The sequence below is a fragment of the Cnephaeus nilssonii genome (assembly GCF_951640355.1).
Source record: "Cnephaeus nilssonii genome assembly, chromosome: 6".
NCBI lineage: Eukaryota > Metazoa > Chordata > Mammalia > Chiroptera > Vespertilionidae > Cnephaeus > Cnephaeus nilssonii.
The window spans coordinates 75,629-194,600 of record NC_137077.1 but is presented as its reverse complement, the minus strand read 5'-3'; the positions used below and the strand labels follow the sequence as shown (position 1 = coordinate 194,600).

At 56.0% G+C, this 118,972-nt stretch overlaps 5 protein-coding genes across 16 annotated transcripts; 3 read left to right on the top strand and 2 right to left on the bottom strand.

The window, feature by feature from the left end:
• Positions 1 to 5,433: 5,433 nt before the first annotated feature.
• On the top strand, positions 5,434 to 14,597 carry MAPK8IP2 (mitogen-activated protein kinase 8 interacting protein 2; the record flags this gene model as incomplete). The annotated part of the gene is made up of 12 exons (XM_079773821.1): positions 5,434 to 5,498; positions 6,453 to 6,558; positions 8,102 to 8,386; positions 8,496 to 8,589; positions 8,678 to 9,862; positions 10,211 to 10,286; positions 10,395 to 10,567; positions 10,646 to 10,755; positions 11,302 to 11,406; positions 11,525 to 11,595; positions 14,058 to 14,156; positions 14,525 to 14,597. The coding sequence occupies 12 exons, from the start codon at positions 5,434 to 5,436 to the stop codon at positions 14,595 to 14,597; spliced, it is 2,442 nt and encodes an 813-aa protein (XP_079629947.1).
• Positions 14,598 to 18,701: 4,104 nt separating this feature from the next.
• Positions 18,702 to 22,867, bottom strand: ARSA (arylsulfatase A). 4 transcript variants are annotated; one of them, XM_079773511.1, is made up of 9 exons: positions 22,704 to 22,867; positions 22,254 to 22,506; positions 21,851 to 22,091; positions 21,519 to 21,737; positions 21,276 to 21,445; positions 20,880 to 21,004; positions 20,661 to 20,788; positions 20,399 to 20,501; positions 18,702 to 20,311 (listed from the first exon to the last, which is right to left on the bottom strand). In XM_079773511.1, the coding sequence occupies exons 2-9, from the start codon at positions 22,469 to 22,471 to the stop codon at positions 19,992 to 19,994; spliced, it is 1,524 nt and encodes a 507-aa protein (XP_079629637.1). In that variant the 5' UTR covers positions 22,472 to 22,506; positions 22,704 to 22,867; the 3' UTR covers positions 18,702 to 19,991. The 4 variants fall into 4 exon arrangements, with proteins under 4 accessions (XP_079629637.1, XP_079629639.1, XP_079629638.1 ...); XM_079773513.1 differs by having other exon boundaries at positions 21,276 to 21,427; XM_079773512.1 differs by having other exon boundaries at positions 22,720 to 22,863.
• Positions 22,868 to 37,059: 14,192 nt separating this feature from the next.
• SHANK3 (SH3 and multiple ankyrin repeat domains 3) lies at positions 37,060 to 87,407 on the top strand. Of its 5 annotated transcripts, XM_079773560.1 has the most exons (23): positions 37,060 to 37,192; positions 38,379 to 38,959; positions 39,276 to 39,479; positions 40,332 to 40,403; positions 42,145 to 42,271; positions 42,346 to 42,497; positions 42,592 to 42,759; positions 42,916 to 43,032; positions 43,352 to 43,429; positions 44,278 to 44,344; positions 50,037 to 50,310; positions 53,750 to 53,952; positions 54,957 to 55,070; positions 60,696 to 60,771; positions 61,045 to 61,127; positions 61,599 to 61,723; positions 61,825 to 61,957; positions 62,887 to 62,967; positions 70,274 to 70,404; positions 70,912 to 70,996; positions 75,410 to 77,654; positions 83,987 to 84,014; positions 84,993 to 85,143. In XM_079773560.1, exons 2-23 carry the CDS (start codon positions 38,696 to 38,698, stop codon positions 85,011 to 85,013), a joined length of 4,848 nt encoding a protein of 1,615 aa, XP_079629686.1. In that variant the 5' UTR covers positions 37,060 to 37,192; positions 38,379 to 38,695; the 3' UTR covers positions 85,014 to 85,143. The 5 variants fall into 5 exon arrangements, with proteins under 5 accessions (XP_079629686.1, XP_079629684.1, XP_079629683.1 ...); XM_079773558.1 differs by lacking the exon at positions 83,987 to 84,014 and having other exon boundaries at positions 42,163 to 42,271; positions 84,993 to 87,407; XM_079773557.1 differs by lacking the exon at positions 83,987 to 84,014 and having other exon boundaries at positions 84,993 to 87,407.
• Positions 87,408 to 92,361: 4,954 nt separating this feature from the next.
• Positions 92,362 to 98,008, top strand: ACR (acrosin; the record flags this gene model as incomplete). Its single annotated transcript, XM_079775477.1, has 6 exons — positions 92,362 to 92,438; positions 93,508 to 93,714; positions 93,934 to 94,217; positions 96,480 to 96,625; positions 97,121 to 97,448; positions 97,779 to 98,008. The coding sequence occupies 6 exons, from the start codon at positions 92,362 to 92,364 to the stop codon at positions 98,006 to 98,008; spliced, it is 1,272 nt and encodes a 423-aa protein (XP_079631603.1).
• A 4,271-nt stretch (positions 98,009 to 102,279) lies between these two features.
• RABL2B (RAB, member of RAS oncogene family like 2B) lies at positions 102,280 to 112,778 on the bottom strand. 5 transcript variants are annotated; one of them, XM_079775809.1, is made up of 9 exons: positions 111,887 to 112,778; positions 111,324 to 111,466; positions 108,214 to 108,243; positions 107,163 to 107,242; positions 106,457 to 106,536; positions 104,479 to 104,590; positions 104,139 to 104,236; positions 103,739 to 103,822; positions 102,280 to 103,621 (listed from the first exon to the last, which is right to left on the bottom strand). In XM_079775809.1, exons 2-9 carry the CDS (start codon positions 111,428 to 111,430, stop codon positions 103,451 to 103,453), a joined length of 762 nt encoding a protein of 253 aa, XP_079631935.1. In that variant the 5' UTR covers positions 111,431 to 111,466; positions 111,887 to 112,778; the 3' UTR covers positions 102,280 to 103,450. The 5 variants fall into 5 exon arrangements, with proteins under 5 accessions (XP_079631935.1, XP_079631932.1, XP_079631934.1 ...); XM_079775806.1 differs by having other exon boundaries at positions 111,809 to 112,777; XM_079775808.1 differs by having other exon boundaries at positions 111,900 to 112,776.
• Positions 112,779 to 118,972: the final 6,194 nt, after the last annotated feature.

Here is a 118,972-nt window from a genome sequence, read left to right as displayed (position 1 = left end):
CCAGTGGACGACAGTTGGGCTTATTTGTGGTAGATAGGGACCCTGCACAACAGCTTTGGCAGGATCCAACAGAATTGCAGTGCACACTCCTAGGGATCTGAAGCAAGGCCACACCTGGTGCAGTGGAGAACTACTCACTGATTGAAACCAACTTCTGCAACACTACTGGGCTCAAGCATAGACTGAGTGCCTGATTGTGGGACATCAAATTACCACGTGATTGAATCTTGCTTGTCCTGAGCTAGATACTGACTGATCACCAAGCCAATAGGTTAGGCAAGCTCAGAAGCAACTCAATGCACGATGCAAAACAATTGGACCCAGGCTTGTCCAGAGGGCAGCAGTCTTTTACAGGAAGGACAATTCATGTCTGATTCACAAATGGGTTAGCTCGCTGTGTAGATATGAGCTGAAAACAAACCACTGCTGCCCTGAAGTCCCATGCAGGGTGGGGTGGCTCTAAAAGACAGTGATGAGGGGAAGTCCTCCCGGGCAGAGCTTCAAGCAGACACTTGGATGTCCACTTTGTAGGGAGGAAACGGAGTGGACAGAGTAGTGGTGGACTTCTGGGTCCTGACAGATGTCTTGCTGGTTGGTCAGGGAACTAGAAAGAGCAAGAGGGACTATTGGAGACAAGGAGGGCTGGAGAAGAAGATGGACCTATGGGAGTGGTCACAAGTGGATGCACCTTTGTGCCTCATGTTATACCCACTGCAGAGGGGTCACTCAACAACAAAGTGGATGGGCAGATGTCCAAGCTTCTGCCCTTGGCTACCCCGTGCTTGTGCAATGGGCCCGTGAATGGAGTTGCCAAGGTGGCAGAGGTGCTGGGTATGCCCACCAAAATGGGCTCTCTCTTATCAAGGTTCATCTAATTATTCCTGCTGCTGGATTTCTGACCTGTTAGCAGCCAAACTCCTGATATGGTACCATCCTTAGATGACTCGCTGACCAGTGATTCCACCCAGGAATCAACACCTCTGGGTGTGGGTTAGCCTTTCCTCTCACAGTGTCTCAGAGTGGCATCACATTGCAGGAGCTTAGAGTGCATGCGATTTACCAACATGGAATTGTGTATAACATCACCTCGGGCCAGGAAACTCATTTTACAGTGAAAGGTATACAGTGTGTGGATTGACACAGGATCCCGTACTTCTCCAACTTTGTGTTGTCTCCAAGCAGCCAGTCTCATAGGTAGATGGAATGATCTCTTAAAGACTTAGCTAAGGCCCTTTGGGTAAGCGGATAGAGCATCAGCTTGCGGACTGAGGGTCCAGGGTTTGATTGTGGTCAAGGGCACATGCCTGGGTTATGGGCTCAATCCCCAGTGGGGGGCGTGCAGAAGACAGCCAATCAATGATTCTCATCATTGATGCTTCTATCTCCCACTCCCTTCCTCTCTAAAATCAATGAAAATATATTTTAAAAAAGACTTAGCTACGGAGCCAGTTCTTGGACAGTGTCCTGAGGAGTTGGGGTATGTACACCTGCGTCAAAGCCCAGTGTATGGATCTGTGCCCCCAGTAGATATAATATGTGAACCCAGAAACAAAGATACGTCCAATAGTAGGGGTTGGGATGAGCTATCTCTCACCATCATTTTTGATGGCCCACTTGTAGAATTTGTATGTTCTGTCTCTGCAAGAGTGAGCCTGTTGGATTACAGCCCCTGGGTCCCAGGTATGGAGCACTTCCACAGGCACCTCTCCTGGCTCCAGGGAAGGACGCCAACACTGAACCTGAGTCCTTGAAATCCATCAGGTCACTGAGCTCCTCATGCTGGTGCACCAGCAGGCAAAGGAGAGGTTATTGTTCCTGATTATTTTGAGGAGATAGGGTTGCTGCTGCTCACTGGGCAATGAGGAGTTGGTTTGGCACTGGCACAATGCACCTGAGTCTGCCTGGTTGCTTCCACACCACGTGATAACAGTGATGCAGTTAGGGCCAACCTAGGTAATCCAGGATAACCTCCTCATCTCAAAACCCTTAATCACTTCAGAAAAGACCCTTTTCCCAAATAAGGTGACATTTGCAGGTTCCAGGGATTAGGACATGGGTATCTTTTGGGGGATCATTATTTTCAAACACCACCATCACGAATTCTTTCCTTCACAGCTTTCAGCTCGTCACCCCATTTTGTCCTTGAATATTGCAGTTGAAAAGTTCTGAATCCAGCCTAATTTTTCTCCCTTGAATGTGATTTGGTTTTTCTGCCTGAATACTTGGAAGTATGGTGTATTCAAGGGGGCATGATTTATTTATTCATTTAAATGATAATAAACCCTTACATGTTAACATAAATTGTATCTTATAAAAATAACTTTTATAAAATAAAAATTTCATGAGAAGAGTGGCCTTGTTTTTGTTAATATATGGCTTAGTTGAAGATAGCAGGTTCCCCATAATTGTCTCTGTAGTCGATCCATTACAATATGTTGTTTTGGTTCAAATATATGAAGAAAATCCAGCCTAACATGGATTTACAGTTGGAAACTTTTCCAAAGTTTTTTCAGATAACTGTGCATCTTTGTTGATACTACACACCAAGACCGGACAAAAAGTAGTTATTCAGGTAAGTTGCAATTTGGAATTTGAAACCATATCAATGAACCGTTTTGTCCTGTTACATTAAAATCCATTGCACGCTGAATGAGACGTTCACTCATGCATAATTTTTAAACATGTCTTCCTGGGTCATTTGGAAAATATTGGTTCTTGGAGTTATGTAGATCTTCCAAATTTTGACGAATTTTATTATATAATGTCACTTGTTAATATACCACCACTCTCATCGGAAAAATAAATATTGAGAAAATTTAAGCTCAGTGATGACACAGATTTTCCAAAATTCTAGTTTTTGTTTCAAAACTCAAATTGTATCATTGGCAACAAATACTATTGTTTTCCTTGAAGTGCCACATTCACTTTTTATTTTTGAGGAAGTTTATATCAAATAGCCAAGTCAGAATAACCGTGTTTGTCAACTTTCTTTCAAGTGAAAATAGTGTTTCATGAAAAAGTGGCTAGTTCAGCTGCCAATTTCGACAACTGTGTAATCATTGTACTTCCGTACTCGGTGCTTTACATCATCACCCTGAATATTAAGAATTACAGTCAAGATTTAATAATTTTTATGGCTTCATCAAGGAAATTCCTAAGTGAAAGTGCTTCCTCCCCCCCCCCCCCACGAGAATGTGGCAGGGAAAGAATTTGATGGTTACTAGTAGGAGGAGCCAGCCGTTTTCCCCACCATTGCTTTTGCTCCATCGATACAAATGACAGCACAGTAGCAGGCAAAATTATTACAAAATAATTTTGCCCTTGCTGATGTTGGGAGACTTTAGGAATCTGCAGATCATATTCTGAGAACCACTGCTATCGTGTATCATAGGGATCATAAGATATGTGTATTTTCAATTTTACTAAATGTTACTAAATTTCTCTTCAAACTGATTATTCTGAATTATATTCTGTAGCAATTAGGACAATATTTGGCCATGAATCACAAAGGTGCTGAATACCTGAATTTTATGTAAAAGGGACATTTTAGTGATGTGGTATGTGGTTGGACACACAGAATACACTAAGTGTGGTCCTTGGAATTGCTCAGTGCACTAGTTTACAATTGGATGCAGTTTACATGGGATGCTTATTTATCTTTTGTACCAGTTTAGAGAAAGCCAGTCCTGGGCTTAAATGCTGGCCATATTATATGAATCTTAAAGATCCAGGTTCCTTTTGTCTTGTTTTGCCCTTATGACTCTCATTCCCAAGACTACTTTTCCATCAAGTGCTTCCAATTTGTAGCCAGCAGGGGTAAGGGGTTAGCTGAATACAAAGATTAGGACCTCTCCCTGGTCAGGCCGACCACTATCACTACCAATTCTGTGCATCTTTGGGAGGGACCGGGGGAACTTGAGAAACCATCCTCACCAAACACTCCTCAGTCTGATATTTCCTGGAATGCTTTGCTGGGGTGTTCCCTTTACATTTACCACAGTAAACAGAAAATCCTCTGGAATTCATATGTAAGAGAGCTAATTAATATGAAGGCTCCAGTCCAGGCCTGTTTGGGACTATGACACTAGCCAGTGAGAAGATTTGTGTGAAAATGCCAATTTTGTTCTGTATTTGATTATTATTCAACTCCAATTCATTGTCCAACCCTTTATGAGAGAGAGAGAGAGAGAGAGAGAGAGAGAGAGAGAGAGAGAGAGAGAAACAGTGATGTGAGAGAGAAATATTGATTGGTTGCCTCCCACACATGCCCCGACCAGGCCAGATTGAACCTGCAACCCAGGTATGTGCCCTTGACCGAGAATGGAACCTGAAACCTTTCAGTGCATGGCCTAACACTTCAGCCACCGAGCCACACCAGCCAGGGCTGCCTAACCTGCCTTTATCAACCGTCTTCCTAGCCATGATCTACCCTCCCCTCACTCCAATGCCAGATGACCCTGACCAAATCTAACTCTTGAGCTCAATTTCAGATTTTGCTCTTCTCACACAGCTTCAGCCCTAAACAATGCCAGTCACATAGTTGGAGCTCAAGAAAATTTTCCCAATTGAATGAGCACAGCTTCCGGGGTAGAACTTCCCCCAGTGTCCATCAGTACCTCTCTTCACCTGCATGGTCTGCACTAGATACTGAAAGTTCAGTGTTAGCCCCAAAGCAGCATCCTCTTTGTGGTCCACTCTGAATCCAGCCCGGATCAGCATCCTCTGCAGAGGTTTCTTTCCTTCCCCAGCCAGATCAGCACCCAAGGCTGGACAGCTCCTCACGCCGGATCAGCACCCAAGGGCGGACAGCTCCCCCAGGCCCGAACCGTCCAGCCCCTTTCGACGCGCTGCCCAGCTTGGGACCCCCAACTCTTCTGGTTCCTTGAGGCGTCGGTGCAGCTGCTGGGGTGCACCCACGCCACGAGCCCCTCCCCCAAACCCTAGTAAACCCGACAGAGGTCTGCGAACCGGGCTGCCGCCTTACCCGACTTCCCCGCCGCAGGATCCTCGCTGCGGGCGGTCCCTCTCGCCTGTCCCCAACCGCAGACCCTCCTGTACCGGAACCCGTTCCCCCGTCTCGGCCAATCCGCTTCTCACCCGCCCCCGCCTCCCCTCCCCCCCCAAAAAAAACACACACAAACCACGCACTCGATCCTTCCCCAACCAGAGCCTCTCGTCAAACCATCGCCTCTCCTCCAACCAGCTCGCCCCGGCCCGCGGCCCCTCCCCGCCCCTCCCCGCGCCTCCTCCCTCCCGCGCCTCCGCTCTCCCCTCCCCCTGCGGCGCTCGCTCCCTCCGCCGCGGTGTCCTGCGGGGTGTCGAGGTGTGTCGCGGGCGGGGTGTCGCAGGGCGTGTCACGAGGTGAGGGGGGAGCCGGGGACCAGGGGGCCACGCGGGGCGCCTCCCTCCCCCGCAGGCCTCTCCCCGGAGAAGATGGCGGACCGCGCGGAGATGTTTTCTCTCTCCACCTTCCACTCGCTGTCGCCGCCCGGCTGCAGGTACCCGGCCTGGGGGCCTCCCCTCCCTTCCCCGCGGCCCTCCCGGCCCCCTCCCGATTCCGCCGCCGCCCGCCGCCCTACCCCCACCCCCATCCCCACCGCCTGCGGGAACCCCAGCCCAGGGCCCCCGCCGGTCCCAGGCCTGCACTCCTGACCTCGCCGCCCTCTGTGCGGGGTCTCCCCGTTTCTGTCCTCCCCTCCTTCACCCCCTCCGGCCCCAGTGACCACCCTCCGCTGTATGTCTCCCCAACTCCCCCTCGCTTAGCCCCCCGCCATTTCCCTCCGGCATCCGTGCCGCACCAGCCCTGCGGGCTCGCTCCCAGGGTGGAGGGTGGAGGCCCTGGCGCAGCCTCCGGGGGCGGCCTGGCCAGCGGGAGCCACCCTCCGCGCCGAGTGTCCTTTTGGCCTTGTTGGGCCTCTCCTCGGTGGAGGCCAGGCCTGGCCTGCGCGGCCCGGGGAACCGGAGCTGAAATCAAACCTGGCCCTGGGGGAAGAGACCACGGTGGGGAGAGGTCCTTCCCCGGCCGGAGAGGAGAGACAAAGTGGCCAGACGGGCTCCTTGAAGAGGCGCGACCCCTCCCTCTGCTTCTGCGGCGGCAGCCTCAGCTCCCCTCCCCCCTCTGCTCAGCCTGACTCCCCAGACGCTCCGGCTGCCATCCAGAGGGGCCCGGGCTGAGCCCAGGAGGCGGACTGAGAGGAGGCTGGAGGGACAAGAGGCCCCTCTGGGCTGGTCGGCTCAGATGGGGGGAGGGGGGGAGATCCCCTGGAGAACAGAGATTGGGTTTCACAACGACAGCAGGACGTGTATCTGGGAGTTGGGGGCTGGGGAGACCCTGGGGTCCAGGAGCTGGGTTTCCCATGTCCCCTCCTGGGACCGGCTCCCAGGCACGGCACCCAGAGTTGCCAGCTCTCCCGGAGCCCTGTCCTTGCTCTCTGACCGAGTCTCCTCTCCAGGCCTCCTCAGGACATAAGCCTGGAAGAATTTGATGATGAAGACCTGTCTGAGATCACCGATGACTGTGGCCTGGGCCTCAGCTATGACTCGGACCACTGCGAGAAGGTAGGGAGGGACGGGAGCATAAACCCTCTCAAGGGGAGCCTCACGTAGGCCCCGCTTAGGGGTCACTTGGGGTTTCAGGGTAGCTCTGCACTCAGCCTTGAAGCAAGAGACCCTCTGGTTGCCTCCTGCCCCTGGGCCTCTTGGCCTGGGGACTCCCTGGAAGGCACATCTCTTTCTCTAACAGACGGTAGGCCCTGCCCCAGGGTCTTCCCCAGTGGTCCTCCCATGACCCCCACCCGTGGACTAGCTTGGGGGAACAGAGATGTGCCCATGCTTCAGGTGTCCTCTGTGCTCAGAGGGCTTCCCAGAAAGATCTACCCGCTTCCAGCTCACCTCATTCCTTCCCAGCCCCGTCCCTACCTGCATCTCCCTGCCTCATGTCTCCCCTGAAACTTTCTCCCTGATCTCCTTTCTTTCCTTCCCCTCCTCCGGTCTCTCCACGTTCTGTTTTCATTCATTCAAGACCAGTCTGAGCAACTGCAATGTGGCAGCTGCCAGGCGCCTCCAGGTGCTTGAGAGAACAGGACCGGTGTGGCCCGTGCCCGCAGGAGTTACAACCTCGTAGGGGAGAAAGACAGGTCAGAGCCATGGCTCCTGAGGGTCAGGGGCCAGGTTCCACTTGAGGACACAGTGAGGGGGAAGAGAACCCCACCAAGACTTTCCAGTGGCCATGGCCCAGGAGCATGCCGAAGGGAGGGCGGGCAGGAGCTGGGCTGATGAGGAGGTGGGAGGCAATGGAAGAGAGAGCTGGCCCAGGGATGAACTGTCGGAGGCCCTGAGGTTGGTGCAAGCTTGGTGGACCCTGATGCCAGCTGTCTCTTCCTTCCTGCATTTGTCCGATATTTACTGAGCCTCAGCAGTGGGTAGGTCCTGTTCTGGGGTGTGGGGTACACCAGTGCTCAGTATGGACATTCTGCCCTGGTGGGGCCTGCTGCTTGGTGGGGAAACAGGCCAAATGTTGTCTGGTAATTGTGAATTGTAGTCAAATTGCTCTGCAGGAAAGAGGGGTGGTGTTGAAGGTGATGGGGTTGGGGAGTGAGATGAGTCTGGCAGCTGGGTTGGGGCCACTCTGAGGATCTCTGTCAACCCAGGCTTAGGCATTGGGGCTCTGACCAAGAACCAGAGTGATCCTTATGTATCTCAAGCAGATTTTTTAAAACCACACAAAACTGCTCTGTTGGGGAGCAGAGACCTGGAGGTTTCTCTTCCTTGACTTATAGCTTTCTGCCTTCTCCTTTTCTTCTTCTTTTTTTTTTAAATATATTTTTATTGATTTCAGAGAGGAAGGGAGAGGGAGAGATAGAAACATCAATGACGAGAATCACTGATGGGCTGCCTCCCGCACGCCCCCTACTGGGGATCGAGTCCACAATCCCGGGCATGTGCCCTGACTGCGAATTGAACTGTGACCTCCTGGTTCATAGGTCGATGCTCAACCACTGAGCCACACCGGCTAGGGCCTGCCTTCCCCTTTTCTGACACCTGGAACTCCAAGCCACCGTCCTGCACTCACCCAGCTCTGCCCTGTCCCTCCTTCCTGCAGGACAGCCTCTCTCTGGGCCGCTCGGAGCAGCTGCACCCCATCTGCTCCTTCCAGGATGACTTCCAGGAGTTTGAGATGATTGATGACAATGAAGAGGAGGAGGAGGAGGAGGAGGAAGAGGAGGAAGAGGAGGAGGAAGAAGAGGAGAAAGAAGGAGAGGACAAGGAGCGGGGAAGACCTGGCTCAGAAGCCGGTACTCTGGGGCCGCTGATCCCCTCCCCCTCCCTGGAGGAGCCCCACAAGCACAGGCCCACCACACTGCACCTGACTCCCCTGGGAGCCCAGGTGAGTGCCCAGGCCCACCACCCGGGACTCTGCTGCCCATGGCAGCCTGTAACTCCCACCCCCCTCCAGCTGGAGCCCCTTCTGAGAGCCTCTTCTGTCCCCCCTGCAGGACTCCCTGAACAACAACGGGGGCTTCGCCCCAGTGCCCCCGACCTCCTGGCAGGAGACCGTGCTGTGCTCACCCCCCCAGGAGCCACTCCCAGGTGAGCAGGACCGTGGAGGCCCAGGAGGCAGGGAGGGAGGAGCAGAGGCCGGTGGGCCTGCTGACCGAGGCCCCGCCCCGCCCCGCAGAGCCGCCTGCCCACCGCCCGCCCACCGACGCCCGTCCCCAGGCGCAGTCACCTGTGGGCCCAGGTTGTGACTGCGAAGGGAACCGGCCCCCGGGCCCCCCAGCGCCCAATGAGGCCTCGCCCTCCTCGGACCCCGGCATCGAGGTTGACCTGGGCAGCGGCACCAGCGGGGAGCGAGGCCGGCGCAGCAGCCAGGAGCTGTCCTCGCCCGGCTCCGACTCGGAGGCGGCGGGCGCCGCGCACCTGGGGCGCATGATCTCGTCCATCTCGGAGACGGAGCTGGAGCTGAGCAGCAGCAGCGGTCGCTCCTCGCACCTCACCAACTCCATCGAGGAGGCGTCCTCGCCTGCCTCCGAGCCCGAGCCCGAGCCCGAGCCCGAGCCCTTGCCCGCGCCCCCGCGCCGCCCCGCCTTCCTGCCCGTGGGCCCCGAGGACACCAACAGCGAGTACGAGTCAGGCTCCGAGTCCGAGCCGGACCTCAGCGAGGACGCCGACTCGCCCTGGCTGCTCAGCAACCTCGTGAGCCGCATGATCTCCGAGGGCTCCTCGCCCATCCTCTGCCCCGGCCAGTGCCTGTCCCCCGCGCCGCGTCCTCCCGGGGAGCCCGGGTCGCCGGCCGGCGGGGAACCCGAGGCTGCGGGCCCGGGCGGCGTGGAGCTGGTGGACATGGAGACGCTGTGTGGGCCGCCGCCCCCTGCGCCCCCTGCGCCCCGGGCCGGCACCGCGCAGCCCGGGCCCTGCCTCTTCCTTAGTAACCCCACGCGCGACACCATCACGCCGCTGTGGGCGACCCCGGGCCGAACCGCCCGGCCGGGCCGGGCCTGCTCCTCTGCCTGCTCAGAGGAGGACGAGGACGAGGAGGAGGAGGAGGAGGAGGAGGCCGAGGACCAGCCGGGGCCTCCAGGGGGCAGGGGCACGGGCCCCGAGGCCCCGCTGGACGCCTCGCTGGTGTACGACGCGGTCAAGTACACGCTGGTGGTGGACGAGCACACGCAGCTGGAGCTGGTGAGCCTGCGCCGCTGCGGCCTGGGCAGCGGGGAGGACAGCAGCGAGGCCAGCGAGGACGAGGCGGCCGCCCTGCTGGACGAGGGCCAGGGCCCCGAGGGCGCTTCCCCTGACAGCCCCGACCTCACCTTCTCCAAAAAGTTCCTCAACGTCTTTGTCAACAGCACCTCGCGGTCCTCCAGTGAGTGGGAGGTGGGGGGGGGGGGGGTGGCCCCAGGTCCCCAAAGTGCCCAGGGCCCGAGAATTCTCTTTGGGGGGTCGAGCTGAGTCTGAGGAGCCACCGAGGTGGGAAGTAGGGGCGGAGGCTGGGGAGGCTGGGGGGTCTAACAGGGATGTCCAGCAGGGGTGGGGGGCTGGAAGCCAAGGAAAAGGCCTTGGGTTCCCCCCAGATTTCTGATTGGCTGGGGAGGGGTGGGCGGGCTCTGCCTCCCTCCCTGACTCAGGGCCAAGCACCTGGGAGGGGAGCCTGGCCACGCCTGGAAGTACTTGCCCCCCCTTTCTGAGCAGCTGTCTCCTGTCTGCTCCTCAGGCACTGAATCCTTTGGCCTCTTTTCCTGTTTGGTGAACGGGGAGGAGAGAGAGCAAACCCATCGGGCTGTCTTCAGGTACAGTCTCTGTCTCGTCATCCGTCCACAGACATGATGGGATACGGGTGGACACAGGCCACAGTCCGCCTCCCCCTCCCCCTGACCCCCCCTGCCCCCTGCCGGCAGGTTCATCCCTCGCCACCCCGACGAGCTGGAGCTGGACGTGGACGACCCGGTGCTGGTGGAGGCCGAGGAGGATGACTTCTGGTTCCGCGGCTTCAACATGCGTACGGGGGAGCGCGGGGTCTTCCCTGCCTTCTATGCCCACGCGGTGCCCGGCCCTGCCAAGGACGTGCTGGGTGAGGCCCACCTCCAAGGAGCATCTTGTCCCTTCAGACCCCCAACTCCCCTGACTTGGGCCCCTTGTGACCCCGCAGGGAGCAAGCGGAGCCCCTGCTGGGTGGAGCGCTTCGATGTGCAGTTCCTGGGCTCCGTGGAGGTGCCCTGTCACCAGGGCAACGGCATCCTGTGTGCAGCCATGCAGAAGGTCAGTGTGAGGTGCGGTCCCCCAGCCCCCGGAGGGACCAGACCTCTACGGAGGGTTAGAGGGCCCTCAGGGGGCAGCTCCCACCCAGCTCACAGCTGTCTCTCATCACCTGGTGTCTCTGGGCAGGTTCCGTGGGGCCTCCACCTTCCTGTAGCCCATCCTCGTTCTCTTGTCTGAAAATCCAGACCAGCTCTCACTGAGCCTTCCTGAGTGTCATTTGCTCATTTGTCATGGACTCAGTGGGCGGATGGTGACCAGCAGCTCATCTGCTGGTCCTGTGGTTGAGCAGGACAGCCCTATCCCTGACTCCCAGTCCAGGCCACGGGGACAGGCAGGGTGGCTGGGCAGGGGGGAGGGCGTGGTCCTGGCTGCAGGGTGGGAAGGAGGCCCAGGGAGACTGAGTGCAGAGAGGTGACTGGCGGTGCTGAGACTGAGGAACGGCCAGGACCCTGGCCCACGTGCTCCAGAATCAGCCCTGGGAACCTGAAACCCAAACTAAGATGTTCCAGAGGCCCCTGAGACCCCCTTCTCCTCCGGCTTCCCCAGATCGCCACGGCCCGGAAACTGACTGTCCACCTGCGTCCCCCTGCCTCCTGTGACCTCGAGATTTCTCTTCGGGGGGTCAAGCTGAGTCTGAGCGGTGGACCTGAGGTGGGGTGCAGGGGCAGAGGCACAGGGAGGCGGGCGGGTCTGACAGGGATGTCCAGCCGGGGTGGCAGGAGAGGCTCTGGACCACGCCCGTCTCACTGGCCTCTGCCCTCGGCTCCAGTTCCAGCACTGCAGCCACTTCTTTCAGATGAAGAACATCTCCTTCTGCGGCTGCCACCCTCGCAACAGCTGGTGAGAGCCTCGGCCCACCCCTCGGCCCCCCAACCCCGAGGGCTGCCCCCAGGCCCAGGAGACACATGTCAGACAGGCTCCCATCTGGTCTGGGGTGCAGACAGACAGGCACACAGACGAGTGGGTGCTGGAAGCCTCGTGGGGCCTGGGGGATGTCTGTGTGGGGCTCCCGTGAGCAGACCTGCAGAGAGGCGGTGGGGCCTGGGGTTCAGGAGGTGACTAAAGACCACTCTGCATGCTCGGAAGGCACATCTGATGGGGCTCTTCCAGGGAGGCGGCTGAGCCCAGGTGCGGGCAAGGGCAGTGGATTCTCAGGGAGTAGCTGGGTGCGGCTGGAGGGACGCAGCGGTAGCTGTGCCCTTCTGACCACGCCAAGGAGCTTGTACTTGATCCCACTGGCGATGGGGCGACAGGGTGACACGGTTGGGTTGACAAGCCGGCTCTGGCTGCTGTGCAGAGTGGCTGGACCCAGGTGTGGACCAGGTAGCTGCTGAGGTCATCCAGGTGCTGTGTCCTGGGGGCACTGGGGAGGTGGAACCGGCAGGACCCGGGTCCATGGGAGGTAGCCGCAGACGTGCCATCTGGGTGAAGGGCTCATAGTAACCACTTGCCAGGTCAAGGGCTGGCAGCCTGGAGGCACCATGCTTATCTGCAGATGGAGGGAGGCGGAGGCGGCCAGGGTCACGTGGGCCTGGAGTGTGGGAGAGACCTGAGGGAAGGTGTCGGTTCAGAGCAGGTGGACGACTGCAGCCATGAGGAGACGAGACAGCCAGGCATAGCGAGAACTGACAGGCGTGAAAGGAGAGGGACGGTGCCAGCATTGTCCCCAGCAGGGGTGGGGGTGCAGGCTTCCTGCCCAGCCCGACTGCTGCCCACTGGGTCCCCGTGTCCTGGAGGAAGGAGATGGGAGGAGGTAACCAGAGAGACAGGCCACCAGGGGCTCACGAGGATCGGGCTGCTGGAGGAAGGACACGCTGCCGCCAGGGCGGGGCTGGCAACAGGTGCTGAGCCCAACCCTCGGCAGGTCAGAGCCAGTCTGGCTGCGTCTACTGAGGACAGAGATGTGTGGTGGGATCCACCGTGTGGAGGCTGCTTGGAGGGGTGGAGAGCTGGACAGAGTGCCTGGGCTCAGACCAGAATTGTGGAGGGGGGCCGAGGACAGCACCAACTACAGGGGAACAAGAACACCCTTATTTCTCAACAGAAAGAACTGGCTGCCCAGCTGCGGCCTCCAAGCTAGAGAGAGACCAGGTGTGAGTCCTTGAGAAAAGGGTGTCAGACCAGTGGTTTCAGATCCAGATGTGGAGGCAGAGGGCGAGGGGAGACGCAGCCCGGCCCAGAGCCGAGGACGCAGTTAGGAAGTCACCTTCTCCGTCTGGTTAACTCGCTTCGTGGTGAGCTTGGTGGCAGAGCAGGCCTGTGCGGGCCGTTGTGCTTGGATGAGGCCTTGGAGATCACAGACTGTCACAGACTGGCTGTGTGTCCTCAGCAAGTTTCCCACCCTCTCTGTGCCGTAGCTGCCTCACCTCATAGGGCTGCTGTGGGGATCCCGGGAGTGAATAATCTCAAGTGCTTAGAATGGTGCCGGGTGCTTGGTAAGCAGCATCGGAGTGTCGGCGACTGTGAATGAGATTTTGTTGTTGTTGTTGTTAATTCTCACCTGAGGATATTTTTCCATTGACCGGAGTTGAACCCGGGACCCTTTAGCCCGCAGGCCGACACTGTCCGCTGAGCCGCACCGACCAGGGCTATATGCGATTTTGACCAGGGCCTTTGAGACGAGGCTGCCATGTGCTTGTGGACAACCAGACGTGATGCTGCCACGGGTTCTGGAGGAACCACAAACCCCAGTTCAATCGACATGGATCGATTGGCCACAGTGGGGGGTCTCGAGTCTCTGGCTGCGGGACGCTCTGGAGTGATTTTCACTGATGTCTTGGGTGAGAGGACAGGCAGAAATGAAGCAGGTCAGGCGGGGACGAGATGAATGACAGCCAGGTGCAAGGTTCTGCTCCAGGAAGAGGGTTTCGCCGAGGAGGGGGCCGCTGTCCGGCCTCACGTTAGAGCTCAGAGAACAGCTGTGGATGTGCAGGACCCCAGGCTCAGGGTGATAGGTGACACACGTCAGGTGTGATCGGCTGAGAAGCACTTCTGGAAGGCAGGGGCGAGGCCTCGCTGTGGTCTGTGGCCCAGGGCTGGCTCCAGGTGGAGCCATAGCACGGGCTCCGGGAAGGAAGCGGCTGCTGGACCCCTGATGAGGAGTTAATACCGTAACTCCCTGAGGTGCCTGCGCTGGGGCTGGACCCCGAAGGTGCCTCTGCATCCTTCAGTCGTGTGACCCACACATTTCTCCAGTCCCCACCCTCTGCCCGAGCCCTCGGGCCAGATCACCGGGGGGGGGGGGGGGCGCGGGGGCGAGGTGACTGCCCCGTTCTGACGGCCCCACGCTGCCCCCTCTGTAGCTATTTCGGCTTCATCACGAAACACCCTCTGCTAAGCCGCTTTGCCTGCCACGTCTTTGTCTCCCAGGAGTCGATGAGGCCTGTGGCCCAGAGTGTGGGGTGAGTGGGGCTGGAGGGATTAGGGTGGGACCAGCCGGGGGCCAACCAGGTTCAGGAGTGCCGCTGGGGAGATGGGCCGGGAGGTGAGATTTGGGGACAGAGGAGTGGGGGTGCAGTTTGGGCAGACAGGGAGAGGGAAGGTCAGATGAGAAGCAATAGAGGTGGGTGGGAACTTTGAGTGGGAGCTGGGGGGATCCTGGGAGTGGGAAGGTGCAGGCACAGTGCCTGGGTGGAAGGACGGGCGGGAATGGGGGGTAAGGCCTGTGGTGACCAGGACGGCTGAAGAGTGACCCCTCGGGGATGGGCAGGCTCAGGCGGTGGGAGGGCTGAGGGCGGCCCTGATGGCGTGGCCGGTGCTGTCTCCCCAGCCGGGCCTTCCTGGAGTACTACCAGGAGCACCTGGAGTACGCCTGCCCCACAGAGGACATCTACCTGGAGTAGCCGCCCACACTCCGAGCCAGGTGCCACGTGGCGGGGTACCTCAGAGGCCGCTGGCTTTGGCAAGGACTGGATTGGGGGCATGTGGGACCTGCCGTCCAGGGAGTCTCGGGGGCTCTCCTTGCTCACTCCGCAGGGGCTGCAGAGGGAGAGCTGTGTCCCCCGCTTTCCCTCTGATCTTCTTTCTCTCTGTGTGCCTCCTTCCTCTGTCTGTCTCTGCCCCCCGTGCCTGCAAACTCGGCCCTCTTCTCTTTACTTGGGGTCAGAGCTGGGAGGGGTGTGGAGGAAGGCGAGGCGCTTAGGTGACTGGCATCAGGCTCCACGAGTCCCCCCAGTGATTTAAGAGGAATTTTAATTTTTATAGTGAATCTCCAGGTGTCACCCCTTCCCTGACCACAGGGACAAAGAGAGGGACCCCCACACCGCCCCACACGGAGCTCAGGGGGAAGCAGGGAGGGGGTCCCCAGAAGGGCCTTGGGGATACTAGTAGTTCTTGAGGCTCATCCCAAGCCCCAGACTTTGCTCAGAGAAGGGTGCCCTGCCCCGTCCCCCGCCACACCAGCGTCTGCTTTGCCGCTGCAAACTCCCCGCAGTCCAGCACCTCAATAAACTCTCTGCTTGGTGTGACCCTGTCTGTTTCTGGGGACACATAATGGGCCGGGGGCCCAGGTGCTGCCCATGGCGGTGGATACCCAGACCCGTGGGTGACGGAATCAGGAGAAGCTTCACCCATCAGTGCTCTCCGAGATCATGCCAGGGGTCCCTGGGGTGCCACACTGGGCCCCTGGGGGTTCTCCCTGATACACTCAATTGGCTGGAGAGACAGTGCTGGGCACCCGCACTGGATTGCCGGGCTGAAGAGGGGGTGTGCCGGGGAACCTCAGGGCTCAGGTCAGTGTGTGTGCGCGTCATGGTTGTGTGTGTATGTGTGTCATGACTGTGCGCATCACGAGTGTGTGTGTGCGTCACGAGAGTGTGCGCACGCTTGTGAGTGTGTGGGAGAGGGCAGCAGCCTGCTTAGACCTTAAAATTGGTATTTAAAGACCCTGCACAGAGAACAGGAAGACAGAAGTGACCGTGTCTCACCGTGCCCTTCGGCTTCTGTAGAAAGGGCTTCCCTGGCCCCTCCCCCCCACGAGACCACTCTCAGGGGCTGAGGTCAGCAGGCTCCTCCCCAGGGGGACATGTCCTCAGAGCGGGGCAGGGTGGGCGCAGGAGGACCCAGGAAGCAGCACCCCGCCCTCCCCGCCTGTCCTCTACCACAACACTCAGCATCCGGCCCGCGGCTGCCAGGTTGTGTCTCATCCCCTCCCCTCCCTTTGCTGGGTCGGGTTAGTATATAATGTTCTTCTGTACAGTTATCATTCTGTCGTCACAGCCGCAGGAGAGGCTGAGCGTCCGGAGCCTGCCATCCCCAGGGAGCACCCAATTCCTTGTTGGGTCTACGGCCCCCTCCTGCCGAGAGGGACAGTAGTGATCTGCCCAGAAGTGATCTCCAGGGAACGGTGTCCAGTCATCTGCCCCCATCTCCGAGGTGCCCCGGGCTTGCCTTCTTTCCCACTCGGGGAGTTCTCAACACCTTCCCAATCAATTCCTTTTTGGGGAGACCTAACAAGGAATTGGGTGCTTCCCGGGGACGGCAGGGTCTGGACACTCAGCATCTAATTGGCTGCTCCTTGTTGCTGAGAGTTTGCAAAGTGATGACAAAGTGTTACCGCTCTTGTTATGGAACCCTGCGCCCCCTCCCCCCAACTGCTCTGTCCAGCAGGGCCCTGACTGCCTATCTGCTCAGGTGACACCCCAACCCTCTCCCCCTGTGGTCCCTCCTCTCTGGGGGGAGCATGCCTTGGGCCCCACGGCTGTGACCGCCCTGTGGAGGCTCTTCACACAAAGGAGGGGGCTGCGGGGTCCCCTCTGTTATTGCTGCTCCTACCCCAGGCCGTGAGGTGGCATGGTGACAAGACTCCGGCCATGGAAAGGCAGATGAGAGCCCGCTTGACACGTATGATTCGCGTAGACACGGAGGTGGTGTGGCACACACACCACTGGCCACGTTACCTGCTTCCGACTGAGATGCGGGCGTTATCTGGGGCGCTCTAACGAGCACACACTAATTTTGTAATTAAAAACTTTCGGAGAAGAGGTGAAATTAACTATTCCATGGAAACGTCCCCTCTTGCTCCCCCTTCTGGTCACTTGTGGGAGAGGCGAGGCCAGGAGTGAGCAGGGAGGGTGCTGGGAGCATGTCTTGGGTCCACACCTGAGGGGACCCACAGAGGCAACGTTTTTTATTGTTTTTGTTTTTTAACCCTCACCTGAGGATATTTATCCATTGATTTTTAGGGAGAGTGGAAGAGAGAGGGAAAGACAGAGAGAAACATCGATGTGAGAGAAACACATCGATCGGTTGCTTCCCACATGAGCCCTGACCAGGGCCCTGGCCAGGGAGGGGCCTGCAACTGAGGTACCTGCTCTGGACCAGAATCGAACCCGGGACCCTTTGGTCCACAGGCCGACACCCTGTCTGACTAGGGCTGTTTTTTTTTTTTTTTAATATTTCTTTATTGATTTCAGAGAGGAAGGGAGAGGGAGAGAAACATCAATGATGATAGAGAATCATTGATCAGCTGCCTCCTGCACGCCCCCTACTGGGGATCGAGCCCGCAACCTGGGCATGTGCCCTTGACCAGAATTGAACCTGGGACCCTTCAGTCCCAGGCTGACGCTCTATCCACTGAGCCACACCAGCCAGGGCAGGGCAACATGTTTGTCTGTCTGTCCCCACTCGGCTCCTTCCAGAGGACATGGGGCCCAAGGAGGTCCTGGCCCGGGGAGAGGACAATCTCAGGCTTCCAGGAAAAGGGGCTGACTTTAAAATCAACAGCAAAGAAGACAGGGCCGGGCTAGTGGACGTTATGGCAGCATCTGGGGCCACGATACGTGTGTACAGAAGTGTGTGCTCGTGTGGCACATACTGTGAGTGCATGTGTGTGCACACAAGAGCCTGCAGCAGGAGGGCCATCACACTAACACAGCTGAGAAACAAGCACGTTTCCGCTCCCAAGAGCATCCCAGCAAAGCCCACGTGCAATGGGAGGGTGCGCTTCCCTCTCCCACCCTGGGTGCAGATGTGGGCTTGAACTCGGGGCACAGTCTCAGCAGACAGGGGAGCTCCCTGCCTGGTTCAGTTACCTTCCCCCACCAGTGATCACTCTTGTAAGAACAAGTCCTCTTCCTCTGTGGATTCATCAGGGTTAAATGTTTGTTTCTATTGAAGTATAAAATACACGATATCATAAAGTGCACACATCTTAAGTGTGTAGCTCGATTGCTTTACACACGCCAACACCCCCCAATCAAGATGGGGAACATTGGAAGCACTCAAGGTTCCCTCAGGCCCCCTCCCCACCCACAGCACCACAGGCTTTTGCCACTGAAAATCCACGTGAGTCTGAGACCCCAGGGTCGAGGCTCCTGTTCTCTGTGGGATGGTGGTGCCATGGAACGGGGATGGGTCCCTTCTGATGACCTGTGCAAGCACTAAGCACGGCCCTGGGTGGTGAATAAACGTGGGAACTAACAAAGGGAAGCTCACTGCCCAGATGGGGCCACAGGCCTCGGGGAGGTGCCTGCAGGTCGTGCAGGTGTTAGCGTTCGATTAGTTCTTGCTGTGTGCTCAGTCTTGGGACCTGGTGCTCAGGGTGTGCCCCTGCTTCAGTGCCTCTGCCTTAGCTTGAAACGTAGGCCCCACCGGGAGAGAAGCTGCAGGCGTCGGGGGTGCATGCCCAGCCCACGAGGACCAGTGTCTCCGCTCAGACCACAGTGCAGGTGGGCCCTCCTGATGCCAATGTCCGTGGCTGCAGGGGTCCCCGAGGAAACTACCACTCTGGGGGGAGCCCCCAGACACAGCAGGGGTTGGGGCACAGTCAGTGCGGCCTCCAAACCAGACCATGAGTGGTGGGAGAGTCACCTGGAGAACAGAGGTCTGTCACCGTAGGCCCACTCAGGAGCCCACCTGCACGTGCACAGGTGCCCCCCACGTCCCGACCACAGGTCACTCCAAAAAGACCGCTTCCAACCGTGAATAACAGACAACTCACCAGCAGCAGCGTGAACAGCAGGGTTTATTTTCTTACACTGTGAGCTCTGGCGGTGGATGGCTAGAGACATGGGCTTGGCAGCTACACGATGTCCGGTCAGGCCCAGAAACGCTGTGGAACGGTTCGCACAGCCCCCAGAGGACCCAGGGGTCCCAGCAGACTGCCCTGACCTTCCGGATCAGGACTCGTGTCATGCTGCCTAGACCAGGCACGGGACTGAGTGGCTACTGCCCTCCTGGGACAGGAGAGGCCGTACCTCCACGGTTCAGAGCCTCTGCCCACACGGAAAAGGTGGGCCTGGTAATGAGGGGATGGCTGTCTGGTCTGCCAGGAGGAGGGACAGCCCGCTGGGGCCCCGAGCACCCAGATGGCACTCTCCTCATTCAGCCAACACTGAGGGAGCACGTGGGTCAGCCGGTGTCCTGGGTGCACATGTGCCCCTGCCATCAGCACACACGTGGGGACCCACGAGGGCTTCATGCCACTGTGTGGACACAGGCAGGCAGTCTGGGGGTCCTCCCTGCAGAGCTTACGACGAGGGGACAGGAAGGCTGAGGGGTGAGGGTAGGCCTCAGCGGGCACGGCGGACACTCTGAGGAGCCTGGGTTTTATTCTGAGCCTGTTGTTCTGAGCAGGGATGGAACCAAACCTGACCTACTTTTAAGAGCACTTTGCTGGGCGAATGAATGGCTTACACTGGGTTATAGGGGAAGCCAGGGGACAGGAAACGTGTGCACAGGCCGGAATGCAGAGCTCTGGGGGGCAGAGGTGGGCCAGGGTCACGGTGTCTCAGAAGCTGCTCATGCATCTTCCTCGAGTCTGACGGGCTCCCAGCCCCTTTGTCCCCACCTGGAATGTGCTGCTCATCACGCACCTCAGGCAGGTTTTTGGTAAGAGCCAAGGGGGTCTGTTCCTGTGCCTCCAGGAGAACCCGGCTCTCTGGGCACTCGGCACCTGTGGGGTCTCCTGCCTGTGGTGTCCTCGACCCTCCCGACCCTGTTCCTGACCACACAAGTGCTCAGTGCATCTCCCGTGAAGGGGCCTGCAATCACAGGAGCCAGGATGCCACGGAGCAGACCCCAGCCCAGCCTCACTGGCGGTGACTCAGACATGTCGCCGGATCTCTCAGGCCTGTCCCCTCACTCGTGCACAAGCGGAATAGCACCTACCTCTGGCCACCACAAGGACTAGATGAATCATCACGCCTGCAAGTGTTACCTGGTGTTATTGGGGTATCAGGTAAAAACATGTCCATGCCTGAGCCTCAGCCACGGGGGGTGGGCCTGGACCGGTGCCCTCAGCGCGGGGGCCCTGGGCAGTGGCAGCAGGTGGGCCAGGGGCTGCAGCTGGGCTGGCAGCACATCTGCAGGGCAGGGTCCTCGCCCCGGGCCATCTGGCTGGGGCTGAAGGTCATGCTAGCATCAAACTGGGCCTTGAGCAGCTGAAGCTGTTTCATCGCCTCCAGGGCCTGGGGGGCGACCTCGGCCCCACTCCCCACCAGGTTGTAGTTCTCACCAGGGTCCTCAGATAGGTCAAAGAGCAGTGGGGGCTCATGGGCAGTCAGAGGGCTGGAAGCATGGCAGGCAGGGTCTGCTGTGGTGTCACTGTGGGCGGAGCCTGGGGGGGTGGGAGACACATCTGTGCACAAAGGTGGGGGCAGGCTCTGGGGCCCGAGGGGTCAGCAGGGCCAGGGGAGGACATTACCCTGGGTGAAGAAGTGGGCCTTGTACTTCCCGCTCCGCACAGCAAAGACCCCGCGGATCTCATCGGGGAAGGCTGGGTAGAAGAACATAGTCTGCCGGGGGCTCTGGGGGCAAAGACAGGGGCAGGGGGCAGAGCCCCAACACCGATCAGCCTGCGTTAGGCCCTGGCTACGCCCACTCAGCAGCAGCACTTGGATTCCACTCAAAAGAGGTGACCTGCTCACAGTCACTCCAGGGCTGGGGCATGGGATTGCCGGCCCTACCTTGCCTTTGCCCAGCAGCAGGGGGCTGAGGTCAAAGCCATCCAAGGTGACGTTGGGCAGTGGGGCCCCGGCCAGGGCTGCCAGGGTGGGCAGTATGTCCAGGGAGCTGGCCAGCTCGTGGGTCACGCCTGGGGACAGAGGGCTGTGTGGTCACTCGATTCGCCATCAGGTTGGGGAGGTGGGGCCAGGGGTGCATGAGGAGAGGACCTGAAGACTGACCGGGAGTGATGTGGCCTGGCCAGAAGGCCACGGCAGGTTCTCGGACGCCCCCCTCAAAGGTGGTTCCCTTTCCACATCGCAGTGGGCCAGAGCAGCCGCCGTGGGACATCCGCATCGTCTCCGGTCTGGGACACACAGGTGGTCATCAGCATCTCTGACTCGCCCCGGTGGCTCCAGCCCCAGACGTTTAAGTTACGTGCCCAGAAATGGCCACAGGTGCCTGTCTCCTGCCTGTCCTACCAGGACCAGCTTCATGGATTGTGGCCTGGAAGTCTCCAGAACGTGGCCAGCATTTTCTGAGACCCCCCTTACCCTGCAATGTCTGTGGTCAAGATGGGGAGACGCCAGGCCCACACCCGTGAGGAATCACCTGCATTGGCCCTCCCTGGGGCCTACCCGTTGTCTGCGGTGAAGATGACCAGTGTGTCTTTAAGCAGCCCCAGGTCCCCCACGGCCGTCATCAGGGCTCCCACGGCCGAGTCCAGCTCCATCAGGGAGTCTCCGAATGGCCCGCGGCCTGAGTGCCCGGCGAAGCTCTGCCCACTGAACTGGGGGTAGTGGGTATGCTGGGGGCAGAGCCTGGAGTTAGCATTGGGCAGGGGTCAGGGCAGCCCGGGGCATGGGGCCAGGGTGACTCACGTGGGAGGCGTAGTACAGAAAGAATGGGCGGCCCTGGCGATGGGCATCAACCATGAGGTCATGTGCGAAAGCCACGTAGCGGGCCTCAAGTCCAGGCAGCCAGGGGGGCTGCGCCTCCACAGTCAGGTTGGCTAACAGCGGCACAGGGACCAGGCCCTGGTCACAGATTCCATTGCAGGGGGTGGCCGGTGGGAAGCAGGTCAGGTTCTGGCAAGGGCCCTGGGGGAAGGGCTCCATTTAGGGTCTAGGCTGTGGGGTGGAGCTGGGAGGTCAAGGGAAGGGGAGTAGGAGGAAGTGGATAGGAGGCAGCTGAGGGCTCCGGCTGTTCCTACCTGGTCATGGGAGTACGGGATGCCCAGGAATCGATGGAAGCCCTGGTGGGGGGGCAGAAAGGCCCCCTCAGGCCCCACCCCAAGATGCCACTTGCCAGCCATCCCTGTGAGGTAGCCTTGGGCAGCCAGGATCTCAGCCAGGGTCACCTCCTCCAGGGGCAGGCCCCCTCGGGAGCCAGGCTCCAGAACGCCAGGGTACAGGCCCGACCGAACTGGGAGTCGGCCGGTCAGGAGGGCAGCCCTGCAGAGCCAGTCACAGAGTCGGTGAGACAGAGAAACGAAGACGGAGGTGCACCCAGAAGATGGTAGGGAACTATGACCCTCACTGCAGTCCGGAGGGAACCGGGAGGAGCTGGGTGGTCAGGGTGGGCACGCGGTGAGGGCTGCCTGCCCCCTTGCTCACCGGGAAGGCGTGCACAGAGACACTGGCACGTAGAAGTCCGTGAACCGCAGCCCCGCGGTGGCCAGCTGGTCCAGGTTGGGGGTGGTGGATGTGGGGTGGCCGTAGGAGCCCAGGTCCCCGTAACCCAGGTCATCAGCAAAGATCAGCACAATGTTCGGTGGGTAGGCAGAGGCCAGACCTGCAGCCAAGGCCAGAGCGAGGGCCCACAGCACCACCATGGCAGGAGGCACACACAGGCTTGTCACCAGAGACCCTTGGGAAAGAAGGCAAACAGGCTCCAGCAAGCTCTGCCCGAGGCCCCAGATCAGGCAGTCCCCCCCGCCCTGAGGCCACAGACCCCATTAATCCAGAGTCAGACAACAGACAACCCCTTCCCGAAGTCCCCCCTCGCTCCCCAACATTGGCCTGGGATCTCACTCCCTGGAGACCCTCCTGGACCAGGACACCTACAGATTCTCGCACAGACCTGAGCCTCTTCTCCTAGGGGTCCGGCCCCGGCTCGCGGTCAGGGGCAGAAGTCACATGACACCGACGCTGCGGGAGAGAACAGGACAGAGTGAGGAGGGGACAGTGGGTAGCGAAGCCCTTTGCGGGCACTTCCGCATCGGCCCCGCCCCGGCCCGCCCCGCGCTCTGGTGACGCGCCGCGCCGATCCCGATCCGGGGCGGGGCCCCCGCAGGGCCGGGCGCAGGGTCTGGGCCAGCGGGGCGGGCGGGCCTGCTCGCACCGTGGGCGGGTCGGAGTCTGGGGTCGTGACCGGGAGGCCCGGACGGGGCGCGGCGGGCGCCGGGCGGAGCGGGTGCGCGTGGGGCCGCTGTGCTTCCAAGCCGTTGGCGCCCGGGGCGCGGGCCTGGTGGGCGGCGTGAGGGTGGGTGCGGCTCCCGGCGTTCGCGCCTGGGTCGCGGGAGCTGTCCCGGCCTCCGGGACCTGCGGGGCTGGGGACCTGAGCGAAGGGCGTGTCCGGGGCCCCGGGTGAACCAGCAAACCTCTGCTGGCTTTTCTGTCAACACCCCTCGTGCTGGTTTTGAAACACTAGGTAGCGAATTCTTTCAAACCCTTCCGTCCCCGTGTGTGTGTGCGCGCGCGCGGGGGGGGGACGAGGGGGGCGTCTGGGTCTGGGCGGTCCCCAGGGTACACCAATGGGAAGGACCCATCAGAAGAGAAGATGCGTGGTCCTGGCTCTGTCATGGACAGACAGACAGCCTTGGGCAGATGACTTCATCTTCTGGTTCCCAGTGTCTCCAAGTAAGAGAGGGGGCCCTGGGGGCTGTTCGGTGGGTAATGTACTCCGTGCACTGCCCCACTCAGCAGCTCCCCTAGGGCCACTGTCCCCCCAGAACCCTCCCTAAGGGCAGCTCTCTGGCCTCAGGTTCCTCCACAAGCTCAGGGCACTCTGGGAGAAGTAGGACTGGGCTACTGTGGGTACTGACCCTGGAGGGGGTGGGGGCCAGGACATAGCTTCCTTGGAGGCCTAGCCCTGTCTGGGGAGCTGCAGTGGACACGGACTCAAGACAAGGGGGCAGTGTGGGGAGCCAAAATGGAAGGGCTCAGAGATGGGGCTGCAGACTTCATGGGGAAGGAAGGGGTCAGTTTCCGGGAACCATCCCCTGGCCGTCCGCCTCTAGCCTGATTTCTGGGCTGGTGCGTGGGAGCTGAGTTGGGGGCGGGGAGGGCGCGGCCTGGACAGAAAGTTTCTCTGCTGCCCAGAAATCTTTGAACCTGTAATTGGAGCAGTCACAGCTGGTGGGCGCTGTGGACAGGAGTTTAAAAGGAACCAACCAAAGGCTCTTTCAGCTGCAAGCTGGGAAAAACCCCGGGCAGCAGAGCCCTGCCTGGATTCTCAGAAAGAGCCTGCCTTCTGTTGTAACGTTATGCCAATGGCTGGCCCTGTCCCCTGCGGTGTCTGGAGGCTGCTCAGGTGTTTGCACACGGGACCCAAAGCCAGCCCAGCCCTGACCTCTGGATTCAGGAGGAGGTGTGTGTGCCACCAGCTATGTTTGTTCAAAGCTAAGCCTCTGCAGGCGGCTGAGTCCTTTGGAGATGTGAGCTCTTTCTGGCACTGCTGCAGGGTCAGCTTGGGGCAGATACTGAGTGGGAGGCGGCCCACTAGGGTGCAGGATGTGGCTCTGGACCCTGGGCCATTGCTAATTTGGAACTAACGCCCACAGTTAGCAGAGAGGCCTTGCAAGGTAGGGGTCTTGTCTTTCTAGGACCAGAGATGAGAGAAGCCTCCATCTCCTGGGCCTGGGTGGGTGGGTGGGGTGGGTGAGCTGCTTCTGTGGGAACATGGCCACCTAAAGGTTCCTGTCGTGTCTCCTGGGCCGGCTGTGAGAAATGGCACACCTGTCCAAATTTAAAATGACCGACTAGGAAACAGAAGCATGGGGAAAATGAGACTTTTAATAACACTCTTGAGAGCGGTCACTCATTGTACAGGAACACATATTGGACAGGGAACATAGCCTATTTATTTAGTCCCTCCTCCGGTTCCTCATTGGCTGAGTACTATTTGGTCACCTAGGTCTTGCTGACTCCCATTGGGTTATTTAAAAATAATGGTCTGGGGCCTTTTCTAGTTGCCTCCACCTCCCTTTGTCTAGGGAAATCATCCTAGGACATGTGCTGTCAGCCATGTGTCCCACTCCCCACCCCTCACATCCTGTTTGCTCTGGGGAAATTCAGTAACCACCTGGCCACATACGGTTTCTTTTCTATGAAGATGAAGCACAGAGGCATGCTTCCTACATGGCTGATGGGAGGACCTGGGGCACCAGAGGCCAGCTGCCAGGCCTCTGCTGCCCCTCACTCTGCTCTGCCTGCCTCCTTGCCCTCAGCAACCACCATTCCTGCTTCCCCACTTGACCTCCCAGCTTCATTTCCTCACCCTTCGCCATCAAGTGGCCATGTGGCTGGTCTCAATTCTGGGCTCTTCAGGTAGGTGCACGCGTCAGCCAGGGGGACGTGGCAGGTGACAGATTCTCTGCTCGACCAAACTTAGCTCCTAAGCCTTCGACTGGGACCCTCTGCGCCCTTCACCTGCCCGCCTTCAGCAAGAGTCCTGGTGGGTGGATTTAGCCAGAATTTCCCCTCACCCCTGCTGTTTTCTAGTAGTAACTTTCCACCCACTGACACCCGCCCCCCCCCCCCCACCTGCTCCTTGGCTCTTGTAGAGGAGGAAGAGTTTTCCTTGACCCTCACAGGATCCCTGGCTGGGCCTGAAAATTAAACTGACAAAGAATCGTCATCAGGAGAAAAGCATTCACATGTATTTAATTTTATAAGTTTGATGTGACGTGGGAGACTTCATAAGAATTGAAGACCCAGAGAAACAGTTACCCCTGAGTATGTTGTGCTGGTTTGATGGGGAGTGGACAGTTGTGGCGGAGGATGACCGCTCAAGCAGTGATCAGGTGTATGTCATCCCGGTGTTTCTGAGACCAAATTGATCTGCTTCCACATTCATGGTGGCCAGGCGTGTAAGTTCAGGGCTGGGTGAAAAGTCTTTGGTTTTTGGACACAGACAGTAGAGGGGTGAGGGCATGTGCTGGGGGGTGGGAGTGGCTGGGGAGAGGTCATTGGGGAAAAAAGGAGACTCACGTAATACTTTATAAGTACCGCGCGCTAACCGATTGCACCACTGGGGCTCCTCATGTAATACTTTAAACAAAGAATTAAAAAAAAAAAGTTTTTGGTTTTGCCTGGTCAACTAAGAACTGCAATAAAATCTTAGCCAGAATATAAGGTTAAATATATTCATTTGATTACTTAATTACATATTCTATTAGTAAAAGGGTGGGAAAGAAAAGAGAAAGGAAAAACAAAATCATACGTTTATTTTACCCTTATACCCCTATCAGAATGGAGCGGGGCAGACGGGGGAGGCTCTGCCCAGGGGTGCTGTGGCTGGTGGGAGGTGGCTCTGTGTAGTGCTGTCCCTCAGCCCGCTCCCTGCCGTCCCCGACCCTCAGCCTCGGGCTGCAGACCTTGCTGTGCCCCATCTGGAATTCTTGAGCCTGGCATGGCTAGCTCCCCCGACTCCTTCCAGTCCGATGGATGGCACTTTCTCAGTGGGGACTTCCCTGGCCCCTGGTTCCCTCTCCCATCTCTCTGCCCAGGTATGAGCTGCTGCTCCTGGGCTCCTGTGAATGGACGACAATAATATTACGCACTCAGCTGGTTGGCGGGCAGGGCTGAGCCACCGCTGGCATGTGGCGAGTCTGTATTTTTATTACTGTTATTGTCATGTGGGGGCTGGGTGGTGCTGGGCAGGTGCCATGAGAACGTCAGACAGGAGTAATCTCCCACAGGGGGCACCTTAGCTGAGACCTGGGGAAGAGAGGGTTATCTGGCCAAGGACAGGGTGGAGAGATGAAGACAGGTTGCCACCAAGCAGTGGTCAGGTTTCACGACAATGGCGCACGCAGGGGAAGGATCCTGAGCGGCCACTTCAGGGATTCACTCAGGGCAGGAGGAGGATCCGTCTCAGACTCAACACAGAAAACCTCTGGTGAAGGACCCGCAGAGGGGCTGGTGACTGTTTCCAAATCAAGTCATGCCGTCATTAAAGTTCACCGGATTATCTCCAGGGCATTTTATCAGGAACGCCAATTCCGTCCCAGAAGGAAATTCTGCCCAGACCAGGCGAGGGGCAATTTTCAAGGAACCACATGGAGCTCGGAGCATCTTCTTCAGCAGATCCAATATGGGTCCTCCAAGTGCCAGCCTGGGGCCTCACGGCCTGGCAGCCAGGATGCCCCGCAGACCTGGTGCAGGTCCGGCTGAGGTGGGCTGATAGCCAGCCGGCTGCCATCCCACAGGCCCAAGGGCTTGAGGAAGGCATGTGGGTCATAGCCCAGCCTCCAGGAGGAGAAGACTTAGACACCAGGACAAGTGCACACTTTTGCAAAGTCCCTCCAGGATACTGGAGGAAGATGATCCTGCATTGAGTGGACATGAAGGTGAGCATGGGTTCTGGATCTGAGGGGCTGGGTGGTGTCGACAGAGTGCGCTCTGCTAACTAAACCGGGGCTCACGACAGCCCATGTGAATGAAGCTGAGATGCTGGAAACGCCTTGGTTTAATGGATAAAAGGTATCCAAAGACTGAGAGACAGGAATGTCTTGTGCTTGACCTACTCAAGGTCCCCGAACTCTCCTCTGGGAGGGCCTGAGGACACCCCCTCACACGACATTAGAGGTGCAGTGAGGGGGCAGCAGCACCTTTGAAAGGAATGTACTGTGCTTGACCTTGAAAGGCGGTGGGGAGGCTGGCCTCTGTAGGGCAGAAATGAAATGGGGCAGAGAGAAATGGGTGGAGCCACGGGTCGATCTCTTTCTCTCTCAGATCAATCAATAAGAAATATTTTTTTGAAACTAAATGGGTAGCCGAAACCAGTTTGGCTCAGTGGAGAGAGCATCGGCCTGCGGACTGAGGGGTCCCGGGTTCGATTCGGGCCAGGGGCATGTACATTGGTTGCAGGCACATCCCCAGTGGGGAGAGTGCAGGAGGCAGCTGATCGATGTTTCTCTCTCATCTATGTTTCTAACTCTCTATCCCTCTCCCTTCCTCTCTGTAAAAAATTAATAAAATATATTAAAAAAAAAAGAATTGAAACTAAATGGGTAAAGAGATCGTGGGATGATAGAGGCCATGTGGCCAGGCAGGTGTGGTCACCATGATGGTCAAGAAGAATGGTGTGGCCTTGGAGACCTTTGGCTCATTGGCCATGGAGTCACCCTTAGGACAAAACAGGGCCGTGTAGTGGAGGTGTGTGTGTGTGGGGGGGGGGGGGCGGGGCGGGGCGGGGGGAAGACCCCCATGTCTCAGGAACATGACTGGAACTTGACTCACAATGCAGAGTCACATCTCCCCTTCCAATTCCTGGACATGACTCATTCGCATATCCGGAGCCTCTGCCAGAGGGAAAGACCTGGCGGAAATACCCAAGGCCCTGTGGTCTTCCCCTGCCTGGTCCCCCTCCCCCAACACATACCACAGGGAGGCAGGGAGGTGCAGACTGGCCAGGATGGCGCGTCCACAGGGGGAGGGGACACCCCAGGCTCTCAGGAACAGTTGGGCTCTGGCTCTGAGCTAATGACACTTCCCAGACTCTCTGATGCCCCCACCCACCCACAGTCCACTGATCAGAGGGGTCAGATGAAACATGCATTTTGGGCCACAGCCCATCTCCCAATGGACACAGAGGGTATGTGAATCTATCTTGTGTTAATTTCCCCGGTTCTCAAGGCACTCTGTTTTGGATGGATGCACTGAGCAGCAGGCCAGTGCAGCATTACCTGCAGATCCCAGCAAAGACTCAGGTAAGAAGCCCAGTGGAGGCCCCGGGGGCTCTCTCTTATATCAGTGGAGGAAAAACCAGCTACTTTGACAGATAACCCCCAAATGCTAGTGACTTGAAACAACTGATGTTTATTTCATGCTCACAGAAAGTCCAGTTGGCAACTTGGGCAGGGATGGCGGCTCTCTGCTCCATCTAGTCATTCAGGGAAGTGCTGCCATTGTCGACATGAGGATTTAAGGTCATCAGGGGAGGGTGAAGACAGCACAAGCAGGACTGGGCCACAGGTATTTGTGGGTTGGGTCTGAGAGTGGCCCACAGCATTTCTACTCAAATCAATTCCAGAACTCCGTGACATGGCTCTACCTGGGTGCAAGAGAGGGTGGGAGGTACAGGCCGGCCGAGAGGGTGGTCTGCAGGGAGCTGGCAGCTGGGGCATTTGCTTTCTGACGCCTTAGTTTGCTGACGCTGACTGTGGCCACAGGAGTAACTCCCCAGGGGACCTCAGGGATAGTGTGTTTGCAATGACTCTGTAGCACTAACTTCGTGGATTCAATCCCTTTCTGCTCAAACTAGGTGTCTGCAACCTACACCCAGACCCTAGCTTTTACAGTCAGGGAGGTGAGAGGTCAAGGAAGAGGGAGGCCATGGTGCGAGGAATCTCGTGGATGGAGATGGATGAGGTCAGAATTGGGATGCGCAGGCAACTCGTGATCAAGACACCAAAATCTTCAGTGACTGCGAGGACATGGTTGACCAGAGAGGCCCATTAATCACCTCTCTGTTCCTCCTGCCTTGTACTCTGGTGTGTGTGCATAATAAATGTTTTAAAATGCAGAATGTTCTTTTGTTCATTTATGCATTCATTTAATATCTATCCAGCAAAAAATCAATAAACACTTCTACAGGCTGACTGCTGTGGCTGAATAAGAAAAACAGTTCCAACAAAATAATCTAAAGCCCCTGTATTATAAAGCACTTGGAAATGCTGACAAAAGTATAATAAGCATTTTTTTTTTTAAAAAAAAGCATAGCTGAGCTTGAAAGAAAGCAAGGTGTATTCCCAGAGACACAAAATGAAGTGGAATCTAAAAGCATCAGTGTTAGCACGTATGACCTTGGGGACAGTCTCATTACCAGGAACTCAGAGCTTGGGGTTTTAATGGCTGCACAGGAGACAAAAGACAGGAACTTGACTCACAATGCAATATAAGAAGTTAGAATTCAGATTCTCACACACTCAGGACTTTTAAAGACCCATAATTTCAGTGAGAAGCTGGAAAGACTGAGGAAAAAACCCTGCTCTCCAGGAAAGAGAAATGAAAGATTTTTGTAATGATGTCACCACAAGATGTAAATCAAATCTCCCCTCAAAATTCAGAAATACCGATTTACCTTCAAATGGGTGTGAATTTTAAATCGATACGAGGAGTGGTCTGGAATCAGGTGAAGGTTGTTGGTTGGCGGCACTGAGGCACTGCCTGAGCAGATGATCATCTCTGGAGGAGTACAGCCCAGCGTAGTTCCCCAGGATCCCACAGATGGGATGGGGTAAACATGAGATCCTACCTAATAAAATAGTAATATGCAAATTGACCGCACCTTTGCTACGCCAAAACCACGCCCACCAGCCAAAGCCACACCCACCAGCCAATCAGGGCGAGTATGCAAATTACCCAGCAAAGATGGCGGTTAATTTACATCGCTGGGGGAGGGAGGAGTGAAGACTGAAGACAACTTAGAAGGAAGAGGGAGGAAAAGCTGAAAGCAAGGTGGCTGCCAGAGGGAAAGACCGGGTGGGGTGGGGCGGAGTGGGGTGGGGCAGGGTGGGGCGGGGCGGGCAGTGGCGCGCGGGTGCAGGTGCGGAGGCCGCAATGGCGGGTGCAGGTGCGGAAGCCGGGCGGGCAGCGTGCTCTCCTGGCCGGCCTCACAGACTGGCTCCTGCATGAACCCACAGGGAGCTCCACCGGCCCCTGCTGTTCTGGTGGCTGCGGCCAGGTTCACGTGGAAGAGGCTGGGCGGGTACGAGGGGTGGGGCAGGGTGGCGGCAGTGGCGGCAGCGGTGGCAGCTCACGCGGCCGCAGTGGCCGCTTGCAGGATTCTTCCTGCAAATGGGCTACTAGTGAGATCATAATCTAAAGTCACAAAACATGGCTCGGCTGGCATGACTCAGTGGTCGAGTGTCGACCTATGAACCGGGAGGTCATGATTCAATTCCCTGTCAGGTCACATGCCCAGGTTGTGGGATCGATCCCCAATAGGGGCGTGCAGGAGGCAGCCGATCAATGAGTCTCTCTCATCGTTGATGTTTCTATCTCTCTCTCCCTCTCTCTTCCTCTATGAAATCAATAAAAATACATTTTAAAATAAAAATAAAATCACAAAACATGGAAGTATGCTGAAGATATTCACAGAGATAAAAGATGCCATCAAAAACCTGGACAAGCCGAAACTGGTTTGGTTCAGTGGATAGAGCATCGGCCTGCGGACTCAAGGGTACCAGGTTCGATTCCGGTCAAGGGCATGTACCTTGGTTGCGGGCACATCCCCAGTAGGGAGTGTGCAAAAGGCAGCTGATCGATGTTTCTCTCTCATCGATGTTTCTGACTCTATCCCTCTCTCTTCCTCTCTGTAAAAAATCAATAAAATATATTTAAAAAAAACAAAACTTGGACAAGACTGAGAAACTATCGAAAAGGATCAGGAAAAAAAAAAGAAACAGAAAAATCTGATAGATTTGAAAAGGAATAAAAATATGTAATAACTAAATTTTAATGGGCAGGTTAAATAGCAGATTAGACAGATGGGAATTACTGAACTAGAGGATAGTCTGAAGGAATTAACCAGAACCTAAATAGACTATGAGATGAGAACATTTTGCAGAAATTAGAATGAGAAGGTCTAATATTTTTAAAGATGTTTACTCTTTTAAAAAATGTCACACTTTATAATTTCATTAAATATATTTATAATGCTGTAGAACCATCACCACTATTTCCAGAACTTAAAAAAAAAATTATTTCCAGAACTTTTTCATCGTCCTAAACAGCAACTCTGTACCCCCAAAACAATAACTACCTAGCCTCTCCTCCCCCAATTCCTGTACCTCTATTCTCCCTTCTGTCTGCATGAATCTGTCTAGTCTAGATACCTCATGTCAGTAAAGTCATATGTTTGTCCTTTGTGATAGCTTATTTCACTTCACATAATGTTTTCGAGGATAATCCTTGAGGTCTAACATATTTTCAATAGGAGATACTAAGGTGACAATATTAAAGAAGATAATAGCAAACTAGCCAAGTTGCTATCTCAAGTTGAATTTCTCCAAACTTCATTGTCTACATTGATAAAATGTCAATAGTCATACCTACCTTACGGGGTGGGGATTCGATGTGTGTTTGGGACCAGGCTCCCTTAGGGGTGCTGGTTTCCTGTCCCCGTTGGTAGATGGGTTAATGGTTTCTATGGCTGGGCAGCTAGCTAAGAGGAGGGAATTTCTAAGTCCCTTCTCTGCTGGCCTGGCCAAATCCAGTCTGAAGTCAGTGGAACCTCAAGAAGAATCTCACCTCATTCCACACTCTGGAAGGTTCCATCTCCAGTGTAGGATCTGTATCTTCCAAGATCTGTTTTACTTCCCCCAAATGCTCAGGATCAGCTTCTTCTATAGTCTGTAAGGCACATCTGCATTCCTCACCTGCACCCTTCCGCTCTTCCCCTTTATATCACACTAGAGGCCCGGTGCCTGAAGTTCATGCAAGGTGCAGTCCCTCGGCCTGGCTGGCGATCAAAGTACAAGGGTCTAGCGTGGAAGGTCAGGTCCCAGCTGAACTCTGGGCCCTGGGCAGCACTTGGGCCCTCACGCGCCCCCCTCCGCCTGAGTCACGGTGCCCAAGTCCCCACGCGGAGATGCGGGCTGGGGCACAGCATGGGCCTCTGGGCTGACCAGCGGTGCCACACAGAAGCCGGGCGGGCAGCGTGCTCTCCTGGCCGGCCTCGCAGACTGGCTCCTGCATGAACCCACAGGGAGCTCCACCGGCCCCTGCTGTTCTGGTGGCTGGGGCCAGGTGCGGGGCGGGCTCCTCACAAGTGCCTAGCACCTGAGCGTGGGGACCTCCCCCGGTGCGCGAGAGCCCTGGTGTCCTGGGAGAGGGTAGAAGGGGGAGTGAGAGCAAGCTCGGTGGACACCCCGCATTCTCACCACACCTCCATCCCGTCACCCCCACACCCAGGTAGACGGTGAGAGGTCACAACTTCCCTCCCCATCCCCGCCCCCCCCCCCGACCCAGGTGCCACGGGAGATTGGTTGCCACCACCCACCTCCAGTTCCCCAGCCCAGCCCAGGGCAGGGTCAATCAGGCAATCAGGGCCTGCCTGCTGCTGGTCGCCATCTGTGGGGTGATCAGGCCCCCACTCGCACCCGCCTTGGCCTGGTGCCGCCTGCTCACCTTCTCCACCATCCTGCCACAGTCCGCTCTCATCAGGGCCCATCGGGGAGGGCAGCACCTCCACTGCCGCCCGCTGCCTGTGTTGCCTTGCTGACTATGTATGTGTGTGTGTGTGTGTGTGTGTGTGTGTGTGTGTGTGTATAATCTGTATATCTATCTATCTATATCTATCTATCTATCTATCTATCTATCTATCATCTATCTATCTATCATCTATCTATCTATCTATCTATATCTATCTATCTATCATCTATCTATATCTATCTATCTATATCTATCTATCTATCTATCATCTATCTATCTATATCTATCTATCTATCTATCTATCTATCTATCTATCTATCTATATAGATTTCAGAGAGGAAAGAAGAGAGAGACATAGAAACATCAATGATGAGAGAGAATCATTGATTGGCTGCCTCCTGTACAACCCCCTACTGGGGATCAAGCCCACAACCTGGGCATGTGCCCCTGACTGGAATCAAACCTGGGACCCTTCAATCCATAGGCCGACACTCTATCCACTGAGCCAAACTGGCTAGGGTTATATCACATTTTTTATATTGGTTTCTTTTTCTTTTTTCTTTTTTTTAAATATATTTTATTGATTTTTTACAGAGAGGAAGAGAGAGGGATAGAGAGTCAGAAACATCGATGAGAGAGAAACATCAATCAGCTGCCTCTTGCACACCCCCTACTGGGGATGTGCCCGCAACCAAGGTACATGCCCTTGACCGGAATCGAACCTGGGACCCTTGAGTCTGCAGGCCGAGGGTCTATCCACTGAGCCAAACCGGTTTCGGCTATTGGTTTCTTATTTTACAGTAAAAATTTGCTGATTAAAAAAAAAAAGATAATAGTAGAGAAATTCCAGATTTGATGAAAGACATAACTCCTTACAATCAGAAATCACAACAAACCCCAAAGAGGACAACTAAAACTAAAACCACACCTAGACACATCATGTGAAACTGAATAATATTAAAGACAACAGGGTCTTAAAAGTAGCCAGAAACTTATACAGAAAAAAAAAGACAATTATAAATAGCATTTATTTAAATGGCAACAATAGAACCCAGATGACAAAGAGCAGTAAGTTAAAAATTTGGTGTGTAAATGACTGTTCCTCTAGAATTACATAATTGCTACTTGCCTACCCTAATATCCATCTTGCTTTCTTCCTTATTCACAGCAGCCTGGTTTTATAGGGGCCTCAATGTGCTCACCTAAGAAAGAACCTCATTTCCTAGCCTAACTTGCAGTCAGACCCAGTTCCGGCTAATGAGAGGTAAGCAGAGTCATTGGGTAAGGTTTCCAATAAGTTCCTTAGAGAGACAGACATCTGTACATGATGAAGCGGGAAACTTTCTCAATCTGATAAAGTGAATCTACAAAAATAACTTCAGATAACATCATACTTAATGGTGAAAAATTGAACATTTCCCCCATATGATTGACAGCAAAGCAAGTATGCTTGCTCTTACCACTTCCATATGACACTGTACTGATGGTCCTAGCCATTGCAATAAGGCAAGAAAAAGAAATAAAAGGCATAAAAGTTCAAAAGGAGGAAGTATTTTGCTATTTGCTGATGACCTGATTGTTTATGTAGAAAATTCGAAGGAACCTATAAAAAAATGCTACCAGAATGAAGTGAATTTAACAAGGTTATAGGCTATAAAATTTTATATACAAAATCAGTGTATTTTTATGTATTAGCAACAAACAGTTATAAAATGAAATCTTAAAAATTTATTTGCAATGTGAAATAACAAAATTCTTAGAAATAAATTTAACAAAAATATGCATACTTTTAAATAAGCATACTTTTCTGCAATTCCCAAGCCAAAAAAACATAACTGATATTAGAAAGTCATAACAGATTAAATTAAAAGTACTACTTATCAAAACTTAAGGGACAAAGCTAAAGTGGCATTTGGTAATTTATATCCTAAATGCTTATGGTAAGAAAAGACAAAGACTGAAAATAGAAAGTGTCCGTTGAAGAAACTAGAAAAGGAATCATAGAAATAAAAGGCAGAGAAAAATACACAGATTAGAATTAAACAAATAGAAAATAGAGATGATAAACAAGATGAAAAACAGATTCTTTAGAAATTTTTCCTAGAAAAATAAAATTTAACAAACCAGACTCAGGATGAAAAAGTACTTAAATATACTGATAGATATTAATAACTAGGAGCAATAAAAAAAAGTCTACCCACAGAAAAGACCAGATCCAGACAGTTTTATAATCAACTGGACCTTCAAGGATTCCTGCCTCCTACAAAATCATCTGGAGTTTGGGAGATGTCTGTCCTGAAGGCAGGTAGGTGTGAACAGCCTAGAACTGACGATTGAAGCTTTGATTCATCCACTCAGCAAATATATGTTGAGTACCTACTGTGGGCCATGCACTATTTCAGGACCTTGGACACATTGGTAACCAAACAGGTCGAGAGAGCTCCCTCTCGACAGAGAGCCCATGTTCTGGTGGGAAGACAGATACTAAACAAGTGAGTTCCGTACAGCAGCACCTGACAGTAGGTGCTGCTGAAGACAGAGAAGTAGATGGGAGTGAGGGGGTGGAGGGTTGAGTCCACTGGGGGGAAGAGTGTAGATTGGGCAGAAAGGAAGAGCAGACAGAGAAGGCCTGATTGCAATAGCCCCTGCCCCCATGCGTTGTCTTGAAAACCAAGGGCGTGAGGTTCAAGGGGAGTCAGGTGAGCCAGGAAAGAAAGCTTGTGGAGTTATCCCAGGGGGAATGTGGGTCCAGGCCGCTGAGGCACGAGGAGGGCAGGGCTGGAATTCAGTGAGGAAGTGGGCCCCAGGAGGGTTAGAGGAGGAGGGAGGGGTGAAGGAGGGGGCACACCTGAGCTGCAGTGAAGGTCAGCTGAGACAAACACCTTGTCAGAAGAGTTGACCAGGAGGCACTTGGGGCCTCAAGGGAGGTGGAGTGAAGGCTGGAGCAGTGAGGGAGGGCCGGTGGGCAGGCGCCATCCAGGGCTAGGTTTGCCCTGTGCCAGGCACTGTTTTGGGTGTTTAGCCCACATGCGCTCTCCAAGGCCCTAGGAAGCCTGTTTGTGGTGGGAGAATGTGGGCAAGAAGTAGGGAACAACGATCTTTCTGGTCCTGAAGGAAGGAGGGAGGCCATGGTCAGGTGAATCCTCACCTTCAAGGACAGAGGCAAGGGAGGCAAGGAGGCAGGGCTGGGCCAGGCAAAGGTGGACCTACTGAGGCAGGTGGACAGGAGCCTGGGGTCTTCTAGTCTCAACAAAATAAAGAGCACAAACACCCGCATCCTTGGCTGGGTGTGCTGTTTTTGCTGCCGCGGGTGGTGGGGGAGCCGGGGAGTGTGGGCCTGGATTTCATGCACATGTGCCACCCCCTTTGCAGAGCCAGTGCTGTATGAGGGCTCTGGCATCACCCTGGGCTGAGCTGGGCCCGAGCGTGGAGACCATGAGTCCGATGGAGGTTCTCTCCCAAGGGGCTGGGCATCGGTGCAAGGGCTCAAGTAGGGAGGTCTGGGGAGGCAGGAAGGGCCACGTGAGGTCCAGGCTGGGTGGGCAGGTGGGTATGTGGCCATCAGGCAGGTTTGCAGGGAGTTGGCGAAGGACTAGGGCTGCTCTGAGTCTGGTGGGGGGATGGGGGGAGGGAGGCACAGCCTCCTCCTGGCCTCTGTCAGGGACTTTGGTAAGCTTGTCCATGCCGTGCAGTGGCCACAATGGGAGGAGCCGCTGGGAGCAAAGGCAGGTGGAGGTGGTGGTGGTGGTATGGATGGGGGTGGCAGGGCCGCTCTGGGTGGGCATGGGGTTGGGGGCCTGGGTAACTTGGGGAGGGAGGAAGCGGGAAGGGCAGGAAGATGGAGACACAGAGACCGGAAGCAGGAGTTTCCTCTCTCCAGGGCTGGGCCAGGAAATCCAAACTCTCATGCTTCCCAAGGTGCTTCCTGCAGATAAGTGGGCTTCCAACCGCCCCTTCCTGCTCCCCGCTTTCCCCACCCCTCCCATCCTGCTCCAGTCCTCAGGGGACCCTCAGCTCCCTCACTCAGGCCAGGCCAGTGGCCTTGGGAAGAGCCTGGACAGGGAGGTGGGAGGTCTGGGCATCCTGGGGCCACGCTTCCGGGCAGGGAGTGTCTGCTGAGAAAGCAGGACCAGACAGACCCACAGACAGCGCTGGAGGCTCGGCTCTGCGGGGTCAGTGGAACCTGGGGGACAGAGAGTTTCCCTAAAGTAGGGTGGCTGGGGGTGGAGAGAGCCAGGGCTCCCTCAGGGGGTAGAGCTGGCCCTTGGGAAGCCGCCCCTGCCCTGGGGAGGAGGGGGACCAGAGGCTGCCCTGGAGGCAGAGGGATGGGCATGGGGGGTGTGGGGGGAGACCCTGGTGGCGTGGCTCTGTGGGGAGCAGGCTGTTCTTGGAGGGAATGTCAAACACTTCCGCGAGGGGTGAGGGTGTTTCCTGGTTGCCATGGGGAGGGGCCGGGAGGTGTTCTGTGTGTGGGTTCATTCAAGTTATTCCTGGGAGCCCAGGGAATCCAGGGCTGCGCCTGGAGAAGGCGGGGGCGGCCGAGGTCAGCGCGTTTTCTCCGGGCGTCAGGGGTGCCCCACGTTGGCGGGGCTGTGAGGGTTCACGTGTGTGCGGTGAGGGTTCGCACTGTGCCTTCTCCGAGGGTGCGCGGCTCTGCTGGGAGGGGAGTTCTGGGGGCGTCGGGGGGTATTTCTCTGGGGTTCAGGGATGTTGCCACGTTCAGTGGCGGCTGCTCCCGGGGCCCTGGGGGCGCAGCGTTTGGACGCCCCGGGGTGGTTCCGTAGGCCCTGAGGGTGGGGGGCCGGGCAGGCTCCGCGGGGTGGTGGTGCCGGAGCGAGTTCTTCCCTGCGCTCCCCTCTCCTCCACCCACTCGCCACCCCTCCCGCGTTGCCACGACAACGGGTAAAACTAAAATTCTCTTCCTGCCGCAGGTGGAGTCTAGTAGCGCCCCCTCCCCTAAGCCCTTCCTCATAGGTCGCGCCCCCATCCTGCCGTCGCTAAGGTGACGGGGAGGGGGCGTCGGGCGTTGGATCTGGGCGAACCTGGGGCCTGGAGGGGGTGGGGAGGCGAGGCGGGCCTCAGCGTGCGGAGCGAGCTCCCCAAACTCGGCCGAGGGCCGCGCGGAACGCGGTGGCCATAGGTAGCCGCGGGGCGGCCTGGCTCCGGGAGCGCACAGGCCCGACCCCGCCCGAGGTCCCGCCGTCGGACCCGGACCTGGGGCCGGCTCCGTACCTGTCAGTCCCCGGCCTCCGGTGGGGCGGGGCGGGGAGGTCGGAGAGTGGGGCGCAGCCGCTCCCGGACACTAACCCCCGATTTTCTCTCTTCCCGTCCCCCCTCGGTCCCGGCGCCCCTCCCCAGCTCCAGGACCCTCCTCGCCGCCTCTCCCTCGAGGTCCGCGGAGGCTCGGCGCAGCCGGAGCCACTCCCAACGCCCAGGCCCAGGGCTCCCGCACTCGGCAGCCCCCGGGGTCCCCGCCCGCTGGTGCCCCCCTCCGCACGAACCCTCCCACCTCACCCAGGACCCTCCCAGGCTCCCCGCCCCGCCCCGGACTGGCCCCGAGCCCTCCCGCCCCCGCCTCGGCGCAGCCCCCCGGCCGCCCCCGCTTCCCTCCGGCGCAGGCCCCCTCCCCCTGCCGCCCCCGCCCCCGGGGAAGCAGCGCCGCGGAGCCCGGGCCCATGCAGCTGAGCCGCGCCGCCGCCGCCCCTGCGGAACCCTCGGCGCCGCTGTCCCCCGCGTCGGCCCCGGCCCCCTCCGGCCCCCTCCCGCACAGCGCGACCGACGGGGCCCTGGCGGGGGGCGAGGGGGGGCCGGGGCGCCGTGTGGAGCCCCCGAGCGCCCCGCTCCCGGCCGCGAGCAGCCCCGGCCCCGGCGCGGGGATGGACGGCCCTGGGGCCGGCGCCGTGGTCGTGCGCGTAGGCATCCCGGACCTGCAGCAGACGGTGAGCCCGCGCCCGGCCCCGGCCGCCCCCCTCACCCGGCGGCCCCCGCCGTGCACTCCGAGCTGGGCGCGGGGGACCCCCGGCCCGCGGCTACTCACCCCTCCCCCGCGGCCTCGGAGGGGACCCTCCCCAGCGCCCCGCGGGGCGGGGCCCGGGGAAGCACCGCCCTTGGGGCGGGCGGGGCCTCGCCGGTGGCCGTGGAGGCGCGGGTCCGCAGCGTGGGCTCCCGAGTCCCGGATTCCCGCGGGGAGCCCGGGGCACGGTGCCCTGCGCTGCCGAGCAGGGCAGCCGCGCTCATGAGCCCGCTCCGCCGCAGAAGTGCCTGCGCCTGGACCCGGCCGCGCCCGTGTGGGCCGCCAAGCAGCGCGTGCTCTGCGCGCTCAACCACAGCCTCCAGGACGCGCTCAACTACGGGCTCTTCCAGCCGCCCTCCCGGGGCCGCGCCGGCAAGTTCCTGGACGAGGAGCGGCTCCTGCAGGAGTACCCGCCGAACCTGGACACGCCCCTGCCCTACCTGGAGGTGAGCGGCGGTCGGGTGCGGCCTGGGCGGGAGGAGGGCGCGCGTGGTACGACCACTGAGCTCCGAGGCGTGAGCAGTTCGTGTGGGAGCGGGGGCTTTGTGTGCGGGAGTGCCAGGAGCGATGTGAATTGTGTGTGCGGTGCGTGCAGCGAGCCGTGTGTGGTGTGTGTGTGCGGGGAGCGGTGTGCCGGGCCTGCTGTCAGCAGCGTGTGCGGTGGGAGCCCAGAGCGTGGTTCCAGGGGTTGGGGTGCGAACAGGGGTGCGCCCAGAGCGTGTGTGGAGTAAGCCAGCGCGTAATCTGTGTGCCGTCAGTCCTCTCCCGGGAGTCTGTGAAGGCAAACCTAAGCCTTCCTCATCTGCTCACCCATTTATGCTGTAAAGGCCATCAGTGCCCTGCTAGGCATGGGGCACAGACGCGTGGTTTGGGCGGAGGGATGCCAAGTGCAGTGAGCAATGCAATAAGCATTATGGTAGCTGAGCTCCAAGTTGGCTTGGCCTCTGTGGTGGCCCAGGGTCAGTTCTGCTCAGAGAGTGGGTGTCAGGGAAGGGAAGCCTGAATCCAGGTCTTGGAAGAGGAGTGGGGTTTTCCAGGGAATTCTGGGGACGGGAATGAGACAGAAAGCCCATTGCAGGCCACGGACAGCTAGGAGAGGCGTGAGTCCCTCTGAGCTTGTTGGGCTATGTGCCCGTGGTGGTGGGGATCGGATCTGCGTGGCTGGCAAGAGGGGTTCTGTGCTGAGGGGGATGATCCGCGTGAGGCCTGAGCCCCAGGGGTAAGCAGGACTTGGTTTTGTGCATGCGTCCACTCAGCCCAGGTGGGTGCCTTTCCCTGCCTTTTCTTTACCTGAGCAGTTTCGATACAAGAGGCGAGTTTATGCCCAGAACCTCATCGATGATAAGCAGTTTGCCAAGCTTCACACGAAGGTAAGGAGGCAGCCACACGGCTTCGGCTCAGCCTATTTTGTCCTGTGGTCAGGGGCCCAGAGCCGGGGTTGGGGGCTGGAGGGCTGGGCAGACTCCAGGCATCACGGGTCTGGGATAGATGGTCTGGGGCTGGGTTCTGGTTGGATCAGACCCTCTGGCCCACCCTGGCTCAGGAGGATGGAGTGCGATGGGGAACGTGCCTTGGTGAGACCCTGGGGTGGGGGGAGGGGAGAGCAGCGAACAAGCACCACCATGGTCACGGGGGAGAGAGGATCACTCCGTGGTCACCAGGCTGGGCACTTGGAATCAGGCATCTCACCAGTTTCCTCCGGGAAGGGACTATCACCCGTTGGCACAGGGAGATACTGAGTCCTGAGCCGTTCAGTGACTTTTTCACAGCTGCACAGCCAGTGAAGCTGGGGCTGAACCCCGATCTGTCTGACTCTGGGGCTTGTGTCGGGGCACACCTGTGGGTCACTACCGGGTACTATTGCTAGGGGGCACCTTGCTGCTTCCTCTGAATGCGGGGGGGGGGCAGGGTAGTGCTGTGGGCCCTCCCCACAGGTGGACCCCCTGAGCTCCCACCTCAGGTTCCCGTGAGCCAGGGGACATTTGCTTGCTGGACACTTCTCTGGAGCCTAGATGAGGGATTTGAGCCCCAGTGACCCCTCTGTGCCTCAGTGGTCCCTGTGCCCCAGTGACCCCTCTGTGACCTTGGAGCTTCCATGCCAGACTTCTCTGCTGCCCAGAACACGTGGTGGTCAGCGACGTGACTCTGTGGCTGCAGAGACTGTCGTGGCCCCTTTGTGACCCTGTTACCCTGGTTCCTCCCATGGTTACTTCTCCTCCAAAGCTGTCCCACAGGATACTGGTGACTCCTTTTTCTAAGAAATATATTTTTATTGATTTCAGAGAGGAAAGGAGAGGGAAAGAGAGAGAGAAGCATCAATGATGAGAGAGAATCATTGATCGGCTGCCTCCTGCACACCCCACACTGGGGATTGAGCCTGCAACCTGGGCATGTGCCCTGACCGGGGATCGAACCTCAACCTCCTAGTTCATAGGTCGATGCTCAACCACTGAGCCATGCCGGCCAGGTGACACTGGTGACTCTTGCTCTTCAGTGAGCCCTACTTGTTTTTAGGATGAGTTTCAACCTCATACCACAGCCTTGTGTCTCCGCCTGCCTGGGCTCCAGCTGCCCCACCCTGACACCACCCACCCTGGATCCGGCTGAGGTCTCTCCCTCAGTCGTCCTGAGCAACCCGAGGAGGCCACCTCCTGTGGAGTGGTCCCTGTGGTGCCCTGTCCCATTTCTGGTGTGCTGGCGTGTTTCCAGCCGGGCACTGGCCTGTGCATGAAGCTTCTGTAGCAGCAGGGACTCGGGGGCTTTGCTGGGTGGGTTCACACAGGGCTGGGTGACATGAAAGGCAGGTGAGGTCCTGGCACAAGCGGGGCCACCTGCGGGTGGAGAAGCCCCTGGGAGGTCTGCCAGGGGCGAGCGCATGTGGAATATGGACCAGGGAAGAAACAGGCCACCTTGGATCCCCTGACAGAACCCTGATGAGGACGGGGAGGGGGGGGAGGTGGGGGGAGTAGGCTGGTCCCTGCCTGGGTGGCCTTGGGGCGCTAGGACCAGGTGAGGGGCTTGGGCAGCGTGGATGCTCCCCAGGAGGCCTGAGTCTGGCTGTTGGAAAGTGGGTGACAGCCCGATGATGGTGGTTGTGCTGGGGCTGACCAGGATGGCCGGGTGTTCCAGGCGAACCTGAAGAAGTTCATGGACTACGTCCAGCTGCACAGCACAGACAAGGTAGCCCGCCTGCTGGACAAGGGGCTAGACCCCAATTTCCACGACCCTGACTCAGGAGGTGAGAAGCAGTGGGGGAAGGGGCATGGTGCTGGAGTGGCTGGGACGTAACCTTCCTCTGTCCCTTGAACCCAGAGTGTCCCCTGAGTCTTGCGGCCCAGCTGGACAATGCCACGGACCTGCTGAAGGTGCTGAGGAATGGTGGTGCCCACCTGGACTTCCGCACACGTGATGGGCTCACTGCCGTGCACTGTGCCACGCGCCAGCGGAATGCGGCGTCTTTGACGGTTAGTACCGGCGGGGCTGGGCCTGGAGGGGCATGTGGACCGAGATGGGGAGGAAGTTGGGTCCAGCGTGAACACTGAGGCTCCTCGCCCTCAGACCCTGCTGGACCTGGGCGCTTCACCTGACTACAAGGACAGCCGTGGCTTGACGCCCTTGTACCACAGCGCCCTGGGGGGCGGGGACGCCCTCTGCTGTGAGCTGCTCCTCCACGACCATGCTCAGCTGGGGACCACTGATGAGAACGGCTGGCAGGAGATCCACCAGGTGGGCAGGGAGCCCTGTCAGGGGGTGAGGTCCTGGGCTCTGTCGGGCGTAGGGGCATTTCCGGCTCTCTCTGCAGGAGTTGGGATTCCTGCCCCCTGTAAGCGTGGGAGTACCGGGCTCTGTCAGAGGCCCAGCAGCACCCCCCTCTTCCCTTAGGCCTGCCGCTTTGGGCACGTGCAGCACCTGGAGCACCTGCTGTTCTACGGAGCTGACATGGGGGCCCAGAACGCCTCAGGGAACACGGCCCTGCACATCTGTGCCCTCTACAATCAGGTGTGACTGTAGGTGTACACGTGTGTGTGGGTACGGGTGATCCCGTGCAGTGACTACATGTGTGTATACATCTGATCCGGTGTCCCTCCATGCGTGCTTGTTCTGCGTCTGCAGTGAGCTGTGGCCCTGCAGGCCTACGTGTGCATGTCTGTTTCCTGAACACACGTGTGTTCTGAACCACAGGTGTGCATTGTGTGCATCTGGGCCTTCTGGGCCAGGTGGGACCTCCTGCCCTGCTTCTCTCATGCCATGCACGTGTGCTCTGAATGTGTGGGTGTGTGCTGTCACCCCCTGACCCTCACTCCCACGCTGCCGACAGGAGAGCTGTGCTCGTGTCCTGCTTTTTCGTGGCGCCAACAAAGATGTCCGCAATTACAACAGCCAGACGGCCTTTCAGGTATCAGAGTGCGCAGGAGCGAGAGGCTGCCCCCGGGGTGTCTGTCTCTTTGTGGCTAGAACTCTCTGGGTCTTGGTTCTTCCCTGAGGCAGTCTCCCCCCGGTGGGTGGGGTGGGGACCAGGTGGCCAGCAGTGGGGGACTGGCTCGTGGGGGTGGTCACCGTGGATGGTGAACTCTCACTTTCTGGGACAGGAGGGTCAGGGGGCTCTGGGGCCAGGGGAGAACAGGTGTGGGCCTGACCTTCCAGAGACAGGAGGGTGCAGAGATGACACGGGTCAGAGGGGTGGTCCCAGCTCCTGACTAATTTAGGCATGTTTCTGAGTCCTTTCTCTGGCCGGGTTTGGTTCTCGGCACCCGGATGACTAGATGGAGGGGTGTCCATGTCGCCTGAAATGTGTGGGAGGAGTTGGGGACCACGGAGAGAGCTGGGGCCTACCGAGGAGATGTGGGGAGAGCAGATCAGGCCACCGCACTGTCCAGCAGGTGCTGAGATGGCAGTGGAGGGCCTGTGGGAGGACCAGATGCAGGGGCGAGGGAAGGGCAGAGAGAGGGTGACAGGAGGGAGGCAGTGGGGAGCCATGGCTAAGACAGGAAAGGTGGTGTGTGGAGGGACCATTGAGAGAATAGGTGGAGTGACCAGCACGCCCCTGTGTACTCAGGACTCTCCTGGTTTCAGCTCTGTGTCCCAGGAGATCCCTCAGTCCTGGGCAGACTGGCGGGAGGGTTAGGCGGGGGCAGGGTCTGAGCCTGGGGCCACCAACCCCCAAAGACAGGAGCCCCAGGAGCCACCGGGGTCCAGGGGTGGGGAGTGTGGTGTGGCTGAGCCTCTCCCGTCCTCCCACCCCAGGTGGCCATCATTGCGGGGAACTTTGAACTGGCGGAGGTCATCAAGACCCACAAAGACTCAGATGTCGGTGAGTTCTGCCCATCCCAGGTCCACGTTGAAGGTGGGTTTGTGGGGGTTGTCTGGGGTCAGCGGGGACGTGACAAAGGGGCCCTCATGCCCTGAGCCTCTTCTTCCAGCCCTGGCTGCCAGCTGAGCTCCGTTCCGTGAGTCCATCTGTGGCCCCTGCAGGGCTGGGAAACGGACTGAGGGAAGGGAAGGGCCTGTGCAGAGTGGACAAAGGGTCAGGGTCAAGGTCAAGGTCAAGGGCATGGTTAGGTTGGGGCTGTTGGTTGGAGCCAGTGCTGGGTTTAGGGACCCACTGAGGTTGAGAGGGGGTTGAAATTAGGGTCAAGGCTCGATTTCCCATTAGGTCAAGTTAAGGGCTAGCTGGGGGTATGGGACAGTGGCTGTGAGCCCCTGCCCACAGCAAGAATGCAGTTCATTGGCAGGGTCACATCAGTGTGATGCAAACACACAGAGATGAGGTGCTGTTCTCAGGGCCAGGTGTGTGAGTGACTCGTGGTCCCAGAAGAAAAATCAGGCATGCCATCTAGTCTCGACTCCAGGCAGGCAGGCTGGCTCACGGGCACAGCTGTCACGTGCAGCCTCAGGGAGGTCCCCTCCCCCCGCCCCTGGGGCTGTGGGCTGGCCTGGGATCTGTCCTAGGAACCCTGCTACCCTTCTCTGGGGGTGGAGAGCCTGGGGCCGCAGGAATGGGTGGGCCTCCTCTTCAAGGAAGAGTCTTTTCTGGCAGAGGCCACCCCTCCAGGTACCTGGCCACATTGGGCTCCCTTATTGGCTCCCCGGTGTCCTGGTTGGCCCGGCTTTTCTGCCCCTGGCTCTCTCCGGAACACAGACTCCCAGGCTCCCTTTCTGCCCTGAGTGACAGTGAATAGCAGAGAGCCAGGGCTGCTCTTAGGGTTAGGGCTCTTCTCGGTTATAAGGTAAGGTTACTGTCAGGTTTGGGGTTGAGTTTTGGACAGGGGTTGAGATTAAGGCCAAGTTCACCTTTAAGGACCTTTCTCTATAGGGTCTCCCCTGAGTAGACCTCCCAGCAGTAAGGCTCGCTTATGGGCCCCTGATGCCCGAGCAGGGCTGGCACCATGGTAATGGGTAGTGGGTCCTGGGTGTGGGCGGGTCCAGGGCAGCAGCGTCCATCCGCTGAGTGAAGTGGTGTCAGGTTGGGCTCTGGCTGACAGAGAGCTGTGCTGAGGTTGGAGGTGTGTTAGGGGCAGGATGTGTCTCCGTCTGGCTGGGCCCGAGCTTGCAGTGGTTGTTAGTCTGGGAGGACCTGGGTCCGTGGATGTGTGGGGTCTCTTTTTGGCTTGTGGTCGTCTAACTGTGGGAAAGCTGCTTAGGGCCTCTGTGCCTCCGTTTCTCTTAAGCAAAAATGGTCTTTGACAGTTATTTGCACCCACTTCTCACCTCTGACCTCATGTGGGATTTGGTTCTGTGGGTCTGGACTTTGGCCGTGGCCTCGGTCCAGCTGATTGGGGGGAGGAGGCTTGCCTGAGCCAAGCTGAGCGGCAGGAGGGCCCCAGCTGCCTCTCATTTTTGTGGCGTGGACAGAGGTGCTCGGGCTCCTGGGGGCACCATTATGGCAGCTGACTGCCTGGCCGACCCAGGGTGCACTCTCTGGTTGGGGTTAGAAGTGCCGTAGGTGGGTCCAGGTATGGGGTCAGCATCTATGTCACTTAGGCCGATGGTGATTGGCTCTGTGGCTGCTCACCCGTTCCTGCTCACTTGTCACATGTACACTTGGATGATACAGCCTCATGTCCCTGAGCCACAGGCGAATGTAGTCATGAGTATTTACTATGAACCCTGTTGTTATCTAACTTACCCTCTCAGCACCCCACCCTCCATGAGTGATTATTAGTTCACGTTTACTGAAGGGGAAACTGAGTCACAGCGGGTTAACGGCAGAGCCTGTCTTCAGACCTGGGCCATCCAGGGGTCTGTCCCCCCCACACCCTCTGCACACATCCACTCCAAGGACACTCCCTCAGTGACAGATGCAAGTTGCCATGTCCCTCCCGGCGCTGGGACCTGGGTGGGGCCTACACACAGAGGAGCTGGAGGAAGCTCTGCCCACCCACGCCTTCCTCTTCCTCAGGGAAGGAGCCCACCTGCAGGAGTCTGCCAGGCTGGGACCTGTCACCTTCAGGGGACAGGACACTTGGGGCATCTTGGCAGCCCCACCTGCCCCTCTAGACTGCCAGGCCTGAAACAGGACCCTGGCCTGGGAGCAGCCACCTTCAGACCCACGTCCCCCACCAACCCACGCACACACTCAAGCACATGTCCGCACGGATTTGTGTCCCGCAGTGCTCTGAAGGTGCACTAGGGAGGTCCCCACCCACTCTCAGGTCACATCTTCTCACCTGATCACATCTGACTCAGTGGGCCTGGATGGAGCCCGAGATTCCGAATTTCTAAGGAGCTCCAGCTCACGGTGAGCCTGCTGGTCCGTGGCCCACACTTCGTCACAGGAGTCTAGAACAGGGCTTGGCAAACGATGCCCTCAGGCCAAATCCAGCCCCAATCAGCATTTTTTTGTTTTTAAATTCAGGCTTTAAAATCGAGGACTTAAATTTCATTTAAAATTAAATTCACATAACATAAAATTAACTATTTTAAATTGAATAAGTCAGTGGTATTTAGTACATGCACAATGTTGTACAAACAATTCTATTGAATTCCAAAACATTTTTATCACCCCAAAGAAAACCCTATATAACTAAGCAATTATTCCACATTCCCCTCTTTTAACCCATGTCAGCCACTAATATATTTTCGGCCTGTATGGATTTACCATTCTGGATATTTCATATAAATAGAATCAGACTATGTAACTCTTGGTCTGGCTTCTTTTCACTCAACACACCTTCAAGCTTTATTCAGATTGTAGAATGCATCACGGTTTCATTCCTTTTTATGGCTAAATAATTTTTTTATTTGTGTATGTCACATCTTGTTTACCCATTCATCCTTGGGTGGACACTTGGGTTGTTTCTACCTTCTGGCTATTGTAAATAGTGCTGCTATGAACATGTGTGAAAAGCATTTGCTTGAGTACCTGTTTTCAGTTGTTTTGGGGTATATACTTAGGAATGGGATTGCTGGATGATATGATAATTCGGCATTGAACTTTTTGAGGAACAGCCAAATTGTTTTCCACCATTTTACAATTCCACCAGGAATGTGTGAGGGTTCTAAATTCTTCAGGTCCTCACCAAAATGTGTTCTTGTCATTTTTTTTTTTTTAAATATGGCTATTCTAGTCTGAGCGAAGTGACATCTCATCGTGGGTTTCCAGTTGCATTTTTCCTGGTGGCTGATGGTGCTGAGCATCTTTTCATGTGCTGATTGGCCACTTGTATTCTTGTTTGGAGGAGTGTTTGTTCAAGTCCTTTGCTCAGTTTTTAATTACTCATAGAATGAGTTAGGAAGTGTTCCTTCCTCTTCAATTTTTAGGAAGAGTTTGAGAAGGATTAGAGTTAATTCTTTAAATGTTTGGTAGAAGTAATCAATAATGCTATCTGATGCTGGACTTTTCTTTGTTGGGAGATTTGTAATTACTGATCCAATCTCTTGGCTTGCTATAGGCCTTTTTAGATTTTCTCTTTCTTCTGGAGTCAGTTTTGGAAATTTGTCCATCTCGTCTAGCTTATCTAATTTGTTGGCATATAATTGTCCATAGCATTCTCTCATATTCCTTTTTAATTCTCTAAGATTGGTAGTAACGCCTCACATTTCATTTCTGATTTTAGTTACATGTGTTCATCTTTTCTTTTTTTCTTAGTCAGTCTAGCTAAGGTTTGTTCGATTTTGTTGATATCCTATATAATAAAAGGCTAATATGCAAATCAACCAAACAGCAGAACAACCAGTTGCTATGATGCGCACTGACCACCAGGCAGCAGACGCTCAATGCAGGAGCTGCCCCCTGGTGGTCAGTGCACTCCCACAGGGGGAGCACTGCTCAGCCAGAGAAGCCCTGACCCGGGCTCAGGGCTGGCGAGTGCAGCAGCGGTGGCGGGAGCCTCTCCCACCTCCGAGGCAGAGCTAAGGATGTCCTACTGCTGGCTTAGGCCCAAAGGCTCCCAGACTGTGAGAGGGCACAGGCTGGGCTGAGGGCCTCCCACCCCCCAGTGCATGAATCTCATGCACCAGGGCCTCTAGTTTTCAAAGAAATAGCTTTGGTTTCATTGATTCTCTCTGTATTTCTATTCTTTATTTCATTTATCTCTGTCCAACCTTTATTATTTCTTTCCTTCTGCTAGCTTTGGGTTTGGTTTGCTTCTTTTTTTTCTAGTTCCTTAAGATATGTAATTAAGATATTGACTTTTGAGACTTCTATCCTTTTTAAACATAGGTGTTTTCAGCTATAAATTTCCCTCATAGTATAGCTTTTGCTGAATCTCATAAGTTTGGTATGTTGTATTTTTGTTTTCGTTTTCGCAAAGTATATGCTTGTGATTTCTATTTTGACACATTGGATGTTTAAGATTGTGTTGTTTCATTTTCACATATTTGTGAACTTTCCTTTTTTTCTGTATTTGATTTCCAGTTTTGTTGTGATTGGAGAAGATACTTTGTCTGATTTCAGTCTTATGAAATTTATTGAGACTTGCTTTGGTCTGTCCTGAGGAATGTTGCATGTGCATTTGAGAAGAATGTGTGTTCTGCCGTTGGTTTGTGGAGTGTCCCACGCCCTCCCCTCTGTTTTTCTCCATATATGTATATATCTTGTTAGGTCTCTTGGTTCAAGTCTTTTATGTCCTTATTGATCTTCTCTCTAGATGTTCTATCCATTATTGAAAGTGAGGTGTTAAAGTCTTAAGTATTATTATAGAACTAACTATTTCTCCAAATGTGTCAATGTTTATTTCCTATTTTTGTTTGGTACTTTGTTGTTTGATGAATATATGTTAATAATTGTTAATCTATTTATGAATCGACACTTTTATCAACATAATGTCCTCTGTCTCTTGTAACACTTTTTAAGTCTATTTTGTCTGATATGAATATAGCTACTTAGCTCTCTTTTGGTTTCTATTTACATGAAATATCTTCCTTTATCCTTTTACTTTAAACCTGCTTGTGTCTTTGGATCTGAGGTAATTCTTTTGTAAACAGCATATAGTTGGACCATGTTTTCTGAATCCTCATCTACTTTTTAAATAAAGTTTTATTGGAACTCAGCCACAGCCCATTTGCTTCTATATGTTTGTGGCTATTTTTGTGCTGCGGCGGTGGCAGTGTTGGGTCCTGCAACAGAGGCTGTGTGGCTTATGAAGCTTAAAACGGCGACTGGTTCTTGACAGAAGTTTGCCAGCCCCTGGTGTAGATGCTCCCTTACAGTCTCCTGGTGGAGTAGCTCCGTGGCCCGTACAGCAGCACCTGGTGAGATTTGTCACCAAATATGTGGCCTGTTCTGTCTTCCCTGAAACGAGCAGTTCTGGGAGCAGCTCTAAGCATCTCCAAGACCTCACCTGGCTGACAGGAAGACCAGGCTTCTGCCCCTGAAGATCCAATTACTGGCAGTTTGGAATGTGACCCCAGTGGTAGCTTCGGGGTGGCCAACTCTCCTGGTTTGCCTGGGACTGAGGCAGTTCCTGGGACACAGGATTTTAGTTCTAAAATCTGAAACCAGGACAAGTTGGCCACCCCATCTGGCTGCCCAGAGCCTCACCTATGTGCCCCCCGCCCCCCAGTACCATTTAGGGAAACCCCCAGCTATGCAAAGCGGCGGCGGCTGGCTGGCCCCAGTGGCTTGGCCTCCCCACGGCCCCTGCAGCGCTCAGCCAGTGACATCAACCTGAAGGGCGAGGTGCAGCCGGCAGCCTCCCCTGGACCCTCGCTGCGCAGCCTCCCCCACCAGCTGCTGCTCCAGCGGCTGCAGGAGGAGAAAGACCGGGACCGTGATGGTGACAAAGAGAACGACGTCGGTGGCACTGAAGCAGGCAGGGGCAGCCAGAGCAACATCAGGTAGGAGGGTATGGGAGGCCCTGGCGAGGTCTGGGTGGATGGGTGCCAGGACCCAAGCTGGGAGTAGCCAGCATGGCGGGTGAGGGTGGGGGGTGGGGGGGTGGAGGAGGGTCAGGGAGAGGTCTATGGTGTCTAGCACCTGGTGGGCTGAGGCTTGGGGTGGGGAACTCTCCCCATGGACCTGCCTGGATGAGGAAGGGAGAAGGTGAGACCCTGTGGGCCGGGGCAGGCTCCCCCACGCTCTCTGGTGGGAACTGGACTTCCCCTGAGGACAGTGGGCAGCTGAGGGATCATATAGGGAGGAGAGGGTCTGATGAGACCTGTGGTTTAGAAAGGTTCCTGCCATACCAGGGAGGAGGGCTGGGTGGTGAGTGGTAGGGGTTATGGCTTCTGCTCCAGGAGAGCTTGGAACCTGCAGGTGGCCCCTAGCCCTGTCTCCAAGGGGAGTCTTCATCTTTCTACCACCTCTCCCGCCAGGACACTGTGGTTCTTCCCTTTACCCTTGACTGTGAGCGGGGGGACCCTGAGAACAGGGGCATGTGAGGCACTTGGCAACCCCAGGACACAGGGCAGACACCTGGCTAGAGCCCCGTTGGCCGTTGCTGGCTGTGCAGTGGGGAGTGAGCGGGGCACTGGCTCTGCAGACAGACGGCTAGGGTCCATGTAGTCCTTGCACCTGCTGACCGTAGGCTTGGACAGGTCAGCCAACCCCTCTGTGCCTGGGGTTCTCATCAGTAAGGTAGGACTAATCCTACCTAGGTCGTTTCCTTCTGGCAGCCTTCTGAACCTGGGCAGGTGAGGGGTCCCTATGAGAAGCCCCTGGCCCACAGTGCCACCCAGCCGCTGCTGCTTAAAGCATCTCTCCTTCCTGCACCTCCAGGGAAGGAGCCATCGCTCCTTTTTTTTTTTCTTTTTTCTTTTTTTTAATCCTCATCGGAGGGCATATTTGTATTGATTTTAGAGAAAAAGGAAGGGAGATAGAGGAAAACATCAATGTGAGAGAGAAACATTAATGGGTTGCCTCCCATATGCACCCAACCCAAGATGGAACTCACAACCTAGGTGTGTGCCCTGACTGTAATCGAACCTGCAACCTTTTGGTGTATGGGAAGATGCTCCAACCAACTGAGCCAGCCACGCTGGCCAGGGCAGGAGCCATTGTTCTAGCTTCTCAGTTTCCCCAGAGCAGGTTGTAGGGAAGGTGCTGGGGAGACACTGTTGAGTGTGTCACACAAACAGCTGTTTTCACAATGACAGCTGGGCTGCATTGCCTAGCTTAACCGTGACCCTGCACAAGGCTGTTCTCTGTCAGTGCTGTTTTACGGATGAGGGTCCTGACACTGAGGTGGGGTAGGTGATTTGTCCAAAGTCACAGAGCTAGGAAGCAGGTAGAGCCAATTCCTAAACTTTCTAAGCCTGTGCTCTGCAGAGGGCTTGGGGTGCAGCAGGAGCTTATAAAGCCCACTCACATGTATCACCTGTCATTCTCCCTGCTCGTGTAGCCTTGATTTGCGATGCCTTCTCTGTCTGTGTCCTTGCCCAGGCTCCAAGGCTGCCTGTCCTGCCCCAAGTCATCTCAGTTCTCCCTGAAGCTTTTGCATGTCCCGTGGGTGTTTTTTTAAGGGTGGGGCAGCCCAGTGGCTAAAACGGGTGGGGAATGTCCAGCCCACAGGCTGTATAAGGCCTGTGAAATCATTTGGTCTGGCCCTGCCACGGCATTGGGGTGAGTTAATGTTAGATGCTTGACTAAGTACAGCAGGCTAATCTTTAAGTTGGTAATTTTGTATGGCCTGCGAACGATGTTATAAACATCCAAATGGTTCTTGGCAGAAAGAAGGTTCCCCGCCCCTGGGCTGGAAGAACAAACTTCTGGGTGTTTCCGTTTTGCAGAGGGTCGTTCCTGCTTGGAGCTGTGTGGATGCCCTGCTTTCATTGATCTTTTGTGTGTTCCTCACCTTTTAGCAAACGCAAAAGCAAGACCTGCTATGTGTTGTGGGGCACCAGCTCACGGCTCTGTGGGGGACGCCAGAATTATTAGTATTATTTTTCTACAAACATTTAGCTGGTACCTAGGGTGCTGGAAGTGGTGGGAGCTAATAGCAGGAGGTCCTGAAGGTCTTGGGAGGACAGTGACAGCTGAGGCCCAGGGCTAAGAAGCAGTGAGGTGGGCAGGGATCCGAGTATGCGGGCTGCCCTGTGAGTGGCCAGGAGGGGCTGAAGAAGTTTGGTGAACCTGGAGGGAGAGGGTCTCTGAGGGGGGGGGGGTCACCTTTGGTCCAAGGAGAGAAAGTGGCATTTGAGCTGAGATGGGGTGGGGTGGGTGGTGGCTCCCCTGGCGCCCCATGTTGGCAGAGCCTGGAAGGGAGCCCCTAGCCCCCCAGAGATCGCACCAGCATCACAGGGCAGAGGAAAGTGGGGTTGTGGCTGAGAGACAGTAGCAAGGGCTGGAATAACATGATTAGAGTATTGAGGTGTTGGAAACGCCATCATAAACAGCCCAGAGGAGGGAAAGGAAGGTACCCGTGTGTGTGGCTGGGCTGTGGCTACTTCTCAGTGCCAGAGAGCTCCGGCTACTGGCTGAGGATGTGGATCCGGCCTGCCTAGGTACTAGGGAGCCAGTGCAGGCTTTTGAGCAGGGCGAAGGTGGAGGACCCAGGCTTCAGGCTCGGTGCCCAGCGGGGGACAGCAGTCGGGGTAGCTGGACAGCACGAGTGTGCATGGGCCTCAGGGCAGGTATCCAAAGAGTAGAGGACCCAGGTGGAGGGGGATTAAGGCGCCCGATGCATGGCAGCCAGCGGTCAGGGTGTGAGGAGGCCAAGGCCAGAGCAGCGGGTAGCGGGGGGGGGCGGGGGGGGTGCGCAGACCCGCGGGAGCGGGTAGCGCCTCCGGCTGGGAGGTAACCTTCATAGCGCGCCCAGCCCGCCCCAGCTCCCACCTGGCCGCTCCGGCTGGTCCCGCCGCCCCCTTCCCCGCCCTCCCCGGCCCGACCCTCCGCCCTCCGCCCTCCGAGCACCGCAGTCCCCTCGCTCGTGGTCTCCCCGTGGGGGCGCGCGAGGGGCCGCGGAGAGCGGGGGAGGGCCGGCCGCCGCCGCCCGCAGAGGGAGGAGCCGCGCGGGGAGGCGGGGCGCGGGAGCAGCGGCATGGAGCGAGCCCGGCGCGCCCGGGAGCGCAGCCCCGCGGCCCCCGAGCCCTGAGCGGGCGCGGCTTGTGCGCTGGCGGGAGCGGGCCGGGCGCGGCGGCGCGGCCCATGGAGCGGCCCCGGGCCGGGCCCCCGGCGGGCGGGCGGGCGGCGGCGGGCGGCGGGCGGCGGGCGCTGCGGCGGCGGCTGCGGTGAGGCCGGCGGCGGGGCCGGGCCGCGCGCCATGGAGGCCCCGGGCGCCGGCTTCGCGTGCCCGCTGCCCCCCGGGATCGCGTCCGTCACCTACGTGTTCGTCTACAGCCCGAGCGGGCCCGGCGGCCCCGGCGGCCCCGGCCCCGCGCCCGGCCCTGGCCCGGCGCCCCCCGCGCCCCCCGCGCCGCCGCCCCGCGGCCCGAAGCGGAAACTTTACAGCGCTGTCCCCGGCCGCAAGTTCATCGCCGTGAAGGCGCACAGCCCGCAGGGCGAGGGCGAGATCCCGCTGCACCGCGGCGAGGCCGTGAAGGGTGAGGGGCGCGGGGGGCGGGGTCGGGTGCACCGCGGTCTGGAGGGGCTGATGCCATTTTGGGGTCGCCCTGGGAACTTGAGCCACGGCGGTCATTATGGGATGCATCTGCCACGGGGGACCCCTTGTGTCGTCGTGAAGGGCTCCGTGTCCGGGAGGGGTCTGTGTGCATGGGGTTCCTGTCCCTCCATCGCGATGGGTTCCCTGTGTCCCCACCGAGAGGCTCCTCTCGTCGTGAGGTGTTCCTGTGTCACGGGGGCTGTTGTCATTGGGGTTCTCTGTGTTCGAAGGGCCCCATCCCATTACAGACTCCCTATGGTTATGGGGTTCCTGTGTCACTTCTGGGACTTCTTCCCTGGGAATCCTGTGCTCTGTGGGGAACCTGTGCCCCTGTGGGTGATGTCTGTGACAATTATGTGGGTGTCTGTGTATGAGGAGGGTTTCTGGCACGGGGCTTCCTCTGTTCTGGGGAACCCTGTGCCACGACAGGCTTCTCTCAGTCTGGGGTTCTCTGCCATCATCGGGGCCCTATCTTCGTGGGTGCCCTATGCCAGGGGAGCCTGGGGAGGAAACAGTCCTGAGGGTCAGCCTGCCTGGTCCATCTGTGGCCCGATCCCCTGGCCAAAGCAGTGACCCTGCACTCTGGTCAGTGACCCTGGGGTGGTGACAGCAAGGATGGAGTGGGAGGAGAGGGGTCACCTGGGAGAGCAGGGGCAGGATGGTGGCCCCTGCCTCAGCCGCCTGTCCCCCGCGAGCGTGTCCATCTGTGTCTCTCTGTCCCCCCACATGCCCGTCCTGTGCTGTGCCCATCTGTTCGTTTCTCTTCCGTGTGGATCCCGAAATCTTTCCAGGGAAAACGCCAGGAGGATGAAGGAAGGGGAGGGAGGAAGGGTGATGGGTGGGTGGGAGAACCTGAGCCTGAGGTGGTGGTGGGGGCCGTGGGGGAGGTGTGGGTCCCTGCGGCCCTGCTCTGCCTGACAGCCTTTCTGGCCTCTGTCCCCCCAGTGCTCAGCATTGGGGAGGGCGGTTTCTGGGAGGGGACCGTGAAAGGCCGCACGGGCTGGTTCCCGGCCGACTGCGTGGAGGAGGTGCAGATGAGACAGTATGATACACGGCATGGTGAGTGACCCCCACGTCCCCGGGCTGCTCCTTAGCTCCCCTCTGGCCTTGCTTGGAGCTGAATACATGTGGACATTCAGAGAAACGATGAGGGTAAACTCAAACACACATTCGACATGGACGCAAACTTGTGTGCACAGCAGACACACGGCACACACACACACCCTGCACGTACCTACGGACACGTCACAGTAGTGGAGGCATGTGTGCTGTGCCCACAGGACATACATGTGTGAACATGCGTCTGTGTAGATTCCACATGTGCCCCCCAGTGACCATATAGCTACCCAGCCCTAACAGAAATACTGGGTGCTTGGAGTGTGTGGTTCCTGTATGGCTGGCAGACAAGTAATGAGGTCATTGTGAGAAGGGAGACGTCTTTCCAAAGTGGACAGATTGTCCAGGTGGGCAGTGCAGGGAGGCCTGGATCCGCCAAGAGGAAATGAGGCCAGTTGGGCCCAGAGGGGCTGTTGTGGGTGCCCTGCAGCCAGGCAGGCTGAGGGCAGCAGGTGGGATGGCCTTGGCCTCCAGGAAGGACCCCTCTGGGTGCTGTGATCCGAGGCCTTTTGGAGGCCCCAGGCCAGGGCAGCTGCACAGCTGGGGAATAAATAGCCTTGCAATGAGCACTCAGAGGTCCCAGGAGGCTCCCAGACCCACGAGCGTTCTTTCTGGCCACCACTCTGGAGAGACCTCTCCTGAGTGGTGGCCAGTGGTGGTCACCAGTGGTATCTCTGGACCAAGGGCTCAGGGCTCTTTTGTCTGCACAGGGCTTGGGCTCTGGGTGGCTGTGCCCTCTTAACCTGGGTTGAGAATTTCCCAAGGGAAGCCTACCCCGAGGTGGCCTGGACTCCTGCCGCGTGTGGAACGTGGCCTCTGACCTGCTCCTGAGCAGGTGCCTTCTCCTGTTTGTTCGGCTCTTCTCTGCCTTGCCCTCATGGCTCTCCAGGTGGCTGGGAGTGTGGCAGGGATGCGACCCCCTATTGTGTGCCTGTGGAGGGTAGGTGGGGCAGCCTCTTCCAGTGAGGAAGGCTTTCAGAGTTTGGGGCCTTGGTGCACACCTGATGGGGAGGGGAGAAGGAGGGGGGGGGGCCTCCAGATGTGTTTTTTTTTTTTAAATATATTTTATTGATTTTTTACAGAGAGGAAGGGAGAGAGATAGAGTTAGAAACATCGATGAGAGAGAAACATCGATCAGCTGCCTCCTGCACACCTCCCACTGGGGATTTGCCCGCAACCAAGGTACATGCCCTTGACCGGAATCGAACCCGGGACCCTTCAGTCCGCAGGCCGACGCTCTATCCACTGAGCCACACCGGTTTCGGCCAGATGTGTTGAGTTTGGAGTGGTCTGTGCTCCCCCATGGGGTGGGCAGCGAGGGCTCTGGTTTGAGAACTGTGTGGCTCCAGGGCAGTTGGACTTGAGGCTGAGGCTGGGGAGGGTGGGAGGGAGGTCTGGACTGGAGCTGGGATTTGAGCATAGCATATGTTCATTAGGTGTTTGGTGAGGGTTGGATCTTGTCTTGGGAGCTGGGATCACAGAGGCTGGCTCTCTGGCTGGAGAAGAGCAGGCAGCGCAGTGGTTTCACGTTTGTGTGTGGCTGTAACGCAGTGTTAACACAAGACACTCCCGAGGTTGCCTGAGGAGTCAGGGCTTTGAAGCAGATGCGTTTGAGCTGAGCCTTGAAGGATGACCAGGAGTCCTCTGGATGGTCAGCTGATGGTGGCGGGAGCAGAGCCCGTCTGCGTGTGCTGGCATCTGGTGTGCTCTGAGCAGCGTCCCAGCGCTGGCTGTGGTTTCAAGCACTTCACATATAGAAACCGACTCACTTGTCCCAGCAGGTCCCGGAGCGGGGACAGCGGATGTTGGTCCATTTCTAGGAGGGCCGGTCCCACGGGCTGAGGAGCAGCCTCGTTTGTGACACAGGCAGTGGCTGCAGGGTCTGTGCTGTGGCCAGCACAGTTCACGGGCTCCGGGTGGGTGACACCCGAGTGTGCAGGGAGGGGCAGCGGGGCTGGAGTGGGGGTGTGAGGCCCGTTAGGTGGCTGTGGCTCCAGGGGGAGGACAGTGGACTGGAGTTTGTGGCAGGGTGGCAGGAGGAGACGGGGTGCTGTCTTGAGTGTGCAGGTCACTCAGGGTTAGTGTGAGGGCCAGGCAGGGCAGTTGGAGGTGGGTGAGGGGGTGGGTGGGGTGGGCTGAAGTCTTGGGAAGGGAGAGAGCACACAGTATCCTGCTGCAGGAACTGTCGGCCTCTGGGCAAGTACAGGGCTCCTAGATGGGGTGGCTGTGGGGTTTGTCACCCGAAAGAATGCCAGAAGGTACCTGGGTAGATGGGAGCGTTCCTGGGTGGGCAGAGGGAGAGAGGCCTGTGGAGTCTGCCTGCTGGGAGGGGCGGAGTAACTCTGTCCTCGGTGTAGGCCAGGCCTGCCAGCGCTCTGGGCAGAGTCTGATCTGGGACCCAGGGGTTGGGTTGTGCCAGAGGCCAGAGGCAGCCCAGGAATGGGAACCTGCTTCCAACAGGCCCAGATCCAAAGAAAGATCTGTTTCTGAGACTGGAGTAGGGACAGAGAGAGACTTAGAGGCCAAGGAGGGGACACTGTGCCAACACATGGGGGCCAGGCTGCTGCCCGGGGTCACCAGAGAGAGTGCCTCCCACAGCCGCTGGGCTGTGAGGGGAGAGGGTGAGGCGAAGCCCTGTCTGTTCGGAGGATGGTTTGTAGGACACCTGGAAGGCTGTGGCTCTGGCAGCCGTCCTCCCTTCCTTCCTCCCTCCCTCCCTCCTCTCCCTCCCTTTCCAGTACTTGGGAGGGGGGTGGTCATGCTGTGTGTTTTCACTTCAGCTGGCTTCTATGTGTCTGATTAATGAAACTGGAAAATGAATTTGTGTTATATAATAAATACAATTTGGTTGACAAAATCTAAAAATGGGAGGCTAGTGAACTGTGGAGTTTGGGTCCTTTTGCAGGCAGCATGGGGGACATGTCTAAAGTTGGTTGAATGTGAGAAGGGTGTGGTGGAGGCAAGGAGGAGCCTGGTGCTGACCTGAGCAGTGATGAGGCCTGGCCTGCTCTGGCCTTGGGATACAGGATGGTGCGTGCATGGTGTCCGAGGGGGTCTCCATCATGATGGGCAGTGTGTGCAAGGAGGGGAGAAAAGAACAGATCAGTGCTTGGGAGGGTGCCAGGGTGATAAACCTAGGGGCCCCGCAGGGTGAATTTCCCTTCTCTATAGGGAGAGCCTGGAAGGGGACCATCAGAGTACTGAGCATCACACAAGGTAGTGGCAGGTCCTGCCACCCAGACCAGTACTTGCCCTGACATGTGCATTAAGAGGGGCTCTTTCTTCTCTGCTTCCTCTACTCTTACATCCTTTATCCTTTGACTTACCCACTCATCCTGCCATCTCTACTCATCTATCAGCCCACCCAGATCACCCAGTGCACCCAACCCTCCTTCCTTTCATTCATCCACCCATTTTTCCATCCATCTGTCCATCCATCCATCTACCCACCTATCCATCCATCCCTCTGTCTGTCCGTCCATCCATTCATCAATCCATCCATTCATCAATCCATCCATCCATCCATCCATCCATCCATCCATCCATCCACCCACCCACCCACCCACCCACCCACCAACCCACCCACCCACCCACCCACCCATCCATCCCTTCTTCCATCCATCTCTCCATTTGTTCATCCATTTATCCATCCATCTATCCATCTGTCTATTCGTCAATCTATTTGTCCATCCATCATTCATCTGTCCATCAATCCATCCACCCTCTCATCCATCTGTCTGTCCATCCGTCTGTCTGTTCATCCATCCATCCACCCATTCTTCCATCTATCCACCAATCTAGTTATCCCCTCTCCATCAAACCACTCAGTCCACCTACCCATTTGTTTATGCATCTGTTACCCTTTGACCCCTCCACCCATCCCTCCTGCTCTGTCCCTCCTTTCATCTATTTCTTGTTCCATCCCTCCTTCCCTCTATCCATCATATAGTCATTCGTCCACCCACCCACCCAGCTGTTCACCCATCTATCCTTCTAGTTATCTAGGTGCTAGGATCACAGAAATAAATGAGAGCTCACAATTAATGGAAAAGATAGGTCATCAAAAATCATAGGGCCCTAGCTGGTTTGGCTCAGTGGATAGAGCATCGGCCTGCAGACTGAAGGGTCCCAGGTTTGATTCTGGCCAAGGGCACATACCCGGTTTGCGTGCTCGATCCCCAGTGTGGGGCATGCAGGAGGCAGCCGATCAATGATTCTCTCTCATCATTGATGTTTCAGTCTCTTTCTCGCTCTTCCTTCCTCTCTGAAATAAATAAAAACACGTTAAAAAAAAATCATAGGTTCTCATTTGATCTCATTTCCTACCCTGAGTGCCTGCCCCCCGGAAATCCTTTACCCATGCAATCCATGGTGGCTGCCTCATGGCCTGTGCTTTTGCTCAACTGTCTCTTCCTGGGGAGGCCTTCATGTAGCCACCCATCCATCCATCTTTACATCCACCTATCCCTCCATCACCCTAGAACCGTGAACTTTCTCTATAATCCATTCCTGCATCCTCTTAACATTTACCAGCATTTGACATGTTATGTATATACGTATTTCTTGTCTGCTCTCTCTCTTCGAAAGAATTGTAAACTCTGCTGTATTCTCAGAGGCCTAAAACAAAGAGTGCCTGGTGCACAGCAGGCGTTCAATAAATACTTGTTGAATGAACAAATTAATCTTGAGAAATACTAAAATGATAGAGAATGAGGGAGGAGTTGAGGGATGAAAGGTGAGTGGCAGTGCAACCATCTGGGGGAACACCTTGGAGGCAGAGGTGCTAGGAGGTCTGGGAGCAGAGAATCTGGTTCATGGGCAGCTGGACAAGTGAGCCTGGAGCAGGGAGCTGCTGGATGGGTATGTCCCACAGAACCTGCAGGTTTGCAGGGGATCAAGGAGGCCGGGGTGGGGCAGTAGCTGTGAGGGACGCCGAGATCAAGAGTACAGGTGGGACAAAACTCTGTGTGATGTAGTGACATCAGGGAAGGGACCCAGCTCCCACACCTGGACTTGGTGTGCACTCAGAGGCTGGACCTGGAGCAAGGGGCCCCGTGAGATTGAGCATCAGTGGGCCGTGTGAGGGGTTCAGTGAAGACACAGTGCCACTTCCATGGCAGTGCATGTGGGCATGTAGCATGACATAGGCACATGACTGGACACACACAGAGACATGCATATGCATAAGCACATGTGAGCACAGCACTTACATGTGACTATGGGCCACACGCATGTGCCTCACACATGAACATCTTTGCTGGTAGCTCTGGGCTCCGGTTCTCTGTGGATGGCCCTGGCCTTGTCCGGTCTGCCATGTGCATGGGGGAGAGATGACCCACAGCCCCTGCCCTGTTCTGAAACCTGACCCCAGAGGCCAGAATTTCCCACATGGTCCCCTCTGACCTCAGGACCTCTGGGCCCAGGACCCAGGATTTGCCCCCCTCCCCCACTTCCATGTGGCACAACCAGGCCAGGGGGTGTGGGCAGAGGCTGGTGACCACTGGTTGAGGGGCTGTTCAGGCCACTTGGAGGATGTGACCCTCCATCAGCAACTGAAACTCCCCTCAGAAACCCGGGAGGACCGGACGAAGCGACTTTTCCGCCACTACACTGTGGGCTCCTACGACAGCCTCACCTCTCACAGGTACCGCAGGGCAGGTGGGCAGGTGGGCACGCATGTGAGTGGGATGTCAAATGTAAAGGGAGGCTGAGAGCTGGTCGAAGAGGCCTGGGTGAAGAGGAAGGAGGAGGGAGCGGTGGTGCCCAGCCCTCTGTCTTCTGCCCTCCCAGGTCAGTCCAAGGGCAACCCCCCAGGGTGGGTCCTGCCTGAGGGATCCTTTTTGGGGCATGCGTGGGGGTCAGCTTGGCCAGTGTGTTAGCAGGCTTCTCCTCACCCCTCCCTGCTTTCCTCCACCAGCGATTATGTCATTGATGACAAGGTGGCCATCCTGCAGAAACGGGACCACGAGGGTTTTGGTTTCGTGCTTCGGGGGGCCAAAGGTAATGAAGGGTTGGGGACTGGGGTGTCAGGCTGGCAGGGTCTGCAGACTGTTTGGGGCTTCTGTTCCGCCCCTCTGCTCTCCTCCCTGCCCCTGGTGTCACCCCATCCCCTATCCAGGCCCCACCCCTCCTTGTCCCTCTGCTGTGACTGTACTCTCCGTCTGGAATGTCTCAGTACAGGGCAGGGACTCCTCCTCCTTGTGGACGTCCAAGATTGCTGCTCTAGTGTGCCTGAGCCAGTGGGGGCCTCTCTGGTGGGGGTGAGAGGGGAGTTTCTCAGAGAGATGTACCCTGGATTCCCGAACTGGCTCTTGTCCTGGGTGGTGCCTGCCCACTGCCCAGCCCAGGGCGCTCTGCCTGGTTTCGTCTGTTCAGCGTGTTGCACCACACTTGGGCTGTTGCTGTGTGACAGCCGCCTCCACCTGGACACACTAGTGAAGCCCCTCCCTAACGCCCCGCCCACCCCTGCAGCAGAGACCCCCATTGAGGAGTTCACCCCCACACCGGCCTTCCCTGCACTTCAGTACCTCGAGTCTGTGGATGTGGAGGGCGTGGCCTGGAGGGCCGGGCTGCGCACTGGAGACTTCCTCATCGAGGTGAGGCTCATCCTTACCTGTGCATCTAGGTGGGTGCTGACCTCTGAGCTCTGAGGAGGACACACCTGGACCACCCCCACCCACCTCCCTGTCTGTCCCAGGTGAACGGGGTGAACGTGGTGAAGGTTGGACACAAGCAGGTGGTGGCGCTGATCCGCCAGGGCGGGAACCGTCTTGTCATGAAGGTTGTGTCCGTGACAAGGAAGCCCGAAGAAGACGGGGCTCGGCGCAGAGGTGAGGAGTCAGGCTTCAGATCTCTGTGCCCAGACTCTCCCCCTCTGGCTCCTGACCTTAGACCTTTGACCCCAGGCCCATGTTTCTCTGCCCATCCCCTGACCCCAGACTGCTGACATCAGATATCTGAACCCAAGTGAAATGCCCCATTTGTGGCTTTGGTGCTTTCCCAGTCCTTGCTGTTAGACTGGCCTCCTGGCCCCCAGTCTGTGACCCCTGACCCCAGGCTGCCCTCCTCAGATCCCCGCCCTCTGCTTCCTGGCATCCCCCAGACCCTGGTGTGGAAGAGCCCTCCTTTCCTGCACTGCCAGCAGCTGCCTGGAGGCCGGGGTTGCCATAGCAACTGTGAGGTTGACGCTGCCTTCCGCTCTCTGTCGGAGGGAAGGGGGAGGTGGCACCTGAGGGAAGAGGAAGAGCGTCTTCTCCCTGCGCGATGTCGCGGCTCAGCCTGGGCTCAGGAGGCTTTGCTGGCCGGGCCCAGCCCAGGCCCTGGCTTGGCTGACCACACCAGAGTCCCCCTGAGGGGCAGTGGCCGCCAGGGCCTGGGAGAGCCCTGGAGCAACAAGAGTCCTGCCTGCTGGGGACCCCTCCCAACCCCCACCCCATGGCTCTGGTACTCCTTGCTCAGCCTTCAGAGGCTAAAGGGTGGGCGCTCAGGCTGGAGCTGGCCAGCACCGTGACCCCTCCTGGGGCTCTTGACCACCTCCTGAGGCCCCTGGCCAGCCTGGCCCTCAGCACCCCCTGAGCTCCCAGCGCCATGAAGAAGTTTGCATCCAGCCGCAGCCTGAACAAGATCCTGGCACAATGTGACACGTCCTCACGGGAGTACGAGGAGATCCAGGCGGTGGAGCGCAAGTGGCACTTGCACCTGGCCACGCCGCGCTGCCTGCTGCTGGACAGGAGGTCCAAGGCCTCCCTCTTCTTTGCAGCCCCGCCGCCCCCCAAGAGGGCCCCCAGCACCACACTGACCCTGCGTTCCAAGTCCATGACGGCTGAGCTTGAGGAACTTGGTGAGTGGTGGGGGCGGGAGGTTGTGGGCAGCCCAGGGTGGGTGGCCAGGTGGAGTGAGCTGGGGTCAAAGCCAGGCAGAGGGAGAGAGGGCAGGAAGGACAGACAGATGTATGAAGAGGTCTAAGGTAAACGGGTGGGTGCTGGAATGGTGGGGTGATGAGGGGCAGACATGTGGATGGGATGAGGGCCAAGGGGCTGGATGACAGGGCTGGAGATGGATATGGGACCACCAGATGGTGGCGGGAGCAGAGCCTGGCCTACCAGTGTGTCTGCATGCGTGTGCATGTGCTGCCTGTGGCTCTCCAGTCTGACTTTACTCCTTTGTTTCACCCACATGAGAAAAGGGCAGGAGTCCGGGCCCTGGGCTCTGCCCCAGCTCGGCCGGCACTGGCTGTGTGACTTTTGCATCTCTTTTACCCTCTCAGCACCGGCTCACTCGCTGGTTGAGCAGGGTAATTACAGTGAGCGGCTGACCTAACAGGGCTGTGTGCACCTCACTGCTTCATTGATGGGCAGGCCCTCGTGGGCTGCAGGAGGCACACAAGAGTGTGCCAGGGCTTTGATGGGGCATGTTGTGGGCACGATCCCAGAGTGATGTTGGCAACCTCATTGTGGGCATGTCTCGAGATACGTGACTGTTAATAGCCTCGTCATAGGTGTGTCCAGATATACGTAGCCATGTCCTAATATTCGTGACCATCAGTATCCTCATCATGAGCGTGTCCTAGTCACATGACTGTTAATGTGCTCTGTCCTTCTACAGTCTAAACCCAGTCCTAGTCCCAGACTTTGCCCTGGCTTCAGCCAGGATCTAACCCAGTCCTGACCCTGATCCTGGTTCTAGACTGAGCTTCAACCCTGGCTTAGGCTTGGTTCCTCCCTAGACATAGAAAGAACCCTACTTGTCCCCTAAAGTTATTCCTGACCTGAGCCATTGACTGAGCCCTGATCCCATCCTGGCCACGGGCTGAGCCACCCTGTGCAAGCTGGTGCTCTTGACTGTAGTTTATCATGGAGGACAGCCACCAAGATCAACTGAACTGACATAGGATTTTCCTTCCCCATGAATATTATGAATAAAATAAAAACTTAAAAACACGTAGCCAACTTGAAACAAAAGAATAAGAATTCCCCAGGTCTCAAAAATGAAGAAAGAAATCCAGAGCCAAAAGAGAGAGAAAGCTGATGCTGCCATAGTCCATGATGGCTTGGGACAGGATGTAGATTCCCAGGGCAAGGGGTTGAGGCTCTGATGCCCCCACAAAACCAAGAAATATGGTTGTGGACCCAAAGCTGGAACCACACCCAAGAATTGGAATTAGCATCAAAAGAACTGAAAATCATAGAAGAATATGAAAGAGAAAAAATAATGTGTTTAAATACAGAGTTTAAGAGAAATGACAGAATTCATAGTGAAAGAACAGGACAGTGCCAAAAGAAAAAAAAAAAGCAAATTTTAAAAGGATCCCTAAAAAACTGTTATTGAAACAAAAATTATAGGCACTGGAACTAAAAAAATCTCTGGGATGAACGGGATTCCTCAGTGTGGCAGGGTTCACGACCCAGCTGAAGAAGAAAACAGTGAATTAGAAGATAAGTCTGAGGAGATCACCTAAAATGCAGAACAGGAGATAAACTATCAAAGGGCAAATGAGACACGAAAGAATAAAAACTCTGGGGAAGAGGCAACATTTGAAGAGCAAATGGTTGATAATTTTCAAAATTGAAAAAGGAGATGAGACTCCAGTTTAAAGAAGTGTAAATCCCAAGCAAGGAAATATAAAATATAAATCTACACATGTAGACTTGTCATAGTAAAACTTCACAACACACCAGACAAAAAGAAAAATTGTAACCACCAGAGAAAGAAGCTGGATGACTTAGGAAGGACGGCAAGACCAACAGCTGACTTCTAATCAGCAAGAGTAGCTTCTAGGAGACGATGGGATGATAACTTCAGAGTTTTGTGTGAAAATGCTTTTCCACCTAGAATTCTATGTCCTGCTAAACCCACTCATTCAAGAGAGCAGCAGGGAAGCTAGCAGACTTCTGGCCTCAGGGTCACAAGGTTTCCAGGTTAGTCATGGGGAGTTGATCTGCTATACTGATTGAGGGTCCAAACTGATCAATGAACCAAAACCCCTAGGCAGCTGGGTCTGGCTAGACACCATATTGAGGCTCTGGTGGGTGGGCCCCAGGAGTCTCCTTCCAGAGGCTGTTACCCAGTCATGCTCAGCAGCATGTTCAGAAGGGAGCCCCCAATTCTGCATGAAGAGGTGCTTGGGCAGCCCTAGATCTGTAATCCAGGCACCAGGGGCTGCTCTGTGTGAAGAAACCCTTGAACAGCAGATCCTGCCTCCTCTCTGCTCTGGTCCAGGGCTTTACCTCTGCTGCTGTGTGGCCCTCATCTTCCAGGGGCTCACTCCTGCAGCCTCAGGCTGGCTTCATCTTAATCCACTTTTTCAGAGCAGAGTTTTGGGAAGGATGAGGAAGGAACAGCTTAGCACAGAGCCTCTGTCCACACTGCTGACTGAGCGGTCACAGCTTTGGTTGAAGCTGGACACAGGCTCACTCTTTTTTTTTTTTTCCCCCTCTGGAGGAGAAGCCATTCTGCCCCCAGAGGACAGCTGTCCTGGGAAGCCAGGCCGGCATCAGGGTCTTCCCACATATTACAGAGCTCAGCTTATGGTCCAGTGTTGGTGCTTTCAAAAGATAGAAATAAGGCCTGTTGGCTCACTGCCAGTATTAACATGTCAGTTCTGTGTCACACTGTTGAGAACTGATGGGACCATTTAGGGTCCCTGTGGTCTACCGAGAAGATGACCTAAATAGCTGGAAAGAAAGGAAGATGTGAGGTGACAAAAAAAGCAGGTGGCAAGGGTGGGGGCTCATAGAGAGTATGGGGGAGAAGCAAAGCCCTGAATGGTTGAGGGGCTGGCAGAAACAGAGCAGAGAGGAAGGGGCTGGTGGTAGAAGGAAGGGCAGGACACCCCCAATGCTCTTAGGCAAGTGTGCATCGGGGTCCCCATATGCTCATCTCAGCAAGAACCAAGGGCGTGCTGGGGCTGCAGAGGTCAGTGGAGACCCAGACCTGGGAGGGCCCTGGTGGGTCTGAGTCCCCTCCTACTCACCCACTTTCTCTTGGTAAATCTTGAGCTTCTGGGTCTTTTTTCCTCTGTAATGAGAACGTGGGGGCAGGTGCCACGCCAGTGTGCAGTCTCTGACTGGCCTGCCCTTCGTCGGAAACACACTGTGCAGAATGCTCCAGGGCGACCAGTGCCGCCATCAGTGACCTCCAAACTTGGCTTTTATCGATTTTGCCCTTTCTCTAAAAAAATTTTACTTGTCTGTGGACGTCTCCACATGTGTGTGCATGTCTGTGTGTGCATGTGTGTGTGGATGTGCATGAGCATCATTGTGTGCACATGTGTGAGTGGATGTGTGGGGACGTACACAGCATGTGCACATCGTGTGTGAGTGGGTGTGCACAAGCGTGTGTGTGAACATGCGTGTGAGTGGACATACACAAGTGAGTGTATAAGCATGTGTGGATGTGCACAAGCATGTGTGTGATTGAGTGTGAATAGACATGTATAAGCATGTGTGTGACCATCATGTGTGAACTTGTGTGTGAGTGGGCGTGCACAAATGTGTGGACCTGTGTGTAAGTGAACATGCATGGGCAGCGTGTGTGCACAGGTGTGAGTCAATGTATGTGGATGTGCACAAGTGTGTGTGAGCATCATGTGTGTAGGCACGCACAAGTGTGTGCATGGGTGTGAGTGGACCTGCTTGGGCATCATGTGTACATGTGTGAGTGGACTGTAAATGTGTGTGTGCACGTGTGTGTGTGCATGCACACAAAAGCATATGTCTCTGCTTGTGGTTGTTTCTGCCTCGAGTTTCAAGCTGTGTACCGACTTGGCATTGGGCATATTTGCCCCTCTGGTCTGATAGGGAGTGTAGGTCAGGGGTTGTGGGGATCTGGGAGGTCCTGGTTGTTGGAAGGGGTGGGAGAGGAGAGGTGGGGCAAAGGGAGTGGGGAATGGGGCCCAGGTGCCGAGGATGAAGCCTGCCTCTTACCCCCTTTGCTCTGTTTCTTGATTCCAAGCCTCCATTCGGAGAAGGAAAGGGGGTGAGTCATCTGCTGTGTCCCCAGGGCCACAGCTTCGCCTGACCCCTGTCCAGGGAAGTGCTGGTGTATGAGGAGGTTCTAGTTCACTCAGGGTGGTCTGGAGGCCTGGGCTGTACCCTCCTGATGGCCTTTTCTCTGGGATCTGGTGGGGGCACAGTAGAAGGACCCAGCAAGGGTCACCTGGGGATGTGATAGGCTTGGTCAGGGGCCTTGTGGCTCAAGTGAGCTGGGGTGGCCTGGTGAGGCAGAGCTGGGAGCCCCCAGAGTGGAGGCCTGGAGCCAGGGAGGGTGGGTTCAGGACCCAGCTGTGGCCCTTTGGGGGTGGGAGTGTCCAGTGCTTGACTTGGCCGAGGTCGCTTCTTTCTGTCTCCTCTGGGGGCTCCCTTGTGCCTGGTGTGTGGGTGCTGTTTCCGTGCTGATCTGTTTTCTGGTCAAGCCCAGTGCTGAGAGTCCCTCAGAGCATGAGTCTGGGCCCACAGCACTGGGGAGACAGCCTGGAGCTCCCACCCCAGCATCGCCCAGCTGTTGGCTTCCCCACCCCTTGCTGCTACCTTCAGACCTCATCTGCCACGTCCTCTGAGGCTCCTCCCTGTATGTCCGGCCTGGTTTCGAGGGACGCAGCATCCATATGGGGACCGAGTCTGGGCATGGGCACTGAGGGCCAGTATCTGTCAGATCTCAGGGCCTGGCCTCTGCCAGCTTCTCCCACCTCTCGGTAAACAGGAGTCCAGGCCACACAGAAGCCAGAGGTGGCTCTGTGGCCTCTCATTGTCCATGTACTCAGTCCTCACTGGTCCTCACTCTGGGACCCTTGGGCCTTTTCTGTGCCAGCACACACCTGCCCGCCTGCAGCCCACACTCTCCCGCACAACCTGCAGCCTGGCCCTCTGAGCTCTCGCCGCCCCTTCCCCAGTCCCAATGAAGTGCTTTCCTGGGCATCTTTTCAGGCATTAAAAGAGGTGATGGAGTTTCCTCCATGGACACTTTTGTGCACACCTTGAGGCCGACATGCAAACTATTTCTGGAGCACATCGGTTCTGTGCTCAGCTCGTTAGCGGGGCTCCCAGGGAGCTGTGCTGTGGTCTGCGTGCTGCCTCCAGTTGTAGGGGCAGTGATGGCGATTCATCGCCCCCGCAGGCCCCGCTTGTTCAAACAGCCGCATCCGGCCCCCGGCCCCCGGCCCCCGGCCCCCGGCCCTCGGCCCCCGGCCCCCGGCCCCTGGCCCCATGACAGGTGCGTGTGTGAGGCTGGTGTGGGGGTGGGGAGGCACTCCAGGGACCCAGACCCCCTTCCTAATGAGTTTCATTCCCTTATCTAAATGTCTGAAATGCTGTAATAATACACTTTCTAATTTTGTTGGGGATTGGTGTCAATCTCACTAGCTTGTAGTATGCAGAATTTTTTATTCTTTCCAATTTGAAAATAATTCTCGTCTGGCCCAGTCCCGTGGCCCACAGCCAGCAGCTGTGCTCTGCTACCTTACTGGGCATGTGGCGTTGGGTCTCGGACTGAGTTCCGGACCTGGACTAGTGGCCTCTAAATTCACAGCTCAGGTGAGCACGTGTCCTGCGATTCCCACGGAAGTGTTTCTCTCCACACCTGTCTTTTTGTCTGTGGTTTCTCGGCAGCCTGGCAGCTAAGTCTGACCTTTCACTTACTGGGTCTGTGATCTGGGCAATTTATCTCTCAGAGCTTCAGTTTCTTCTGGGGTAGAATGAGGGCAGTAACAGTATCTTCTTCCTGTGGTGGTTGTGGGATGAGAGGTGAAGCGCTTCCCACTCTGGAAATCGCCTGGGACCCAAATGGTCTCAGCTCCAAAGGGAAGGCATTCACCTCATGACAAAACAAACAAGGGGCCTCTGCCGGGCCTCCCTGGTCTGCACCTGGGCCTGGGTGAGTTGAAACTGGTGGAGCTCGCGTGTCAGGACCGGGCTGGGTGCCCTGGGCTGCAGGGCAGCTTATGGCGCTGGTTGTAGCAAACGTGCTCGGTGCTCGGTGCCTGCTCAGAGCCGGCACAGTGGTGGCACCTCTAGGTATGTGCTAGTTCTCACAACACTGAGGCAGGTGCCGCTTTGTGCTGTTTCACCAGAGGAGGAAACTGAGTCATAAAGAGGTTACGTCAGGAAAGTGAGTGTCAGGGTGGGTCTGGTCTGGGTTGGGCACCGGACATCTCAGGAGTTTACTCTGCGCGGTGATTGTGGGCGGATGCAGAGGTGGGACAGCAGGTGCTGTAGGTGTCGAGGCTGACCCCAGATGTTCTCCCACGTGGGGCGCTTGGGTGACCTGACGCATGGGCCTCTAGGGTAGGCACAGCCCCTGGATTGGGAGGGTGGGATCTCGACCCTGAGTGGAGGATGGAGTGGGCAGGGCTCCTGAACGAGAGAGTCCCCTGGCAGCAGGTGGGCACCCTGCTGCACCCTGTGGCTGGCCCCAACTGGACCCATCCCTCCTCCAGCTGGACCTGATCGCTCTCAGACACACGCATTTGTTTAACAAAACTTCCAAGTCATGTTGTTCATAAAAAACGCCACTTTTAAAAGCATCAACCAGCTTTAATAAAAACAAACAGTGTTTCTTTTACAGCAGATTTGAGAAGGCCTCCCAGTGCCTTTCCCCCAGGCCTTGTTCAGCCCTGTGGGTCCCCCTTGTCCCTCCCAACTGTCCCCCACACCCTCTTCTTGGCACCTCCCACCTGGATGAAGGTTCTTTGGCTTCCTGAGCAGCCTGGGGCAGTCAGCTGTTTTCTTTCATTCTTGATTGATTCGCATCTTTCGTGGGCACCTGCTGGACCTCAGATCTGTCCTGTGCGCTGGAGCCCAGACAGTGATGCCTTGTGCGAGGAGAAAAGTGAAAGGCAAAGGACACGGAATCTTGGGGAACCCTGGGCTCTCAGCAGTGTGTCCAGGTCCTCCCCCTAAGGGTCAGTCGGCCTTTTCCTTGAAGTGGGGTCTCCAGGGTCCCCTGGAGCCTCCCCGAGGGTGGAGAGGCAGGCTGGTGCAGAACCTGGGTTCTGGTGTGTGAGGGCCCCCACCCCAGGTCTGGAAGCAGCCCTGGGGAGTGAGAGGTCTGAGGTGGGCTCAGCACGGGGTAGACCAGCCTTGTGGGGAGGACAGAACGTTGAGGCTGCTTAAGGTCATGGTGGCTGAGAAGACACTTCCTTGGCTGTGCAGAGAAACTAGATGAGATCCTGGCGGCCGCCGCGGAGCCCACACTGAGGCCTGACATCGCGGATGCGGACTCGAGAGCAGCCACCGTCAAACAGCGGCCCACCAGCCGGAGGATCACCCCGGCCGAGATCAGTGTAAGCTGCTGGGTGGCTGGGTGTGGGGGTGGGCTGAAGGCTGGGTGGAGCATGGGTGCTTGCACATTTTCTGGGGTGGGGGTCCACCATTTGGACCCCACACTCTAGGAGCAGTTGTGAAGGTCCCCATACTCCTGGAGACACTTGGGGCCACTTCAGCCCCCAGAATGGCCACAGCTGACCACGTGCTGAGTGGCTTTCAGTGCCTTAGGCAGGTTCCGTGCCAGCCCTGTTCCTGTCACGTAATGTGTCTTTATCCCCTGCCCACTTCTCCTACTGGGCACCTCCTGGGCTGCTCCCCTGGCCTCACCTGGGCCACACCCAGGGCCGCTGTCTGCTCCGGCCACCTCGGCATCAACCCGCCCAACGCTCTGCCCAGGCCCTGCTGCCGGGCCCTGCTACAGAGGCAGGTGCCTGGGCACCAGCACGCTGGACATAGTGCATGGTGAGCTGAGGCTTAGGAAGAGTGTGGGCGGAACCTCCATGTACCCTCCCCGACTCCCACAGTCACTGTTTGAGCGCCAGGGCCTCCCAGGCCCAGAGAAGCTGCCGGGCTCCCTGCGGAAGGGGATTCCACGGACCAAGTCTGTAGGTACGGCCGGGCTGGGGTTTGCACGGGGCCCCGGGGGGAATGGGGCCGGGTGGACACAGGGCTGGAGGACCCTCTCTCTCCACCTTCAACTGGGTTTTCAGTTCCCCTCTGAGTCCTGCCTCTCCCTGGCCCCAGCTCAGGGATCTCATATGTGGACATATTTTGGGGGTTGGGGGAGGTCGGTCCTTCAGCAAACCCAGAGATACTTTACTAAAACAGACCCTTGAGACTCCTCCCCACACCCATCTATGGCTTCCTGTCCAGTGGGTACTCCCCTCCCCCCAATCCACGGCTCCCACCCATCCCTGGGCCTTGTCTTACATGCTGGATGCCTGAGTACATGTCATATTTCTGGTCCTAAGACTACCCTCCCTTTGAACCTGCCCCTACCCCAGACCCCAGGTATTCTTTAATACCTCTCCTTTCCTTCACAGTCCATTTCTCCAAAGTCACCTATACTTTCTGTCTTCTGTTTCCCGGCTGCAGCCTGGGGAAGGCTGCTCTGTACCTAAAATTGAAGTTGCTCCCATCATGGTCACCAGTGTTTTCCAGGGCGTTCCTCCTGGTGCACGTGACCAGCCCTCTCTTTTGGACCTCAATTCGCAGTTGATTTTCCTGCCCCCTTGTCCATGTAACTCTTCTCCCAGTTGTAGGACACTTCTCAGCTGCACATGTTCAGGCTTCTCCCAGCCCCCCACACACCAACGTGGGTCCTTCTGTCCTCCCCCAGGAGGAGACCACACCACACCACCATGGAGCCTTCTCAAGGCTGTGTCCTTGGTCTCCCTGCCTCTGCATCTGTCTCCATGGGATATCACACTCCAGCTGGTGTCATACCCCACACTTGGCCATGTCCTCTTTTGACCCTGGGCCTGGTCATCTGATAAGCCCTACCTGCTGCTCATTGTTCTAGGCATCCAGTGCCCTCTCCTGCTCACCTGTCCATCCATCTACCCCCAGACCTGTCCACTTGTCCATCTATCTGTCCATGTACACCTCACTGCACCCATCATGTGTTAACCAGTAAATGCCCCTTCAGCACTCACGCCAACACTGCTTATGCTCACTGCCACACGTAGTCCTTAGAGGAACCCTGAGGAGGTAACACTATAGTACCTGTGTTACCAACGACGAAACTGAGGCAAAGAGGCCAAGTGACTTGCCCAGGGTCACACAGCTGCCTTACCTGTCTTCTGTTCACCCATCTGGCCAACCAGCTGCCCAAACCCCAATTCCTCATTCACCCTAGGACTTCTGATGATCGATGCCCACTCTAGGATGACCCTGGGCCAGGTGTGGGGGCTCAGTTGGGGGAGGTGGCACGTGTGCAGACAACTCAGTTTGGCAGTTGTGGTGAGTGTGAAGGAGCACGTCCAGTTAGAGACAACTAGGGGGTACCAGCCACACCTGGGTGTCGGCAGGCTAGAGGGGCATGTCTGAGTTTGGAATGCAGGATGAGTGGGGGTTTCTAGGAGATCGTGTGGTGAGTTACTGATAAAGGCCATCATCATCGGTGGCATGGTCCTGCAGGGACTGCTGCGGGTCCTTTCTGTAGGGGGAGGGGGAGGAAGAGGGTCGGTGAGACTGCAGCCACTTTGGAGCTCAGCGGTACCTCCCTCCTCCCCCTGGCCTAAGCCCTGGGAGTCCTCCATGGTTTCCTCCTTATTCTCTGCTTCCCCTGACAAATTAGGGGTGCACTGCCTCCTCAAATGCCTCATGCCTGACTCCTCACCAGCTTTGTAGCCCTGCCTGGCCGGGCCTCAGTGTCTTGCTCTTGGACCACAGCTTTGGTGTCCTTCAGACCTCCCTCCCCAGCTCCACCCACAGGTCAGATGGGGACTTCTGCAGAGCAGATATCACCCCTCATCCTTGCAGTTGACCCTCTGTGGGCTCCCAATTGCCTTGGGGTCTTGGGGACCGGCCCCAGCCCTCTCCTGCTTCATCCGGGGCCATCTGTCTCCGCCTCCCTCTGGCCCGGGCCTGCCAGAAGCATGTTCTCCACCTGACCTCACTCTGCCAGAGGCTGTCCCTCAGCTACACCCAGTCCCAGGACAGAAAGGTACAGATCCAAGTGCCTGCCCACTGGGATGTGAGCCCAGATGCGGATGGCAGCTCTTTCCCACCCACCCTCTCAGACCTTTCAGTGCTCGGGCCATGAATGAGCTGAGAGGGGCTCATCATTTTGTTTTGTTCATCCTCATCCCAGGATTTTTTCCATTGATTTTCAGAGAAAGTGGGAGGAAGCAGGGGAGGGGGAGGAGAGATGTAAGAGAGACGCATCGATTGGATGCTCCAACCTGCAACCCAGACACGTGCCCTTGGTTGGGAATCGAACCCGAGACCTTTTGGTGCGTGGGCCAGTGCTCTAACCACTGAGCAACAACAGCCATGGCAAAAGGTGCTCATCTTTGACCCCTCTCCTTGGCCTGCCGAACAAGTTACCCTGGAGTACCCGCCCCTTGTCCTGGCTGTGTGGCACTGGGCACACGGTCCAATCCTTGAAACCTCAGGGTCCTGATGTGGAAATGTGGGAACCACCTAGTACCTGCCTACCTCCAGGGCCGCTTTGAGACTCCCCCAGGGGCTGCACTGAGCTGAACACTGGGCCACTGCTTGTGCTCGGTGGTGTTGGTCTAGCATTTGGGGGCCGGCACTCAAGTGCTAGGGCAATGCTCTCCGCTGCTACCTGGGCAGAAGACTCTGCCCATCCAAGATGGCATCAGAACAGATTCCTCATTTCATCCCGAAGCAAAGGGACTTGCGTTCACCTGAAGTTAGAACTTGGCACACCACAGCCCCTGCAGCTTCTAGGGGCACCGGCTTTCCCTGTGTACCTGTGTCACACACGGGCTGTGGGTGTGTATATACTGTGTTCCTGTGTCCAGCAGGGGGGTGGAAGGCAGACCTGAAATGATGATGACGACGACCTGGGTCCCTTCTAGGTGCTTAGCCCTGTGCTGTAAGCTCTAAATGGCTCCACCTCACACAGGCCCACAATGGGGGAGGGAGGGAGAGGGCAGTGCCCCTGAGATGAGGAAACTGAAGTGCTGAGAGCTTAAGGGACGTCAGCCAGAGGTGTAAAGGCCTCTTTACACAAAAGTTCACCTGTGAAGATACGAGAGCTGTTAAGCAGGCCAAGAAGCAAACAGGCGTAGGTGGCCTGGCGCGAGCGCTGGCTGGCTAACGGGGGCGGTGGTTGGGGACAGGCAAGAGGCATCTTGGTGAGTTCATAAAAATATCACCCAGTCCAGAGGGAGGCCAGGTGGCAGATCCCCAAAAGGCACTCCATGAGAGACTTGTGTGTGTTGACATGGAGAGCCACGAATGCACTCTCCTTGGGTTGAACCGTGGACACCTGCAGCCTCTGTGCACACACCTGCAGCACAGGTGTCCACATGGTGCCTACAAGGAGGCCCTGCCGGTCTGCAGGTGGGCAGCAGGGAGATGCGGGCCAGGAGCACTCGCACCTGCCCTTGCTTGGGCCCTATGTCCGAGGTAGGCAGAGTGCGGTTTATTTTAGTGTGTGTTGCCCAGGAGAGAACTGAAGCTCAGAGGGGCTCGGGGCTTGGCCTGGGGTTGCACAGCCAGCAGGGAGTAAAACCGAAATGTGTGGGGTGGTCAGCCTGCAGTTCCATTTCTGTCCACCCTCCTGCCCTCCCAGTGACTGGCAGACTCTCAGTCCACTCCGCCTACTTGGCCCTGGACTGGATAGGTACCAGGCACCCCCTCACCTGGGCATCAGCTGTCTCCCTGCCAGAGGCGTGGCTTCCCTGGCCACAGCCCTTCTGTCCCTGTGTCTGCAGTGGATCCTTCCTGCTCAGAAAGTACCCCTTTGTCTGCCTCTGGGTGCCCCCAGGCCCTCCCGGAAACCTGCTGGTTGCAGGCTGTGGTTCTGAGCTGTGATCAGATTCGGTGGGAAGCCCTGCACCCCGTGCCCCGCCCCCATTACTAGGGGGCTGCTCCTACCTTCCTGGGGTGTCTCATTTGAGCCCCTTCATGTCCCAGGTTTGGGGCAGGTCTTGGCCCCAAGTTGTGTGGTCAGAGTTTGGGTACTTTCTCCAGGCCCCCCGCTACCCTATATCTGAACTGACTCCTCTCCCCAGTCTTCACAAGAACCTCCCCTCGAAACTGGCAATGGTATTGGGGCGTAGATCCTGGGCCTTGCTCAGATGCTCTGCTTTGGGCTCCCTGAGTCTCCCCTGCTCGCCAATCCCCAACCCAATGCCAGTCCTGACCCCGTCCCCTTGGTGGAACTAGCACCTGCCGCTGAGTTCTAAGGGGGGACCCCGGCTGCCCTGGGGTGAAACGGACTGGGCGGCCTCTGCCGAGGGCAGGCGCTGGGGGTCCAAGGGGCCTCCCTGAAGTCGCCGGCTCCCAGCGCCTGGCCGGTCTCACGGGGCCCTCTGTCCGCAGGGGAGGATGAGAAGCTGGCGTCCCTGCTGGAGGGACGCTTCCCGCGGAGCACGTCGATGCAAGACTCTGGGCGCGAGGGCCGTGGCATCCCGCCCCCGCCGCAGACCGCGCCGCCGCCCCCACCCGCGCCCTGTTATTTCGACTCAGGGGCGCCCCCCGCCTTCTCGCCGCCGCCCCCACCGGGCCGGGCTTACGACACGGTGCGCTCCAGCTTCAAACCCGGCCTGGAGGCGCGTCTGGGCGCGGGGGTCGCAGGCCTGTACGAAGCGGGCGCGGCCCTGGGCCCGCTGCCCTACCCCGAGCGGCAGAAGCGCGCTCGCTCCATGATCATCCTGCAGGACTCGGCCCCGGAGGCGGGCGACGCTCGGCCCCCGCCCGCGGTCACCCCGCCGGAGCGCCCCAAGCGCCGGCCCCGGCCGCCGGACCCCGACAGCCCCTACGCCAACCTGGGCGCCTTCAGCGCCAGCCTCTTCACGCCGTCCAAGCCGCAGCGCCGCAAGAGCCCGCTGGTGAAGCAGCTGCAGGTGGAGGAGGCCCAGGAGCGCGCGGGCCTGGCCGTGGGCAGCCCGGGCCCGGGGGGCGGCAGCTTCACCCGCGACCCCTCCCCGACGCACCGCGGGCCTCGGCCTGGCGGCCTCGACTACAGCCCTGGGGACAGCGGGCTGGCGTTCGGGGGCCCGGGCCCCGCCAAGGACCGGCGGCTGGAGGAGCGGCGCCGCTCCACCGTGTTCCTGTCGGTGGGCGCCATCGAGGGCAGCCCCCCCAGCGCGGACCTGCCATCCCTGCAGCCCTCCCGCTCCATCGACGAGCGGCTCCTGGGAGCCGGTGCCGCCACCGGCCGTGACCTGCTGCTGCCCTCCCCGGTCTCTGCTTTGAAGCCGTTGGTCAGTGGCCCGAGCCTTGGGCCTTCCGGCTCCACCTTCATCCACCCGCTCACCGGCAAACCCTTGGACCCCAGCTCGCCCCTGGCCCTGGCGCTGGCTGCCCGGGAGCGGGCGCTGGCCTCCCAGACGCCCTCCCGGTCCCCCACACCTGTGCACAGCCCTGACGCCGACCGGGCTGGGCCCCTGTTTGTGGATGTTCAAGCCCGCGACTCAGAGCGAGGAGCCCTGGCCTCCCCGGCCTTCTCCCCCAGGAGCCCTGCCTGGGTCCCTGTGCCTGCGCGCAGGGAGCCCGAGAAGGCCTCCCGAGAGGAGCGGAAGTCACCTGAGGACAAGAAGTCCATGATTCTCAGCGTCCTGGACACGTCCCTGCAGCGGCCCGCCGGCCTCATTGTGGTCCACGCCACCAGCAACGGGCAGGAGCCTGGTGGGCTGGGGGCTGAAGAGGAGCGCGCGGGCACCCCGGAGCTGGCCCCTGCACCCACACAGTCAGCCGTGGTGGCAGAGCCCCTGCCCAGCCCACGGGCGCAGCCCCCTGGCAGTGCCCCAAAAGACCCTGGGCCTGGCCAGGGCAGCTCCGAGGAGGAGCCAGAGCTGGTCTTTACTGTGAACCTGCCTCCCGCCCAGCTGTCCTCTAGCGACGAGGAGACCAGAGAGGAACTGGCTCGCATTGGGTTGGTGCCACCCCCCGAAGAGTTTGCCAATGGGCTCCTTCTGGCCACCCCACTGCCCGGCCCAGGTCCCTCACCCACCACGGTGCCAGGCCCGGCCTCAGGGAAGGCAAGTAGTGAGCTGCCCCCTGCCCCTGAGTCCGCAGCTGACTCGGGAGTGGAGGAGGTGGACACACGCAGTTCCAGCGATCCCCACCTGGAGACCACGAGCACCATCTCCACAGTGTCCAGCATGTCCACCCTGAGCTCCGAGAGCGGGGAGCTCACCGACACCCACACCTCCTTCGCTGATGGACACACTTTTCTACTCGAGAAGCCACCAGTGCCTCCCAAGCCCAAGCTCAAGTCCCCGCTGGGGAAGGGGCCGGTGACCTTCAGGGACCCTCTGCTGAAGCAGTCCTCGGACAGTGAGCTCATGGCCCAGCAGCACCTTGCCGCCTCCGCCGGGCTGGCCTCTGCCGCTGGGCCTGCTCGCCCTCGCTACCTCTTCCAGAGAAGGTCCAAGCTGTGGGGCGACCCCATGGAGAGCCGGGGGCTCCCCGGGCCTGAAGACGACAAACCAACTGTGATAAGTGAGCTCAGCTCCCGCCTGCAGCAGCTGAACAAAGACACCCGCTCCCTGGGGGAGGAGCCGGCCAGTGGCCTGGGTGGCCTGCTGGACCCTTCTAAGAAGTCGCCCATCGCGGCAGCTCGGTGAGCAGGGCAGCTGGGGAGGGTCCTGTCCCATGTCCACGGGCCTCCCTGTCTGCCTCTTGTCCATCATGGTTCCCTCTGTCCCACCCCTGCCTGTCCTCCGTCTACCTCTCCGTCCTTCATCTGGCCTTGCTTCATCTGTCTGAGGCAGGAGGCTCGCTCAGGGGATCTGAAGTCTCAGGGCTGCTGCTCTCCCAGCCCTTTGGTGCTGAGAGTGGGAGCACGGTAACTGACGAGGTCCAGGCTGGGGGTGAGCCCCCGCTCCACAGCTCTCCTGGAGGCCCCCACCTGGAGTTCCTGCAGCTCTTCCTCACCCTGGACCAAAGCTGCTCTGCCATTAAGGGGCATCTGTGGCCCAGTCCAGAGTCGCACCTCCCTGCCCTGCTGTTTGGCTTCCCTATGGCTCTGAGTCCTCCCCGCTGTGGCCACGTGGCTGCCACGTGGCCGGGACCACCTTCCTGTAGCTTGTGTCTTGCCTCATGTCCTTTTCTTTGGGGGCCCACTACCAACTTTTTGTTTTCTGTCCCAGAAACATTTCTGTCTCTCAGCACCAGCTCAGAGTCTCTTAGACAGACTGTGGGGTCTTGAAGGTGCACGGAGAAGCCACCCTTAGATGGAAGCCACTCCATCTCCTTGCTCCCTTCATCTGGCCTCTTGCCTTCTCTGACATTCCCCGTCCCTCTCTCTGTCTTACTTTCCCACCTCCTGCCCAAGGTGGGAACTTGAAGGGGCCACACTGTGCCCTGGTTGGGCTTTGCCCCCATGGCAACCTCTGTGGCTCCGTGGGTGCTGGTCTGAGGCAGGGCTGGTCACTGGTTGACCCTTCTTTGCCCCCAAGCCCCCCCCCCACCCCTTCTTGTTACCGTGACCAATGTAGCCAGCCCTTTCCTGTCCACTTGGAAGGCAGAATTCACGAAGCAGTGAGCGTTCAGATGTCACTCACAAGGGCTTGTCTTATCTGCCTTCTTCCAATTCAGGATTCAAAAGATAAGTGGGGGCTTGGGAAGCTCCCAGTGCCTGGCGGAGGTCCAAGAGTGTGGCCCTGCTCCTTTCACCCCAGGGGCTTGCTCTGGGACCCTCTCTCCTTTTCCATCTCCCAGTGGCATGTGAAAGCCCCTTTCCTGCCAGGGCCGTGTTGAAAGTGCCCTCATTGTGAGCATGGCTGCTGTCCAGCTGGGATGAGCAGCTGGGGTGCTAGGCCTCTGTAGGCCCAGGACCTGGAGGTGTGGGCTTCCCTGACCAGCCTCAACGCACCCCTCCCCCCCCCCGCATCCTCTCTGCTTCTCCCTCTGTACCCCTTGTTCCCGATCAAAGCCATTTAAAGTGGGTAGCACAGTGCCTGGTACAGTGCAGACCCTCAATAAACGTTTGCTAAACAGATGAAAGAATGAAGCCCAATGCAAGTGCTGTCTTTTGTGCTTTGAGATCTAGGGAGGTGGCTCAGGACAAACCCCACAGGACAGACGCATGGCTCAGATTTACTGGTTGTCGAGCCCAGATCTTGTCATTTGCTGTGCTGGCTCCCATGGGACAGCTGGGGCTGTGACAGGGCAGGAGGGAGGGATTGCTTAGCTGGCCTCTTCCTACTTGCCCCTCTGAACTCACCGTCCCACAGGTCATCCCCAGCGTTTCTCCCCTCTCAGCATCAGGGGCTCTTGTCCCCTGGCTCTGGGTTGTGCCCGGACCCTGTGCTCATTTCATTTCTCAGACATGGGGTGGGGAGGCACGTTCTTTGCATCCCATCTGTTCTGTACCCACTGGAAAGTGAGCCTCCTTCACTCAGTAGTTCCTGCAGAATTCCAGCTTCTGATTCTCTTCCCATGGTTCCCTGCTCTCCCCTGAGCCGGTCACTGGGGCCAGGGAGACACGGCTGTCATCGGCCAGGCTTGTCCCGGAAGCCTGGGCATGGGGTCCGCCCAGTTAGTGAGCTGGCGCTGAGAGGGACAGACAGAGGGAGGTTCTGAGGGAAAGTCAGATACTGTTACCAGAGATCCAGGTGCCAGACAGTCTAAAACAACAGACATCCTTGTGACATGGCCCTCACCAACTTCAGTAACTCCCTTTATTGCCTGATATCAACTTGGGGTCACAGGGTCCTGGATTTCAACCCTCAGCAGGTCGCATCTGAGCGCTGCCATCTTGGACAAGCCACTTAGACATTGTGAACCGCGGTGCCTCGCCTGTGAAATGGTGGGGGTGGCAGGCAGCGCCGCCTGCGAAGCTCCACGCCCAGGGCTGCAGCGTGGCAGGCTCTCATGGCTCTGCTGTCATTGGCGCCCAGCGTGCAGCCAGGCTAACTTTCGAGTCCTTGTGGGGAAATGCATGCTGGGCGTGACCCGAGAGGATGTCGTGCCATTTTCGTTCATCCTTGCAGCCACTCTGCTACGGGAGAACTGATGTTCTGAAGAATCCATTCCAGCCAGGAGGTGGCGGCATCTGTCTGACCTGGGCCCTGCTCTCTGTCCACTCTCTGTCCACCATCGGGAGCCTCTGTTCCCAAAACCCTCCTGGCGACAGACTTGGGGTTTTTGCACAATCGTCTCACACAGAAGCACATGCATCCATTCTGTGGTCGGCACTGTTTATCAGGAGTGTGTAACCAGTGCACACGTGCTCTGAAATCACTGACTCGAGCCCACTCAGTGCCCCCAATCTGCCAGGTGCCTGAAATTGCCTCTCCCCCGCATCTCCCCAGGCTCCTGCTCGCACTTCCTCCCTCTCCCTTTGCTCCCCTGTCTGCCCTCGGAGCAGGGTGCCGTGTGCCGTGTGCCGTGTGCACAGGGCACTGTGGTACACGGGATCACACTCCCTGTGGCTGGCAGTGGCTGGGTCCCATAGGGGCTGCTCTTGTCCTACAGCCAGTGGTGGCCAGAGTCTGGCAGTCATTTCTCATTCAGTGACAACCCTTCTGCTGGTCCTGCCTTGGAGACAAATGTCCAGGGAGGCTCTCTCCTTCCCAGGACTGTTCCTAGTAGAGGCCACAGGCACTGGCCATACATCACACTTCCGCTCCCTGTCCCAGTCCCACGTGTGTTCTAGACCCACCTCTGTCCTCACCTGTCAGACACGCCCCTCTCTGCCCACCTTTCCCACTCAGTGGGTGGCTCAGTCCAGGCTCTGATCTCCTTTAGCCACAAGATACTCTGTGGCCTGAGATCTTTCTGGGCGATTTCAGCCGCCCCGTGTGTCATGGATCTGAAGCTTGGTAACTTGTGGAAATGATCGACCCCCATCTGCTGGGGGCATTCTTTGTTTTTCGGGTGAAGATGGAGGATGCAGCTGCTGGGTACTGCCTGGGAGGTCCAGGACCTTTGGGTTGGGGGACACTGATACCAGGCCATCCACCTGCTCTGTGATCCCAGCTTTGGGTCTAGCCTGGGGGATAGAATGCTTGTCTGCTCAGAGCCCACATTGTCTCTGAGGCCCCATCTGCCTGAGATCCATTTATCTTACAGGCTCCGTGGTCAGATCTGACCCCACAAGTGGGGTGGGGTCCACAGCGTCTCTGAGCCCCGCGGCAATACTCAGTCCTGCTGTGGCTGTTTCACAGCCGTGTGGTCCTCACATCTGGTTTTATAGGGGACAGTTTGTAGTGACATAGCTTGGGAAACACCAAGTTAAAAGGTTTCTTTCCTGCAGTACTTAATGCCTTCGATGTGCTGTGTGCTGTAGTCTCATGCCTGTCAGCTTCTTCAGTAGATCACTAGTTAGTGCCTCACAAAAGTTCCTGTGATGCCCAAGAAACCCTTCCCTACTGGGCCCCATCCTGCTCACACGTGTGACAGGGATCTGGAGGAAACCCCGTGTGACTGCAGGGCTAGTTCTTCTGAAACCTGGACAGACACCTGCTGTGTGCTGGTCGGAGTGGGGGCGCTGGAGCCAGGATGTCCTTGTAGGTGACAGGAGGTTGGGACACATGCATTGTGTCCCCAGGAGATGTGATGGGGGATCGGGAAGGTGCTGCAGATGAGGGGGTGTAGGGACGTTCGTAGCATGTCAAGGTTGGAGTCGTCAGCAGGGGTGGGCACTGTCACTGGAGTGGGTGGAGCTTACAAGCCTGTGTCTAGTTCTGGGCTTCTGTTCAGGCTTATCTCCCTAAACGAGGCTCCCACATGACAGAGGCCTCAGGCAGAGGCCAGGCCAGACTGTGGATGTGTTCTGGCCTGTTGACACCAACGGCCCAAAAGTAGTCAAGCCTGGGAGTCACGTTATTTTTGTTTGGTGTCACTTTTTCAGTGCATCTATGTTCGTGGCTTCCTGTTAGGTACCACGAGTTCAGGGAAGCTGTGAGGAAGTGAGATGCAAGGTCCTGGGTGAGACCTTGGATTCATAGGTGGCTGGGGCCAAGGAGCAGGGCCAGGTTACTGCTGGGAGCTGGGCACTGTCAGCCACGAGGCTGAAATCATGGGGACACCACTGGTGGCTACAGGCCCCTGGTAGGGGGAGGACTGGGTGGAGAAAGAGCATGTTTGGAGACCCAGACTGGCCAGGACGCTCATGTGGCCTTCTTGGGCACACTGGCTGTAGCAAAGACGGGGGAGAAAGTGCCAACTAAAAGGGCAGCTTGGGAAACCCAAGTAGTGGGAAGGGCACCATAAAAGGCAGCGGGTGCACAGGTCAGCAAGGGGTCCTGCTGGCAGCCTGGCCAGACCTCACTGGCTGAGTTGTCACGAGGCAGGACAGTACAAGATCCAGACGCTGGGAGAGATGCTGGGAGCCTGGCTGAGCCGCCTGGAGGAGGGCTGCCAAGGCATCGGAGAGATGGGACTGTGTGTTAGAGGTTGGGAGGCTGGCAGGTGCTGTGGCATGGCCACGTGTGGTTGGAGCCTGGCTGGGGGGCAGTCCGACAGCTGAGAGGGGTGATGGACAGTGATGGGTGTGCAGACACGGCTGGGACTCCTGCCCTGGGGACGATGTGGGCCGTTCCCTGTCCCCAACAGGAAGGGAAGGAGAAACAGACACCTGGGCGGTGGTGCCCCAGCCGTTCCTGCTGTGCCTGGGCCATTCCCCAGGCTCCTCTAGGCCTCCTGCCTCCAAGATGCTCTGGGGGCCTTGGGCCTGTGCTGGCCCTCTCCCTCCACTCCAGCCTGGTGGCACATGACCCTCCAGTCCCTCACTCGACGCACCTCCTGGCACCAGCCCGTCTCTGACCAGTGCCTACCTCCCTGAACCCAACACCTCTCCAAGGGAGAGTCTCCTCAGGTCCTCTGGAGCCTGCCCACCCTCACCCCAGGCCTCCGGCTCACCCGTCAGGCAGGAGGGCTTCAGCAGTGCCCACACAGACCATCTTTGCAGCTTGGCTGTGATCCCGCCAAGTCGTCATTATACTTCTGTCCCAGGCTAGGGTTGCTGTGTGAGGGCCCTGGTGGGGGTGCCTGTGTTGGGCCCAATCCCACAGGCCACTTAGCATCTTCCCAGCACTGCCCCCTCCCTAGTGGTCACTACCCCCAGCACCCACCACCCCCTTGAATGCCCCCTTGGACATTCTTCTTGCCTCTGCCACTCCACAGTGCCATGGAGGGCAGGTGTGGTCGGGCAGGGGCTTCTGGTTGGCGTCTGTTCCCTGGGCCCATCCCAGGTGTCCTTGGAGCCCCTCTCTGCTGGGGTGGAGGGCATGGTCTGGCCTCTTCCAGAGGCTCTGCTCTGGGTCGAAGGAGTTGGGAGGAGACGGTAGGGAAAGAGGCTGAGGAGAGAGGGCCAGTGGAAGGAGGGACAGAACTATGTCTCCAGGGAGAGGCTGCCCTGCTCAGGTGGGAGATGAAAAGACAAAACCTGTTTTAAGGGGAGGTTGGATGCTGAGAGCACCCCATACTGTGTGATGGGTGCCAGTTCAGGACAGCACGAGATGGGTGGGGGTGCCCCGAGGGGATTCCTTAGCCAGGTAGAGGCAGGGAGAGGCAGGTGGGATGGGAGCAGAGTCGAGTGTGAGGGGACACGAGATATCAGGTACCAGAAGCCTGCTGAGCACTTGCTGTACTCGGGGTTGGGGCCTGGCTGGGGGTGGTCATTACAGCCTGTGGGTGGGACTCTGTGGTCTGTACCTCACAAACCAGAGAACAGGTCTCAGGCAAACCAGGAGTCAGCCAGATCTGCCCCGGTCTGGCCTCCCCCCATACCCCCAGCAGCTTCAGATTTGCCCCCTCCCCCCCATCACACCTGGGCCCACTGCACTGGAGTTCCTCCCTCACTGGGTGTCCGGCCAGGGGTCCCTGCCCCTGGCTGCCCTGACTGTGGTCGTGACTGTGGGCCGCGCGCCTGCTGTGTGGGCCGGGCTGCTAACACTCTCTCTCATTGCTCTCTCCTGCCCATCTGCATGTGGCTGCTCTGTCTAGCTGCGCGGTGGTCCTGAGCACCGGCTGTGTAAGTGAGCATGCTCATCCCATGCCTCTGTCCATGCGCTGCACCTGGCCGCCGGGTCTCCGCTCTGCTCTGCTTCGCGGGGCTGCAGGGCCCCTGGCAGTCTCCTGAGGCTTCTGGCCACACTAGGGGATGGAAGGGGGTTGTCAGGGGAGGGGCTTTTTCTGGAGGAGTCCCCCGGCAGGCCTCCCGCCACGGCCACGCTGGTGGGGGACTGGAGGGTCCTGCCAGATGATGTTGGGAAGTGAGGTACCATCTGTCGATTGTGTGTGTGGGTGTGTATGTGTGCGTGTGCATGCCCGCACACATGTGCTGCATCCCTGTCATGAGCAGGTCCCTGCCACTGCTGCTGCATGTCTGTGACACGTGTGGATGCTGTTGCTGCTGCCGTGTGCAGGCCTGTGCAGGGAGACCGTGTCATGGTGTCGCTGCCTCAGGCCTGCCCTGCACGTGCTGCTTGTCCGCGTGGTCTGTCTGGTGTCACGGGCTTGTTCAGGCTCGTGCTGCAGCCACAGCCGGCCTTTCTCACGACGCAGCTCCCTGCAGCCAGCCCAGGTTGCTCTGGGTCTCCTGAGAGCAGAGCTGTATGGGGCCTGGGGAGGGTTCTGCAGAGCCTCCCCCTCCAGGGCCGGGCGGATGGGCAGCAGCCCTTTGCCAGGAGAGGCTGCCTTTCCTGTGGTGGGCTGGCGGGTCTTGGCGCCCCTGTGGAGTGGAGGGGCTGCTGGTTTTCTTCCTCATCATTCCACTCAGTCTAGGGGTCCCCCCACACACACCAGCATGGCACTGGTTCTCACCTGGGACCCAAACAAATGGCGGGGGAAAAACCATGGCCATCCCACCCTCTTGCTTCCTCTGGCCCTAAGGCTACCCCACCAGTCCCAGCCCCCTCTGAGCATCCTCCTGGCCACTGACCCGCTCCCCTGAGCCCTCTCTACCCCGCCTGGTGCCCCTCACCTGGCCTTGACCCCTCTCCCTCCGCAGGCTCTTCAGCAGCCTCGGTGAGCTGAGCTCCATCTCAGCGCAGCGCAGCCCTGGGGGCCCGGGCGGCGGGGCCTCCTTCCAGGTTCGGCCCGGCGGCCGCTACCCCCTGGCGCGGCGCGCCCCGAGCCCAGTGAAGCCCGCGTCGCTGGAGCGGGTGGAGGGGCTGGGGGCGGGCGCGGGGGGCGCGGGGCGGCCCTTCGGCCTCACGCCTCCCACCATCCTCAAGTCGTCCAGCCTCTCCATCCCGCACGAGCCGAAGGAGGTGCGCTTCGTGGTGCGCAGCGTGAGCGCGCGCAGCCGCTCGCCCTCGCCCTCGCCGCTGCCCTCGCCCACCCCCGGCCCTGGCCCGGGAGGCCCCGGCCCGCGCAGACCCTTCCAGCAGAAGCCGCTGCAGCTGTGGAGCAAGTTCGACGTGGGCGACTGGCTGGAGAGCATCCACCTGGGCGAGCACCGCGACCGCTTCGAGGACCACGAGATCGAGGGCCCGCACCTGCCGGCCCTCACCAAGGACGACTTCGTGGAGCTGGGCGTCACGCGCGTGGGCCACCGCATGAACATCGAGCGCGCGCTTAGGCAGCTGGAGGGCAGCTGACGCTCCACCCTCTCCACGCGCCGGCCGCGCCCTGCGGGCAGGGCCCCCACCCCCACCCCCACCCCCACCCCGGGCCGCGGGCTCGGCCCCTGCCCCCCACTAAGGCGCCCGGGCCAGGAATGTTGCATGAATCGTCCTGTTTGCCGTGGCTCGGAGACTTGCCCTGTACATTGCTTAGCGCCCTCCCACGGCCGGCGAGCCCCAACCCAGCACACGGTCAGGAAGTGGGGAGGGGAGGGTGGAGCCGGAGGGGTTGGGGGGTCTCCAGCCTGACCGGCTCTCACACAGCTTCCGGAGGCTGCTCCCAGAGGGGGGACCTAGTCCAGCATGCGAGGGGTCAGGACACACCTTGGTGACTCGGGGGGGAGGGGGGAGACATTGGGGTTCTCGGTTGGGGGCCAAGGAGCCCCCCCGTTTTGCATATTTTAATCCACTCTATATTTGCAATGAGACAAGGAACAAATATCTCTGTCCTTAATAGCTTCCCTTCCTGCCCCCGCAGCCTCCTACTGGCTCCGCTGTGGCTGTCCAGTCTTCCATCTCTGGCCCCTCACTGCCACTGCCACCCCACGTGGGCGGAGGATGCTCCAGCTGGTCTGGGGTTGGCCAGGGTCCTAGTAGCCGCCCTGGGGCCCTGCCTCGGCCTTCTCCCCTCGCTGAGCTCTAGCGTGCCCGACGACCCTCCGGTGCTGCGTGGAGGAGGGGCAGCGGCTGCCAGGCCTGCAGGGCACTAGCAAGGTCTGGGGCCTGGGAGACCCTCCCAGGGGTGGGGACGGCCCTGGCACCTGCTCCCAGCCGTCTCCCTCGCGGGGTCCCTCCCCAGGAGGAGTCTAGCCTCCTCCCCACATTGTTGGGCAACTACAGCAAAGAAGCCTCTGCCTCAGACCCCAAAGTCTCCTGTCCCGCCTGTGTGTGTGCAAGCGTGTGACTGTGTGAAACTCTGGGTGCGACTGAGTGCCTCGGAGCCCCGTGTGTGCCTGAGTGGGGAGCGGGCCCTGAACCAGTGCAAGGGTTTCGGGAGCATGTGCAGGGTGCATGCCTGAAAGCACCCCATCCGCTTCCAAAGAAAGTCCGAGGCCCCCTGTCCCCTGGGACCTGCGTTTGTCCCGCCTGCCCCTCCAGAGTCCCGCCTGGCCTGAGCAGGCTGCCTGGCCAGCTCTGCTGCTGGGGGTGCCCCCAGGGCCCTTGGAGGCAGTGCCCGCCCCCCTGCCAGGCCTCTGGGGGATCCTAGGGAGACGCCCCCTAGAGTCAGGCCACCGTAAACCCTGGGGAGAAGCAGAGACCCCCGAGGGCACCCCAGCCCCCCTTACTGTGACTCCCCACACTCAGCAATGACCTGTGGGGTGGGGGGGCCCTGGGATGTTTTTAAACCTAGGGTTTGGAGTCTGGACTAAGCTCCATCCACGTCACTCACAAGTTTCTGTTTATATTTCTAGCTTTTTTTAATAAAAATAAAAAACCCAGAAAACAGACGTTTTCACAGCCCAGGGGCCTGGCACGCCGGTCTGTGCCCGCCCACCCCGTCCCGGCCCAGCGGCCTCATTCCCTGGGCAGAGTCACACCCAGCCACCCTTCACTAACAGACCAGATCACACAGCAGCCGTGACTGTAACAGGCTGCCGCATATACACTCGGTCTCACAATCACCTGTGGGTTTTTGGTTCCGTTCAATTTGGGTTTTTAACTTTACAGGGTCAGTACCGCTTCACCCTCCTTTTGTATGGAGTTCCATCCAGGGGCTTTCCCCCTGCTCCAGTCCTGAGGCCTCCTGACCCTGACGTTGTGATACACCCCACAGAGATCTATGTTTCTTATATTATTATTATTATTGATAATAATTATTATAATATTATTATGTAATAAATTTATAAGAAATGAAACTGTTTCTCAGTTGCCTGCTTGAGGAGATACCGGGACCACAGACCCTGATGTCTCTTAGGTCACAGAGCTGCCCGCCCCCCCCCACCCCCACCTTAGCCTCGGCTTGAGCGTTTAGCCACAGGCACTGATGACTCAGCCCCCTCTTTGATCCTGTCTCTATACCGACCTCCAGGCCACGGCTCCTTGCATCTCTCTGAGTCCCACTGGACCTCAGCCTGTGCTCCTGGAAGCTTTCCTCTCTGCTCACTGGCCAGTCCCCAGCTGGAAGTCCGGTTGTCCTCTGGGGCCCTGTCTGTCCTCTTTCCCTCCTAGAGCCCAGTTTCTCATTCTGCTGCTCCTGCCTGTCAGCCCTCCCATGTCTGTCCCTGTCGTCCTGCCCCCACGGCTGCTGCCCATGCCCAGGTCTCACTTCTCCCTGAGCTGACAGGTAAGCAGCCCGATGCCACGGCCCATGATGTGGCAGGTTCTGTGGGGTGGCACCTGGTGGGGGTGGCACCTGGTGGGGTTGGCCAGCCTAATGGGTGGAAGGAGAATGAACAGAGGTGAGTGGGTGGACACTTCCCAGGGAGTGAGAGGTGGGGACTGCAGGGTCCAAGGCTGAGAGGGCCAGGCCTGCAGAGCTGATATGCCAGAGAAGTTGGGCACCAGAGGGTTTCAGGAGGGGTTGTGGGTGCAGAGCCTGGCCACACTGTGTGAAGGTACAGCGTGAACGTGACAATGACTAACGTCGACCTTGACTCAGGTTCTCACCGAGCCAGGTGAGACCGTTGGGAGATGCCTCCAGGGTCGTGTGCCGGTCGCAGAGGGAGTAAGCGTGGGTGGTGGAGAGAAGCCAGCGGAGAGATGAGGGGTGGACTCTGTGTCTCCGCCCGGAGGCGGTGAAGGGGCACAGGTGCTTTGGGAGCCAGCAAAGGTATGGGTGGCCTCGTGGGGAAGGTGAGGAAGGCCCTGGTGAAGCAGAGACCGTGACTGTTGGGCATTTTGACCTCAAGAGGCTCGCCATCTGTCTAGTAAGCCCCACAATTTCAAATTTTTTGTTTCATTTTCAAGTTAGAAACTGCTCATCATACAGAAGGGCCATGAAGGAAATCTCAGTGTGGGGTGTAGGGGAGACGCTGACCCCTGCTGGGGCCGAGTGCTGGGCACCAGGAGACAGGTCTCTGAGCTGCACCTGGAGCTGGTCTCTCTGGGATGGGACAGCAGTGGAGGGAAGAGCAGGAGCGGTGGAGCCAGCTCCCACGGAGATGGCATGGCCTTGGCTCTGTAAGGGTATGAAGGAGAGGACAAATGGCCCTGCAGGTCAGAAGCCACCCGAGGCCTCAGAAGAGAGTCAGAACCTCAAGGTTTGTACCAGGGGACGTTCAAGAGGCAGGATGCCTGGCAGCCCCTTCTAGAACCAGGAGTGGGCGTCGCTCTGCAGAGTCAAACAATTATTCTATGGAATCCAGACGTTGGGTCGTCTAACCCTGTTCCTGCATAACCCTCAATGTTTTGAAAAACTAGGTCCTGCTCTTCATTTCAAAGTTTATATACAACGTTTTGATAATATATTTAAATACTGGTAAAGTTGTGATTTACAGAAAAGTGTGCATTTTAACATTTAAAATAAATGGTCACATCATTCTGGTAAATTATTCTCATGGATCTAAATACCATATCAATTTCATGCCCATCAAAATCCTGTAAAAACACCTGAATTGGTTTTTCTTTAACAGTCAAAACTTTAATATGACTCTGTGAATTTTTATTGCCATTTATATAACTACTAGTGGCCCGGTGCATGAAATTCATACACGGGGTGTGTGTGGGGTGGTGTTCCCTCAGCCCAGCCTGCACCCTCTCCAATCAGGGACTCCTCGGGGGATGTCTGACTGGCAGTTGGACATCCCTCTCACAATCTAGGACCGCTAGCTCCTAACCGCTCACCTGCCTGCCTGCCTGATCACCCCTAACTGCCTCTGCCTGCCTGCCTGATCGTCCCTAACTGCCTCTGCCTGCCTGCCTGATTGCCCCTAACTGCCTCTGCCTGCCTGCCTGATCGCCCCTAACTGCCTCTGCCTGCATGCCTGATCGCCCCTGACTGCCTCTGCCTACCTGCCTGATCTCCCCTAACTGCCCTCCCCTGCCGGCCTGATTACCCCTAATCCCCTGCTGGCCTGATCTTGCCCCCAACTGCCCTCCCCTGCTGGCCTGATTGCTCCTAACTGCCTCTGCCTCAGCCCCCACCACCATGGCTTTTTCCTGAAGGAAGTCGGACATCTGGAAGATGGCCTGTTGACCCAGTATAATTAGCATATTACCCTTTTATTAGTATAGATAGAGTATATAGGATAGGATTGCTTAAATGGGGGGGGGGGAGCCTTTTTCAGCAGGAGAAGATGCTCTTGGCAGACAAAAATACATAATCCCTATATTTGGACTGATAGCCAGCCATTTGCACTATACTGTCAAACCAGTCATTTAAAAATTGAACTGCTTTCTTACACCTTACTCCAAACAGCTGTTGCCCTTAAAACCCCTCCTCAGCCCCCACCTTAGGTTCTGCCTTCACAGTTCACCCAGACTTGGTTATGATTGGTTGGTTTCTATGCCAGTCAGTCAGCATCAAAAGCTCCACCTCCTAGGCAGCTATTGGCTCCTCACAGTTCACCCAGATTTGGTTCTGATTGCTCGGTTTCTATGCCAGTCAGTGCCAAAAGCTCCACCTCTATCTTGTGAGGGCATGAGGGTTAATTTGCATATTACCTCTTTATTATATAGGAGGATATTTCCAAAGACTTTTTTTTTTTTTTTTTGGTTACTTGATCAAGCACGATCTTGACACTGATTTAAAACAAGTGAGGCCTCCTCAAACTCGGTGAACTGCAACCTGTTAACACTCAGGTTGGTGAAAACTCCTACCTCCTGACCTTCAGATAGAGGAGGTGAGACTGCCTGATGTAGAGGGAAAGAAAGAAAGAAAAAAGAAGGAAAGAGAGGAAAGAGAAAGAAAGAAAAAGAAAGAGAAAGAAAGAAAGACGAAAGAAGAAAGAAAGAGAGAAAGAGAAAGAGAGAAAGGAAGAGTGGGAGGGAGGAGAAAAAAGACAGTGGACTCTTGCAGAGGGGAAATGTGGCCTCCTGATACTCCAGTGGAAGACCCACGTCCTGTGACACTCAGATCTGGGAAGTAAGAGATCCTTTTAGAGAGGTGCCTGAGAGCCCTGAAGCTGACATAAGGGTGATGAGCCCTCTGCACACTCAGGTGGAAGAGAGGGAGACCGCCTGACATGCAGGCAGCAGAGATAAAAATCTCATGACAAAAAGAGTTGATTATGATTATTGAGACCTGTCATCCCGGGAAACAAGACTTTTGTTGGGAAGAAAGGGAAACAATGCAGGTCCAAACTCAAATGACTTGGGTGATGCATCCTGCCACACTCGTGTGTGTGTGTGTGTGTGTGTGTGTGTGTGTGTGTTTTGGGGGGGGTGTATATGGACAAAGCCGCGTCACTTTCTGGGAAACAGAGATGAGATGTTCCAGCCCAGTAATGGGAGAGAGGAGACTTTCTGACCTCTGGAGAGAGGATTGGGGATGCTCATCTAGACAAAATGAGATGTCCTGACAAATAGAAGAGTGGACATGCCCAACACTCAGGTAAGGGAGGTGAGACCTTAGGACGCTCAGATAGGGGAGACGAGACATCTTTATATAAAGCGGGGCAGGTGAGACCCCTGGTCACTTAGAGAGAGGAGGTGGAACCTCCAGATATAGACAGAAGAGATGGAATCCCCTGACACCAGGTAGAGGAGAGGCAGCATTGGGACACTCAGGTGTGGCATAGAAGACCCCTTGCCCACAGATAGGGGCCATGAGGTTTCACGACCCTCAGGTAGGGCAGACAAAACCTCAAGATGCTCAGGAAGAGGAGACTGTGCTCAGAGAGGGGATGGGAGACCTCCTGGCAGCCAGGTGGGGGTGAGGATCCCGACACTGCAGGAGGCGGCTGAAACCTCAGAGCACTCATCTTGGTGAGACGTCACCTCTGCCATTCAGGTCGGACACGTGAGACTTGGTTCTCAGGGAGAGATGTGATGATGTGACACTTGGGTGGTGGAGAGACCTTTGGCCCTGACATGGAAGGAAAGAGTCTCATATTCAGGGAGGAGAGATAATAACTCCCTGTTGTAACTCCCAGCTGGACCAGGTGACACTTATTAACACTCAGGTGTGTGAGGTGAGGTGAGCATTGGCTATCCCTGGTGGGTGAGATGCTGTCTCCTGACAATCAGAAGAAAGGATACTTCCAGGACCGGCGTAGCTCCATGGTTGAGTGTCGACCTATGAACCAGGGGTTTCATTCTGGGTCAGGGTAAATGCCCAGGTTCGGCTTAATCCCCGGTGGGCGTGTGCAGGAGGCAGCCAATTGATGATTCTCTCTCATCATTGATGTTTCTCTTTCTCCCTCTCCCTTCCTCTCTCTAAAATCAATAAAAACATATTTTAAAAAAAAGAAAGGATACTGCGTGATATTCAGGTAACTGTGATGAGAATTCCTGGCAATTATCGGGGACACCACCTTGCTGCATGTAGGTCTCAGAAAGGAGACCAGAATACACTCAGGTAGAGAGTGGACTCCGCAGCGGGCTAAGGAAGGCAGGCTCTGTCATCTCAGATGAAGTGGGACCTTGAAGATCCATGGCCAGATTTGGGGTCAAGGGAGGGGCTGCACGTGAGTCCCCCTCACCCAGGGGAACCTGTGTGGGAGCGGGGAAGTCATTTCAGTGAGAACCAGTTGGGCTAAGGGGTTCCTGCAGGCCTGCCTGCCGGGGGTGGGGTGGGGGAGGTGGCCCTGCTGATTGGTCAGGATGCTCGGAGCTTTGTGAGGTCAGCGGGCCTCCCGGCGGCTGGGCAGGACAATGGTGGAGATGCTGCCAACTGCCGTTCTGCTGGTCTTGGCAGTGTCTGTAGTCGCCAAAGTTAACAGCACGTGTGAGTAAGTGTCCGGGACCTTGGCGGGGGATGGGGTGCCTTCCGAAGAGCAGACCCAGACTGCCTCTGTCCAGAGAAGAGGCCATGCTGGGGCCTTCGCAGTCTCCTGGTGACCCACGGCCTGACGCAGACCCCCTGCTCTGAGGGCATGCACAGCATGGGGATCTACCCGCACACCTACATCCTGATGCTCACCAGTCCTGCAGACATGAGATGCCCCAGCCTGTGGATGAGTCCCAAAGCATCGACCTGCTGTAGCTCTAGGGCCTTCACACCCCTGAGACCCCACAGTGTCCAGGATACCCCACATGCCAACAAGTCCCAAACTGGTTTTGCCTCTTACCTGTGACTCAGTTCCCACCTCTGGACCCCCACAGCCTCCCCACACCAGGGATCCCTCCATCTGACAAGACAAGGTCCTCATCTTTCCTGTCACTGCCTAAGCTAACCCTGAACCCCAAAGTCTGGTTTTGAAGACCCCGGGCCATGGCACCCTGCACTCCCATGTCAGCTTCCCCCAGCCCCCGGCCCCCACTTCCATCTTCCAGCTGCCTGTGGCACCCTCTCCCCCCACCTGTGGCTACACCCACAAGACCAAGAAACTACAGCCCTCACCACATTTCCTGGAGCCCGTGGCTCCTGCCTTGTCACAGCCCCACAACATGGCCCTCATGACACCCCCTTTGACCCTACACCAAAGGTTGCCCTCGCGTTCCCAGATCTTCCCCACTTTTTTTTTTAAGATTCTTCCCCCCCCCCAAAAAAAATTTTTTTATTGATTTCAAGAGGGAGGGAGAGGGAGAAAGAGATGGAAACACCAATGATGAGAGAGAATCATTGATTGGCTGCCTGCTGCATGCCCCCTACTGGGTATCGAGCCCACAACCCGTGCATGTGCCCTGACTAGGAATCGAAGTGTGACCTCCTGGTTCACAGGTTGATGCTCAACCATGGAGCCACGCCGGCTGGGTGATCTTCCCCACTCTTAAATCCCATATCCCTGCCCTCAGTTGAGGCACAAGGACAGGCTGTGCCTGCTCTCGGCCTCATCTGTGCCCGTGGTCTCTCCTCAGTGGCTCCTGTGGACTACCGTTCAGGCAGACCCTACAAGCGACCACACGTGTGGTCGGAGGCCAGGCTGCTGCTCACGGGGCATGGCCCTGGATGGTCAGCCTGCAGGTCTTCACCTACCACAACAGCCGGAGGTACCACGCCTGTGGAGGCACCTTGCTGAATGCCCAGTGGGTACTCACTGCTGCTCACTGCTTCAGGCTCAATAAGTAGGTGTGGGAGCAGGCAAGGGGTCTTCCCAAGGGCTCTTGTCAGGGACCTTCTGAGGGGGGGGGCGGTGTCTCTGTGCAGAGTGTCCTGGGGCTCAGGGCCCAGCGGCCACTGGGTGAACATGTTGAGGGGACCCCTGCGAGGAGAGGGCCGAGGCTCTGGGTCGCAGCCGGTGCCAGGTGCCAGGCGGGAATGACCTGGTCCCTCTGTGCGCACAGAAAACCATATGACTGGAGACTGATTTTCGGAGCAAGGGAACTCGAGTATGGCAGCACCGAGCCCGTGAAAGCACCCCTCCAGGAGAGATTTGTGGAGAAAATCATCCCTCATGAGAGATACTCCTCCATCTCAGAGGCCAACGACATTGCTCTCATGAAGGTCACCCCTCCCGTGGTCTGTGGGAGCCTTGTTGGACCTGGCTGCCTGCCCCCGTTTAAGGCCGGCCCGCCCAGAGCGTCCCAGTCCTGCTGGGTGACTGGCTGGGGGTTCTTAAGGGAGAACGGTGAGTCCGGGAGGGGCTTTTGGGGTGCATTGTGCAGCATTCCCTCGGTGCACATTGAGGTGAAAGGGTATGTGGGGGGCCCTTGGGTGGGTGCAACCTCTGCCCCTTTCCAGCCAGAGAAACTGAGGGCGAGAGCCGAGTGCCTGCCCAGAGCCACCGGTGCTGCATTCTGGAAACGGGGAGAGCCCCCATTGTAGGTGGGGTTTTGTGGCTGCAGGCCGGTCCTTTCTTTCTCTGGCCTCAGTTTCCCCACCTGTGGGTGGAAAGGCCAGAGCCCAGCCCGTCTGCCCCCACCCTTGGGAGTTATAGCTCCCAAATCCTCCCCAGCCATCGCAGCTGCTGCAGCGTTTCCCTGCAGAAGGGAGAGGGCGGGGGTGGGGGGTGGTTTGCCATCTGTCTCCGTGGCAGGAAGGTGTGGCCGGCAGGGCTTTGCACAGGGGGCTGCCTGACTGTTACCCAGTCACACCAGGAATGTGAAGATACGAGTGATATAAATTACCTCTCATGCTCTTCTGTTTCTTGATAACAGACCCTTTAGGCTTTCTCTTTCCAGGCTGTTCTTGTGGAGTTTAAAACTCAGCCTTTGCTGGTAACCCCAAAATCAGTAATTTCGGGATTCTTCCCTAACTCTTCGTCCCCTCTCGGAAGCTTGCTCTGAGTTTCTGATAGGGTTGCCACCTGTCTCCTTAGAAAGAGTGTCTCCAGCAGGTGCCCTTGCTACCACTGGCTTTTGCTGACCGCTGACCTTCCCTCGCTGGCCCCACCCTGCCCACCCGCTCAACCACGTCCAGCCTCTGGGGTCCCTGCAGTCCCGGAGGCTGATGTCAGGGTTCGTGCTATCGTGTTGCTGGGGAGTGCAGGCTCCAGCTGCAGCCTGGATGTCTTGAAAGGCCTCTTTCGTCCTAGAATCCCTCTACACATAATGGGATTTCTATCTTTTTGGCTCACACATTCCCCCAAGGCTGGGTCTTAAGGAAATCTCAGGCTCCAACCCCTGTGCCCTTCCTCCACACCTTCCTTTCCACCTGCCCCTGGAACACGCTCTGCCACCCTCTCCTTTCCCACGGATGGACGGACGCTGAGCTGCTGCGGGCTGTCAGCATGTGTCATGTAAAACAGGGCCTGGGGATCCAGAAAACACTTCTCTGCTTGAGGACACCAGGCTCTTCACAATGAAACCCTGGCTCTCTGGGCTCGGGCTCTGCCATAGACAGAACGGGTATCTCGATGGCTAAGGAGCCTCTGTGGTCGCTATCTCCGTGTCACCCCTATTCCAGGGCGGAGCATGCACAGACTGTGCCTGCCGCTTGGGGGGCAGGGAAGGTGGGGGCTGAAGGGATTGGAAACATCAGAGCCACCGGCTGTGTGCCTGCCCCCACCCACGTGCTCCATGGGGTCCTGTCTTCCCTTCTGGCCCACTTAGCATGTTCCAGACCTGTCCCTCCGACAGGCCTGCCCTGTCTACGCCCCGGTCTGCACTGCAGATGGTGTGTGATCAAACCCAACCCTGGGCTGTGGGGTCGGAGCAGCGGCTGCCATCAGGACCTCTGTCTGTGGGACCCTCCTGACCAAGAGGGGGCAGCTGGCGGCTCTCAGGCTCCGTGTGTCTGACTCTGCTCCTGTGCAGACAGGCCAGCCCTTCCCAACCTAGGGGCCCTGATAGAGTGTCTGGGGCTGCACAGGAGGGGCTGACTTGGTCCTGACTTGGTTCAAGACTTCCTGGGAACAGAGAGGGGGCTCATGGGGAGGGCCTCACCAGCCCACTTGGGGGGTCCTGTCCAAGGGGGTGGAGGAGTCCTGACGGGGACCACAGGGAGGGAGACTTACAGCCAGAACTGGACTTGGTTCTGGAGAGGAAAACCGGGGTCTGAATCCAGGCCACAGCACATCCCTGCTGCGACTCAGGCAGGCGGTGCTCCAGGCTCCTGACTCCGTGACACGACACCTGTGGGCCCCCACAGTGTCAGCACAGCCTGGTGCCAACTGCCCTCCACGGTCCAGCAGCTCCACGAACATACATCTCTCAGCGACACCGCCCACCCCACGTCCTTCTGTCCACTGTCCAGACTCTTCCTCTGTCCCCCCTCCAGGCGTGCGCCCTGGGACACCGCCCCACCCCTCGCTGGTCTGCGGTGTGAAGGGGAGGGTGGCTCTTGGGTTTAAATGGAGCATTTCAGGATGAGGAGGGCTCTGTGCAGGGCGGCAGCAGGGCTTTCACTGGCATGTCTCCGTGATCACTGACCACCGAGTCCCTGGTTGTAGACCGCAAGATGTCACCTGTGCTGCAGGAGGCGCGCGTGGACATCCTCGACCTCAACCTGTGCAACTCAACCCACTGGTACAGAGGGCGCATTCGCTCCACCAACGTGTGCGCAGGCTACCCTGAAGGCAACGTCGACACCTGCCAGGTAACTGTCCTGGGGGTGCCCAGGCCCCTATGGCCACCTCCTTTTTGGATCCCTCAGCTCCATGCACTCCGGGGCCCTGAGCTAGTGACCCTTTTCCTGGTCCCGTGTCTACGGTCACAATGAACATGGGCGGTGACGCCACCAGCTGCCCCTACAGAGAACCAACCCCCACCTTTAGCATTTTCTCCCACCCTCGCAGTGATCACATCACCCAAACACGCCCCAGACAGAACGTGTACGTCCTCTCCCAGAATACAAACCCTCCCAACCACTTACACACATGCACTCAGAGTTCCTCATCTCCTCCTCCCTGGGAGGAAACCCAAGGCGGCCACACCCGTCACATCCCAAGGGACCCTCCAGCACAGCCAGCTGCGTTTCTGAGAGTGGAAAACTGGCTGCAGAAGTTGTCTGCCCAGAGCCTGTGGCCCTCCTGGGGAGCAGGGAGAAGTGGCTCATGGCTCAGTGGAGAGTGACTCCGTGTCCTTCTGGCAGGGGGACAGTGGTGGGCCGCTCATGTGCAGAGGCCCGGAGGACGCCTATGTGGTCGTGGGAATCACGAGCTGGGGGGTAGGCTGTGCCCGAGCCCAGCGCCCCGGAATCTACACGTCCACCTGGCCCTATCTGAGCTGGATTGCTTCCAAGATCGGTATCCAGGCCTTGCAGATGGCTCAGCCAGCTCAGCAGGGCACCCCTGCCCCTCCCAGTACTGCCACAAACCCCACTCAACTCCCCTCTACTCACCCTCCTTGGTACTTCCAGCACCTTCCTCAACCACTTCCCATCAGGCCACCTGCATCCAGACCCCGACCCCCAGCCCCACCCTCACCCCGACCCCCAGCCCTACCCCCACACCGACCCCCAGCCCCAGCCCCACCCCGACCCCAAGCCCCAGCCCCACCCCAACCCCTAGCCCTACCCCTACACCGACCCCCAGCCCCAGCCCCACCCCGACCCTCAGCCCCAGCCCCACCCCGACCCCCAGCCCTACCCCTATACCGACCCCCAGCCCCAGCCCCACCCCGACCCCCAGCCCTACCCCTATACCGACCCCCAGCCCCAGCCCCACCCCGACCCCCAGCTCTACCCCTACACCGACCCCCAGTCCCAGCCTCACTCCGACCCCCAGCCCTACCCCCACCCCACTCCCCAGCCGCACCCCCACTCCGACCCCCAGCCCTATCCCCACCCCCACCCCCTCCAACACCACCCCAACCACCTCCACCTTTCACTAAACCTACCGAAGCTCCTTCTTTTGCCAAACGACTCCAGCAACTCATAGAGACCCTGAAGGGGAACACGAGGGGTTTTAGGGGAAGAGGCGAGGAGGAAATGGAGGCCACAGGCCTCCAAGAGCTGACCCCACTGTCAAAAGGCTGGTGAAACCTTCACTCCCGTGGGCAGAAAAGAAAGATGAATAAGTAAATAAATACATATTTCTCTAAGAAGAGATGTTTTCTGGACTTTTTCTTTTTTTTTTTTTAAATATGGAACGCTTCACGAATTTGCGTGTCATCCTTGCGCAGGGGCCATGCTAATCTTCTCTGTATCGTTCCAATTTTAGTATATGTGCTGCCGAAGCGAGCACTGGACTTTTTCTTTTTTTAAACATTATTTTTATTTCTCAAAAAACATCTATTTTTATTTTAACCCTTTGCACTCGCTTGCTTTTTTCTCGATTCCTTTATTCTAATGCTAACCGTGTCGAGTTACACTCGACATCCGAGTGCAAAAGGTTAAAAGCAGAACATTTAATTATAAAAAATTCATAGAAAAATAAAATAAAATATTCATAAAATTGTGTTTCTCAAAGTGTGGGTTGTCAAAGTGTGTGAACACATACAATAGAATCACCTAATGGTACATGTTAAAAATGAGCTTTGCCGGTTGGTGTGTGTCAGTGGTTGTGGTACAGAATTTACCAGGTGACCGAAAAATGCACAGGAGTACTCAGAGATCCAGGATAACCCCATTTATTTTCAGATGTTTCACATGTACTAGTACAGTGACTCAGGGGGTCAGTTCTGCAAATCCTGAGTAAGCCAATATGGAGGAAGCTTTCTCTTTATACCTTTCGGTTTCTTTGTTTTCTATCTTTGTTTATGGCCCCTTTGTAAATTGGGAGTAATTAGGAAAACAGGTCTTGCTAGACCAGATTAAGAAAGGGGCAGTGACTTAATTATAGGCTATCAAGAATGTACACTAGGTTACTGGCACAGATTCAGATTGCTAGCCTCCCCCCCAAATGTCTTATATTCCCCATGAGTTGAATATCTACACTAATAAAAGAGAAACGTGCAAATTAACTGTCACTCTGCTACGCCCACCAGCCATGCCCAACAGCCAATCAGGAGCGAGTATGCAAATTAACCCAACCAAGATGGCGACTGGCCACGGAGCTGGAGCAAGCAGGAGGCTTGGGTTGCCTGGTGATGGAGGAAGCCAAGCTTCCCGCCCGCCCTGGCCTCTGCTCAAGGCTACAAAGTTTCAATTATAGAAGATAAATAAATTCTAGATACTTGCTTCCAGCAGGCCTTGGCCTTCGCTCAAGGAGGTGTTGGAAAAAGAAAAAGAGGGGCTGGGACCTTGGGTCGCCAGGGGGTGATCAGGCCAGGATGGAATGGCAGGGGCTGTTGGGGGTAAGCAGACCAGCGGGGGGGGGGGGGGGGGACAGTTGGGGGTGATCAGGCTGGCAGGGGTGGGCATTTGGGGGTGAGCAGGCCAGCGGGCGGGGGGGGGGGGGGACGGGCAGTTGGAGGCGAGCAGGCCGGCAGACAGAATGGTTAGGGGCAATTAGGCAGGTAGGCAGGCAGGTGAGCGGCTGCCGCCAGCAGTCCCGGATTGTGAGAGGGATGTCTGACTGCCAGTTTAGGCCTGATCCCTGTAAACCGGCAGTAGGACATCCTTCACGGGGTCCCAGATTGGAGAGGGTGCAGGCCAGGCTGAGGAACACCCCCCTCCCCCCCACCGCTCCCCATGCTCACAAATTTCGTGCACCGGCCACTAGTCAACCTATAAACCAGGAGATCACGGTTCCATTCCAGTCAGGGCACATGCCTGGGTTGAAGGCTCAATCACTCACCAGTAGCGGGTGTGCACAAGTGCAGGAGGCATCCGACCAATGATTCTCTCTCATCGTTGATGTCTCTATCTCTCTCCCTCTCCCTCTCTCTCTGAAATATATATATATAAGGTATGTATTTTTTTAATGGGCCTTATCATGGATTTTGTATAAGAATCTCTGAGAATACAAAAGACTTTGGTGGGGGCTCATTTAGTTTAACAGGATTTTGGTTGTATTTGCCTTTTTTTTACTGGAAATCTCCCTTTTAGATATAGACTGTATCAGTGCTTGCTAAGAGTTACTATTATCTTTGGATTCCTTTTGTTTGGGGTTCTCTGTGCTTCCTGGACTTGTAAGTCTATTTCTTTCCCCAGGTGGGGGAAGTTTTCTGTCATTATTTCTTCAAATAGGTTTTCAGTATCTTGCTCTCTCTCTTCTTCTGGCACCCCCATAATTTGGATGTTGGTACGCTTGAAGTTGTCCCAGAGGCTCCTTATACTATCTTCATGTTTTTAAATTATTTTTTCTTTTTGCTTTTCCGGTTGGGTGTTTTTTGCTCCTCTGTATTTCAAATCTTTGACTTGATTCTTGTGATCCTTTAGTTTGCTGTTGGATCTCTGTATATTATTTTTTATTTCAGTCAGTGTACGCTTAATTTCTAGTTGGTCCTTTTTCATATCCTCGAGGGTCTCGCTAAATTTATTGGCCTTTTCTAGAAAATTCTTGAAAAACCTTATAAACGTGGCTTTGAACTCTATATCCAGTCGTTTGCTTCCCTCCATTTCTTTCATTTTGTGACCTGTTTCTTTGTCTTTGCATTTTGGCTGCTTCCCGGAATTGATAGAGTGGCTTTGTGTGCTAGGTGTCCTATAGGGTCCAGTGGCTCAGCCTCCCGAGTTACCTGAGGTGGACACTCTTGGTGCACCCCTTTGTGAGCTGTGTGCACAGTGTTGTAGTTAAGCCTTGATTGTTGTTGGTATCACTGGGAGGAACTGACCTCCAGGCCACTTGGCTGTGAGGATCAGCTGTGTCTATGATGGGAGAACTTCTGTGCTGGAGACACCCTTATGTGGCAAGACTTGCTTCAGTGAGGCTTTGGTGCTCACTGAGTCTGCCCCTTGAGTGTGTCCCTTATGCCTCTGAGGAGTTGTAATCTGGATGGTCCTACTCTGACCCCTGGGTACACTGGCTCTTGGATCTCCAAGGAGGTGCTAATTTAGCCTCTGCCTGCGGCCACCCAGCAGGAGCTACAGAGAGATATGCAGATTCCTCTTCTTTGTTTGGGTTTTGGAGGTGCCCAGATGAGGCCCAGCTGTGAAGCAATGAAAGCTACTGTGGGGCCTTGGGCCTTTTTTTAGATGTTCTGTGTCTCTCTGACTCAGCTGCAGTTTGATAGGTAAGTTTAGATTTCAAAGGACCAGGCCACTCATATGCAAAAGCCTCTGAGTACAGTTTGGATGGGGCGGAGTCTCAGGGTGGAGCAAACAGCAATGGCTTCCCGTCAGCCCTGCCCTAAGAGGCCCCCAGGTCTCAGTGTGCTTTTCTCTTCCCTTCTAGTTGTAGAATTTCCACTTAGCCAGCCTTCCTGGGGTTCTGGATGGTGTCCATTTTGTCTTTTAGTTGTACTTTTGAAGTGGTTGTGGGAGGCGGCAAGTTCAGGTATTTACCTATCCCACCATCTTGGTTTCTCTCGTATTATTCCATTTATGTTAAATGTCCAGAATTGATAAATCCATTGAGACAGATACAGACTAGTATTTGCCAGGGGCTGAAGGAGAAACGGCTTAATGAGTAAAGGGTTTTACTTTCAAGAGATGGAAATGTTTTAGAACTGGAGGTAAGAGTTGTTCAACATTGTAACTGTATAAATGGCACTGTATTATTTACTTTAAAATGGTTTTGTTACGTAAATTCCACTTCAATAAATTACCAAAAAAATTTCCAGGGTGGCATTTCTTGCATCAGTCAAGAGAGAATGAACTTTACAAAGCAGGTGGATCTGAGCAACAGAAGGGAGTGGCGTGGATGTTGCTGGCACCCTGCTGAACGATTGCTTTGTGTTGGTGGGTAACTCGGAGCTGCTGTGCTTGCCCCAGGGGCTATGAGCCACCTCTCCACCCCCGTTCCCATGGCTGACTGGACAAAACCCTGGTCTCACGTGGGACCTGTGGGGCAGCTTGTTCTGCAGAGCATCCCTGAGTGGGTAGGGTGGGGAGATGAAAGCTGGCCCTGCTGAGCCCACACTGCTCAGCTTTTGCTTCTGCTCCTGCCCTGCTCCAGCCCACTGCTTTTCTGAGAGAACTGCCCCAGTAAGTTAGTGAAGAAGAGGTGGCTCTTCAGGCTGCCTCAAAGGACCGTGATGCTCAATGGTTATGTAAAACCAATATCAATGGTGAGCCTTAGGGTATTTGAGTTACACCTCAATAAAGCCATTACATTTAAAAAATACTTGTTATTAAAAAAATAAATAAAAATAAATAAATAAATAATAAAAAAAAATACTTATTTACAGTAACTCAAAGGTGTTTTGTTTTTATTTTTTTAAAATATATTTTATTGATTTTTTTTTACAGAGAGGAAGGGAGAGGGATAGAGTTAGAAACATCAATCAGCTGCCTCCTGCACACCTCCTACTGGGGATGTGCCTGCAACCAAGGTATATGCCCTTGATCGGAATCGAACCTGGGACCCTTCAGTCCACAGGCTGATGCTCTATCCACCGAGCCAAACCGGCTAGGGCAGTGGTCGGCAAACTCATTAGTCAACAGAGCCAAATATCAACAGTACGATTGAAATTTCTTTTGAGAGCCAAATTTTTTAAACTTTTCTAACGCCACTTCTTCAAAATAAACTCGCCCAGGCCGTGGTATTCTGTGGAAGAGCCACACTCAAGGGGCCAAAGAGCCGCATGTGGCTCTCGAGCCGCAGTTTGCCGACCACAGGGCTAGGGCATGTTTTTATTGTTTTTAAAAGAGCACCTCACCGGGTAACACATTCCTGCAAATCCCTGATCAGCTTTAATCTCTTAAATTGAAATCATAGTAAGCATCTGTAACTTAGAGGGGAAAAGTTTGTTCTTGCCCCCTCCCACCCCCAAACTCATTCTTTTTAAAACACTCAATGGCAGTGAGTGGTCTCTATCCCAGCAAGTCGAGAGTTAACCTGGGTGACTCCAGACATCAGGGCAGTCTCCTGCATTAAGGTGGTTGGAGACCTGCAAATTCTTTCACGCTGTTGGCCCAGTGAAATCCAGACCCACAAAACACGCATGTGTTCAATGGTTATGTAATTCAACCTTTACTGTAAAAGGAAAACAGAATAAATAAATACAGTGGAAATGACGTACAAGATGATCACTAAGCACATCAGTGAGCCACAGGCACTGGAGAGAAGGGCATGTCTGTGCTCTGGCTGCCCGGGGAACCACGTCCCACCGCTGCTTGGAATGGGAATGAATGCTTCATGCTGAAGTCGGGCTTTTAACCGTTCTGGGAGACAAAAAACCCACCTAAATTTCCTTTTATTTAAGAGACACACGAAGCAGGTTCCCAGATTCTCTTCTCTGTCCAACCCTAGAGGGGGACTGATCCTCAATCCTGGGCGGGGTCTGGAGTGGACGGACCTCCATGTGTCAGGGAGTTGCTGGTGCTGCCCCGTCCCTGTCCTTTAGCACAGGGGGTGGCTGTAGAGGGTTGGGTGTGGAAGGCCATGAAGTTTCTCAGTTCAGAGCCGGAGCTGTGAGGGGAGAGGCATCCTCGGGCTCAGGAGGGAGGCAGGCTCTTGGGGCTGCCACGCTGCTCGTGGTCTAGCTGGTCCTCCTCTTTCTGCTCCAAATCAATGTTCTGTGGACAAGGTTTCAGGTGAGGCCTGGCCCTATGCTTGCCCGCCTGAGGCGATACATCCAGGGCGGTGCACATGCCAGCAGGTGCTGCCTGCAAGAGCCACTCTGTTGGCTTATGCTCGACACCCTCTGAAAAGAAGCTGTTTTGGGACCCCCCCCCGCCACCACCCCCCCCCCCCACACACACACACACTGGGGCCTGACCTACCTCAAGCTCCTGCAAAACCTCATCCATGAAGTCCTGGGAATTCTGCTTGTAGGACACAGCTAATCGAATTGCGTCGTTGAAGAGCTGGGGGAGGTGGGGAGGAAGGGAAACACGGCCATGGGTGCCAGTGACCTGGGCTCCTCCTGCCTTGGCCCCACTGGCCTGGTCTTAAGTGCACACAACACTGCACCCTCAATATCAGCAAAGTCACCCCTTAATTCACTTTCTTCCCATCAGCCTGACTCCACCCATGGGCCATGGGCCCATCAGCTCCCCTGTGTCAGTGCCCACAGGGACCCCCACCTGTCAGTCCCAGGGCCTGCCCCCTCTGCCAGCCCTTCTCTTGTGGTTTCCCTGTCCTTCACCACCTGGCTGTCTGACCTCTGCAGACCAGTATTACCTTCACCACGTTGGTGCCGTCAGCAGCTGAGACAAAGTACAGGGGTAGAGAGAACTTCCTGGCAAAATTGAAGCTTTTTTGGGTCACCTTTATGTCAGCTGTAGAGAGAAGGTAGGAGACAGGCCTGTCCATCCAGGGAAAGAGATGGGTTTGCAGGGTGGGTAACCTGCAGCCCCATTCCAGAAAGTGGGCTCTTTACTGGGAAGGGAGTGAGGGCCTACAACCAATGGCTGCATCTCGGGAAGGATGAATCATTGAAGGCTCATGGCACCAGAAAACCGGAAGAAACGTGTGGCGGGTCCCCGTAAACTGCTGACCCCAGACCCAGGGGTGGCCCTACCATCGATTTTATTGGCCACAACGACACACGGGATCTCTGGTCTGAACTCCCGAAGCTCTGTGTACCAGGTGCCCAGGTTCTTATAGGTGACTTTCCTCTGCACATCGAACACCTGCAATAAGCAGAGAAGGTAGCTCTGGGTGTGTCAACGTCTCCATACGCCACCCAGGCAACTCGCCCACACGGGCAATGAGCTTGGTGCACACCACAGGCTTGGGAACTGGGACTGGGCCCCTGCTGAGCTGCAGTCACTCTGACCAGAGGCTGCACCTGTGTCCGCCCTTCTCAGGAAAGCCCCCAGAATAAAAGTGGGTTTAAAAATCTTAATTTTTTCCCATCTTGTCACCTCATTTATTTACCTATTTTAACTAAGTTGTTTCATCTTACTAATCAATAGTTAAAAACTGTAAACTTTTTCCGGAGTCTATTATTTTTATTGCTTAAACTGTTTTAAAATTCCTTTGTAATAATTTAAAATGTTTCCAGAAGTTCACTTTAGCTACTATTATTTACTTTAAACTCTAAGCCTTTGTTTAACCTTCTGTTCACTTTGTACTGCAAACTTTTAAAAGGTAATTTTTACATTTTATTATTTTGTAGCTTGTAATTTTATTAACTTTTTGAAACTTGTAGCTTTTACCTACTTTAAAATACCAGCAAGAAGTGTGAGCACCTTGGATTTGCCCTAATGCCTCTAGGTGCTGTGCAGGGACCCTCAACCCCCTCAGAGGCCAGCCTCCTGCTTCCAAGCTGTCTTCTGGAATGAACTCACTGCCCCAAACCACCCCACACAACAGGGATGTGATGACAAGCCTGTCTCCTGCTGGAATGGCTGCTATTACTTCTAGATGGCCCAGCCTTTCGTGGGAGCTGCATGGACTAGGACCAGGCCTTGCGTGCACGTGGCAGGTGTGGATCAGCAGCTGTCACATTCGAGACAGCAGGAGGTCCACCGGGGAGGCTCATCCATGGTTCTCCCAGGACCAATGCCAACAAGTGACCAGGTTGTCTTGAAGTCCCAATATAGACTTCTTGTAAAGCTTTCTTGTGACAAAACTCCTGGAATCTGCTTCATACCAGGCTGCCTCCTGTGATCACCATCCAACAGTCACCTTTGCCCAGATCTGGTTTCTGGAGCTTCCTCTCCTCGTTGAGGGAGCCGAGGAGCCAGCTGGGATGAGGAGCCCTCCCATGAGAGGTTCAAGGTAAGGGTGGAACCCCAGCTCCCTCTGGGACTCTGGAACCCCCTTGTGGTCATCAGAAATAGGTGCTTTCTACCTGCCAGGCCGTGCAGCAGGAGGGACTGCAGGCCAAGCCTCAGAAGAGGGTCCAAGAGGAGCCCATGGGGGTGTGTCAGAGGCCGGAGGAGGTCACTCCCAGAGAGAAAAGAGAAGTGAGCTCTGAGCACCAAGGACCATCCATGGCTGAACTAAGGCAGAGAGGGACCCGCCTTCCCAGCTCTCCAGGGTCATGTGTGACTCTTGGCATGACACTGCCCTCACTGCCTCACCTTGCCACCCTCTTCTGTCCCCTTGCAGACACTAGCTAAAATTCTGGAAAATTTCAAGGGCTTTTGTCCTTAAGGGAGAGTAGGGCCTGAGCATTGAGCCAGAGAGTTCATGGGCAGGTCCTGAAGGACAGTGGCTCACAGGCTGACACAAATCTCTCATGTCCTGGCTCTTCCCAGTGCTGTTTCTTGTCCTGCTGTGACACTATGACCCCAGCCAGGCTGCAGGGGTCACCTCGTGAGACTGTTCTAGACAGCGAGATGAAGGCTGGGAGGGAGAGGAAGGGGCTGGTTTGGGAGGGAAAGCCCCCTGAGAACTGCATTCCTTTCAGCGTCTGTCCTTAGTGATCACCACCAGGGATGGTCATGGGAGACCTCAGGAGCCCCCTGAGTATTGCTGGGCCCCTTGCCCCTCACCCCTCAGGCTAGACTTGCCCAGAGTCTTCGCCCACCTCCCAGCAGGTCTCGTACCATGATGCAGGCGTGGGCCTTGTGGTAGTAGGAGGCGTGCATACTCTGGAATCGCTCCTGGCCCGCTGTGTCCCAAAAGTCTGCAATATGAACACAGCTCTGACTGCCTGACAGGCTGGAGGGCAGGGACCCTGAGCACCTCCACGCAGGTGTCTGCGCGGAAAGCACAGGGACATGGAGTCCACCCAGCTCCCTGTGGTGCTGTGAGGACCCAGGGAGCCTGGCTGAGCTGAGAGGCCTGTGCACACCTGTGTGTGGGGGGGTGGATGAGAGGAGGCAAAGGGCCAGGAGGATGGAGAATGCAGACAGGAAGCCCCAAGAAGGAGAAGCTCCCTCCCACCCCCATGTCCCCCTGTGAGGTGACTGCAAATGGTGAACACAGTCAGGCAGGATGTTGGACCTGGCCAAGGGAAGGTTGTCACCTCACGGTAAGTCCGAGGCCTTTGTGGAGGAGAATTTTCAGACCATGTTGTTATTTCTGGACGCTGGCTCCATCAGAACAGCAGGTCAGAGCACTGGAACTGAGCCCCTGCATCTTCCTCTCTTCGCAGGCCTCCAGGCTCTCAGTGGGTGGCCTTCCTGCCACCCCTCACCTGCATCCCTGCTGGGGTCTCATTTCCTCCCGCTGCACTCTCTCCCTCAGACCTTGTCTTCCCCCTCTACCCCCCACCCCCTGCCTGAGAGTTGGAGTAATTGTGCTGCTCACCCACAAGAACGGTCTTGCCATCCACAGTGGCTGTGTGCTTATACAGGGTCAGGGCGTACGTGGATAGCTGCTGGGGCTGACTGTGGTCAGGTTAAGGAGCAAAGGTGAACAAAAAGGGGAGAGGTTGGTGTGACAGAATGGGTCCTCTCTCTCCTTTTCTTTCTGGCATTATTTCGGTTTTAAATGGAATGAATCAGTCCCAGGTATCTCTGGCACCAGCTCCATGGGCGTGGATGAGTGGGAGAGCCTGGCAGCGTGTCCTGGCCACCTGGGTCTGAGGGGAGCCCTGGAACGGAATGTTACTGATCGGTGTCATAAGCAGCTTCACGTGTTTGGAAAATGCAACTTTAGCAATATGAGCGTTTCAGGGAAGAAAGCCACCACAAGCCAGACAGCTGACCAGCTGTGAACTGTAGTTGGCCTGTGTGTGAAACCCCAACAGGACCCCTGGGGGTAACCCTTCCTGAAGCAGCAAGACATGGGCGGTGACCCCTGGGACGCAGGACATACAAGTAGGTGGGTGTAAGGGAGACCTGATGGAAGGTGAGGCAAGAAATATCCCAACTCCCCGATGGCTACGGCCTCCTCTCACCCACGGTTCCCAGTGGGTTCACCTGGGAAGCTTTGTAAACTATGCTGGTTGCCAGGCAGGTCTCACTCCCAACCTGCAGCGTGAACAATTCATGGGGAGAGGGTGGGGATGGAAGCTCATACTTCATAGAGCTCATTCACACCAGAGAATAGTTAAATATCAGGAGCCCAAGCTTTGAGGTCAGAGAGGTAAAGTGATTTGCACAGGGATGCAGGCCTTTGGCAGGCACTATTAGCCACTCTACCACCCTCCTAATATATAGTAAATCCAAATACAAGTAAGGCCTAAAATACGCAGCATCGACTGCGTGTGATGCCACATGGGCCAGTGAGAAACCAGTGGGAGTGACACGTGTGCATTCTCCCACCTACCCCTCGTCCTTGGACCTTGGGGCAAGGGGTGGGCTGGCAGGAGGTGGGAAGGCTGGGCAACAGGAGCATTTCAAACCTTGAAGGATACAATCCATCCATGAGAAATCTCTCCATGAGTCTGTAAGGAGAACGTGCACGGTGGTCAGGCACATCCCCCCGGGGGCCACCAGCTGAAGTCACCTGTGGCCCCTCCCATTCAATCCTCAGCCACACAGGTTCCCTTTAAGGATGATGCCCAGGACCTCCCTCTTCCTGACTCCCCTGAAGTTGCCGGCATGCACAGCTGTTCTGTCCACGGGCAGGCACCATAGCAGCTGATCAGCAACACTAGTTGAAAAGTAAAGACCCATCACCTGAGCTCTGCAGTATGTCTATGCTGGAGATCTGTGTGGACCATAGTCAACTCAATAGATCTAAAACTGAACTTGTTTAACCCACTAACTCTGATCCGGCCGAGGGACCTAGTTAGTACCATCCCTCCTTCTTCACGCCTGGAACCTGGGACTTGCATGACTAACCTCCATGACCTAACAGTTCACGCTGCTGTGTGCACCAGCCCTGAGAGGCTTGGAGATCCACTATCTCCACCTCTGCACTGTGGACACCGCAGTCACCCCTGTGTTATGAATGGGAAACTTGAGGCCAGGAAGGCTGTGCCCCCAGCCTGAAACCTGTTTCCCCCACATTCTGCAGGCCTTCCAGGCTTTGGTCAAAGGTCACCTGAGCAATGAGACCTTCCCCGATGACCATATTTATGACAAGCAGGTAAGTTCTATCTCAACTTGCAGTGCCTCGCTGCCCCGCAGGTAGCACCAATGGAGACATACATATTTTACTTATGATATCTCTCAGATAGAGCGGAATGCACATGGAAGCAATTTTTGAATTTCTAGTTTATTTCTGCATCCCCAGGGCCTAGGAAAAAAAAACATTTACACTATAACCACTGTCCAAACACCATGGCAAACTGTAGCCACGCCCTCACCCCCACAAGCAAAGACTGAGTGAGGAGCTGAGCAGACTTCCATGCTTTTGAGACTGTAACTAGTGTCCAACAAGGCCAGGTAGAGAGTGGACTCCTTCCCTACAGATGGTAACGAGGCTCCCTCCCCTCATAGTGTCAGCTGAGACCCCACAGTCAGAGGTGGTGGGTGGGGGTGGCGCGGCCCCTCCTCCTTCCCCAGTGAAGAGCACCACAGGAAGACAACTCAGACAGAAGTTTAAATAACACAATATTCAAAATGTCCCAGTTTCAGCAGAAAATCATTCATCATACCAAGAACCAGGAAACCCTCCAACAGAATGCAAAATGAGACACCAAAACTATGACAAGCCAGATGTTGCAATCATCTGACAAGGCTGATAAAGCAGCTTCATAAAAATGCACCACTGAGCAAGTGCAGATGTGCTTGAAGTAAATGAAAATGTAGCAAGTCTCAACAATTGACTACTTTTCAGCACAGAAATAGAAGATATAAATAAGGACCCAACACTAGGAAGAATTAACGCCATTAAAATGTCCATACTTCCCAAAGCAATCTATAATGTCAACGCAATTCCCATGAAAAGACCAATGGCGCACTTCACAAAATTAGGACAAATAATTCTAAAGTGTATATGGAACCACAAAAGACCCTGAAGAGCCACAGCAATCTTGGGAAAGAAGAACAAAGTTGGAGGAATCACGCTACCTGATGTAAAACTATACTACAAGGCCACAGTAATCAAAGCAGTATGGTAGTGACATAGAGACATACACACAGATCAATGGAACAGAATAGAGAGCCCAGAAATAAACCCACACTTTTATGGTCAACTAATATTTGACAAAGGAGGCAAAAACATACAATGGGGTAAAAACAGTCTATTCAATAAATGGTGTTGGGAAAACTGGACAGATAATATGCCAAAAAAAAGAAAGAAACTAGACCACCATTTTATACAGACTTTTGTTTTTGGATATGTCTCCTTGGGCAACAAAAGAAAAAATAAACAAATGGGATCATATCAGACTAAATGAGAGCTGCACTGGGTGCTGTGGCATGAATTCATGAAGACGGCCTGAAACCAGCAAATCCCCAGAGAATCATTCACAGCTACTTGAGTCCAAGGCCTTGCTAGTCAAAAATAAAGGTGGATAACAACGTGGTTCTGGAGCACCTGGGAGGGAAGATTACACAAGACATTTGTTTGGGGCAGGTCCACCCTCATTTGTGAAGGCAGAAATGGATGTGTGCCCTCGCTAGCCTGAGACAGGTGAGAAGTAGGACCACAGCTCCTGGAGAGAAGCTGCCAGAGCCTCCGTTCCAATTTTGTGCACACAGGTGCTGACATCAGTTAAAAAATAAGCCAATCTTGCCCTAGCCAGTTTGGCTCAGTGGATAGAGCATCAGCCTTTGGAGTGCAGGGTTCCAAGTTCAATTCCATTCAAGGGCACATGATGGGGTTTTGGGCTCAATCCCCAGTGGGGGGCATGCAGGAGGCAGCCAATCAATGATTCTCTCTCATCATTGATGTTTCTATCTCTCTCTTTATAAAATTTATTTTTAAAAAATTAAGCCAATCTTTATATTGAGCATGCTCAGTCGTCATTTCTACCCACTCTTTGATCTCAGTGAGTCCCTCTAGGTCAGTGGTCGGCAAACTGTGGCTTGCATGACTAATGAGTTTGCCGACCACTGGACTAGACTAAATGTTACCGTGTAGTTGGAAGCTGTAAGGATTAGGCAATTGTGGCATATTTGTGTGCAAAGAGGTAAAGGGTAGTATATGACCACTCACTGCTCTAGGAGAAAGCATTTTTACCACCTTTACCCAGTCTGTTACTGGTTGTGCTAGTCACACCTGTAATATGTTCCTCTCTGCATCCCCACTTCCTCCAACTTCAGTCTCTCAGTCCACAACCACATACAGGAACACCCCAGTTCTCCCTCTTCACCCTGGACTCCTCCAGTGGTATCTAGGGTGACCTGCTCCACACTGTCTGCCAGTGCTCATGGAAAAAGCTCAACTTCCTTAGTCCTATGACTTGAGCCTCCACAGGTGCTGATGTGATCCCCTACTCTCCCCATTCCCCCAGTGCACACCTGGGCTCCACGACTTCCACAGAAGCCGTGCTCCACTGTGCCTCCAGAGAACTCTTCTGAGAGCCTAGACCCACTCTGGGCCCCGCCTCCCTTCCCCAATCTCCCAACATACTTGGACTTGCCCACAGCGCTGTCCCCCAGGCAGATGATCTTCACGTTGTCATCCGCATCATATTTCTCTTGGTCCAGCTCACAGGGGTTTGCTTTGTCCCTGGCCATTGACCCCTGGCTCAGCTCAGGGGAGGGGGCTCCTATCTGTGTGGAAAGGGGAAAGAAGGAGCGAATGAGAGGGGTCCGAGGACACACGTACACCCTTCTCTATTCACCACCACCTGGCTCACACCCGCTGAATCAGCGGGTCGTCATCTCGAACTCCACCATCTCCGAGTGAAGCCGCTCACCACCGCTCCATTTTCCCGGCGCGCCCGCGTGACGCCGCCCGGCCGACCCGAGCGAGGCGCCTGCAACCCCAGCAGCGCACGGAGTGGCCGCCCGCGAACCCTGCGACGGCGGGCCGCCCCTCCGCACCCAGCGGCAAACTCCCTCCCTCAACAAACATCTGGGGCGGCGGACCAGTCTGGGACCCGCCGCCCGCACCTCTCGGGCCCTGCTCTCCATCCTGGGTGCCCGGGGCGGCCCTGCGGACCCGCACCCCTAGGACCCGCCCGCTCGGACCCGCGGGGCTCACGCTGCGCCGCACCGGCTTCGTACTCGGCCGCGTCCCCACAGCTGCTACGCAACGGCGCTAGGACCTCGACGAGGGCTGGCCGGTCGACGCCTGAAGGACCCCACGGGGCGCGGCTGCCTAGCGCGGTGCCGGCGGGAGGGGGCGGGCGTCCTGGGCTGTGGAGGCCAGAGTCTGGGTCCGCGGACCCGGAACTATATCGGGGCCTCCGCGCTCAGGCCTCCTGGGGTGGCGGGACAGCGGGCCTCAGGCGTGGGGGTAGGACCCCAGGGGGGCCCCCTGCGGGCGATGGGACACCGGTGCGGAGGCTGCCGCTGGGCCCGGGGACGCCGGGCTCGGCCGCCGCCGTCGGCAAAGTGGTGGAGGGTGGCGCTTAAGGGGCGGGAGGCACGTGACCGGAAATGTCTAAAGTTTGTAGTTCTCCCCTGGGTGAATTTGAGCTCATTTCTCTATGCGTCGACATTTGTTATTAACCATGAATCGAGACAGCCGCGACCGAGTCTGGGTGAGCAGGGAGCCTCGCCCTTCCTCGGCACAGCCGGCAGCGCACCGCCTGCCCAGGTGCATCCATTGATTCTGTCTGCACGGATCCGTGTGAGGAGGTGTGCGCCCGGCCAGCCATTCCTTCCAGGGACTGAGGCTGCCGCCGAGAGCAAAGCGCTGTTGCCCTCGTGGAGCTGAGTGCCCTGTGGGCAGGCAGGCAGGCGTGAACCAAATGCCTGCACTAATAACGTTCCGGAGGGTCCTCTGAAGGAAATGCGCTAGGAGGCGGGAGAAAAGGCATCAGGGCTGGGAAGTCTAGGGGCTGAGCAGAGGCCAACCAGGGGAAAACCCCACACCAAGGCCGTCAGGGCAAGAAAGTGTTTTGGAGCTGAAAGGCTCATGAGGCCAGAGCGAAGGAAAGCTAAAGGAAGAGGGGTCTCAGGCGACCTTGGAAAGACAGGAAGGCCACAGCATGCAAAGCCTAGCAGGCCATGATGGGGGGGGGGGGGGGGGTCGGGGGGGGGGAATGTTGATATCTATCCTGAGAGCCAAATGCTCCTTGAAGGGATAAGAGGAGGGGGTCCTGTGAGGAGGCTGCTGCCCAGTGTGGTACTAGGGTGGTGGACTGGAGAGATTTGAGAGGGAAAAGTGCCAGGAGTTGGTTATAGCTTGGATATGGAGGAGGGGGTCCAGGATGGCCCTCTGGATATTTGCAAATACTGCATTTGCTCTTGAGTTACTCAGGGAGAGTGGGTCCCTCACACTGTCTCGATCTTGCATGCAATGTGCCTCCTACAAGCTGAGAGCTGTCAAAGGACACAGCAAGCTTGGCTTGATGTCTTTGTTGGGCCAGACCCTGCACTGCTCTTTTGTGGCGGCCAGGCCTGGTTCTGGTGGGAGTGCTGGCTGGCCTCTGTCCTGCCTTTCTTACAGATGCCTTCCCCATCCACCAACACCTCCTGCTGCTGTGGATGGCGCTGTGGTTGTTGTATCGCAAATCAGTGAGCCAGACAAGATGCCTTAATGAGCCAATTAGCTAGGGAGTCATCTTTATTTCGTGCAGGTTCAGAGAAGATTACCTCTGTCAAATTCTGAATACCCAAAGGAGGAAGCACTCTTTTTTTTTATATCTTTTCAGGTCCTTGTGGAAGTTATTTTTACAGACAACTTGTAACCTTGAGTACATATCATATCTATATAGACATCTGTAACTTTGGGTACATATCTATACAGACACTTGGCATCAATATCAGTGTATCAGTCCCTTATGCTAAATGGCTAGCTTGCAAGGTCAGACAATTAAGTTTATTTTTTCTATTATTCAAGCTAAAAAAGCAAGTTATATTTTATAGAATAAGAGACTATCTTATAGAGAAAACCAAGATGGCGGCATAGGTAAACACCTAAACTGCTGCCTCGCACAACAATTTCAAAACTACAACTAAAAGACAAAATGGACATCATCCAGAACCACAGGAAGGCTGGCTGAGTGGAAATTCTACAACTAGAAGGAAAGAGAAAAGCACACTGAGACTCACAGGAGCTGCAGAGGGCAGAGGTGCAGAGGCGTGCGCGGAGCGGGCTGGCAACTGATTGCGCAGCTGGCTTTCTCAAGTGGGAGGGAGATGGAAGCTCCCGACTGCTCTGAACTCCGGTTCCGGGTGAGACTCTGGGGACCCAGACTCATTTGGGGAGAAACTGTACTGTCTGGCAGGGGGCGAGGCTCGAGGGCGGCTTTCTCTCAGAGGTGCTTGTAGCGATTGCCGCGGGACGCTGAGAACCAGGGGCCTCTTGGGGTAGGGCTGACGGGAAGCCATCACTGTTTGCGCCGCCCTGAGATCCTGCCCCACGAAGCCATTGCTGATTGCTCCTCCCTGAGACTCCGCTCCATCCAAGCTGAGCACAGAGGCTTTTGCAAGTCTTGTCCCATAAAGGTGTCTCCAGCACAGAAGTTCTCCCATCATAGATACAGCTGATCCTCACAGCCAAGTGGCCTGGAGGTCAGTTCCTCCCAGTGATACCAACAACAATCAAGGCTTAACTACAACAACACTGTGCACACAGCTCACAAAGGGCTGCACCAAGAGAGTCCACCTCAGGTAACTGGGGAGGCTGAGCCACTGGGCCCTATAGGACACCTAGCACACAAAGCCACTCTATCAATTCCGGGAAGCAGCCAAAATGCAAAGACAAAGAAACAGGTCACAAAATGAAAGAAATGGAGGAAAGCAAACGACTGGATATAGAGTTCAAAGCCACGTTTATAAGGTTTTTCAAGAATTTTCTAGGAAAGGCCAATAAATTTAGCGAGATCCTCGAGGATATGAAAAAGGACCAACTAGAAATTAAGCGTACACTGACTGAAATAAAAAATAATATACAGAGATCCAACAGCAGACTAGAGCAGTGATGGGCAACCTTTTGAGCTTGGTGTGTCAAACTTCGCCAAAAAACTGAGCGTAACTCAGGTAGTGTGTCACTTTGAGGAAAAAACATTATTTTGCGATATTTATAGTTTAAATAACATAAATGTATAATTGTTATATATAATTGTATTTAGTAAACCAAGAACTAAATATTTAACTTACCTGCTTGGTGACTTCTTTGTTCATCCGTCAGTCGGTTTCTTTTGTTGGTCTTGATATTATTTAGCTTGTGTGGGGTGCCATGAACTAAGATAAGTGAGGGGGAGGGGGAATTCTTTAACTAACCTGCCTATTAGTGACTTCTTTGTTGCTGAATTTCATTGGCTAAATCTTCAGTTGAAGGTTGGTATTTTGTACACTTCAGGCCCAAGCAAGCGCTACTAACTTCATCTGTCAATCTGTTTCTTTTGTTGGTATTGATATTATTTAACGCTGAGAATAAGGCCTCACAAAAGTATGTAGAGGGAAAAATTGTGAGTAAAGCCATTGCTATATTTTTCAGGTGCTAAAAGTGTCTGGTAGTCGGTTCCAGGCACTCCAAATTTCCTGTTCGTAGTGGCACTCCTCTTGATTCTCTAAGCGGCACTTTTCCAGATTCTCAAGCTTTGACCTCAAGTTGACAAACACCTGAGCCCAGATACTGTCTTGAAATTCTGCAAGTTGCATCTCCAAATCATCAATTTGCATCCATTAGAAACCATGTAATTCCAAACTACTGTAGACTACTACATCAGGATACTTAATTATTTTCATGGTCTGTTCTAGACTTCTAAATTGCCTAAATCTATCACTAAACTGGTCAAGTAACGAGTCTAAAACATGCTGTTACTTCATATGCAAGAGTTCCATTTCATTTTGTACAGCTGCACTGGCCTTCTCAAAATACTTTGTTACTCAAGGAAAATATTTATGTTTTAGTTTCTACATCTTGCTTGAAAATTTTAACTTTACTTTCAAAAGCTTTTATGTATCCAAACATAACGTCAATACTTTTGCCAAAACCTTGTAACTTTAAGTTCAGTTCATTAATATGAACAGAGAGATCTGTAAAAAACATCAGGGTGTTGACCCACTTATTATCATTAAGCTGAGGAAAGTTTCCCAGATCCTTATCGTCAAGAAATACCTTAATTTCTTCAAAGCACTCCACAAAGCGCTCAAGAACTTTGCCTCGGCTCAGCCATCTTACATTATTGTACATCAGCAGTCCACTGTAGGTGGAATCAACCTCCAGTAAAAGTGCTGAAAATTCTCGCTTGTGAAGGGGGCAAGCAGCTATTAACTATTTTTGTAACAACTGACATTAAGTCGTTAAAGTCGGTGAATCCTGCCTTGGCACATAAAGCCTCCTGATGGATAATACAATGAAAAGGTACAATCTGATGTCCAATAGCTTTTGTAAACAATTTGACAAATCCGACTTTTCCCCCCACCATATTTGATGCCCCATCTGTCGTCACTGACACAACTTTAGAGATATCAATGCTTAGGTCACGAAATGTTTGTATAACAACCTTACATATTTCGCTTCCTGATTTACTTGTTGACACTGATACTAACTTTATTAACTCTTCTCTCATTGTGAGACCATCAGAATATCGACCAATAATGGCCAACTGAGCATGTGATGTGACATCAGTAGTTTCATCAAGAGAGATCGAAAAATATTTACACTTCCTTATGTCTCTCTTTAATTGATGTTGTACGTTTGTGTTCAGTCTCATTATTCGGTCTTTTATGATATTTCTACTGAGTGGTAACTCAGATATTCTCTTAATAATTGCATCTTTATTCTGCATATCGTGAAATAGAACTGGTGCACATCTTAGGAGAGTTTCTTTAATAAATTCTCCCTCACTGAGCCCTTTTCCCTATTGAGCTATAGAGTGAGCAATGCTCATACTTGCAGATGTTAAATTTGTAGAGCCTTTCATAAATTTAAGGATGGAATTAGATTAGCTCTTATAAAGGTGTAGCTGCTTGGAAATGTATTCCTTCCTTTCATCCTCACTTTTTTTCCAAGAGCTGGGAATGATTAGTTTCAAAATGTCTATTTATATTCCACGTTCTGCTTACGACCGTTTCAGTACATAGAACGCAAAATGATCTGCCATTTTTTTCTATAAAGCCATACATCTCGGTCCATGTCTCTTGAAAGGGTCGGCCACTGCTACTACCACTTCCTTTACTTAACCTTAGTTTTTTATTTTTTGGGTTCTCCATCAGGGGGGCAGTGACAGAAGATAGAATTATAGATAGCTTGTTAGGCCTGCAGGCAATTAGGGGTTAACTAGCCTAACTAACCACAAAATGGTGCATATAACTGTATTTTAGGAAAGGGCAGGGTTAATAAGCAGAAATAGGGGTTAATAAGGATGCACAACAGTAATAGTGGTGAAATGGAGTCTGCACTATGGAGCAAGATGGTGTTCCTTATGTGAATTAAAATGGCTGCCGCTATTTCTAATGGCAGGAAACGGCACCCATAGCACGCCACAAACCCTCGCCTCTCTCAGTCTCCCCCTCACTTATCTCAGTAATGATGGATTAGAAATCCATGACACCCCAGAACAGTAGATAATGGTTGCTGTGGTTAACTGTTATTTGGTTACTGGTAATGGCAGGGCCCCCAGAGATGCGTCCCCCGCTGCGTTCCGCTGCTCCCTGCTCTGCCGGCAGAAGTGAGGGCAAAGATCCCGGCTTAACCGGAAGTCCCAGAACTAGACTCTCTGTGCCGGACTTCTGTTATTTTGGCCTACAGACCTCCGTTACAGAGTGTCTAATAGGGGAGGATGAAACATTTGTGACTAGAGTCTTGGAGTTAGAGTCTAACTCGCAAATGTTTCATCCTCAGGAGCAGCAAATGTTTTATCCTCGACATGCGGCCGCCTCAGTGGCTGCGTGTCATCAGAAATGGCTACGCGTGTCAGTGCTGACACGCGTGTCATAGGTTCGCCATCACTGGACTAGAGGATCACAAGAATCAAGTCAAAGATTTGAAATACAAAGGAGCAAAAAACACCCAACCGGAAAAGCAAAAAGAAAAAATAATACAAAAACATGAAGATAGTATAAGGAGCCTCTGGGACAACTTCAAGCGTACCAACATCCAAATTATGGGGGTGCCAGAAGAAGAGAGAGAGCAAGATACTGAAAACCTATTTGAAGAAATAATGACAGAAAACTTCCCCCACCTGGGGAAAGAAATAGACTTACAAGTCCAGGAAGCACAGAGAACCCCAAACAAAAGGAATCCAAAGAGGACCACGCCAAGACACATCATAATTAAAATGCCAAGAGCAAAAGACAAAGAGAGAATCTTAAAAGCAGCAAGAGAAAAACAGTTAGTTACCTACAAGGGAGCACCCATATGACTGTCAGCTGATTTTTCAACAGAAACTATGCAGGCCAGATGGGAGTGGCAAGAAATATTCAAAGTGATGAATAGCAAGGACCTACAACCAAGATTACTCTACCCAGCAAAGCTATCATTCAGAATTGAGGGTCAGATAAAGAGCTTCACAGATAAGAAAAAGCTAAAGGAGTTCATCTCCGCCAAACCAATATTATATGAAATGCTGAAAGATATTCTGTAAGAAGAGGAAGAAGAAGAAAAAGGTAAACATAAATATTATGAACAACAAATACATATCTATCAACAAGTGAATTTAAAAACCAAGTGAATAAAAAATCTGATGAACAGAATAATCTGGTGAATATAATAGAATCAGGGGCATAGAAAGGGAGTGGACTGACAATCGGTGGGGAAAGGGGTGTTGGGGGTGCGGGAAGAGACTGGACAAAAATCATACACCTATGGATGAGGACAGTGGGGGGGTGCGGTAAGGGCTTGGGGTGGGGTGGGAACTGGGTGGAGGGGAGCTATGGGGGGAAAAAGAGGAACAATTGTAATAATCTGAGCAATAAAGATTTATTCAAAAAAGAAAAATAAATAAAAATCAGTGGAAAAAAAATAACAGAGTTGACCTACAGAATAAGAGACTGTCTAAGAATAACAGAGTAGTTCAAACAGCAGTTTCAAACAGCAGTTTTCCAAAGGATGGACCACCATGCTTCATGGTGACCAGGGCTGTGCGTCTCAGTGCAGGTCCTTGTTTTCACTTCTGTGGGGCGTGCACCCAGAAGTAGAATTGCTGGAGTGTGTGG

What these genes read in the sequence shown, in the direction of transcription:
- SHANK3 (XM_079773557.1), top strand. Translation starts at nt 38,696, where the DNA reads ATGCAGCTGAGCCGCGCCGCCGCCGCCCCTGCGGAACCCTCGGCGCCG. An exon ending in TCTGTGCCCTCTACAATCAG is followed by an intron (nt 43,033 to 43,351) that starts GTGTGACTGTAG and finishes CGCTGCCGACAG; the next exon opens with GAGAGCTGTGCTCGTGTCCT. An exon ending in CCGCGGCGAGGCCGTGAAGG is followed by an intron (nt 53,953 to 54,956) that starts GTGAGGGGCGCG and finishes CTGTCCCCCCAG; the next exon opens with TGCTCAGCATTGGGGAGGGC.
- RABL2B (XM_079775806.1), bottom strand. Translation starts at nt 111,829, where the DNA reads ATGGAGAGCAGGGCCCGAGAG. An exon ending in TGGAGAGCAGGGCCCGAGAG is followed by an intron (nt 111,467 to 111,808) that starts GTGCGGGCGGCG and finishes CTTTCCACACAG; the next exon opens with ATAGGAGCCCCCTCCCCTGA. An exon ending in AGATTTCTCATGGATGGATT is followed by an intron (nt 107,243 to 108,213) that starts GTATCCTTCAAG and finishes ACCTGACCACAG; the next exon opens with TCAGCCCCAGCAGCTATCCA.
- ARSA (XM_079773511.1), bottom strand. Translation starts at nt 22,471, where the DNA reads ATGGTGGTGCTGTGGGCCCTCGCTCTGGCCTTGGCTGCAGGTCTGGCC. An exon ending in GCCAGGCCACATCACTCCCG is followed by an intron (nt 20,789 to 20,879) that starts GTCAGTCTTCAG and finishes CTCTGTCCCCAG; the next exon opens with GCGTGACCCACGAGCTGGCC. An exon ending in TGCTGCTGGGCAAAGGCAAG is followed by an intron (nt 20,502 to 20,660) that starts GTAGGGCCGGCA and finishes CTTTGCCCCCAG; the next exon opens with AGCCCCCGGCAGACTATGTT.